The following is a 144179-nucleotide window of genomic DNA, read 5'->3' as shown; positions in this document are numbered from 1 at the left end:
ACTGATTCCCCCACCGGAGCCGAGGACAGCAGCAGGTAAGGCCGCGCTCGACTCCGAGGGGGAAATCTGGCTGGAAACGGCCTCCCCAGCTTTCAGGAAGGCCTCTTTTGAAAGGGGAGAACCCCATTAGACACCAGGGATGTCTTTGGGGGGGGGGGGGTCGGCCTTTGTGGTGATGGGTTGCCCCCCCCCGGGGCACATTTTTATTTATTTATCTCTGCTTTACCTGTGGGGCGCAATCGACCACCCAAAAGTTTAAAAATACAAAGTTTTATAAAAAAGAAATGGCGGCGATATTGGCAGGGGGTCGGTCCTTTTGATCAGTGGCCGAGCCCCTGTGGGGGACATATTTATTTTTTGTATGTATTTTTATATAGCGCAGACTTTACCCAAAGGTGTCTGAGTGCTTTACATTAGGTTACATGAGGCAAAAGTGACAATTGTGAGCAAACAAATACAAGAGGTAGCAAACAGTACATTACAGGAGGAAAAGGTGATGTGTGCAGGTTACAGAAGCATACAAAGTACAAGTAGAGGTATAATACTGCAATAAATGGCAGATACTCAAACACAAGACCAAACGTTATGTAGGCAATGGTGGCACTTGTGCAAGTATCTAAAGCAAACAAAATGTAAGAGTAGAAAACAGTGTCTTACAAGGAAAAAGTGACGTGTGCATGTTACAAAAGAGTACCAAACACAAGTAGAAGGATAATACTGCATAAAATGGCAGACACTCAAACCACAAGAATACACAGGAGGCACTTACATAGTCATGGAGAATAGAATTTTCTATAATGGAAGGTATTCCTTCAGATAAAAGAGAGGGTATTAATTAAATTTGGAAGTGTCTTTGAAGGAGGAGAATTTTGAGGTCAGTTTTGAGTGCCTGGGAGGAGGAGGTGGTCCGGAGCTGAGGCGGAAGGGACTTCCAGAATCTCAATTTTTTTTTAAAGTAAAAGAAAAATGGTACTGATATTCACAGGGGTTTGGTCCTTCTAATCAGTGGCCGACCCCCTGTGGGGGACATGCAATCAAGTATGGGGGCATACTTAATCATTTATGTGCCTGGATTTTCCTGGGGGGGCGAGATTGCCCCCTCAAATAGTGAGTAAAAAATGTAGAAAAGAAAAATGGTAGTGATATTGGCAGGGGATCGGTCCTTCTGCTCAGTGGCCGACCCCCTCTGGGGGCAATGATGAATATACATATATATATATATATATATATATATAGTAAAATATGGGCATTTCTGTGGGGTCCACCATTGGCTTCCAGGAGAGCCATAGGCATTCACATAGCAAAGTGCATATGTAAAGAGGTTTGTGGGTTACTGCTTCTGTGCCCTTTCCTTTTTCCTGCTTTAGCAGGATAAGGACTCAAACTATATTGCCTACCAGTATAGATGGCATGTTACTGCTAGACTACACCATGTCCTGTATGATGTAGCATTTCCTATAAACTGATGTACAAATGTCTCTGTACAATGTGTGTGTGGTGTAAAGTGTTCTGACGGCTTCAAGTAAGAAGGAGAAACCCTTTTTCTGAAAAGGGAAGGGTATTGTGCAAGCAAAAGTAGGGATTCCCTTTTCATATATTAAAAGAAAAGACTTAAGTCTCTGGAGGGTTCAAGAGAAAGACACAGGGTGAGCCAACAATCGTATCTAAAGTTGCATACAGATTGACAAATTCACAATCAGTTGTAGATAGCCTTAATAACTATGATCTTAAATACCAGTGCAATTAGTAAATGATGAGGATGTATACACTAGATGTGGTTTTGCTTACAAAAATATTTTTATTTTTAGATGTTATTATCTGTTCATACCAACTTTTAACAAAAGTTTTCACATTTATTCATAAAATACATTAAAAACATTTGATACAACAATTTATCACACAAAGTAGCAATGCATTAAAAATATTCTGATGCAACGAATTTATCACACAAAATATGTCGACGCGGCGTTTCGGTGATTTGAGTCGTCACCTTCTTCAGGACAGTATATGAATTAAAATCACTATAAATTTAAAACAAGAAAACAAAATGTTGTCATTACTCCATCATTATTGTGGTGGTTGTTAGCAGAACAGAACTTGACTTAAGTTATCTCATTGTACTTTGATCTCCACATATTTATCTCAATATAACATCCTATGCACAAAAAACAATACATCCGCATTAAATTTAACGTCTTTATACAATTACTCACACTGAAATAGTCAGGATGATTGGGGACTACTAAGGGGTTCTTTTATAGAGACAAGCCTATAATATATTTGTAAATCCCGCAACTTTATTGTGGTCACACCCTTTTGATTGCGTTCTTTTACACCCTTTTTGTATGCGTGGAGGGGGTTGAGTTTTATTCCACCTCTCTCTCTTATATCTCATCACCTCGCTAAGCGATAGTATTGGGTTTTCATGTTGTTTTACCACTACAGCTTCTATCTTACTCCGGGGTATACTGGCATTATACATACCTCGGGTTAGCTGTGGGTCGTCGCTTTAGTCAATTGGCGATCCTTGACCGTATGAAGATTATCTTGATTTCTAGAAATTTACAAAGGGGCGTCATCAGATCACCTCGCGCTAAATGTTTGCATTACCTAGGTACACACTGTTTCTCCGATATTACCTTTATTTAGCAGATATTCTTCTTAATCGGAGTGGGTTATTTGTAATTTTCTTCCACTACTTCACCCTCTGGGTCAAATATCAATATTCCTGCAGGGAGATTTGCAATTATTAATTAGCGTCTTTCCCTTTTATCCTATTTAAAAGATTTTGGTGGCTGTTTTCCTATTCCTTTATCACTTATAAAGGTTTCCTAATTTATATTAAAGGGGCATAAATACCTGGATTCCATTTTAAGTGAATCCTATGAAGGACGGTCTTTCTTTTCTTCGCCCACTATTAATTTCGAGGTTTTATTTCTGTTTGGGAGAAAGGGGGGATTTCATTAAAAATGTAGTCATTGTTCTCTCTTTCGTGTACCCTCACTAATGGTGTGCTACTTTTACCTGAGACCATATCTTGTGGGCGCTCGCTCCTACTTTTGCGGCGGTGATTTTCTTAAAAAGGGAGGGATTCCTGTCTCGTCTAGAGAAAGAGGAATTGGTACATAAAATTAATCTCTGTACCGCTTTTAAGCAGTACTTCGAGGGATTGAGGTTTCTACAGTTTAGGTTTTAGAATGGGGCCGAATTGGTACTTACTTCAGAGTTCTCCTCCTCGGGTCGTTCGGGCGTATACCTGGACCGTCCTTCTATGCAGTGGTAGCCATACTACGATTCGCTTAGGGCTTTTATAAGCCTCTTAATTGCTCTAATGCGCTATCATCCGATACACCTGTGTTTGCGCCGATAGGTCGCTTCCTTTCCTCTCATAACGTGGCGGCCATCTTAACATTGCGCTTAAGCACTTTGTTTTCAACACAGTTTGTATTTTACCCATTCGCTGTAGTTTCTGCACTACCCTCCTATCTTTAAACGGGGCGAAACATTTTTACTGTATTATATTAATGATATTTACGTAGCCTGACATGGTGCATCACACAGTATTTAAAAAGGGGGTGTTACGGTTGCTTTCTCACTCTTTGCGGAGAGTGGGTGTTTCCTACGGCGGCCATCTTAAAGGTGTCTGTGGCTCTCCTTACCGGTTTTAATTTTTAAATTTTCCTGAGAGCACTTCCCCTGACACGGTTTGGAGTCAGATGGCCGAAGTCCACAAGCCCACCTGTATACTTGATTACAATAAGTACATGGGCGGAGCGGACAAGAACGACCAGGTTCTTCAGCCATACAATGTGAGTCGTAAAACTCGCACTTGGTATAAGAAACTGTTTACGCACCTGATGCAGATGGCAACATACACTGCGTATGTTGTTTATCGTGAGACCACCGCAGGAAGACTCATGTCTATCCTTGACTTTCAGTTGTCTGTGATTGAAAGTCTTACTGCTACAGAAGCAGAAGCCTCCACTTCATGTGTTCTGGAGGACGTGGCAAGGCTCCAGGAGCGACACTTTGCAGATAAAATTCCTGCAACAGGCAAAAAGGAGTGACCATGTAGTCGTTGTAAAGTGTGCTCGATGCAGGGAAAGAGGCAGGAGACTCGTGTTTACTGTCCTCAGTGCCCAAGTAAGCCTGCCTTATGTTTTCCTACTTGCTTTATGTTGTATCACACTAAAGCAAAATATTGGGAAATTGACTGAGGTGGAGCTGCCAATAGGTTAACCGTTCAGTTGGTGTGAATGGATACCTACTGCCTGTGGGCCACACCTTTATCTGTTTTCAGAACGTGGTAGTTGTTCTGTCCAATTGACAAGTGCATTATAGTCCCCATGCTGCACATACTGGTAGACAGAACATATGCCACGTTGTCATGGAGTACCCGTGGTTCCCATTCAACCATTCATCATAGTTTATGATGTTCCCTTTAGGAAGTTTTTGAAAATTCCAGCATGTTTGCCTTAGTTTCAAAGGTAGATATGTTTGCTCAGCTCGAGATATGGCTTTGCGGCATACTCAGGCACCCCCCAACTTGCATCCACAAACTGGAAGGAGTTGGATAGAGCATTGTGAGAGCATTTATAGCTTGTGACAGAAATGTTCACTCAAGCCTCAAGTAGCTAGATATGGAAGGCATTAGTATAGGGTTTCTTAACAATTTGACAGGGTTAGTGAGGACTCTGAGGACAGACACATGAACGGGTTAGAACAGCTTACGGTAGGTATGCTTTCCGATGGATATTGCAAATGAAGAAGGCAGATAGTAAAGGTAGTATAGATACATGTTCTGTCTTCTTCCCCATGGATCGAAATCCATTGCTGCCACACTCACAATTAATTTCCTGTAGCACTTATGGGTCAATGCTGCTTGCCATGTTCGACCTCCGTTAGAACTTAGTAGATGCTCAGTTTGCTATATGATAAGTGCATTACAGTCACTGCACATAACAGTTTATTGGACATATGCTACATTGTCACAGACTACGCTTGTTTCACATTCCTCCGTTCATAGTTTATGATGTTTTCTTTCGAACATTTCCAGCATGTTTGCCTTAGTTTCAAAGGTAGATATGCTTGCTCAGCTCGAGACATGGCTTTGTGGCATACTCGAGCACCCCCCAACTTGTATCCACAAACTGGAAGGAGTTGGATTTAGCATAGTGAGTGCACTAAAGGTGCATGAAAGACATGTCTTCCTGAGCCTCATGTGGCTGTCATGGAAGCCATTAGTATAGGTTCACTGGGCATGTGTTTAGTAACGTTCTTGAAGAAGGAGGTGGAGACTTGACAGGTTGGTAAAATACAGTCAAAGTCATTATGTCTTGTGGCATATGAATTGTGATATGTTTTGAACATTTCCAGCATGTTTGCCTTTGTTTCAAAGGTAGATATGCTTGCTCAGCCCGAGACATGGCTTTGCGGCATACTCGAGCACCCCCCAACTTGCATCCACAAACTGGAAGGAGTTGGATTTAGCATAGTGAGTGCACTAAAGGTGCATGAAAGACATGTCTTCCTGAGCCTTGTGTGGCTGTCATGGAAGCCATTATTATAGGTTCACTGGGCAAGCGTTCAGGGACATTTGTGAAGAAGGATGTTGATACTTGACAGGTGGTCAAATACAGTCAAAGTCATTATGTCTTGTGGCATATGAATGTGATGGGCCCTTGCATGGCGGCAGTATGTTTGTGTGAGTGCAAGTGATATGGTTGTTTGGGCCCGTGGCTGGCAGTATGGAAGTCTTGTGTGTGGTGTGTGAATGGCGTGTGAATGGACCATAAAGTGGTTGGTGCCGTGACGTGGCTTTATGGCTTCCCTTCAGAAGGCGTGGCTTAAATATTTTTATACTTTAAGTATTTGTGCTTTGAAGCCAGCGTTTCTGGAGGTGCTAAAACCAATTAGTGTAAGTGGTGGATTTGCTTGATCAAATTAGTGTTAGATTTATATTTGTGTTAGTTTAATGGCCTTTTGTGAGATTTTTTGTTTGTTAAAATGGGTAGCAGGGGACTTTCCGCCCTACCTCAATCCTCACCTAGGCAAACTTTTACATTTTTGAGTAGTAGACAAAGGGGGAAGTACAAGGGTGAATGACTTGCGTGGCACTTGCTGCTTTATTTTTTACCTAACATACCGTGCTAGCCTCATATTTAGATTTAAAAAATAACTTTTTCCACACATGTTTGTGTGGGAAAGTTGTGGCATCGTCGGCCAGACATGCATTTCCTACCACTCAGTGTTCACCAAGGTCTCCCAATAAAAATGGTACCTCACTCGTGTGGGAGGCCCAAGTACCAGCGACAGGCTAGGGCCAAAAACGTATTGAGGCAACTTTACAATTGACTATCACAAAACAACCTTTTTTTGCAAGAGGAAGGGTCACCGTGGTGATTGGCCTGGTGCTCGGCTGCCAACTAGGGAATCCTACCAAACCCACACATTTTTGAAAAGTAGACACCCGGGGGCTTCCAAGGAGACATGGCTTGCGTGGATCCCCCAACGTTCCCTTACCCAGAATCCCTTGCAAATTTTACGCCACTTTTGGGGGCACCCCCGATTAATGAATACAGACTTCTCGGCAAACATGGTAGCATCCATATCTCTTCCCCACGCAGTCAGGGTAGGCGCCTCCATCACGCCCCATTTCTGGGCAATGTTCCATTTAGCAATCATCATACACAGCGCAGCTCAGCCCTGAGCCAGACGGTTCAAATCATTTGGTTCCCATACGTTTAATAAACATCGTCTCGGTTCCGGTACTAGGAAAACCCCTTCTACCTGTGAGATCGTCCTCATCACCTGTCTCCAATACTCCATTATCCTAGGGCAGTCTCATATAGTATGAAAAAATGTACCTTCCTCTCTGCAACCTCTTAGACAAAATGGGTGCAGTGCTCAAACAATCTTATGCAGGGTGTGTCTAGTGTAGTATGTACGGTGTAATATTTTCGGCTGCACAAGCCTAAGTCTAGAAGGTATGCCCACTTCCTGCAGAGAGGCCAATGCCTCCTGCCACTCAGACTCGTCAAGTTCCCCCACATCGTGTGACCATTTATTACTGTTACCACCTTCTGAGCGTTTGCAGCATAGGAAAGCTGTGGCCCCTTCTTCACCTGTACCTGTATTACTGCCCCTTTAAATTCACGTGGTAACCGAAGGAAGGGAGGTGGTATATAAGCCCCTCCCTTCGGTTAAGCCAGTGCTTGGCTTTATTGCACATTCCCCCTCCCATTCCAGGCCCCTTCCAGTTTCCCTTGTCTCCAGCATTGCCCCCACCTTTCTTTCCTTCTTGGTTCCCCTGCTTCAGAGCCTCAAGCGAATCTCTGCCCTTTCTGGCCCCAAAAGACAGTGAGCCTTCTTTGCCTTCGATATCCCGTTACGCCGCTGGAGCCGTTTGTTGTACTTCTCGAGGGGAGCGGCTGGGCCGCTGAAGGCACTAACGCGGTCGGAGCCGCTGGGAACTTCTCGACGGACTTCCCGTCACCGGCAGCTAAGTGCACCCAGGCGGGTTCATTTATTGTGGAAAACCCGCATTCCGCGGCAGAAGCCGACCGCGATATCCCGGAAGCGGTCCTTGCCATTTCCTCACAAAGACACAGCAAAAGCAGTTTTGGGGTTGGGCCAGGGCAGGAGATGCCCCTGGTTCATCGACAACGGTCCAACTGGTTAAGGAGAGTCGGAGTGCGTGAGTACATTTGCGCATTGTGGAGATCTCCTTGTTAGCCTAGTGATTGTGACCTTGTGTTAAGGGAATTCCAGGCGTGCATCTTTAGGGAAGGATTTTCTCTTAGGGATACGCATAGGTTTTCTCTCCTGGTTACTTTAAATTGAAGAAACGGGGTGAGCTGTTTATCACCTTGTTACAGGACTGTTTATTATATTTGACTCCATCAGAAGGGTAACAAAGTCTACCCTGAGGCGCATAGCAGTAACCGGCAGCACCGCCTCCAACTTTCATTCGTAGGCGCAATTCTCTAGTTTTACTAGTATACCCTGAGGCGCACGGCAGGAGCCGGCAGCACCGCCTCCAACGTTTCTCGGGAACATCTGTTCCTATTCGCAAATCCATTTCGAGGTGCACGGCAGGAGCCGGCGCCATCGCCTCCAACATCCCAGCTACCCTTCCCGTTCTGAAGGGAAATTCTATGCACCATGGAGAGAATTACCAGGGCTATGGTTTCCCCTCAATTCTAGGCACGTGTTGGATTCCTACAGGGTAAGACCAAGACTGGAGAGGGCCGTGCGGCTTAGAATTAATTACCGTTCTGCTACAGCACGAACAGTGCATAGTGTGTATTAAGAAAAGTGGTACTCTTTTGTTGTTTTCTCCAGGGTTCTGCTGAATTGCAACCCCCTTGATGTCCTGAATACCTGGGCCCCCTTCCCGCATCCACGTTCTTCCCAGAACCTTTATTCCTTACCGAACACACCTCCCTTCCTTGAGGTGTATTCTTCCCCTTCCCCTGGGGAGTAATCGCCCTATCAGTATTTAACCTGTGTGGAGGATTACTCTGTGGGGGAGAGGGGAGACTCTCGTCGTTCCTGTGGTACCTGGCATTCAGGTGAGTGAGGTCAGAACAATTACGCAGTGAACTAGTCGGGTCCGGCATATTATTCATCAATTTTCGGTAGGTAAGGGAAGTGGCTTTCTTCTGCATATATACTGTGAGAAGTCTATCTTCCAGGGGGAAAGCCTCAGGGACCTCTGTACCAGGGGGCAACGCTGACATCAGAGCATGTCGGATTTGCACATAGCGAAATCACTCCCCACTCGCCATTTCATAGTCTTGTTGAAGACTTTCAAACAACACCATTTCCCCATTGTGCCAGAGGTCTCCCACCGTGGAGATGCCCATGTCATCCCATTTGTCAAAACCTCTGGTATTACGGAGCTTGCCTAGACGTTTAGTGTCCCATACGGGGGTAAGTTGGGTCAGGACCCCGTGCCAGCCGATCTTGGTTTGAGCACTATGCCAAAGGACCAGTGTGTGTCTAATAGGTCCGAACAGTGTCAGTCAGTTTTTTTATCGTAGAGAGGTGATAACATACCTCTTGTGCCTAGAAGGGCCCCATCTGCCTGAAATGCTGGGTCATCCTGCGGAGCGTGCAGCCATTGATTAATAATCTTCAATTGCACCTCCCAATAATAAAATTGTATGTTTGGAAGTGCAATCCCTCCATCGTAGCAGCCTTGCATTAACTTGGACTGCGCTATGCGTGCTGGTTTGTTGCCAGATAGGAGGCCGGCAATCTGTGCCTCAATAGCCTTGAAATATTTTGGAGTTACCAAAAAAGGCGTGTTTTCCAGTGCATATAAAAATCGGGGCTTTGCCATCATTTTGAATAATGCCGCCTTTCCTAACAAGGTCAGCGGGAGGGCTTCCCAATGACGCACATCCCTCTTGAGACGTTCCAGCGGCAGCTGCAAGTTTTTTTCAAAGAATTCCACTGCATCCGTAGTCATATGCCCAGGTAACTAAACACTCCTTCTGAAGGTCTAAGTGGGCAATCCAGAGGAAGCCGTGGGGGTGGACCGGGGAGGACAAACATAACCGACTTCGACAAATTTATGGAGTATCCCGACGCTCTCCCAAAAATCGTACATATATTAAGCAGAGACAGTATAGACCGCCTGGGGGAGGTCAGATAGAGCAATACATCATCTGCATAAAGGGATATTCGGTCATCCCAGCTGTCCGTCCACTTGAGCCCCTTTATCATTGGGTCCCCCCGGATCCAGGCCGCCAACAGTTCCAGCACTAAGGCAAAGAGGAGTGGCGACAGTGGACAGCCCTGCCGCGTACCATGCGTCAGGGGAAAATCTACGGAGATATGGCCATTGGCAGCAACATGTGCCACCGGGTTGGTATAGAGAAGCCAGACCCATCCACAAAAGGTGGGACGAAACCTAGATGCCAGAGCACTGCAAACAGAAAGATCCATTCGACCATATCAAACGCCATTCGTGCATCTAACGATAACACCACAGCTCGTTCCTGTAAATAGGTTGCCCGCATGAGTACTCCAAGTAAGCGCCGCAAATTAAGGGCCGTATTTCTGCCTGCCATAAGCCAGACTGATCTGGATGTATTAAGGACGTTGAGTGGGGTGACAGCCTAAGTGCTAGTAATTTTGCAAGGATTTTGGCTTCTGTGTTAATTAAAGATATCGGGCAGTATGAGGTACACTGATCCGCCGGCTTAGTGGGCTTTGGTATAGCTACTATGGTGGCTGTGCGTTGATCCAGTGGGAGCTCACCCTTTTTAAGACTATCATTAAACATATTAAGAAGATATGGCGCGGTAGTCCCTGACGCTTTTTTGTATAGCTCAACAGGTATGCCATTCGGCCCCAGTGTTTTACCCGACTGCAGTGCCCCCATTGCTGTCTGTAGCTCCTCTATGGTTAGATCTGCTTCTAACTCCTGCGCCACTTCTGGGGTTAGCTTGGGCATATTAATGTCTTGTACGTAAGTAAGTCAAAGCTTCCTCTAGAGTCATGTCGGAGGTAGACGCTTAAACTGTTCGGCAAACCTCAATTTTAGTTGTAAAATTCAATGAATTTACACATTTTCAAGTGGGAAAGTGTGGCATCACCGGGCTCACACAAATTTCCTACCACCCAGCAATCTCCCAGGTCTCCCGATAAAATGGTGCCTCACTTGTGTGGGAGGTCCAAGGACCCACGACAGGCAAGGACCCCAAACGTAGGGAGGCAACATCAAATTTGCCCATCTCAAAACCACCTGCTTTTGCATGGGGGGTCACCTCGGTTTTTGGCCTCGTGCTAGACGGCCATCTAGGGTAACCTACCAAACCCACACATTTTTGAAAATTAGACCCCCGGGGGCTTCCAAGGAGGTGTGGCTTGCGTGGATCCTACAACATTGCCTTACCCAGAATCCCTTGCAAACCTCAATTTTAGGTGAATCAAATCATTTTTTTCACACATTTCCGTGTGGTAAAGTGTGGCATCACCGGGCTCAGACAAATTTCCTACCACCCAGCATTCCCCTAGGTCTCCCGATAAAAACGGTGCCTCACTTGTGTGGGAGGCCCAAGTAAAACATTTTTTGATAGGCAATGTAAATGTTGTCTCAAAATGTTTTGGGCCTTTGCCTGTCGCGGGTACTTGGGCCTCCCACACAAGTGAGGCACCATTTTTATCGAGAGACCTGGGGGATCGCTGGGTGTTAGGAAATTTGTGTGAGCCCGGTGATGCCACACTTTCCCACACGAAAATGTGTGAGAAAATTAATTTTTTCGGCTAAAACTGAGGTTTGCAAGGGATTCTGGGTAAGGGAACACTGGGGGATCCACGCAAGCCATACCTCCTTGGAAGTCCCAGGGTGTCTACTTTTAAAAAATGTGTGGGTTTGGTAGGTTTCCCTAGATGGCCGTCAAGCACGGGGCCAAAAACCCTGCGGACTCACCTTGCAAAAGCAGGTGGTTTTCGGATAGGCAAATTTGATGTCGCCTCCCTACTTTTGGGGCCCTTGCCTGTCGCGGGTACTTGGGCCTCCCACACAGGTGAAGCACCATTTTTATCGGGAGACCTGGGGGATCGCTGGGTGGTAGGAATTTTGTGTGAGCCCAGTGATGCCACACTTTCCCACAAGAAAATGTGTGAAAAAATTGATTTTTTCAGCTAAAATTGAGGTTTGCAAGGGATTCTGGGTAAGGGAACATTGGGGGATCCATGCAAGCCATACCTCCTTGAAAGCCCCCGGGTGTCTACTTTCCAGAAATGTATAGGTTTGCTAGGTTTCTCTAGATGCCGGCTGAGCTAGGGTTAAAAAAAATACAGCTAGGCACTTTGCTAAAAAGGGTCATTTTTCACTGCGAAATTGAGGTGTGACCACGTTGCGTTTTGCGCCGTTTCCTGTCGCAGGCACTAGGCCGACCTACACAACTGGGGTACCATTTTTCTCGGAAGACTTTGGGGAACGCAGGGTGGAAGGAAATTGGTGGATCCACACTGATTCCAGAACTTTCCACCACAGAAATGTGGAGAAAATGTGTTTTTTTTTGTTGTCAATTTTTTAGGTTTGCAAGGGATTCTGGGTAACATAACCTGGTGGGAGGCAGTCAAGTCACCCCATCCTGCTTTCCCCTGGGATGCTAGTTTTCAAAAATGTATAGGTTTGCTAGGTTTCCCTAGGTGCCGGCAGAGCTAGGGTTCAAAAACTACAGCTAGTCACTTTGCCAAAAAAGGGTCATTTTGCACTGCGAAATTGAGGTGTGACCATGTTGCGCTTTGTGCAGTTTCCTGTCGCAGGCACTAGGCCGACACACACAAGTGGGGTACCATTTTTCTCAGAAAACTTTGGGAAACGCAGGGTGGAAGGAAATTTGTGGACCCATGCAGATTCCAGAACTTTCCACCACAGAAATGTGGAGAAAATGTGTTTTTTGTAAATATTCTAGGTTTGCAAGGGATTCTGGGTAACAGACCCTGGTGGGAGGCAGTCAAGTCACCCCATTCTGGATTCCCCTGGGTGTCTAGTTTTCAAAAATGTATAGGCTTCCTAGGTTTCCCTAGGTGCTGGCAGAGCTAGGGTTAAAAAAATACAGCTAGACACTTTACAAAAAAAAAGGGTCCTTTGTCACTGTGCAATTGAGGTGTGAACACGTTGCGTTTTGTGCAGTTTCCTGTCGCAGGCACTAGGCCGACACACACAAGTGGGGTACCATTTTTCTCAGAAAACTTTGGGAAACACAGGGTGGAAGGAAATTTGTGGACCCATGCAGATTCCAGAACTTTCCACCACAGAAATGTGGAGAAAATGTGTTTTTTTGTCAATGTTTTAGGTTTGCAAGGGATTCTGGGTAACAGACCCTGGTGGGAGGCAGTCAAGTCACCTCATCCTGGATTCCCCTGGGTGTCTAGTTTTCAAAAATGTATAGGTTTCCCTAGGTGCCGGCAGAGCAGGGTTAAAAAAACTACAGCCAGACACTTTGCAAAAAAAAAGGGTCATTTGTCACTGTGCAATTGAGGTGTGACCACGTTGCGTTTTGCGCCGTTTCCAGTCGCAGGCACTAGGCCAACCCACACAAGTGGGGTACCATTTTTCCTCGGAAGACTTTGGGGAATGTGGGGTGGGTGGAAATTTGTGGATCCACACAGATCCCAGAACTTTCCACCACATAAATATAGAAAAAATGTGTTTTTGTAGACTTTTAGGATTGTAAGGGATTCTGGGTAACAGAACCTGGTGGGAGGCCGTCAAGTCACCCCATCATGGATCTACAGCTAGACACTTTGCCAAAAAAAGGGTCATTTTTCACTGCGAAATTGAGGTGTGACCACGTTGCATTTTGCGCAGTTTCCTGTCGCGGGCACAAGACCGACCCACACAAGTAAGGTACCGTTTTTATCAGGAGACTTAGGGTAATTCAGTTTTGTAAATCAACTGTTATTACCTATTGAGTTTTCATGCATTTCTCCCTTCCAAATGAAAGACATTGTGTAAAAAAAAAAGTCATTTTGAAAAATGACCGATAATTCTCATGCTAGTATGAGTATTCCCAATCTTGAAAATGTGCAAATATATACGGTTTCTAAACTCTAATTTGTACCCAATTCAGAAATACATAGGTGTCTTTCATACCGATTTTTCCATGTATACATTTTGCCAGAATAATTGCTCTATACCTGGTACATAATAAAATACCATTGCAAGTTGCTGCTCATATTTTGGCTCTGGGTTCGTCGGGTTCTTGGTGAACCTACAAGTCCTATAGATCCCCACAACCAGGAAGGTCTAACGGATGCAACGGTATATTGCTTCCAAAAAACTGTCATAATTACAAGAAGTTACAGGTGAAAAAGTTGAGACAAAGGGCTGTTTTTTTCAACAAATTTTCAATTTTTCCAATATGTAACTGTTAGTTTCTATAAAGAAACCTTCATGGATTTAGACAAATGACCCCTTTCTGAATTCAGACTGGTCTACTTTTCTAAAATGTACAGCTTTCCAGGATCCATTATGGCTTTCATACTCATTTTTACCATTAACTCGAAGGAGGTTGAAAGCACTAAAAATAGCAAAAATAGGCTATGTCCCAAAAAAATGCCAAAACTGATAAGTTTTGGTTCTCTGACAAAAGATGGTCATTCCTTAAAAGCTGGGGAAATTGTGATTTCAGCCCCACAACCCCTTTTTTGATAACATTTATAGGGAAAAACCCAGAGGCTTTCATTTGCAGCCTGTTTTCCCCATTTTTCTGAAAAAAACAAAACTTTCACAGTATTTTGCTTAATTTCTGGGGCCCCTCCAAGGGAATCCACAAACCCTGGGTACCTTCAGAATACCCATGATGTTGGAAGAAAAGGACGCAAATTTGGCATGGATACCTTATGTGGTCAAAAAGTTAGAGGCCTAATCGCGAACTACTACAAATAGCCAAAAAAGGGCTCTGCACTGGGGGGGGAAGGCCCAGCAGTTAAGGGGTTAAAACATCTTCAACAGGTAGCTCTTGCAGTGGTATACAAATAGACTTGAGTGGCATGCAAGGAAAACGAGGGCAGAAATTATGTGCCAAGCCTAGGTCACCACAACAAATTTAGATGGCCATGAACCACTGAAGAAATAAAACTCAATATTCGGGGTCAAAGGACGGATGATAGAAACACAATATTAAAAAAATACAATGTATCATAGATGATGGGCATATATCAGGGCTGTACGAAGCCCTCCTACTTTTTTAGCACAAAATGTGTTCCTCTTACCAAAGGCCAAATGAGACAGATATCACTTTATGCCCCTGCATTGCAGCTGCATTGCATTTGCAAATATTCTTTGTAAGTAACCTGGCCTCATGATGCTTGTAAGCCATGGTTCAGTGGTAGCAATTGATTTATTTGGGCTAGTCCTGGTCAGTGTTTATCTTTGAATATTTCAACTGAGAAGTAACTCAGAACTTGAAACAACAAAAAACCGGACAGTCTATAATTGAGCTGAGTCTAAATCGTTCTCACAGAAAAGAAATCATCAGAACTGGACATGCACTGGACCAGCCTTACAGTAGTCAAGAGACACTATTGATGTAAACAAAGTATTATCAGCCCACCCTCGTGGCGGAACATCTTCATTTAGGATGTGTGAAACCTGGCAGGTGTCTCCGTGCCTAGATGAATTGGCGGGATGACATGTGCCAAAGGTTCAGTGAGTGATAGTGTCCTCGCCTCCGGCGGTGCTGGTGCAGTGCAGTGAATGTAGTGAGTGATATTAAAATGACTATCCAGACAAAAAAATATTTTATTTGGTATTCACCTAGACGTCAATTAAAAACGAGTGAGAGAACAGTGTGAAAAAATCACTGTATTCTTTGCTAATTGGTCAAACAGGCCAACATGTTTCTGCCTTGAGGTGAAAAGTCCACCGGCATTCTTCAGGGCCAAAGATGTGATACTGCTACTGCAAAGTTTATACTCAAACTTGAAGTGTAAAGTAAATTTAATGTGAAAAATAATATATAATGACTGGTATCGTCAATTGGACGATCCTACCGTATCCTTGTCAATTCTATGGTTTGTAGAGGATACATTCCTGTGAGAAAAGAGAAACATAGAAACACACTCACTAAATATTATGTTGATGTGTATATGCAGTGCCAGGAAACATAGGGGTCCTGGATCAAATCATTAAGTAAGAAACAGAGCGACTCAGCTTAGCCAAACTTCAATTAAGTGGCCAGTAGTATAAAAATATCGGTTGCCCGAAGGGTCAAACAACATCTTATGATTATAAAGAATTTAATCAATAAAATGACTTACCCAGTAAGTTGTGGGAGTATAGCCTCACCTCACTCGGCAACGACTCAGAGTGATGAGGCCCCGCTCTGTGCACAAAAATAAATATAAAAGGCACAATTGAGAAGCCTCATAAGTGTCTTATACCATTGGTATCTACTACTTTGTGCATGTAACTTGTTCGTAATCTGCCCGCAATAATCACGTTGCCATGGCAACCAAGGTTAGTGAAGCATCCGAAAGAAAAGTTTATATAGTACTAGTAAAGCAGGACCTATATAAGTCCTGCTGGGTGACGTGGAAATACCACTCAAATGTCTATCTAGGTCCATGTAGTAAGGAGATGTGATATAATTCTAAAGCACATTGTAAGCGAAGACAGCCCTGTGCTGTATGTTGCTTGGTAGTCAATAACCCCCCTCACTATTATCTACAAAGTAATGTTGGAGGATTAGTGTCTCTGCAACTCACCAAGGGCAGCCTGCACTATGCTGTTTTTAAAAGCTTAAGCAATGTCAGGTCAAAATGTAAAGAGCCAGAGTAGTCTTAACTATCAGGGGCCTCAAGGGAAAAATAGACAAGTAAGCTGCTAATAGTCCGTAACAACCCGCATCACACTCACCTCTCCGTCGGTACCCCTCGGCCAAGTCCTGAGCCGAAGAGGAGGCGCCGACGGGAGGAGTGTTTAAATACCCGCATTGATTGGGGGAAAAGGAAAGGCGATTGTACACACCTGTAGGAATCTCCGGTGTCAGCCCGTTCTGCATCCGGGCATTTACTCCAATGCGCATGCGCGTCAATGAAACCCAGAACGGGAGCTGTGTCCTGGGGACCTGGGCATGCGTAGTTGAAGCCTCGCCTTTGCGTGCGATTCAAGGGCAATTCGTGTCAGTATGAAGACGAACGCGCATGCGCAGCAGCCTGTCACTGAGAGATTAGCTGCGGCGCATGCGGGATTGCTGATACACCGATTCAGAGCATCTTAGGGTGTATAATGTAATAGTGGCTACGTAAGCTTCACAGGGAGGCCGAAAATGCAGAGTGAGAAGACCTAGGCCTACGTAGTTAAAGCCTCGCCTTGGTGTGTAATCCCTGGGCAATTGGTGAAAGCATGGCAACGAACGCGCATGCGCACAAGCATGTCACCACGAGATTGGCCACGGTGCATGCGCAATCGCTGATACACCAATTCTCAGCATCCCGGGGTGAACAATAAAAATGTGGCTACATGAGCTTCACAGGGAGGCCGAAAATGCAAGAAAGAGAAAAATCAGCCAAACACCCGCGGCCACGACCAGGGATCAAGGTCAGACAGGGGCAGACCCAGTATAAAGTTCTTTACAACATGTTACCCTGTGCGTGTTATGGACAAAGAATGTACCCAGGGGCAAGGGTCATTAAGAAGGTGCTTGGGAGCTCCCATAATGAGTCCCCAAAGTAATAAATGTATAGTCCCTGCAATGAAGGGTAGCCTGAATGTGTGGTCAAATGTAGAAATCGACCGCACCAGACTGTCGACCATGCGACCATATTAGTGTTGAACTATTCCAGTTGACAAGTGTGCTGGTCAAATAGACACCCAAGGAATATTGTCATTCAGCCCTACCACATCCGTTTTCAGTTTGAAAATCCACCGTTGTTCTTTGACAAAAAGAAAACGGGAAACATCAGTGATGTGTGCAGGGATAAATGGCTGGTCAAGAACCACCCACCTCAGATCATCTGCTTTATGTTTTGCTGCCAGGAAGTGATTGGTTAAGCACGTAGATTGTTTGTTGCAGCGAATTGTGCTCTTGTGTTCGCTTATACGTGTTTTGACTTTCCTGGTGGTGTGCCCTATATATGCCAACTTGCACGGACACGTGATCATATAGATCAATTTGTCGGAGTTAGATTCAAGGAAAATATGAACAATAAAAACACGAAGAAATATGAGCATAAACCAGTGTGAAATCCTCATTTTTGACAGAGGAGAACGAGTGTGCCTATGGAGATGCAACTAATATACCATTGGAAGCACGTTTCTAGTCATTTACCGACGTCTGTGGACCGACGACGCTACCCGTAGAGCACCTGGAACATTTCTTGATTGAAACCACTACATTGGAATAACAAGTCTGTGCACCCAACATTCAATTGCAGTTACTCTTTACATTAAACCATGTCTTTTATTCAGTGATCAAAGCACAGGGTCAAGGAGCTCTCCCAGGTCAACGCTATTCGAAGTTTTGCTAATAAAGCAATCAGTAAAAATTTCCCTAATGCGACTTTTACATGAGGCACGTAGCTTAATAAACAAACTGCTGGTGTACATTGCAATTGTTGACTGGACATGGTCTGCAAACATTGTATTACATCCCCTCAGAATATTGCGACAAGTGCACAGTGCCACGCTAAATGCCAAAAGTCTGTGTCAGGTTAGCTACATCTCTTACAATCACTGGTATCCCAGAGGCTAATTTTAAATAGTTTGAGGAGTGTGAAAGACCTGGTGAATATATTTAAAATGGATAATTGAGATTGCCGTTCAGGATCAATTACCAGTCAATGTACATATGTGTCCCCAGTCGTTTAGAACCAGCGGAGGATCTAGTTTGCTATTCCACCTATCTAGGCTATCATTCCCCCACCCTCACCATCTCAGAGCACACCGCTTTATTTAATTTGGTTACCAGTTTACGCTTTGAGGGCACTACCAATAAAAGCTGTAATGACTAATGTAGGTGGCTCCTCTGGGAACAAACTATAATGTGCTTTAAGCACTAGTTTCAGTCGATGAATGGTGAACAGTGATTGGGAATGTATTGAAGGTTTTCAGATGGGAGAAACTGCCTTTCTACAAAGATAACCTGCATGTGCTGAATACCCACAGTTTGCAATTATCAGATTGCTCCAGTTTGAGTTACTGAAAGGGAAGCATGGTGTGCCAGTGCTGGGGCGTATATCGGACGTTTAGCTGTCATTTTACCAAGTCTGCCAGGCGGCAATAGTGGTGTCCACAGTATTAATTTCAGTTTGTGGAGTGCATCTGCAAGTATCCAGGCCAAGGGAGTGGAATGCGTATCCCTGTCTTCGACCGCCACATGAGGCGTGAAGAGTTATGGAAAACAAGGGTACCCAGTTGCGCGAACCAGGGGTTGAAGTACATGTAAGAGACAATGGTTCAGAGGTGGCCTGATGGGTCCAGGTTAGAGTATGGAATTATTTGTTCTAGAGACTAAATCAAGAGGGAGCAGGATAAGTAAGGCAACATGTGTAGTTTATCACATTTAAATAAAGTCAATTTTATGAAGATGCGTTCAGGTGCTCATAAAAGTGACAAGGTGTGTAACACATTGAAAGCGTCGTAAGAATTTGCCGCGTGTGCCAGGATGGCATTTGCTGCCGCGTAACTAGTACTAAATTAAAAATACCTGAGAAGACTGAACGACCTTACGGAATCTGACTTTTAACAAACCAACTCCGCTGGAAAATCTAAATACTACTTCAACTGTAACCTAATAAGCACACCTAAGCTCCTGGAACGCGTGAACCAAATTGTGACAGTTCACCCATGTCAAGGTAACCAAAATCCTTTGCGATCCAGAGTGAAGCAATCGCCGCTCTTTAAACCTACTTAGAGAATCACGGACCCACCCCCACAGTTCAATTATCCTTACCAATATTTCAGACTGCTCTCCCTGTCCCGATGATGATCTTAACTAAGTAAAGATCAAAACATCATCGACCCCCAATAAAAATCCCCTCATTGTATATATTCCCTGTTGATTTAGTTTTTGTTTGTGATATTTCGTATAATTTTCACTGCCACTCAGTCACGCTACACACCTTGTCAATTTTGTGAGCACCTGTACGTATCTTCATAAAATTGACTTTATTTAAATGTGATTAAAACTACACGTTGCCCTACTTATCCTGCTACCTCTTGTTTTAGTCTCTAGAACAAATAATTCCATACTCTAACCTGGACCTATCAGGCCACCCCTGAACCCTTGTCTTTTACACATCAGGCGTGAAGGCAAGCGGCTTGTGGCAGTAATAGGCACATTGTGCCTGTGCACAGAGGTGGTATAGATATAAACCTGGAGCACAAAAACCACCTTGTGTATAATCCAGAGTGAGTGTTTGCCAGCTTACCCTAGCCTGCCTACATTCCAAATAAGCCGAAGTAGATGGGTGCAGATAGTGTGAAATAGCTGCTTTGGTAATGTAATCAGAATATTGTTGAAGAGGTAGAGAAATCGTGGTAACACGATCATTTTGATAATGGCAAAACGATTGGCCAAGGGGAGAGGCAGAGGACCACCTATCGACTTGAGATTCCAATGTCATACATGCTGTGCAGTAATTCTCCCGATAATCTCCGGGTCGCAATGCACCCATACTCCCAAATATTTTACAGGATCTGCAGACCAGATCAATGGATATTCCATTTGTGGAGGTGTAGTGATCGACGTTAAGGGGACAACCACCGATTTATCCCAGTTTATTAAACGTACAGAAAATAAACCAAAGCTGACACTCCCGTAGAATCTGGGATAAATATTTGTGGCTCATGGATAAAAAGCACCAGTTCCACAGCATATAAAGATATGCCGACGGGACGATGGTTGCAGTTGAGCGCCAATTCCCTGTGACGCTGCCAGATTACACAAGTCAGAGGCTCAAGTGTAAGCGCAAAGAATAGTGGTGAGAGGAGACAGCGCTGTCGAGTGCCCCTGCTAATGGATAAGAGTTCGGAAGTGAGGCCCCCTACTCGGGCCCTCGCCAACGGTTCAGTGTATAGAAGCTGCAGCCAACGCAAAAATTAGTCTGAATCCACATTCGCTTTAAAATATAAAACATAGCTCCATTCAACGGAATTGAACGCTTTTGCTGCGTCTAACATTACTGCAGCAGCTGGTAGATCTGGTGTCAAAACATGGTACATGGCAAAAATTGTTCTCAAATTTCGGGACGTAGAGCATTCTGGTATAAAGCCGGATTGATCCGGCAGCACCAGTCAGGTCATTAGCGGTTGAAGTCGAGTGGCTAGTATTTCTGCTAATATTTTTGCATCCAAATTAATTTGTGTCCAAGGACGATAGGAGTTCCATTGTGATGGGTATTTATCTTTTTTTAGTGAAGTAATAATTAAGGCCGGTCACAGAGATAATGGTAGAAGACCAGTTTGAGGGGCCTCTGCAAATACCTTTAGTAGATACATAGTTAAAAGATCAGCGTATTCCTTGTAGAACTCCGCTGCGAGTCCGTCTGGACCCGGGGCTTTTTTGTTTTGCAAGGATCGGATTGCTTCTTAGATATCTTCCTCGCCAATTGGTTGACTGAGATATTACCGTTGGCCATCCGCCAGCAAGTCACAAGCAATATCAGAGCGATATTCATCAAGTGCCTCTTCAGCCACGCTCCCACGTGAGGTATACAGTGTGGAATAAGAGGACCTAAATTGCTCAACTATCCCTTGAGGTGTGCAGTATTCTCCCACTTGTGCATCCACTATTTTCATGATGTTCAGTTCTGAATTTAAGTCTGTTGGCCAATTGATGACCAGGTCGCCCGCCCCCCCTCCCCCTCGCTGTATGCACACGCAACGCGATATATAGCGGGTTTCTGTTTCCGCCATGGTGTTATATTCCTATCTGTTCCTGAATATGCGCTAGTGTAATGGTGCCAGGGTTAGCAGTGTAGTCACGTTCCAGGCTCGCTAACATATTTTCTAGTTCAGAAAGTTGGCCTCGTATATCTCGCAGTATGCCAGCTGCAGTGCTTACGCATACCCCTCTCACAGTGACCTTAAAGGACTCCATAAGATGGCAGCACTGTGCCCACATTTATTTCAAAATCGTGCTATCGCTTACCTTGTGTCATAATAAGGGTCTAGTAACACCACAGGCTCTGAAGCACCATGTGAACAGGCAATGTATGGATGTGGGTATACTAATACTTAACCAGGCTGTGATCTGATAAGGGGTGAAAATTGCAAAAAGCACAGTTGATGGACAGAATGTAGAACAATGTCATACATTCACCCCAGTACAAGGATCTGGGCCCAAATCCATCGTTTTTTGCATTCCACACCACCCTGTTTTGGGCACTGGCTATATGCAAATCAGCTCTGACCCTGTGCCTCATGGGAACAGTCCAGTCCGAACTACCAAGCCATGTCTTTCCCAGACCGGAATCAAGCATCCAAGGACCGGTTTCTGGCTATCAGCCTTCATCAGCCTGGATAGCTTGACTCCAGTGGTGTGGAGAGCCTGGGCCTCACGTCTGAGTATACCCAGCACACTCTGGGTGAAAATTGCAAAAAACACAGTTGATGGACAGAATGTAGAACAATGTCATACATTCACCCCAGTACAAGGATCTGGGCCTAAATCCATCGTTTTTTTGCACTCCACACCACCCTGGGTTAGACACTGGCTATATGCAAATCAGCTCTGATCCTGTGCCTCATGGGAACAGTCCAGTCCGAACTACCAAGCCATGTCTTTCCCAGACCGGAATCAAGCATCCAAGGACCGGTTTCTGGCTATCAGCCTGGATAGCTTGACTCCAGTGGTGTGGGGAGCCTGGGACTCACGTCTGAGTATTACCGTGCACACTCGGGGTGAAAATTGCAAAAAACACAGTTGATGGACAGAATGTAGAACAATGTCATACATTCACCCCAGATGGATTTAGGCCCAGATCCTTGTACTGGGGTGAATGTATGACGTTGTTCTACATTCTGTCCATCAACTGTGTTTTTTGCAATTTTCACCCCGAGTGTGCTGGGTATACTCAGACGTGAGTCCCAGGCTCTCCACACCACTGGAGTCAAGCTATCCAGGCTGATGAAGGCTGATAGCCAGAAACCAGTCCTTGGATGCTTGATTCCGGTCTGGGAAAGACATGTATTGGTAGTTCGGACTGGACTGTTCCCATGAGGCATAGGGTCAGAGCTGATTTGCATATAGCCAGTGTCTAACCCAGGGTGGTGTGGAGTGCAAAAAAACGATGGATTTAGGCCCAGGTCCTTGTACTGGGGTGAATGTATGACATTGTTCTACATTCTGTCCATCAACTGTGTTTTTTGCAATTTTCACCCCGAGTGTGCTGGGTATACTCAGACGTGAGTCCCAGGCTCTCCACACCACGGGACTCAAGCTAACCAGGCTGATGAAGGCTGATAGCCATAAACTGGTCCTTGGATGCTTGATTCCGGTCTGGGAAAGACATGGCTTGGTAGTTCGGACTGGACCCATGAGGCACAGGGTCAGAGCTGATTTGCATATAGCCAGTGTCTAACCCAGGGTGGTGTGGAGTGCAAAAAAACGATGGATTTAGGCCGATCCTTGTACTGGGGTGAATGTATGACATTGTTCTACATTCTGTCCATCAACTGTGTTTTTTGCAGTGATCTGATAAGGTGCGCGGAAGCAAAACATCTGTAACCCAATTGCTGCAGTCTTCATTTAAAAGCCAATAATCCAGTCTGGACCAAGTAATATGTGCAGGTGTAATGTGTGTGCCTGTCCTAATTTCTTCATTGCATAAGCACCAGGCATCAACCAGCCCCATCTCTAGCATGGGATCACGTACACATTGAGCAACTTTTATAGTGCGTGCACCCTGTGGGTTTGACCAGTCTTTGGTAGGGTCTAAATGTGTATTGAAATCCTCCACCCTCAGACCCCCCAAACCAACCTATTAAGATGACTGCATCTGGCCAAGTGTGTAGCACTATAAGCATTCAGAGAAATACCTGGGGTTCGTCCAAAACCAGGGCCATAAATGTGAATTACTGATCATAGATTGTCCTAGCTTCCCATGGACCATAGCACATCATCCCTCATATTTTATCACATAAGTGCAAATATGCGGCGCTTTGTAATTGGAGGGCCAATAAAGAAAAACAGAAAAAACATGCATTAACAGCAATTTAGAAGGTAAAAAAAAAAAAACTTTGTTTACTCTAAATACATTTTTAAACATAATCCCAAGTATCATTCATTTGCATAAAAATATCCTTTTAAGCCATTTCAGGACTCAATTGCAGAATATGCTAAATTAATGCATGTGCTATGTAAAAATCAAAACAAACCAAAGAAAATGTAGTTCACGGCGCCAACTTGTTGTTTTTGTACCATAAGCCTCTTCTATTTTAACTAGGGAACGCTATCCAGGCATGACATTTATTGTGATATTATTTCCCGTGACGTCATGGTAAATTGTATATGTTAATTACTCCCCCTTTATTTTGCTTAGTATTTGTGCACTGCTTAGAGGTTGCAGAGGATAGATCTGTGGTAGAGATTCGCTCCATCCAATGTCTGTACTACTCCCACTACGGAGGTGGGTAATGTGTAAAAGCCTTCGCGGATATAAACTGCACTGCTGAGTTAAACGGATTCTAGTTAATTTTACTGTGGCATAAGGGATTTTAAATAAAGGGCTGCACATGACCAGTAGAAGAAATTAGATATCCTACTGATTTAACACGAATCCCCAGTGTAATTAATGGACAGCAACAAAAAATGGCATTAGAAACCAGTTCAACTGTAACCCAGATCACATAAGATATCGCAAACAATTTACTCAACGTGCACATAACCAGCATGCGGTTCTGTGTAGACCTCTCACAGCTGAGGGACTATAGGCACAAAGTGCGATTACCAGGAAACAAATGTGCAAAGCCTGCCGTGCCACTGCCCACCTGGAAGAGGCAGGGCCGATCTACTATCTTCCTACTTTTCCCTGCAGCATGTAAGCAGGCGTTGCAAAAAGTAGTCTGACCAGGCTGCTACAGCCCTTGCCCTTGCACCATAGAGTGGTGGTCCATCGCCGCCACAGCCTTGCCTGTGGACCCCATGCATCCTTGGCTCAGCCAAGCGCTCCTAACACAATAGCTCCAACCACAGCAACCCCTTCCCAGCCGCAGTGCGTGCACCCAGCAGGTGACATTTTCCAGCCTGATAGGGCAAGCGTCAAACATCTATAACGCATGTGCAAGAGGGATGGCTTCTAGGTTTCTGGGAATTGTAGTACGTATGTCGTACCGCCACTATAACAGCAACGACATTAGCTTCTCTAGGTACTACATCTCCCGCCAACCCAGCCCACCACAGCTGCTCTTATGCTGTCTGAGCACACTAATGTTCTATTGGTTGCAAGGAAACATTAGTCTTATCTTGGTCCTCAAGCATCTAGTTTGTTTTGTGTCAATCTGTATCAGCTTTGGGGTGTATATACAGTTAAGTGTTCTTGAGATAGTGTTCCAAGAGAGCAAGCGGTAAAAGGGAGCTGCATGGGTGGTTTCCTTAATGCCCGGAACACTTATTGCAATATCCTTATTTAACACACTCTATACCTTACCTCCTCACATGGACCCGAAAAAAACATATGGCCCTTGCACACGCGAAACTAACACAAGAAAAACAAAGATGGCATTGGCCTGTCCAAATGGGCCATGTTAAAAGTTTTTCAAACACGCGCCAGCGTTTAACAAACGATGACGCGAGACAATTGAAAACAAGGGCGGGGCTTTAAGACACTTCGGAATCTGTATCAATACCAAAAGGCCCTGGCACTGCAAGAGCACTGCATGTCCGCTGCTAACGCCAGGTGAGACCTATAAAACTGAATATTTATCGGAGTAAAACGAGAACAAAAACGAAAAATCCAAAAAGATTAATTTTTGAAGATTAAATCAATAATCAGGGATTTGTAATCAATAGTGCAAAATTTTACTGGAGGTCATGCTGGAACAGGGCACACTCAAAGTTCTGGCCAACCGCGATGCAGGGCCCGCTGTAAAAGTACCTTGCATGGAGCAAGAGTTGAGGCGTTGAACTAGCCATGAATTTGGTGTCATAGGTTTGTTGCTGTGTTAAAGGCTAGCCTTGCAGCAGCTTCTCCAAATCGGCACTGTCATCCAACCACACAGTCAGGTCAATGCGTAGTCAAGACATACAGGGATGTCCACAGTTCAGCACTGCATCAGAGCATTGCATCTGGTCAGCACAATTGGGACGATTATTAACTTAGGAGGAATGGCTGCAGAACCCACTTCTGACACCCAGGACTGGAGTGGGCACCCTTAAAAAGGGCAAGACTCTGATGGCAGTCCAGCAGAGTTACAAGAAGTCTTGTGAGCCTGAGAACAAGGCATGCCAACAAGCCCTTGGAGAAACTTTGGCTCAAGGATGCAGAGAACAGGCCCATACCTTCTCACTCCCAGCAGGAGGCAGCAGGCAAACAAAGCAGGTAGGAAAGTGGTAGTCCCTCCTGCAGCACAGCAGCTCTTCTTCCAGGCAGAATATCCTTGGGTCCAGTACATTTCCGATTTTGTTGTGGAAGTGCCCCAGTACTCAGACCAAAGTGTGCCTTTGAAGTGGGGAAGACTTCTTTCTTTTTGATAACTTTATTTCGGTCATAGACAATAAAAGTGCAGATAAAATGCAAAGCACAGTAATAAAAGCCATACATATAGACAGTTGGAATAGACAGTAAAAAGTTATTAAACAGTAAGTAATCAAAAGGGACACAGGTTATAAAAATTGTGTATTAAAAAAACAAGGAAGAAGGGGTGCAGTTAATTCAAGTAATTTCCATTCAACCTTCAATAAAGCCTTTCCTTCTGCGCCACATGCCATGTAAGAAACGGGAAACAGCAAAGACAATGAGGGGGGGGGGGGAATCATGTTAAAACCCTACCCGCATTGCCTAAGTCCCAAATTTCTACGTAGGGGGATCAGCCAACATTTTCGTATTTTACTGTACACCGGGCAGAAAAACATGACATGCACACCATCTTCTCGGGTAGTTACAAGCTGGGCAGGTTCCCTCATCAGTATTGGCCCATTTAGAAGTAAACGCCCTAATGGGTAGGCAGCCGTGTCTCAGTTGGGTGTATAGTTTCCTTGAGAGGAGAAGAGGTTGTACTAGATCTAAAAATTACTCCCTCTGAGAATCAACTTTTACCAACAGAAACGCAGTAGAGAGCCTACCCAGGGTTGTCGAGCACTGTAGCGCATGGGTGTTTTGATATCTCACATAGGCCAGCAACTCTGACCTAGGTAACTTCGGGCAGCTCAGCTCTGGGGTCTCCCATAGCTGGGGCAAACCTACGTAATAGGAAATAGCCTTGATGTGGGATAACCAGGGAATATTGTTATTCTTTATTTGTCCCCAAACCTCAAGAAAGTCTATAGGCTGAGAGCTCGGGTACAGACCAGAGCCTTCTCCAGTAGAGCAGGGGTCGTGCGGCTACCAATTCCTTAATTGACTCCAGACCCAAATCCAGTCGCAGGGGTGTCAGCGGTGTACTCTGAGGAAGGCCCACCAAATTTCTCATGAAGGACTGTTCAACCTTTAAGAGGCTCAGTGTGTTCTTGTGTCCCCAGAGTTCTGCCATATTTGGCTGCTGTCCTGGCCTGGAGTTTATATATCTCAAGGACAGGAGCAACAGGTTTAAAATCCGATGTTTTGTGGAGTTTACCAATACCCCCTATAATATGAGAGAGTCTCAGGGCAGATTTAGATATTTGGTGGCCCCAATCAAAGTCCTCTGTCAACGTAACACCAAGCTAAACAAAGGTTTTCACCCGTTCAAGGGGGGTGCTATTCAGGACAGGGTTTGGGCGGGTGTGCCTCGGGGGATTGAAGATCATGAACTTAGTTTTCTCCAGGTTTACCTCCAATCCCCGCGAGGCACAGAAAGTTACAAACCAGTCCAATACCCGCTGGATGCCCGTTGACGTTCGGGATAGCAAAAGTGTGTCATCCACGAACATCAGAGCGGGCACCCGACCAGTAGTTAACCAGGGAGAGTCGTTATCCTTGACACCATTTAAGGTATCCACCAAGCCATTGATGTAGAGGCTGAATAGAGTTGGAGCCAGGACGCAACCCTGACAAACACCCCTAGATACAGGGAAGCTGGCCGAAAGGTCCCCATTCCTTCCACACCTAACCTGGGCGTAGTTCCCTGCATGGAATCTAATCTGAAGACGTCGAGTAGACACGACGGGAGGCTCAATTCTTCCAACACCTTCCACAATCTTTCCCTGGGCACAAGATCAAATGCGGCCTGCCGGTCCACAAAAACAAGGTAGAGGCTGCCACGCTCTACTCTTGCAGTTTTCCAGAATAGGACCTGGAGCCTAAAAATTTGGTCCAGGGTCGAGATGCCAGATCTAAATCCGGCCTGGAGAGTGGTCAGTATTTCATGTTCCTCCATCCATCCCTGTATCCTGTCCAATATGATCCTACCCATTAGTTTTTGAGTTGTATCTATAAGGCTAATGGGCCTATAGTTAGATGGAGTTAGCGGGCAGCCCTTCTTATAGATGGGGATGATCTCAGCTCCCAACCAGGTGTCCGGTAGGTCAGACCCCCTAAGGACTGCATTGAACGGGGATTGCAAGGTAGGGTCTCCAGATTTTAGGCTGGGAGTGAAACAAGTCACCTGGCAATCTATCAAGGCCTGGGGCTTTGTGTGGGAGAAGTCTTTCAATTGCAGATTCCACTTCCTTAAGGGAAATACCCTGTCCGATTTCAGTGGGGTCGCCTTCCGCTTATCCAGGTGGTCCGACCGTAATCCCACGCCCACAACTCCCAGTGGTCGAGACTCATGTGAGAGGTCTAGGGCTGGGAATGACGGGAGGGCCGTGGCCCCATCTAACATCTGATCCAGACCAAGGGTCACATGATCATCACACTCAGGACTTTTGTAAAGTTCTCCAAAGTGTGCCTCCCACACTGAGGGAGCAATATTTGGGGAAATGGCCTCACCTCCCCCTCTTATACCGGAGTTAACTATGGCCCAAAACGACTTGGCATCTTTAGGAGGAGCGCAGATCTCAACTCTTCCCACCTCGTTTCCTCCCACTCTCTTACCCCAAATGATTACCGTTTTGTATAGCAGTCTGGATGACCTAATTTTTACCCGGTCTTTGGATTGAACTGCTATGAGGAGATCCCTTTTTGCCTTCTTGCAGGTATCATCAAACCAGGGGTGTGTCTTATACCCACACCGTTTATTTCCACCCATTGGGTAAAACATCCCCAAGTGCCACGGCTAACTGCCTATGTATTTCAACGGCTTGTTGGTTTAAGGCCGAATCACCCATCTCGATGATCCGAGGAACAGCGATCTGGTATATTAGCAAGCCTACTCTGGGAATTCAGGAAATAGGGCCATTTACCCTTCGCCTATTAGTTAGCATAAGAGGTGTGGCCACAGTATTTGGATTAGGCTCAGGATTTGTTAGTCCGAAGGACCCAGGCTTAAGAGTTAGGACTAAGGCATTGTGAACGCTATGTTATCTCGGCAAGACCCTAAATTCTTTCAATCTGCCCCAGTGTTTTGTTTCCATCATAACATAGTCAATGGTGGAAGTTAGGTCTGTCCTGTTGAATGTAGCTGCCCCTGGACGATCGGGGTCCAACCTCCCGTTGCACGCCTGCAGGGACGTTGCAAGGTAGAAGGACTTTATTTGAAGGACCAACGGGGTCCATGCCCTGACCGGAGGGATCTTGGGGTCGGGAATGTGCCAAAACAAATCTTCATCCTGGTCCCACACCTCAGCACTACCCAAAGGCTCGAATTGGCAATTAAAATCACCTCCAAGGATTATCGCGATTGAGGGGTCTAGTGCCTGAATGAAGATGTCCAGTGCTTTGATTGTACTCTATTATTGCCCATTCTTAACTGGCCTCGAGTAAATGTTGATTATGGTTACCTGAAGCTTATTTTGTGGCGATAGTAGCACACATTGGACATCTGGGGAATTGGTTTGTATTTGAGTGGCCTGGGTACCCAAATGAGTGCCTATCCATATCAATAGCCCACCCAATGGGCAGCCTCTGCCCCTAGATGTTGCCAGGATATCGAAGGTTGCATAGCTGGGACTCGCACTTCCCTCAAGCGCCCAAGACTCCTGCATTATGCAGATATCATATTCTGACACAAAGGAGACCCACTTTGGCGTGAGCAGTTTATTTTTTAACCCAGCTATATTCCAAGAGAGGATTTTTAGACATCCTTCCACTGCCTCAGCGGTTCCTTGTGGTTCCCCCTGTCCATTTGCAGGTTGTTGGACCTGGGCCTCTTGGCAGGGTCATCCCTAAACTTTTTGCCTTCCTCCAATACTCTCTCTGACCTATTTTGTTTGGTTTAATGACTCTGGGCACTTTACCACTGCTGACCAGTGCTAAAGTGCATATGCTCTCCCTACTGTAAATTGTACATGCGATTGGTATCCATGATTGGTTCATTGGATTTACTGTTAGTCCCTAGTAAAGTGCACTAGAGAGTGCCGGGGCTTGTAGATGCCAATACTGCTGGCGGGCCTGCAGCGCTGGTTGCGCCACCCACCGAAGCAGCCGGAAAGATGTGTCTGGGAACTGCGACCGCAGAACCCGCGTGCGGTCTCGTACTGTCACGCTAGCTGGGCAAGTGCACCCACTTGCCAGCCCCCGAACCTTCCCTTGACTACATGTTAGTCACCCCTATGGTAGGCCTGCGGGCAGGGTGCGTTGTAGGTGTAAGGTAGGACAAGCCCTGATGTGTGTGGCATGTCCTAGTAGTGACTTACAACCAAGACCGTAGTTCACTATTGAAGGCTACCTGCTCCATTAGGCCAGACTGAGCTGCTGGAATTATTACACCCTATAATCCCAGCAGGCTCAAGGAGCATGGTAGCGCGTCGTGTTTAGTATGCCTGAACTCAGGATGATAAAATATTTCTTTTAGTAAAGTTTATTTTAGTATCCTGGGTTTGCAAATGCTACTTTTAGAAAGTTAGCATTTGCTTGCCTAACCATTTCAGCCGCCTCTGCTGGTATGTGGATCTGACTGTCTGGGACGTGTGAGTGACAGGGCTGGGAGGATGACAGGTGGTGAATGCGCAGATTACACCTTAGTGGGAGGTAGGAGTGCCTCTTGACTCGAACTGTAGCTGTGCTCGGCCACCACAATGCTGGCTCCACCCTCCTGGGGAGCGGCGGATGACTCGGCCGGCACCTGGCCCAGGAAGGGCGAAGCCCCCATCAACAAGGTACTCTGGCCGCCCCTGCCCGCACAATGCTGGCTCCACCTCCTGTGGGGCGTCTGATGCGCCTGCCCCTCACACTGAAAGCAGAAGCCGGAGTACACCCACCGGGGTACTCAAGGACTGAGAGTGGCTATGCAAAGGCCCCCCTGGCCTGCGAGAACAAAAGAATTGGCCTATAAAAGAAGGAGCCCTGCTCCTTGAAAATTAGATCCTGTTTGGGCCACAGAAGGACTCTGCCCTACGAGAAGGACCGTGAGAGACAAGGAAGGGTGCTGACTCTTGCCTGTGTCTGGTGCCTTGCTGCTGAAGGAGAGGAAGAAGAAAAGACTACGAGAAGACTTTTGCTTTACTTTGTACCAAACTCTGCTAAAGAGATCTCCAAGGGCTTAGAACTGAACTTGCCCCCTGACCAGCGCCCCAGGACCAGTGGGCGCTACCCCCTGAAAGAAAGCGACTGCGGGTGCTGACCATCGCTGCAGTACCGACGAAGGAATCTCCTCCAAGGCGACGACATCTACCTGACCACCGTGACCAGGGCCCAAAGCAACAGCGAAAGCAAAGTGAGGACCAGCCGCCGCTGGCCCGAACACCGTGACCGCAACTGCACCGGGAGCCCGAGAGCAAAGCGAAGGAGGACCCGTCCGGTCCAAGCTCTCGAGTGGACTGCGCTACGAGCAGCCACTCACCTGCAAAGACGTACCGTTGCCCTGTGAGAATCCGCAAGGTCGGTAACCTGCCCGACAGCCCAGCTGTGAGCGCACAGCTGCACCGGCACTTGGCTGGGTACGTCCTGCACTTGGGGACCGTACTGCCACTTGCCACCACCGCACAGCCGCCGCCGCCAGGGTCGGAGCGGACGACGAGGAGAGGACCCTGCCGCCACAGAACACCGCTGCCCCTGATGACCCGTGAACTGCTCGGCTGAGAGCCGCAACGAACAGCGACCCCGGGAAGGCATCGCGACGTGGGACAGATCCCCTGAGAGCCGCCTGCTCCACAAGAACTTTGTTGACATCGGCCTGAGGGCCCTAAGAGAACGCTAAAACTGCTAGAAAGAACTGTGGTAACCTGAACTGAGTAATTTGCAACCGTTATCGTAAAGTACGTTGACTGTATTCACAAGCCTGCTTAAAATCTATATAAAGATATATATTTTTACAGAATACAGTCTGGTCTCGTTGTGTGGTGGGTTGGTTGTAAAGGTGTACTATTGCAAGTGTTTAACCCTATGTGCCCCAAAGATTAGCCTACGACTGCTTAAGCCACACTACCTAGAGGGTAAGCAGAGGTTGTCTGGAAGGTAACCCTCAGCCCTGACGAGGAAGAGAGAGTCCCTGCTTGTCGCTAGTGTTGCACTGCGCCAACTAGAGCCTCCCCCTTCCTACATTGGACGCAGCGGTGAGGATTTTCGAATTTACACTTGCGATATCTATACCTGAGCTTCTGACCACTACACAGGGATTACGGTCCAGTAACTTAGCCACAGACCTTTTTTGATTTATGTTTTGCTAGAAGAGATATCCATGTGTTTTTTGAAGTCATGCCTGTGTCAGTGAAAATGGAAAAGGCACCATCCATTTCTTCTATTGACTGTGATTGGGAGAAACTAGAAAACTATACCGGGAAACAGCTCAAGAGCTTTTGCAAAAATTTGAACATTTCCATGACCGGACTCTCCAGAAGGGAGCAGTTCCAAAAGGCGCTGAGGGCCTGGGTCAAGGCAAGGAATGCCCCTGGGAAGGATTTTGAATTTGAGGATGCAGAACAGCAGCTGGAGGGACCCCTAACTCCAGAGTGGAGTGGTGCGACCTCCCCATTGGGTAGCAGTGTTTCTGGCCGAGGTCTGTCACCAGAGGAGCTGGCGGACAGACAGGCCGCCCGAGATCATGAAAGGAAGCTGGCAGAATTAAAAATCCATCTGGAACTTGAAACCAAGAAGTTGGCCCTGGAAGAAATGAAAATGGAGCTTGCGCATGACTTAAGAATGAGGGAGCTCGAGGCCAGGAGGGCTTCAGCCCAGCAACAAAAAATATGTGTAGCTCGGAGATTGAGCTTTGCTGAGTTGGAGGTGGAGTCCAGCTCAGATGGTGGCAGCAACATTAAGGTATCTAGTGCTGACAGCATAGTGCGCGCACCTAGAGATATGGCACCTGACTTGGAGGGGATTAATTTACGCCAGGAGGTTCAAGGGCATGAGGTAGCTCCAGTAGTGCGCAGCGACCCTGAAGGGAATAGGGTGACTGGCGTAGGAGTTCATGGTCCTAGTGGTGGGAGGGATTCCCCCATGGTTGAGGTCCTGGTGGGTGAGTGTAAGGACCGCCCAGAAGAGTGTGGGTTGTGTGACAGAGACAGTCCGCTACTGTCTGGCCAGTCTCAGAAGGATGGTGTGCAGTATGTGTGTGAGGCGCTGGATGGTGAGGTGAAGGATAGTTTGGTTAACCCTGCTAGGGGGCTGTGTAATCCAATTGTGGGAGAGCATACTTTAAGTCCCAGTTTTCCAGAGCTATGCCAACACCTGTTTGAGAGTGAGTTCTCTGACCCCAGGGAGCTCACATTGGAGGCAGACCTTGTGGTGGATTCCAGTGGGTCTGGAAAGGCATTGGGGTGTGATCCTGTGGGGAGTGGCTCAGGTATCTTCCAGCCCAGAGTGGTGGAAGTGGCGCAGAGTAGCCCAGCTAGGTCCTGTAGTAGTGAGAGGGGTGTAGGGCCTCACGTCCTGTCCTTGAGGGGAAGGAGTGAGAATGGGTTTTGCCCCGGTAGTGCCCAACCTCAGTCTCAGAGCCTGGATGGTTCTTTAAGGGAACACCAGGTGGGGAGCCTAGGCTGTCCGGATGAGTCACCCGCTGAAGGGGATCCCCCAGTGCCTAGAGAACGTGGAGGCTCTGTAAACAGAGCTCCAGTAGTTCTGGTGTCTGGCAGTACCACTCCAGTTGGGAGAGTGCAGAAGTCCAGAAGGAGGGGCGAGAGGGGGAAGGAGTCCCCAGTGGAAGAACCAGTGGGTCAGGGGCCAGCCAGCAGGGCTGCGTCCCCAGTGAATGACCATGGGGACACCACTTCTGTCCTGGGGGATCTTCCCGCACTGTCAGAGGGACAGGGGTTGGGAGATCTGCGCCAGGCAGACTGTCGCACGGCACATGAGCTATGTGCCACCCTCAGGGGGGGGGCATGCGTGCTCCCCGGGAAGTCCTGGTGCGCCAGGCAAGAGTTACACTGCAGGGTTGGGTCCCTGAGTTGGAGAGCCAGGTTCAGGTGTTGTCTGACCTGGAGGGCAGGACCACTGTAATCAGTGTCCTGGCCCATTTCACTTCTAGGGGTACCACTCCAGTTGGGAGTGGGCAGGACTCTGGAAGGGGGTGCAGAGGGAGGAAGTCCTCGCCTCTGACCCCGGTTCAACTAGAGGGTCTAGACCCTAGGTTTAAGGGCCAGGTGCAGGGTGTCCCCCCTGACCTGGCGCCCCAGTTGCAGGATAGCACCCCTGAACTGGTGGGCGAATTGTGCAGATCACCTGCCACAGGTGCCCTGACAATTCTGGAAGGGGGTACCACTCCAGGTGGGAGGGTACAGAGCCCCAAGGAGGATGACCGGGTGTGGGAGAGCCCACCCCAGTTTTTTGTTCAGCTGCCAGGTACAGGCCTGGAGCTGGTGGGTCAGTGCCAGGATGACATACCTGACCTGACAGGAGGGAGAGTGGACAAAGGGTGCCAAGCACCTGGGGCTACTGCCCCCCACTCTCTGAGGCCACAGAGGTTTGGGAGCCCTGAGAGGCATGAGGCCTGGGTCTCAGCCCTGACTACTGTCAGTGGCCACTGTGACTTGATGACTGTCTGTTGGGACACACCTGTGAGCAAGTTAAGGTTAGAGGCTGCACAGGTGGTGTCCACAGAGGAAGAGAAGGGTGCCCCATGGAGTAGCTGGGTGGACCCTGAGAGTATGTACAGAGGATTTAAAATAGGTTCTGATTGGCGTAGAACTGGAATGTGCCCCTGCTGTTGCGGGCCAGGTCCATGTTCTATCGCCCCAAGCAGGGAAGCCCATCACAGTGGTGATTGGTCTACCCTGCGTTTTGGCTGGAAGGGGGTTGTGTTGGACCTGGGCCTCTTGGCAGGGTCATCCCTAAACTTTTTGCCTTCCTCCAATACTCTCTCTGACCTATTTTGTTTGGTTTAATGACTCTGGGCACTTTACCACTGCTGACCAGTGCTAAAGTGCATATGCTCTCCCTACTGTAAATTGTACATGCGATTGGTATCCATGATTGGTTCATTGGATTTACTGTTAGTCCCTAGTAAAGTGCACTAGAGAGTGCCGGGGCTTGTAGATGCCAATACTGCTGGTGGGCCTGCAGCGCAGGTTGCGCCACCCACCGAAGCAGCCGGAAAGATGTGTCTGGGAACTGCGACCGCAGAACCCACGTGCGGTCTCGTACTGTCACGCTAGCTGGGCAAGTGCACCCACTTGCCAGCCCCCGAACCTTCCCTTGACTACATGTTAGTCACCCCTATGGTAGGCCTGCGGGCAGGGTGCGTTGTAGGTGTAAGGTAGGACAAGCCCTGATGTGTGTGGCATGTCCTAGTAGTGACTTACAACCAAGACCGTAGTTCACTATTGAAGGCTACCTGCTCCATTAGGCCAGACTGAGCTGCTGGAATTATTACACCCTATAATCCCAGCAGGCTGAAGGAGCATGGTAGCGCGTCTCGTTTAGTATGCCTGAACTCAGGATGATAAAATATTTCTTTTAGTAAAGTTTATTTTAGTATCCTGGGTTTGCAAATGCTACTTTTAGAAAGTTAGCATTTGCTTGCCTAACCATTTCAGCCGCCTCTGCTGGTATGTGTATCTGACTGTCTGGGACGTGTGAGTGACAGGGCTGGGAGGATGACAGGTGGTGAATGCGCAGATTACACCTTAGTGGGAGGTAGGAGTGCCTCTTGACTCGAACTGTAGCTGTGCTCGGCCACCACAATGCTGGCTCCACCCTCCTGGGGAGCGGCGGATGACTCGGCCGGCACCTGGCCCAGGAAGGGCGAAGCCCCCATCAACAAGGTACTCTGGCCGCCCCTGCCCGCACAATGCTGGCTCCACCTCCTGTGGGGCGTCTGATGCGCCTGCCCCTCACACTGAAAGCAGAAGCCGGAGTACACCCACCGGGGTACTCAAGGACTGAGAGTGGCTATGCAAAGGCCCCCCTGGCCTGCGAGAACAAAAGAATTGGCCTATAAAAGAAGGAGCCCTGCTCCTTGAAACTTAGATCCTGTTTGGGCCACAGAAGGACTCTGCCCTACGAGAAGGACCGTGAGAGACAAGGAAGGGTGCTGACTCTTGCCTGTGTCTGGTGCCTTGCTGCTGAAGGAGAGGAAGAAGAAAAGACTACGAGAAGACTTTTGCTTTACTTTGTGCCAAACTCTGCTAAAGAGATCTCCAAGGGCTTGCAACTGAACTTGCCCCCTGACCAGCGCCCCAGGACCAGTGGGCGCTACCCCCTGAAAGAAAGCGACTGCGGGTGCTGACCATCGCTGCAGTACCGACGGAGGAATCTCCTCCAAGGCGACGACATCTACCTGACCACCGTGACCGGGGCCCAAAGCAACAGCGAAAGCAAAGTGAGGACCAGCCGCCGCTGGCCCGAACACCGTGACCGCAACTGCACCGGGAGCCCGAGAGCAAAGCGAAGGAGGACCCGTCCGGTCCAAGCTCTCGAGTGGACTGCGCTACGAGCAGCCACTCACCTGCAAAGACGGACCGTTGCCCTGTGAGAATCCACAAGGTCGGTAACCTGCCCGACAGCCCAGCTGTGAGCGCACAGCTGCACCGGCACTTGGCTGGGTACGTCCTGCACTTGGGGACCGTACTGCCACTTGCCACCACCGCACAGCCGCCGCCAGGGTCGGAGCGGACGACGAGGAGAGGACCCTGCCGCCACAGAACACCGCTGCCCCTGATGACCCGTGAACTGCTCAGCTGAGAGCCGCAACGAACAGCGACCCCAGGAAGGCATCGCGACGTGGGACAGATCCCCTGAGAGCCGCCTGCTCCACAAGAACTTTGTTGACATCGGCCTGAGGGCCCTAAGAGAACGCTAAAACTGCTAGAAAGAACTGTGGTAACCTGAACTGAGTAATTTGCAACCGTTATCGTAAAGTACGTTGACTGTATTCACAAGCCTGCTTAAAATCTATATAAAGATATATATTTTTACAGAATACAGTCTGGTCTCGTTGTGTGGTGGGTTGGTTGTAAAGGTGTACTATTGCAAGTGTTTAACCCTATGTGCCCCAAAGATTAGCCTACGACTGCTTAAGCCACACTACCTAGAGGGTAAGCAGAGGTTGTCTGGAAGGTAACCCTCAGCCCTGACGAGGAAGAGAGAGTCCCTGCTTGTCGCTAGTGTTGCACTGCGCCAACTAGAGCCTCCCCCTTCCTACACAGGTGGGCTAATGAGGGTCTTTGGCCGGGTATTTATCCCTTTTTTCCAGGCTGGACACGTTGCATGCGTCTTTACTGACTACCTCTGAAGGGAGAGACCGGGCCCCCTGTTGGTACTCCAATTCCCCAGTTTCTCCACTTCCCTCCCTCATCGCAGTACAAGGTGTGCCTTCTCCAGGGGAGGTAGTAGGATCGCATTCCTTCAACACAGTTCCTTTGGTAGACTCTCCATTAGGAGACTGTAGTGGTGGGTTACCATTCACTAGGACTCAATCCACTTCCTTCAACACGCTTAACCTGTTCCTGTAGGCTAACATTGGGTGTGCAAACTTATATAAATGTGTGCCCTCCCCTGTTCGCCCCTCCTGCGTTCTGTTTGTTGGATCCCTATAGCCCCCGCTGTGATGAACACTTTTAGAATAGGGTAATCTCAGGTGTTGAAGAGGGTAGATGTAGTGGGTGGATTTGGCTACTTGTTCTACCTGGAGGCATGTTGCAAATATAATCCACAGCAAAGGTGTCCCTAAAGTTAATTACTACAGTATCTCCTATCGTTGTCTTAGGACCCCTCCCGATCCATACTATTCTTCTAACAGCAAGTATTTCCCCAGAAAGGTTTGGAGGTAATGGCCTATTTACATTTAGCCATTGGATACACTTGTTTTTAGATCAGTGTGGTCTTCTATTTTCCCCTCACTTAAAGGTGAACTCCTGTGAGTACTACAACGTAGGGTAGGGATTCTGGGGGTAAGTTTATAATTGGCAATTCAACTGGGGTGACTTTAGGTGGTACATTTCTGTTCCTTAACTCGTTATTTTTACTCCCAATTATACCCTCCTTAGGGTTAGATCTAGATTTATCAGAGTTAGGAGTAGAGTTTCCAACAACCCGATGGCTTTGGCCATGTGCGTTGTTAATGAGGGGGGAGGGGGTCTGGGCACGTGCAGACTCCGTGATGGTTGATGGGACTCTTGCATTTTTGTTCTGCGCGGAACAGTTTTTTGGCGAGACTGCCCTATCACCAAGTGTATTTTTGGGTACACCACCAAGCTTGGGAGGAGCAAGGTTCCCCAAGGAATTTACGGGCTTAGCTGCCCCTACACCCATATGGTTAAGAATTGAGGCCAATCTATCAAATTTAGATACCAAAGGCTTGATATGGGTAGCAATAGTCTGCTCCAAACAGGCCTGTAAAACAGCCACCAAATTAGTTACCCAGCACGGTTGTCCTAGAGTAGATTGCGGGGTGTTAGAGTTGGTGTTACAAGGTTGCGATTAGCCAAATTCTTTTTACCCATTTTATTTGGTAATCTTTCCATTTTGTTTCTGGGGCACGGTTTGTTTACTGCAGGGATTTCCAGGGGAGGGGGGAATTCAAAGGAGGGGAGTTCGCCTCAATATCTATGGAGGCCTCTATAGGAGCTGGGCACAGGGCAGCTCCACGAAAGAGGATGTTAAGTAGGAGCTTGAATCGGGGGCATTGATTTCAATTATTGAATAGTCCTCTCCTTGGTGGGGGGGGAGACGTACCGTAGGAGTGATTGATAATCTTCTTTGGGTTTTCAATTGCAGTAGCTACCATACAGATAGTTTTTTTGCAACAACTTATCAATTGCCGTTAAACTAGGTAGAGGTTGTGGTGTAGCCGCCTGCAAACTAGTATTTGGGCGAGATGCAGCTGGTTTGTTTTTTCCCCCAATTGGCTCATTTTTGTAAATAGGTAGTAGTTAAGCAATACCCCCTTCCTAGTTAGTTATTACTCCCTCCTGGCTACGGAATGGATAGTTATTTGAAACAGTATATGCCAGGTCGTGTTAGGTCAGAGTAAAAGTACCTTTGGTATATTGTCCAATCTTCATTGATGACAGCGGCAGACGAAAGGGGGGTAGCCCGTCCAGTCCTCTTACGGCAGAGGTCTTCAATCTGTGGGGCGCGACCCCCAGGGGGGTCGTGGAGTCCTGGGAAGGGGGTCGCAGATTCTGCCAGAGTGCAGTTCCTGGCGTCGGGCTGATGGAGGGTGCTCACAGCGGAGGCCGCCTAATTCACACCGAGGTGTGAAACACATCAAAGCCTCATTAACAAGTAAAGGTCTTTTAAAGACCTGTGATAGTACTCTGGTGTGCCTTTGTGTGTGCCCAAGCTGTTTCAGCCGGGCTGACATACATGAGCTGGGGGGGGGGGGGGGGGGCTTAGGGGCTGGGGGAGGAGGCTGTAGCCCTTTGAGTTCAATGGACTTAGCTGGGGGTTTATTTTTACTTTTAACGTTTTATATAGCACTAGTTTAGTAGCGCTTTACAAATACACAGTAAACAGCAGAAGGACAGCAAAAGGACATTACAATCATTGGTTCAAGTCCCACGAGCCCTCATACCTGGCGCCTGTGCAGGAGAAATGTGGCTGAGAGTCTGTTCTTCACGGTGAGATGTTTTCACAGCTGGCTGCCCCCCCCCCCCCCCCCCCCCCCCAAGCAGGGAGGCACAGGGATGCCCTGCCATGAGAGAGGAAGAAGAAGGAAGACGAAGCAGAGAGATACTGACCCCCCATGAGAGATGCACAGACAAGGTGATGGGTGGATGGATGGATGAAAGGGTGGACGGATGAAGGATGTATGGATGGATGAAAGGGGCTGTATGGAAGGATGAAAGGGTGGACGGATGTGTGAAAAGGTGGGTGGATGAATGATGAGTGGATGGATGTAAAGATGAAAGGGTGGATGGATGGATGAAGGATGGATGGATGTGTGAAAAGGTGGGTGATGGATGGATGAAAGGGTGGATGGAAGGATGAAAGGGTAGTTTGGATGAGGGGTGGATGTATGGATGGATAAAAGGTTGCATGGATTGATGGATGGATTTTTGAAAAGGTGGGTGGAAGAGTGATGGGTGAATGGATGGATGTAAGGGTGGATGGATGTAGGATGGATGTATGGATGGATAAAAGGTTGCATGGATGAATGATGGATGGATGTGTGAAAAGGTGGGGGATGAATGATGGATGGGTGGATGGATGGATGAAAGGGTGGATGGATGGATGAAAGGGTGGGTGGATGAAGGATGGATGTATGGATGAAAGGGTGGATGGATATATGGATGGAATAATGAAAGGGTGGATGGATGAAGGATGGATGTATGGATGGAAGGATGAAAGGGTGGATGAATGAAAGATGGATGGATAAAAGGTTGCATGGATGAATGATGGATGGATGTGTGAAAAGGTGGGGGATGAATGATGGATGGGTGGGTGGATGGATGGATGAAAGGGTGGGTGGATGAAGGATGGATGTATGGATGAAAGGGTGGATGGATATATGGATGGAATAATGAAAGGGTGGATGGATGAAGGATGAATGGAAGGATGAAAAGGTGGATGGATGAAGGATGGATGTATGGATGGATAAAAGGTTGCATGGATGAATGATGGATGGATGTGTGAAAAGGTGGGTGGAAGAATGATGGGTGGATGGATGGACGGGTGGATAGGTAAAGGATGGATGTATGGATGGAAGGATGAAAGGGTGGATGGATGATGGATGTATGGATGGATAAAAGGTTTCATGGATGAATGATGGATGAATGGATGTGTGAAAAGGTGGGTGTGTGGATGGACGGGTGGATAGACGGGTGGATAGGTGATGGATGTATGGATGGAAGGATGAAAGGGTAGATGGATGAAGGATGGATGGATGTGTGGAAGTGTGGGTGGATGAATGATGGATGGATGGATGTGATGAGGTCTAACAGGCGCATTTATGGTTGTCGATAGTTGTTTATGATGAAGAGTACCAGTTTCTAGAATCTTTTGTCGGAAGGGGGTCCTTACGCCTAAAAAGGTTTTACAAGGGGGTCTCGGCATCAAAAAGTTTGAAGACCTGTCTTACGGCCACAGACGGCCACCCCTTTGCCCGGCACTGCCCACGCGCGTCCCGCTGGAGGGTGGCCAAATACACAAAGAGGGAGGGGCAGAATGTCAGGTGCTGCGCTTCTGGGTGCTGTAGTGTCCTGCGCTGCTGCGCTGCCCCAGCTACCGGCACTCGACACCGGCAAAGAGTCTCCTGGGTAGCGAGAGGTATAGGCTCCTGGTGGGAGGGGCGGGATGTCAGGTGCTGCCCATCAGGCTTCTGGGCCCTGTAGTCCTGCGCTGCCCCAGCTACCGCCACTAGACACCGGCGAAGACTAAGACTTCAAAGAGACCTTTAAAGATCACACGGTCCCCACCCTTCTTACAGACTCACTAAAAAGGGGTACGCAGGCCTTTTGGGGGGCATGCCTATTCTGGTGCAAGTGTCACCTCCTTCTCCCCAGTCTACCTCAGGAAGACTGGTCAGCCTGGTAGGGAGTCATCAGGAAGCAAATTTCACCCCAGGCCCCTTTGTGTGACTGTCTAGTGGGAATGCACAAATTCCAGCTATCACCCAACCCAGATGTGTATTCAGAGACAGGCAGAGAATGGTTAAAGTAATTCCCGTGCCTACCAAAAATGAATGCGTCCTTGTGTAATCACTGGTGCTCATGTAAAGGGCTCCAAAATTGTGGGGCCGAGTCTGCGCAATCTAAAACTAACAAAAAAAGTAAGAAAATGTCAACTTTCTGAAAGTGCTATTTTCAGAGTTACAATGTAAAACCTTACTTCACATGTTGAGATTTTAATGAGAGTCCAGAGACAAACTCCAAAGATCTTTGCCCAATCAGAAAGTACACCTCAGATGTTTGAAGCCAATCTCAAAGCTAACCTATGGGAGATAGTTTTTTCAGTAGTGAAAAACAAATGTAGCAGTTTACCCACTACCAGGACATGTAAAACTCAATACATGTCTTACCTTCAAAATAAACTCCTCTCTGCCCATAGGCTGCCTCTGACCTACCTTAGGAGTGACACGTATGTAATAAAATGGAACGTTTGGGCCTGGCAAGTTGGTAATTTGCCAGGTCGAAAAGGCAGTTTAAAACAGCACACAGGCTCTTAAGTAGTAGTCTGAAGCACTATTTAAAGGGTTGAGTGGGTGGCACAATCAGTGCCGTAGGTGCACAAGTAGCATTGGATTTACAGGCCCTGGGCACATTTAGTGCCCTCTACCAGCGACTTAAGCAAATAAAAATGCCAATTTTACATAATCCAATGTGACTGTTGTAAGTCTACAGCATATGCATTTAGCACTGGTAAGCAGTGGTAAAGTGCCCAGAATACCAAAGCCAATAAAAATTAGGTCAGACAAAAAAAAAAAAAAAAAAAGTTTAGATTACCCTGCAGAAAGGTAATTTCCAACAAAGGCAGTACACTGAAAATGAATGATCTTTTTAGGTGTCCCTCAGGACTGTGCGTTAGTTATTACCCAGGGAAAACCGTTTGTGCTTCAGGTTTGGGGTCATTGAACTGGTTCGGCATGGACTTGTGGAGTGCATCTGGGACCCAAAGCTAAAAGTCCCTCCATTTACTCTGGCTAAAGTAGCACAGGCTTGTGAACAACAACTTTGCATTCCAATCAGTAGGGGTTATCATGACTTACCAATGAGAAGTAAACTTTCAAATTCTCAATCAATATAAAACAGATTTTGCCTATTTATTTTTTAATCTTATATGGCGCAAACAGCGACCCAAAAAGGGTTTCCCGGCGCCTAAGCACAGCACAATGGATGGAATAATACAGCAGAGGTAGTTCAAGATTACTGATCGAACAACCAGGTCTTCACCTCTTTACGGAACCTGGAACGACTTCCCTCCTTTCGTATATGGAGTGGTAGCGTGTTACAGATAGAAGGACCCTGATGGGCAAAAGATCTTCCTCCCATCCTGGAGAGCTTAAATCTAGGTACACAGAATTTCAGCTGATTGAGACAATAGGTTTCTTTTTGGAATGTAGGGATGGGCTAGTGCCTGAAGGTATTTGGGAGCGGTACCTGCTTTGATTTTAATTATTTCGTTTAGGGCCTTAAATCGGATACGATTTTCCCCCCTCAACCAGTGCAGTTCACGCAAATAGGGGGACACTCTGTTTTTATGTATATAGCAAAGGAGTCGGGCAGCCGCATTTTGTACAAGCTGCAATCTCTTTATAACTGCCTTGTTTGCACCCAGGTACAGGATGTTCCCGTAGTCAAGCCGGGATGTAATTAAGGCATTGACTACTGTTTTTTGCATGGGGATAGGCAACATCCAAAGGATCTTCTTGAGCCATTTTATGATGGTAAAGCAGAGACCCACTACTTTGCTAGCCTGTTGCTTCATGGACAATGAATTGTCCAGAATTACTCCCAAATTTCTTGCATGAGGCACTGGTGTAGGAAGATTACCCATCTGGGCAGGCCAGTGTGATGTACTCCAGAGATCTGGCTGCTTGCCCAGAAGGAGAATCTCCGTCTTGTCTCCATTTAATTTCAACTGGTTAGTTGTCATCCAGTTGAAGATGTTCAGGAGACCATCTTTGAGAAGGGACGAAGATGACAATTGGGATTCAGACAATGCAAAGACAATTTGTGAATCGTCTGCATACGTCATGAAGGTGAGTCCCGCTTTTTCCACTAGGTCTGCTAGGGGTCTGAGATCGAGATTGAAAAAGAGCGGGCTGAGGATGGAGCCCTGTGGTAATCCATGAGGGGAGTTGAAGTGTCCAGAGCATGCAGCAGCAGATGCTATTTGGTATGTTCGTTGGCTCAAGATGGATCTAATCCATTGCAGGGCAGTTCCACAGATTCAGTTTTTTTCAAGCGTGGTGAGTAGCCTTTTATGCGACACAGTCAAAGGCTGCGCTTAAGTCGAGTAAAATAAGCGCAACCGTATGACCGTCGTCGAGGAGTTTCCTAATGGTTTCAGAGACTCCCAATAAAGCAGTTTCCGTAGAGAAACCCGCTCGGAATCCTGACTGGGTAGGGTGAAGGGCGTTTTCTTCTGAGAAAAGAGTTAGGGCTGAGTGCACATGTCTTTCCAAACATTTGGAAAAAGCTGGGAGGAGTGAGATGGGCCTATAATTGGCTAATTTTTCCGGATCTGCTGTGGGTTCTCTCAACAGTGGGGTCACTATGGCATGTTTCCATAGGGTAGGTACTGTGGCGAGCTCTAGAGACGAGTTTAAAGTGTCTGCAATAATTTAAAGGGCGGGCGTGTCCAATAATTTTATTATATTGATGGGAATGGGATCCTGTGGAGAGCCAGATTCAATCGTCTTCATGATGGAAATAAGAATATTGATTGTAATGGGTGGCCATTTTTGTAGGGTCTGATTTACGGTCGGAGTATACTCCCACTCTTCCTTAGAAGCAGTGTCAAGATTGTTCTTGTCTCTCAATGATTAATTTGTCAATTTTATCGGAGAAAAATTGGGCTAGGTCCTGACATTGCTTCTCATTTAATGGGCGCAATGGGGCTGTAGTTTGAGCCCCAGCAAGATCTTTGACCGTGTTGAACAGTGTTTTAGCTTTATTTACAGCTCCCGTGATGGTATTGGCTACATACGCGGCACGTGCTTTTTTACATGCAGTATGGTAGAGATTTCTAGCTGTATGATACCTAGTTTTTTTGTCAGGGTCGAAATCCTTTCGCCATACTCTTTCAAGTGCCTTACATTTGGTTTTTTCCTCTTTAAGTGAGTCATTAAACCATGAGGCGGGGGGACGATGTGTATTACCCTTGGTATTAGGAGTGGGTAGACAGGACTCGGCCGCATTGGTAAGCCATTGTTGGGTGGCAGTAGCAATACTTTCCATAGTTTGGTTCTTATTGGGCTGGTTCATACTGAGTTCTATGTTAAGTTTAGAGATATCTAAGGATTTCCAGTTTTTCCCTTAGTGAGGCCGGTAACATAGTTTGGTCGGTGGAAGTAATGAGTGGTTCGAGATTAAATTTAATTAAAAAATGGTCTGACCAACACACAGGGATGGTGTCCTTCCAGGTGAGTTGTGGGAGGTTCGAAAATAATGGGTCAAGTAAATGTCCTGCCTTATGGGTAGGTCCTGAGTTGAGGAGATTGATATTTAGTGCTGTAAGATCTTCTAACAAATTGGCACATGTCGTATTTGATTTGTCTTCTAGATGAAGATTTAGGTCTCCAATAACAGAGAAGTTTTTTGATGCTAAAAGAAAAGGGGTGATATGATTGGCCAATTCAGCAGCTCATTTAGTGCAGTTTCCGGGAGGCCGGCACATAAGAATGCCAGACAATGTGAAGTTGGGATTCAAACAGATTTGAAAAAATGCAGCTTCACACTCCGGGATTACTAGTGGCTCGAACATGCAGTTAAATTTTTTGTTATAAACAATAGCAATTCCACCCCCCGTTTTGCGGGTTCTATCCATCCTGACAATCGCGTAGTTGGGAGGAAGGGCCGTAGCTACGTCAGGGCCAGAGCCTGCATGTAGCCAGGTTTCTGTGAGGAATAGTGCGCTAGGTTTGTCATCCATTAACAGGTCAAAAATATCTAACCTGTGCATGGGCAAGGAACGACAATTTATACTATAGAACAAACAATTTGTCAGTAGGAAGGGGCTGCTTGAGTTGCTTCCTACGTCTAGTTCTACGAGGGGGCCCTATACGGAGCAGGGATATGGGGATTGCCCTATCCATTCAGCAGGAAGAAAACAAGTACCTTAAACGCTTATTATGTCTTCCTGCTTCAGCATCAAACGAAATCATCCATAGGGAGCTGGGCATACATCATGCCACAGATTTGATTGCACTACGCCCCCTTTCCCTCTGGCGATCCATTTGGGCTAAAGATGAAACCAAGTTTACTCAGGAAGTAATTTTAGACTGTATTAAATTGGATCAGCACTCAAAAATCCCTTGGCTAAAACACATTTTCCATTGGTACAATACCCTTTTTGGTCAGGATATTTTTAAAGATATCCCAACAGAATCAGGTTTAACGAAGCGTGACCTCAAAACCACCTATATGGATCATGCAAAAGGGATTAGAATGAAGGGGTATGCTACACAAAGTACATTTAAATTGTACCTGGAATATAATCTAAGCACAGGATTCCCATCTTATCTTACATTTGTCAATATTAATTCCCATCGCTTCGTTCTGGCACGCCTGAGGCTGGGTATAGTTCACCATTTGGTGGCCTTCCCTACTGCAAAAAAGCCCGGGTCTTGCCAATCCGATGGGAAATCTAAACAGAGTATCTGCCACTTTTTACTATTTTGTAATTTTTATACTGGTTTTAGAAAGTTTTATTTAAAGCAATTATTTTTAGAATACAGTACGCGTGATATAAGAGCTGCAATGCAACTGTTGTTTGACCTGTCGTCCCCTAATGTGTGTTACCGTGTAGCCACCTATGTTCTTAAATGCATCGGGCACAGGAAATCAATCATTATATGATCCCCGTTGGTAAAGACACCTATTGACCAACTGTGAGCTACTGTTAAACCACATGCATTTCTCTTATACATGAACTTTGGTTATTATGTACCTTATATTTTTATCCGGGTAATGATTGTCCCCTGGCCCTGTACCCTTCTGGACTAACGCCTTTTTAATTTCTTGTATATAAATTGCTGCTAAAATACGTAAGAGATTATATAGACATTGCACTTTAGTCATATCCTTGCATATTTTGCACATACTATTGCACTTTATGCCCAGCGTTGGATTTCTCTGACTTGTACTACCTCACTTGGCATGTTTTGTACTAAATTTCTAAATTGCTGCTAAATACAATGTTCAATTTTTGCATATTTTGCACATACTATTGCACTTTATGCCCAGCATAGGCCTCTTGTTTAGTACCATCCCACTTGGCATGTTTTGCACCAAACGTTTAAATTGCTGCTACATCAGGCCACGGTCTCCGTGATCCTGAAACCGGGCAAGGACAGGACCGCCTGTGGGTCCTACCGCCCGATCTCGCTGCTGAACACGGATTTGAAAGTGTTCACCAGCATATTAGCGGCACGCCTGGCACTGCATCTCCCGGGTATGGTTGATTCGGATCAAGCGGGCTTTGTGCCTGGCAGGCAAACTGTAGACAATACAAAGAGGGTGACCCACATTCTCGAGAAGGCCTCCAGGATCCCAGGGGAGAGGATGCTCTTGTCTATAGACGCGGAGAAGGCTTTCGACAGGGTACACTGGCCCTACCTAGAGAAGGTCCTAGGCAAGTTCGGGATAGGTGAGAAGTTCCGTCATCTGATCTTCAATTGTTACCGGTTCCCATCTGCAGTGGTCCGAGTGAACGGAGGCAACTCTCGGCCCTTTCCCATTGAACGGGGTACGAGACAGGGGTGCCCACTGTCCCCTTTGCTCTTTGCCCTATACATGGAGCCATTTGCTCAAAGGGTTCGGCAGAACCCCGACATTGTCGGAGTCAAGATGGGTGAATTCCATCATGCGATTAGCCTGTACGCAGATGATGTCATTCTGACATTAGACGACCCGCGGAGGTCGCTACCGGCTTGCATTGTGGAATTGGACCTATTCGCCGAGGTGGCAGGCTTCAAGGTGAACTTAGGGAAGTCAGCCGCCCTTGACATTTCGCTTGCTAGCGCTACCAGAGCGGAACTACAGAGGCTTTACCCTCTGAGCTGGTCCAGGGACCGGATTCCATATTTGGGGATCCTGTTGGCGCCTTCCCTCCCGGCGATGGTCACGGTCAATTATGCGGCTTTGGGCACGAAAATCAGGGAGGAACTTGGCCGGTGGGACAAGGGCACGTTGTCGCTGCTAGGCAGGGTGGCTGCGGTGAAGATGACCCTCCTGCCTCAGGTGCTTTACCTCTTCAGGGCGTTGCCGCTCCAGCCCCCCACGGGGTGGCTCGCGGAGACCCAGTCGGCCATCGCACGGTTCGTATGGCAGGGCCGTAGGCCGCGGATTAAGAGCATCGCTACGCTGGCGCCCGACTCTGGGGGGCTGGGGATACCGGACTTGCAGAAATATTTCCAGGCCGCCCAACTCCGCTATCTGGTGGAATGGAGCCGGTGGGAGTCTGATAAGCACTGGCTGTTCCAGGACCAGGCGGTGGCGGGTAGGACGCTACAGGAAGTACCATTCTTGAGGCGGGCCCATCGACCCCCCAACCTCTACGCGTCTTTGGTGACGCGGGTCCCGCTTCGGACGTGGGACTCGGTGGCCGTTAGGCATGAGCTTACTACCTTCCCCTCTCCCTTTACGCCGCTCATTGGCAACCCGGACTTCGGCCCCGGGATGGAGAGCGGTGCTTATGAGCGCTGGCGGGCGGCCCGCTGCTGCGCCTTGTATCATTTGTATAGCCCTGAGGGAGTTGTCCCCTTCCAGGATTTGCGGCGGGACTACGGCCTCCCAGAGACGGAGCGCATGCGATACATGCAGGCGCGTCACTGGGCACTTCAACCTCAGGTGTGCGACTCGGCAAACCGGGAGATCATGGTATATGAGCGCTGGTTAATCACTCACACGTCGGACGCTAAACTGATCTCAGATCTGTATAAAATGTTGCAGCCCCCCTCCTTCCATATTCACAACCCCGGTCGGGAACGATGGGAGCGGGAGCTCGGGCGAGTGTTGAGCCACAAGGAATGGGAACACATCTCCTTCCGCGCACGCCACTCGGCCTATCACACGGGTCTTACGGAGACCTTCACCAAAATCTCGACCTATTGGTACCGCACCCCGGAGAAACTGCACGAGATGGACAGGGCAATACCAGGGACGTGCTGGCGCAACTGTGGCAATACTGGTACACTTACACACATACTGTGGGAATGCCCCCTTCTGGCTCCTTATTGGGAGGAGGTCCTGGGTAATGTGGACAAATGTTTTGAGATAGAGTTGCCGAGGTTCCCTGCCTATGTTCTACTGGGATTGCCAAATGGGTTGATGTATCCCCTCAGGTCCAGGAGGGGCAGACAGATTGCGATTGCTCTGGGGTCAGCGGTGCAAAATATTCTCATACATTGGCGCTCTACCACACTTCCCTCTGTAGTTGGCTGGCTGCATAGATTATGGCATGTCCTTGGAATGGAGAAGATGTCCTTAGTGGCCCTGGGAGACACTGATACTTTTGAGGAACTGTGGGCGCCCTTTCATAGCTTGTTGTGCTCTGAGTTTCGGGAGATTACCTGTCCCAGATCTCAGGTTGCTACGGCTGACGCCGCCACCAGACCCGCCTGTCTGATCGGACGGGGCTGGCATTGTATAGCGGGGATTACTGGAGGGTCGATATGAAGAGAGAACTAATGGTAATGGCACAGTACAGGGGGTGGGTTGGGGTATGGTAGTTGGGGGGGTTCTGTATGGTTAAGTAGGTTTTTGGAGCGGGGATGCTTCTTTACCCTTTCCCCCTTCCCCCCCCCCTTATTTTCTTTTTCTTTGGCCCCCCTATTTTTCTCTTCCTTCCCCCTCCCCCGTCCTTCCTTCCCCCCCCCCCCCCCCCCCCCGTTATCCTTATGTGACCACAGGCGCGGAAGCTGTGTTCCTGAGTCGAATGAAGCCTATTGAACAGATGTAACTGTTTTGCTATATTTGCTGTATCACACGCACCGATTGTGCGGATCCTGTGGTTTATCTTTTTCTTTCTTACCCTGTTGTTTCCTACCCCTCCCTGCTTCAATAAAATACTTTAAACATAAATTGCTGCTACATATAGTGATTATTTTCTACTGTATACAAACGTGATATATTGCAGGTTTTAACTTGGTTGGCTTGGATCAATGTAATTGTTTTTAGAAAAGTTTCATTATTCTTCCTCTTTTACAAATGTGACTTCAACTGCATTTATGAATGTTGCTATATGGTTGTACTTGTACAAACCGAATAAAGCATTTTGAAACGAAAACGAGTTGCTTCCTACGTCTAGTTCTACGAGGGGGATAGGGTTGGAAGGATGAAATTGTACAACTGCAATAAGGGCAGGTAGCTGTTCCTGTGTGTGGAATTTCGAGTAGAGTACAGTTGTCATTTAGAATAGGGCGCAGAGCTTTAATCTGGTCAGGTGACATTACCTGTATAGGCCTAGCTTGGGGGGCATAGCCATCTGCCCCGTCCTGGCACGGACGGGCTAGTCTTAGGCGCGGGGTCGGCGCGGGCACTTCGCGTCACCGCTGCGCATGTTCGGCATAGTCAGTATTTTGTAGGGGCCGTGCTAGCGATCAGCACCGCCTCCCCACACTCTAAACCAATCACTGCCCGGCACCGGGCCTATCCCTCAGTACATATGCATCAGGCAGCAATCACCACATACCTCCACAACAGATCACTTTCAAAGCTTTTCATAAAAGCTTTGAACTAAGGTTTGAATGAGTAGGTCCTCCCAGAACAACTTCATCTCAATGTAGTCTTCACTAGATTAAAAGAAATTCTTGAGCCCCTCCACTCATGTTCCTTCCATTTAGTCTCCTGAAAGGAGATCTTCCTGGTCACTAACTTGCTAGAGTAATGTGAGCTTTGGCTTTTGTGGAAGAGCCATGCAATTTCACAAAGGCAGTTGTGCACAAGACTACTGGTTTTTAGCCAAAAAGCAGTCAATTATTTCCAGATCAATCCGCTGAATGTGGCACTTCTACCAAAGTCGCTCCAAAAGGAAGTTACATGATAGAGGATCTATATCTCACTTTTGTTGTGAATCATGATAACATTTCTGTAAAGGTCCTTTTAAGTCTTGGAATAACTGTAAGGCAAGCCTGACTAGATGGGTTGTTTTGCTGCATTAAGCAAAGGAATGCTTCATTTACTGCGCGGCTTTCCTAGAGCACATTCCACATGAAACAAAGTAGCCAGTGACTCTTAGCTAAGACCAACACCACAAAAGAGACTTACTTGAATGTATGAATTGAAGACCCAAGTTATATTGTGTAGTTTTTAAAGCCTGCTGTGGGTTCAAGCAGATCAGAGTTTAAGAGTTTACACCAGGATTCCTCCTTTGATCAAAAGCCAGTGCTTTAGTAGCCTTGGTGCTGCTTTTCAATCTACACAGTATGTGACCTAAAGAACCAGACTAAACTGAAAAGATAATTTGTAATGACTGGATTCTAGTTTAGTGATGTAGATTCAAATGCACTGTACTCTTCATCCAAGGAGACCTAAAAAAGAGTGAAGTTTGAGGCTTCGTGCACTCTAGCTTTTAGGGGAGAGATTACTCACTTCAAAGTAAGAAAAAATCTAATATTCTAAATCAAGCACTAGATGGCAAGTGAGCAAAACGTCAATTCACATTACAAGATGCAGTCTTCAAGTAATATTTTCCTTACTACAGTACTGCATGAAATAGGGTTTTTGGCAGGGGTCACTTTGCTGCACTTGTTTTAGGTGAAATTATACCATGGTGTCACTTCAGTTACTGGAGTTATATACCCAAAAGGTGTATCCTGCAATGGTTTAAAAACTGATACTTAGGTTTGGAACACCGCAAAATAATATGGACTCCGTGTCCTGTAGTGAGAGCACTGGGTTTTATTTGGGTACTATTGTAGTGCATCTGGCAGCTATGTATAGATACAGTTTGGTGCCTGGTTTGCTATGAACAGTGTCAAGTGAGGGGGAATTCAAGACAATGGGACAAGCTTGAGCTGCTAGCTAACATCCTTCTAAATACAGAGTATTGATCTGTATCAATAGAGTACAGCTTCTTGAATTCTGAATTTCCCATTACTACTTTGGGAGCCAGTTTCAAGATTCATGCCACACAGGAACATTTTATGGAGCCTTTCGAGTAGGTTGTAACACAAATGACAAGGCATGAACAACACAACTAGTTATAAGCCATTTTGTTCTGGTAGCCCCCGCACAATTACAATTGCTGAAAAGACCAGTTCTTTGTACATCTAAAGTACACAGGGGAGAATTCTACAATAGTGAAAACATCCACCAGTAGTGGCTTATCACAGTCCAAGGCAGTGTCCAATGCTGCCAAGAATATCCAACCAGAAACCCGATGCAGCCAACTCACAAGCGCTAGGTGGTGTAACTTTTCTAGAAGGGAAAAGTTATCATGGGACACTCATTAGGCAACAGTACAACCCCAGTAAATCATCTATACTTCAAATAATGGTTCAATAAAAATTGTTCTGGTACAGTATATTAACATGTCAGAAACCCCTTTTCATCGAAGGTCCACAGTGGACACTAAAAAGCTGGGGGTAGGAAGACTGGTGTTAAGCTATTTAAAATCACAAATCTCTCCCACCTCAAGAAACCTCTTCATATAAAGGGGGCGATCAGTTAAAATGGTCTCCACTGAGCACAAGTCGTGAGAAGATCAGTTTTCTTTAAGGACACCAAAACACTCAACATCTAGTTTAAAGCACTGCTCAGAGAGGTAGAGACCACTCCTTCAAGGAGTGTGGAATCAAATCCAAGTCACTTGTAAATAATTCTCTAAAATAGACACGGACTTGCTCTTCTCAGTTGAACTTTTGATAATGCCAAGGTATGTACACAGGAGAGGTGGAATAAGACCGGAAAGCAGAATTGTGGTAGTTAATTGTCAGTGGTAAAACAAGATGGCAAAATCATAAAAATGTTGCCTAGAATTAAATTGCCTCGTTCTCGCAGTCAAATAAGTTTACCTTTCAAATGGGAGGCAAAGAAAGTTGCCAGGATAGAATCCGGTAAGATGAAGTCAAAATTGCACTGTGGATCATTATGGACCTGCTTCAGTATTTAAACAGACATGTTAATTTGTTAAGGTTAGATTAACCAAAAAGAATACATGATTTTTTGGAAGACCACTTATACATATGACAAAGAGTACAATGTGCTACATCTGATTGAAAGTTGCCTTTGAAAGGGTAAAGCCAGTCCAGCTTATGCCAATGTATACTAGTCAGTGAAGCACATAGCAAGAGCCAACACTTTCAACACCAAGACGGCAGTGAAGAGTCTTACTCATAAGAAACCTGAAAAACCAAAAAGTAGAAGTAATCGTCACAGATCCACTTGGTGTGTTGGTGGAGGAAGTTTATTTGGAAATAACTGAAACCCAACACTGGGTACCAGCATAAATGTTGCATCATACAGATCAACTTTCATTTGTTTTAAAACTTATTCCCACCAGGTCCTCATTACTAACACGGACGGGCAGCTTGAAATCAATTTGATCCTTGTATTAAAACACAAAAACAGAACTCACGCCAGTTATCAGGACACTACAGCAATCTTGAGAATCAAATTGTTACATCCAAGGAATTCTCAATACTTTCACAATGAAACCCCCACAGTGTAGCTATAGCTAGACGAGATTTAAAGTAGTATATATATATGCAGCATGGAAATCCAGAAAGGGAGAGGACTTGGGATAAATTGAGAAATGTAGGTCAAACTCATTTTCAAGTATGACAAAATGATCTTTATAAATAAAACATCAAGTGGAGAAAAAAATTACAATTCTATTTCATATCTATACATAAAGTACTTCAATGGCAAAAATGGGTTCGAAAATTGCACATGGATAAGCAGCCCCATGCCAGACACTAGGCCAGAGAGCCCACCCAATTGAATAGTTACGCACAAACATGGTCACTAACATACATTGCGCATTTACAAGAGATAAACTACCAAATTGAGACGACTGTACATATTGGAGATAAAACCATGAGCTGTTTCACTGAACGGTGTGTTGTCATACTCTGTGGACTGATTTTTTTCCAGACTCGTGGTTTCTTCCCTATTTTGTTGAAAGGATCAAAGCCACAATAAGGCCGTAGAGACCCAAGACCTCTGCAAAGATGAGAATCAGAATCATTCCGACAAATAACCGGGGCTGCTGCGCTGTCCCTCGCACACCTGCATCTCCTACAATGCCAATGGCAAAGCCAGCTGCCAGACCACTCAGGCCTACACTTAAGCCAGCTCCCAGCTGAAGGAAGCTCCTGTGGAAGAGAAAAAGAAAAAATGTTCACTGGACCTGGATTAATACTAGAAGAATCAAACCTCACATGTGAGTCACATCACAACATATCCGTTTTTACATAGAGTACAGATGTTCAGAAGAGGTTGTTAGCCACAGATTTACAATGGACAAAGTTTTCCATTTGCTAACCAGCAATCTATCCAATTTTAACATGGGTTGCAGTTTAGTGAGAACACATCAACTGCATCCTCATCACCGTAGAATATTCCACAGGTGTCAAGACTAGAACTCTGCAGCTGTAGGTGGTGAAGTGTTGTGAATGGTGCCACCACAGCAAGTTGAGTCTTTCAGAACTATTTCTGCACCAAGAATTTGCAGCCACAACTGAAAAATGTGCCACTAGTGTATAGAATCTAACCAGGTATGGGTGAAAGGCCTATTTTGCAAAACAGGGAGGGTTGGGGAGGAATCTGGTTAGATAAGAGTATCAGAAAAGACGTTGAAGGCAAGTAACTGGTTATTCAGACTTCTAATAGCAGATTCAAATTACAATTAGAAACCCAAGCAACACTTTTCCAAAGGTCGGACTGCAAACTAGCCTACACTAATAAGTCCTGGAGGACTGAACGGACAAAGTGTGGGTCTCAATGGACCAGGCAGTATGGTTTCATGAGCATTTTAGAAAGATGCCCAATGTAGCAGCCTGACCGATGTCCATAACATTTACCCAGGGCACTAATGCGGGAGTGGCAGTCTTCACTCTTGTGGAGTGAGTACGCAAGTCTTCAGGGGGATTCTTAGCTAATATGAAGCAGATTTTTATGCAGAGCACAATTTAATGGGATATGGTTCATTGCTAGTCATGTTTTTTGCTCCAGAGAATCCAATGAAAAGTGAACCATTGGGAGAGATTAGGTGGTTGGTTGAGAGGGAGAGTATGAATCCCTGTTCAAGCAACATTCACAACTCAGGATAAACCATAAAGGTCATTAAATTACCTGTGATTAACCCTGTGGTAGCTTGGTACAAAAGCAGTCAGGCTCATTCTGGAGGAAATGTATAAAATATTTATGCAGCACTCAACATTAAAGTGAAAAAACAATCAGAATCTCACACCAATTTAAAAGTAGCAAATTAATACATTTGACCCAAAAACAGAAATACCATCAGTAGAATACATTTTTTACAGTTCCAAGTGAAAAAGTGCACATAAAAGATCCAGAGACTGAGGCAAAGTCTAAAGTTATGGCCAATTGAGAATGAGCATGGGTCAGATACACAAAGTGGATATGGCCAAGTCTCCGCTTACCTTGGGACTTAGAAGAAAACAACCAAGATAGTTTAGCAGGGAAATGCAGCAAGCAGAGTTAAAGGAGGAGTCGCTGGACAAAGTTGTGAAGAAGATTCCCATGTTCGTAGAATGTAGCAGGAGCTGCTGCAAAGTCACAATGCATGACCACAGTAACAGACAGCTTCTTTCTGCAGGCCCCAGTGAACTTAAGAGTGGGTTTAGGGTCCCATTTAAAAAAAAAAAAAAGTGTAACTGGTGCCTCCTTTTGAAGTGGGAGAAACTTTGAGGCTTGTAACATAAGTGCCTGGAATTCCCTGCCTCACCGCCATGCTCTCGCAAATTTACACTACAATACCGTGCCTGCAGACAATCTTTTGAAGTGCAAGTGGAGCTGTTCACATCCACCCAACCCCTGTGATGGCCCATCCAGGCGCACCTAGTCCCTCTATCTGCAGACTACACAGAGTTGAAATTAAATACTTGTAAAGCGCACGGATACTCACAAGGAGTGTCCCAGCGCTAGTCTAAAGAAACTGAAGCATCAAGTAGAATCACCCCAAAACCAAGTTCTTGTTGTAACAGCCACGTTTAAAGATGTTTTCTAAAATAACTGCAGGTCCTGAGCCCGTCTAAGTCGTAAGGGTAATTCATTCCACAGACGAGCCTCTTGAACCTGGAATGACCTTCCTCCCATCTGAGATCTCGTTATCTTGGGAATCACCATGATTGACTGCTAAGAGAATCTTAGGACCCGTTGAGGCTGGTAACATTGGATCCTATTCCTCAGGTAAACTGCACCCGTATTATGGAAGGCATGACAAGCGAGCACTAGGGCCTTAAACTGAACCCTCTCACTGGGAGCCAATGTAGCGCCTCCAGGTGAGGTGACATACGTGTTCTGGTGTTTACCAGACGAATAGCTCTGGCTGCAGCGTTCTACACAACCTGCAGCCAATTGAGCAAATACTCAGGCAGCCCCAGATACAAGATTTAACGTAATCCAGCCTAGATGTAATTAAGGCTTGCACTAAGATCCTACGGGATTCCATCGGAAGGCGGGGAAGAAAATTCAAGCCAAAGCAGGTGCCAGCGACCGCTTAAATTTGAGCCTTCGTCGCAAGACTCGAGTCAAGCTAGACTCCTAAGTTTTTAACCATGCTGACTGGGGCAGAAGGGTATGTGGGGGGGCATGTAGCAAGGCCACCATGCATTCCAATCCACATAAGGGGTGCAGCTGATAAAAAGGATTTCGGATTTTTCTGAGTTACACTTCAGCTGGTAAAGCCGCAGCCAAGAAAAAAACCTCAGTTAAACATTTTTTAACTCCCAACCGCAAAAGCTTGCACCTTTGTCACAAGTGACCAGGAGCTGGGTATTGTAGGCATAGGAAGTCATCTTTGCTCCATACAGCTCTGCCAGATGAGCAAGAGGGAAAGATATATATTTTAAAGCAAGGCCACCATGCATTCCAATCCACATAATCCAATCCACTCCACACCCCTCTCTCCGCCACAGACGGGCCTGGGCCCGAGGACAGAGATGTGCCCCCCCCCTTCCCCCTTGCTGACCACGCTGTTTAGCGCCAACGGTGCCTGACTTCAAGATGGCGCCCTTGGGGACACGCTTTCTATGACCGGCAGACGCAGGCTACGGGAACACGAACGCAGAGGATAGTGCCCTGGTGGACTCTGGAGGACTTTTTCGTTGGACTAGTCCCTCCCTCCATACCCTGCATCCTACCCACCCTTCCTCTATACTGTGAATGCTGCTGTTTTTTCGTGGACAGTTTGCTGGACTCTAGCCCTTCCCTCCAGACCTTTGCATCCCACCCACCCCTCCTCTATGCTGGTACTCGTGTAGTGTTTGCAGCGGTCCTTTGTACTCTCTACCACCCCTATATTACCCTTAGAGTGTTTCCAGTCACATCCCTCATGTCAAGATAGAAGATAACTCTAACGACTAGTATCCTATTTGATTTTTAGATTGTATCCATGTGTATCCCCTCCCTGTGTTTGGAATTATAGCTTTAACGACTAATCGCCTGTGGAACTGTTGGAATATAGCCAGGTGTATCCCTTCCCCCGTGTGAAGAGATAACCCTATCCACTAGAGCAAAAAGAAATGTGTTCCTGAAATGTGTAACGTAACTGATTCTATGTAAAGTGCCTTGTAAAGGGGCAGCTGAAATTCCAGGAGCCTAGTCCCGACAGCTCGACGACTTCGGAGGGCTGGAAGAGGTCCCCCGCTACACGGCGGAGGAGGGCACTGGACATCGAATGCTGTCTTATGTAAAGCGCTCTGATAACCTAATCGGTTCAAGATCCTGAAATGTGCAACGTAACTGATTCTATGTAAACTGCTGTGATAACATGTAACGGAACTGGTGCTATGTAAAGCGCTCTGATAACCTAATCGGTTCAAGTTCGCGCTATAGAAAACTCTAAAAATAAATAAAATAAAGAGTGGGGCTCAAAATAGAGCCCTGCGGGACCCCCCACTTGCATTGGGGGAATGGTAGATGAAAATGACAGGCCAGATATCCTGCTGCCGCTCCGTGAGGAAGGAAGCAAACCAATTGTACACTGTGCCCCTGACACCACACTGCTAACCTGTACAAGAGCCGGTCATGGGGCATGGTGTCAAAGGCAGCGGAAAGAACCAGCAATATTAAGACAGCACTGTCCCCTTTATCCATTGGAGCTTTAATGGTTTCTGAAACCTCCAATAGAGCTGATTCCGTACCAAGAGTGGCTCTAAAGCCAGATTGGCTGTTAAGCACATGGTTTCCTTCTATAAAGTCTGTTAGCACAGAGTTAACGTACTTCTCCAGGACCTCAGAATAGAAGGTTAGCAGGAAATGGGCCTATAGTTTGATGCAATCGCAGGGTCTGCTGTGGGTTTTCAGGAGGGGGATAATTTTTGCCCTTTTCCAGCAACTGGGTACAGTTCCATTTCCAAGTGATGAGTTATGAACTGAATTGACTAGAGAATTTAGAGGTTCCGCAATCTTTAAGAATACTTGTTGGGCAGGGGTCGGACGGAGAGCCCGACTTTAAAGTGGTTATGATGTCCAAGTCTTTTCTAAGGAAATGGGAGGAAATTGTGAGTGTGCAGCTCGACCTCGGGACCAGGACACCCAATGTCACATCAGTTTCGGGTGTGCCCGTAAGGGCAAACTATTGTGGGATCAGGTGGATTGTCATGGAAAAAATAGGCCATCTGATGGACCCCAACTGGAGGTGGGAGTGAAAGCCTTACATACAGCACTGGGAGATGTGAAGTCTAACAATTTTAAATATTTCTTTACTTTAATTCACGGCCCCTTTTATTTTTAACGTAAACAATAATTCTCTTTTCAGCCCGGACATCATTGAAATAAGCTTCCAAGGCTTGCAAATCGCTTTATCCGTAGGGTCATACTTGGCTCGCCAGACTCCACAATCCCAGGCACTCCTGCTTTTCCTGAGTCACTAATGTGCTTCAAAAACAGACTGCAGGCACCAGACGTTTAGGACAAGAAAATGGCAACTTTCTAAAAGTGGCATTTTCAGAATTGAGACTTAAAATTAGACTTTACCATTAGAGGATTTTAAATTCAAATTCCTCAAACATGACATTCTTACCTGCAACCAATGAAAAGTCACTTACATAATAAGGTAACCCAATGTTATTTTAAAGGAGAGGTAGGCCTCACAGTAGTATAAAAAAAAAAACAAAGTAGTGTTTTCCACTACATGGACATGTCCAAGTTTATTACAGTTAGGGCTCCTGGTTGTATGGAATTTATTTTATTTGCCTGCATTTATCTATATTTATTTTGCAAAAATATTTACCTGGACAGGTTTCAATGATCTGAATACACACTGATGATAAATCAATGCACCAACATGAAAATGTGCATTTTAGTATCAAGGTTCCGCACATGTGCTCATAACTAAAATTCATTAATCCCTTTACTAGTCAGTCCTCTCAGCTATTAGCCTAGCAGCATTCATTACTGACATTTAAAATCACACAAACCTACTTTTCATTTTTAACCACATTTAAAAATAGAGACCAAAAAAATAATTCTGTAAAAAAAAATTAAAAAATTCTAGTACCAAATCAGTAAGAAAAGGGGGGCTTCATTACAATGCACCCTGCCTTATGGGTCGTCTAGAGCCTAGCTCAGGGGTGACTTATGCAGTAACAAGCATTTGCAATGCAATAGGTCTCGCAGCATTAAAGTTAGAGTTACTGCCATTGTAAATGACACTGCTTTGCATAATTTGTTTTTAATTTGCAATTGGTATATAAACATTGTTTGGGAGTGGTTAGCTGTTGCTAACAGACACCCTCCCAGACCCAGAGCACTGCACGGCTCATATAATCTTAATATGCACTGAAATCTGAATGCTGCAATGCTGATTGAATGCATAGGGCCCAGTGCCCATGCACACCTGATGTGCAGCCGAGGCCTACCTTACAGAGGGCCCCACAAAAATGAATCAGTGATGCTACAGGCCATGGTGCCAAGTAACCCGAGAGCAAACAATGTGTCACGTGAGTGGATGCCTGTCATCAACTGTGGCCCAGCACCACACTGGCACGAAATACAGCACGGAGGCCTAGAATTCATCATGGCCTCATTTGAGAATCACTATACATCCAATCAGCGGTGCTAAGAGGTACCTATGATAAAAGTCACAGGAAAGCAGCTTTGGCATGCCGGGGAAAAACCCTATAAAGTACTCACACTTTGTTAAGCTTTTTGCAGTTTTATATAGCACGAACTCGACCTGAAGGTGTTGCCAGGCACCGGGAGATTAAGTGACTTGCTCAGAACCACAGGATGTGGAGTCCAAGACTAGGCTCGAACCCGGTAACCCAGCTCCAAGGTCGGCAGCTCCGGCCCTTATGCCACATACTGTTTTTACTACAGCGTCCATGCACACATTACAAGAAGCAACTAACTTAATGTACAAAACGGACATTGTATTTGGGAACGTGTGGGCTGGCGCCTTCGGCATTTTCAATGGCACATATCCACATCTCCATGGTGTACTCTGCTAAGTATCCCTGGCTCTGCTAAGCAACTTTAAGCACACAAATCCCCCGCCCCCACCAGGCTGGGTAAATGTGGCACATTCTATCCCAGAGTCAGTGTGGGAGATATTTTGGCACGGAAATGCATGACGGGGCGGGGTCCTTCATCATTAGCTAGGTCTGAGGCAAAGGAACCCCCTCTAAGCCACTGCTCCTTTGCCTCAGTGTTCTTGCCAGTCGCCTGTCCTCTTTCTATCTTTCCAGGCAGGGTGAGAGGCACGCGCAGTCCCCAGAGAGTAATTAAACCAGTCTCCCGGGGACTCCTCTTCAGAGCGGGGTGGAAAGGGGCACAAGGGGCTGGGGAGGGTAGTGAGGGGACATTAGTCATTCTGGCACTCGGGAATGTGCGCCTCCTGCCCTTCGAGCACTCATTTCCGGTCAATCGCACTATCTTGCCAAGAAACCAAAACCTTGTGGTCGCTCCCAGCAACTTTGGAGCACCGACTCCTTAGTAATTAAAATCCCAGCTATCCAAAAAAACACGGCGGACCCTGAAACAATCATTCCCTAACATGTGGAAATACCTCGGGCATATGTGCACTAAGGCTCTGACCACAAGTTGACCATAAACTAAGTGACGGCGCTGGAATGAATGATTGCGACTGGCCTGGTAGCTCCCGATGAGGTTATGACATACACGAGTCTCATTGTGGACTAACCACACAGATCCAGTGCTACTGGTATAAAAATCAAAAGACTTACCCAACTCCATGGACAATTTTACTGACATCTACTACTTGCCGAGTGCCGCTGATAACTCAGAGGTGGCTACCCTAGGGATACTCTGACCCATATCAAGTGCATTTACTAAATTCAGTAGTTACGGCTCTGCTTTATTCCCCACCTGTTGCTATAGATCGTCCATGAGTGCGTGGTGAAATCTCAGCTCCAAGAAAAAGGCTCAACTATGTGGCAGTCCATACAACCAAGGAACCATCCCATCACTGCCCAAACGCCTGGCTGGCTATCCCAGCTCATCACTGGACACAACTACTTATCACAGGCACCGTAGAAACTTTAGAGCCACCCTCCTTACGTTTCACAAAGGAACCCTAAACATCTGCTACGTTGGCTATGCTCCTGGTCACCACATCCACTAAACCTCACTACACAGGCCAAGATAAGAGGAGATACCCAGAGAGCAAACCCATACTGGGAGTCTGACTTGTGACAAGACAGAGGCAAGCTGGCAGTTTAGCAGTGCACCGATAGACCAGTTCCTGCCAGCAGTAGTCTGTATTATCCACTACCCATTTGCAGAACACCGCACCAGAATTGCGGTGTTAGATTCAGTATGCACAAGCCAAGGTTCCTTTACTTCTACTTGACTTGCTTGAACATCAACATATTTTGGAGTGAGAGGAAGCAGAAATAATTGCTACACCATGCAGGAAATTCACACAATCTCCCGCCAAACAGCAAAAAAGACTGGTGACCTGCAGACAGGGAAGTCCCACAAATTAAATAGTTGGCTCGCAGACTTGAAATATGATCAAGTGTAAGTATAATTATTTGTTGGACTGCTCACCCTTACTTCTAGGCCTAGAGACATAGGGTTTGCCTTAACTACATACCTGCATCTCCAGGTAACAGAGGATGCCCCACCTTATAGCAAATATATGATGGACATATGGCATACGTGTAAAAGAGGTTACTTGAACTCCACAGGCGTTTATAAGCATGTCAGAAAGCTGGAATTTTTTTGCTGATGCGCTTACCCGTATTAGACTGCAAGGTATGCCTGCTCTCCATTCACATACGGATTATCCCACTGTAACTGCACATAACTACTGTTAAAATATACCCTTTTCCACTACAGTTTTTTTTTAACAAAGTAAAATAACTTCCACATTCCAAAGACAGATATTCCTATACCTTCTAGGAAGAAAAAAGACGAGCAGAGGATAAGTACTATGGCACCGGCATAACAGTAGGCAATGGCAGTTCTCAAAATGAAACTGTCAGACATTACGAGATCTGGTTTCTGAGAAATTGGTATAGCAACTTCCTTAACATAAGAACCGGTGACCACTTAAGCACTGTTTTTTGTTTCTGAAGGCTTTAATCACCGAAAGAGGGCGAGCATGGAGCAACACTCCTGGAAAAGTACCAATATGCTTTATTTTGCATAGAAAACCCATGTAGTAAATTAAAAAACCCCGAAGAGAGCAGGATAAAGTAGGACACTTGACACGTTTAGGCTGTGACCAGGTTTAATTGAACAGACTAGTATGCAAGGCTTAAAAAATTAAGTTTGTAGTCAAACCGAACCATGCATTATCTTAGAGGTAAACAAAACCTCAACTTAGCATATGCCCTCCCACCTACAGCAGTCAGTCCAGGATAGGAAAGCAAAAGGCACCGAAGTTAAGGAATGTGCAAAAAAGTAAAAATGCAATCAGCTAAGTGGCAATTTGAGAAGCTAAATGCAGTTGACATAGTGTAATGACATCCCACCAAATGTTTCAGCGTGGAGACCATAACTGTAGGGTCGTTAGGCAAACTAAGACAACCTAAACTACTATGCCCAGGTTTGTAATTCTGGGAGTATACAGATGTAAACAAGCATTTGCAATGCAATAGGTCTCGCATTATTAACGTTTGAGCTATTGGCATTGGTAAATAATGCAACACCAATAGCACAAACTTTAATAATGCAAGACAAATTGCATTGCAAATGCTTGTTTAAATGTTTATAAAATGTTAATGTGGGTTAAAAAGCGACTGCGCGAATTAAGTTGACGAAAGCCTGAAGTTTTGGAGTTCTTCACAAACACTGCCATGTAATGCAGTATCGCATTACTTCACACCTCACCACTTGCTTCTGTTGTGCCATGGCTGTATGTATGTATGTCGTGTGCATTTGTTAAATATTCACTGCCATTATTTCGGAGTGAAATTAAAAAAAAAAAAATGGAAAAGACAAACACGGGTACCACATGTAGAGAGGGCTTTTGCAGTGTTGCTCTGCCGAGCACAGACTTACCATCACAAAAACGCACAGTACGAACACAAGCAGCACACATTCCAACCTTGATGTCATGTTTACTCACAGCAAACTGCAGTTATCAGGAGCATAGATCGTGTTTTCGTACCACACCTCAAGCCTCGAAAATGTACATCCAGGCTAAGCGCATCGACAATATCAACCAAGCTGCTAGAAACAATTTTTTTCTTTTTGAACAGAAATGTTGGAGCATTAATCCCAGATATTCGAGATAAAAAGCCACTGAATAACCCTATTCCATTCAGAATCGCTGCCTGAAATTTTAGGTTGGTTATCATAGTGATCTGGCCCTCCTGGACATATCTTGCAGTGCTACAGAAGGGTTTATCGAGGTCTACACTTCCCTCCTTAATAAATGGTGCATCAGGTATGTGGACCAACCAGAGACGCCAGCTGACATTATGAAAGATGCTCCGCCTCAAAGCGTTCTCCATATATTCAAACACCTACTTGAGGCAGGCTTCCCGGACACTAAATGCCAATGTAGCTTCCAAGTTAGTGATATATTTTTTTTATCCTAAACAGAGCTACAATAAGTGACCTGCAACTCCATTTAAAATTGAGCCTTTTGCGGTGCATGCTAATTACCTGATCCAGGCAATCAACTAATAAGTGAGCCAGAGCTAACTTTGAGGGACAGTGGCACGCGGTTTACCCGCTCTCTCCTATTCGTCATGCAAAAGCACTTACACATTCATACCGAGAAGAATTAGACACAAGATGAGAGCTTTGTGGTTGTACACAAAGAAAAAAACATGGATTGAGGACTTAAAAGCTCTTATGGAAGAGCATTCCAGAGCCTCACCCCTTTACTAAAACCAGCAATAAGAGTGTGAGGTTCACAGGCAGCGTAAAAGGCAAGAGTGCCGACTCAGTGGGCAGCCACAAACACCCACCCGAATTCGATGGACACGAGGTAGAAAGAACCCAGTGGGGGGGCACACCAGAGCTCAATGGCAAGGGCACCAGGCGTGGCGCTCACCTATGTCGTTCGGGGCAGAGCAGCAGCCAGGGCCAAGAAAGACCCAAACAAGAGCAAGGCCTGTTACGATCACCACCTCACGGAGATCCGCACTAATCAGCTCGGCGGTCAGGCTTGTGAGGCCAGAGAGTGCCGGGCAGCACAGATGCAGGACTGGTCAGGAATAATACCCAACAGCCAAGCCATGACAGGCAAGGGCAGTAGGAGGTACTTCCTACACTTATGCACCCCTGCCTCGTCCAGGATGAGTCATTGTAGCAGCTCCAGCAAGCAGGGCGCTCCGGAAAGCTAGAGCGGGTGAGGCGGGTGATCCAACACGCTCCGTCTCGGCCCACCTAAGTCCTGTGTCAGCTGAGGCGTTATAGCAGGTAGCGGGGCACCCAGGGGGGGGGGGGGGGGGATCAGCAACAAGGCTCGCCATAGAAGTTCCAAGCTGGACTTTGACTGGCTAGAGCGGGTCGGCGGGAGACACAACAATCTCCAACAGACCCCAGCCTTGTCTGGTAGCAGCATAGGCGGTGCAGCAAGCGGCATGGTGACCAATCCTGCTCAGCCCAAACTGCCTTAAACAGGAGAGCATAGAACAAGGGGGTACTTCGCCCTCGTCTGGAGCGCGGGAGGCAAGGAGGGGGGGGGGGGGGGTCGCCTCCAGTGCCGGAGAGACAAAAGCAGTGTTTAGACGTCACAACCCCGGAAGGGAGTAATACCTGGGTCTGTCGGAGGGAAGAGGACGAGATCTCCACTAAAGAAAGATCAAGGTCCAAGGTAGTCATGATGAAGGATAGTCTGTCATTGGATACTCAGTCATGGGGCCATGGGAGGGGACGGGGACAACAGGAGGGGGTCAGGAGAATGCTGAACACTGACAAAGGAAGGAGGGGTGGGAGCAATGTCAATGCGCACAACATGAGGGGGCGGGAGCAAAGTGAAACAGGAAATTCAATAAAGAAGCACAAGCGTGCGCCACTGTAAGGCATGTGTTTATTATCGCGCCCGTGTGTGCACGCTAATAGAAACCACGTGACTGCCTATTGGTGTCTATTACGCGCACCAAGCGCGTAATAGACACCTAGGCGGCGGGCGGAGCAACGTGCCCACCTTTGGCCAATTGCGTGCAGTCCTTTATAAAAAAACGCATGCAAAGGCAAATGGGGTAGCATCAAACAAAAAAAGTACACGCACAAGCGTTTTACAGTCCAAAGTGACTGCTGAAACCCCCTTTTTAGATTACAAAATGCCTCGCGCTGCGCGAAGCACTGCTATGCAGTGCAACGCTAGGCGCAAGACCTAAAGAGGATCATAAGCAGCGATGTGAAACAAGACAAAGGAATACTTGCATATCGTTCGGCTCACATGATTTTGAGATGCACAACTTCGAAACCGAAGTCAAACTGGATGGGGTTGTAGGACGTTTGACAAGAGTAAGCCAGCACTAAAATGTAACCTCAATCTTCAGCAAGGAGAAGGAAAGCTTATGGATGGTCAGGGCAAGTCCCAGAGGATTAAGAGAAGAAGCATTAGTTTAGAATGAACTAGAGCAATTAACAAGGATATCAGAGTTCAAGATGGAGTCTGAAGCAGGACATTGTAGAGCGTTCGATGACATGCACTGCATAGGATCAGATCAGACCGTGCAGGAAATAAAGGGCCAAAAAAAAATCCGACGGCTGACTGGCTCTAGGCTGTCAAGGCGAGGAGGATGGTTTAGTCTTAATGAAATGACTAACTAGAGGTACTGGGGTGTGTAGAAGATGTACAAAGCTTTTCAGAATGAGAATCTTGGGTGGTGATGCAAGTGTGCTGCAGTGACCCGTGGAGGCTAGTGCAAGAACAGTGAGCAGATCCCGCTACCTTGAGTGCTTAAATCCCCTCACCGCTACGGTGTTGACGCACCTGTGCAGCAGCAGATTTTTCAGAAAATAGAGTTTGCGTTATTCACGCTCATATAGTTTTGTCCAACAATACAGAAAGTTTTTTTTAACCACATTCCATTGATTGAAACTGCATCAGCCAATTGCCATCAACATCCAATTGCCACATGAAGATAATGAAAATTTGGACGCTAAATATTTTGCTCATTTCTTAAAATAGACAAACCAAATCCCAGCACACCAACCAAGGAAACCGCCCTGAAATCTGGAGTCTAAAGATACTAAATGAGTGAATTTCTCCTAAGGAAACCTGAAATAGGTTCTAGCATGAAAAGCGCACTATCAATTAGGGCAAGATCATAAACTATAGTGCATACTTCACTTGGTCATAAGGGATCAAATGACTAAGCCAGACCTTCCTCTGGGCAGACTGGCTGGCTAGAAAAACATCCCGACCACCAAGTTAGCCTTTAATTACGGTTTATCCAAAACACAGCAAATTCCTTCAGTCTCCATCATTCGATCACATCCTCACGAAGCCCTTAACCCCTTGTGCGCAGAGACCGGCTCAGAGCAGTTTTCACATGCAAGGACTATGGTTTACCCTCGTTTGAGCCATTCTTGTCACAGGCACTAGACCCATGCACACAAGTAGGGTAGCATTTTTATAAGGTAAGTGAAACACTGGGTAGGAGGAATTGTGGCTCCCTGTACATTCCTGTAGCTTACATCACAGAAATCCAAGGAAAATGTGTATTTTTATTCAACGCGTCACCTTTTCAGGGTATTCTGCGTAAGCAAACGTGGTATAGGGTGGGGGATGGAGGGGAGAGAAAGACAACTCGCGCCTCTACCGGGTGCATAATTTTCAAAAATGTTTGGGTTTGATCAGTTTCTCTACATGGTTGCCGACCCCACGACTAATTAGCACACCTACCATAGTTATCTCCGCAATATGCTTCGGGCTCTTCACGGTCGCAGGTACTAGACAGTGAAAGGGGTGGGGGGAGCACTGGGTGGTCAGAAATTTGGTGCTACATGCAGATCAGGACTTCCTCACCGAAAAGCAGGGAAATGTTTTTGCCAAAGTTGAAACATTGCGCGAGATTCTGGGTATAAAAAAAAAAAGAAACCCGATGATCCCTATGCAAGTCACCCCACTCTGTTCTCCCCAGGTGTCTGGTTTTTAAAAAATGTATTAGTTTGGTACTTTCCTTAAGTGCAAGCTGAGCTGGGGCCCAAAACCCACAGCTAGCCACCTAGAAAAAAAAAAAAAAAAAGATTCATTCTGCTGAGTGAAATATGTCCCGTTTTGTCGCAGGCACAAGTCCTAGCCACACAAGTGGGGTACTTTTTTTATATCACGACATGTAGGAATACAAGTTTGTAAAGGGCAAGATCAGCAAGAAGGTGAGGTGTTTGTTTACTCACATGCTGCATGGAACCCCCCTATCTGGAGTTGCTTGGAGAACACTGATGCTCAGACACGGATACCAAGTCGCAAGCAAGTTTTGTTCCAGCAGGATATGCAGTTTCTCTGCTCCTCCTCCCCTGCCCTCAGCACCTTGCACCATCCACAGGTTGAAAGTGGGTGGTGTGATAGCAGGGGCACCATTTCAAACCAATAATTTGGACCAGCCGCAGCAGGAATCAAATTAGGTCTCCTTTTTAAAAAAAAAAAAGGAACTAAAATGCGCTGAACTGATGCAAAACTTTTGCACTGCTAAATTTACTAGTTTATGCCGAAAACTTAGGATTGATCCGTTCTGCTGCTGAGAACGCGAGGCTCCCACTGGACTGGCTTCACACAGAGTTCATGGTTCTCCACTAGCTGGGTCACCCACCAGTAGAACACTATTCACATCGTCCTATTTCCCTCCTGAACATGTAGGAACTCCTCATAAAGAACTTTGCTTGTGAAATTTATGCAAGATCTTCCCACCCTGATCAGGTGGGTTTCATTCCCAATTAGATCACCCGCCATACATTAGACAAAATCTACAATGTGTTGGCTCTTGCAGATTGCCTGGGGAGGCCCATGGCGGTGCTTCTGGTGGATATAGATAAAGCATTTGATTCAGTGATTTGGATTATTGGTTTGCCCTTCAGAGACAAAATTCAGACCACAGATTTCTTTCCTATGTCCGGCTACTATATAAACGGATCTATCGGTAACTATACAGATTGCGGGCATGGTATCAGAGTCCTTAATCTGTAGTGCCATGAGGCAGGAGTTTCTGCTTTACCCATTGCTATTAGTGCTGGTCATAGAGAGGTTGGCCGCCTGGTTCCAGGTGAGGTGCTCTGAATGGACTGCAGACTTGTCTGTCAGAATTGCACTCTGTATGGACGATGTTCTGTTCTACCACACTGACCTGGAGATCTCAGGGCCACGCATCCTACAAATTATGCTAGCCTTTGGCGAAGGGTCCAGCCTCTATATGAAGGTCTCGAAATCAGTGCAGAGATGGAAGAGTGAGTTGGGGGGGGAAGACATTGGCAACTTCAAATATTTGAGAGCATAAAGCTCCCAGATGTGGCACGTTCATTGTTATAAGGTATTTTCTACTCTTGCTTCTTTCCACCCGGTCTTCCTGTCATGTTCAGCCTAGGAACACTTCGAATGTTCATTGATGTCACGGAATGTGGTATGACTGATCTGGGACAGTTGACTCCTGGCTGAGCTCCAAGAAACAGCTCTTGGTGGGGCTCTTAATACCATCTTACATCTTGGCCTACCATCTACCTTGTTCTACTTACCTACCACCTTTGTACTTAAACCTGAATAAATATACTTCTTGGATTAACTACCTGGACTCTGGTGAGCTATTTACTTGCAACATTTAGGCGACGAGGAGGGGATACAAACCCACGTGTGACTACATTTGTTATTTTAGTTCTTTATTTTCTTTCTACATACGAGACTCTTTTCTTGCATATTAGTTGGTAGTCAGGTGGTTTTTCATTTTTTTGGTGCCTATATTCATTTCAGCTTGGAGTCTCCTATTGGCACAATTGAGATGTAGTCATTTTAAGGCTCAGTTTAGTATTTGACAATGTAGATTCTGAAGCAACGTATTTTCTTGTTCTTTTATTATCGATGTTCTTAATACTTTTAATGCCAATATACTTTAATGTATATTTAGTTTGCCATCTTCTGGCATATTTTTGGTACTGCACTACATAATTTTTAATTTTATTTACTAGTTGACGTGTACTTCAATTGAGTACCTATGAGATTATTGCATGCTGTTTTATTTGTAATGATATGCATTTACCCTATTTGTTGTGCATTAATGTGCATTTCTGTAATTCTACATGCTATGTTAGTTACTGTTCATTCTTGGTATTCTACATGTACCTTAAAGTGCACAGTGTAACTCTGGTATTTATGAGTTTGCTTATGGGTAAGCGTACCACTTTATATTCTTATTGGGTGAGTGTATCCCACCGTTTGTGGTTTTATTCTGGTATTCATGAGTTCTATTGCCTGTGGGTGAGTGTATCCCATGTACTGTTTTCAGTGACTGGTGAGTATCCCGCTACGTTTTTTTGGTGCATTTTATGTACCATCCTATTGTTGACATTCATTCATCACGTACATACATGCTTTCCTACTGTTGGGTGTTTGGTGTCCTGCCACGCTTATCGTGCTGGTCCGCTATTTGCTTTTTGATGGATGTGACTCACTCTTCATAGGAGTGCCGGAGACGTCTGGCGTTCAAATTTTGTACGTGTTGTGAATCTGAGGTTTATCCATTTAGAGTTTAGGTTTCTTATTTCATTGTAATCCTTCATTTTTGCTGTTCTCTTTGCGAGATAGGGTGTGTGCCTTTTAATGCCATTGTTTATTAGGGGCTTTTCATCTTCCTTTCCTGATTATATAGTCCATTCTTGCTGTTTTGTGCATTTCTTCATATTCAATAGGTTGTGTTGCATTCCTGTATTCTATCAAATATTCATTATTACGTTTTACATATCTTGATCTCAAAATCTGATCTTGTTTCTTCTTTTCTTTCCATTTGTAAGGAAAGGGGATATGTTATAAGGTATTTTCTACTCTTCCTTCTTTCCACCCCGTCTTCCGGTCATGTTCAGCCTAGGAACACTTAAAATGTTCATTGATGTCACGGAATGTGGTGTGACTGGGACAGTTGACTATTGGCTGAGCTCAAGGAAACAGCTCCTGGTGGGGCTCTTATTACCATCTTACATCTTGGCCTACCATCTACCTTGTTCTACTTACCTACCACTTGTGTACTTCAACCTGAATAAATATACTTCTTGGATTAACTACCTAGACTCTGGTGAGCTATTTACTTGCAACAGTCATCTCACAACCGGTCGTCAAAACTAGCATGTGTAAAGTAAAGGGGGGGGAATGTGATCACTCCTACCACTGTCTGGTAGGTCGGCTACCTTCAAAATGGCCTCCCTGTCCCACTCGTACCCAACTGCAGAATTATGCCTGCTATCTCCAAGACATGGTTCTGACAGATTAATGAAGTTCTTCAAGGATTCTTTGGGGGTGGGTCTGCCAGCACCACACTATTCTGCTTCGTCTCCCAATCAGCAATAGGTGGCTCAAGATTAACAAGAATTTTGGGGCCCGCTCAGCTTGTCCGAGGTGTAATTTAGAAAATTCAGAATTTCTGCAGATGATCTAGGACAGCCCATTACTAGAGGGGGTTGAGGGGGTATCGACTAGATTAGGCGACATAACGGAACGTGACATAACACTGACCCCGGGGTATTGTCTACTACACTGGTTCTCACACCAGCCGGAATAAAAAATTTCCAGCAAATTCAGACTTCTGGCTAAAATGGAAATCACTAGTCAGTGGAAGGCAAAAAGCACCCCTAGCGTCTTGAGGTGATTGAGGGAGTTCATAAAGTGGGCAGATTGTGAAGGGATCTTTAGACTGAAAATGGCCCAGAAAACTGGCAGTGAAAAATCACTGGATGCGGCGAGAGCGTGGGTGGCATTAGTAGAGTTGCTCAAGCAACCAAGTGACTAACGAACCAGCCCCTGAATGAGTAGGCCCAGACGTGGAGATTGGAACGCTGCCCCCTACCTGTGCACGTAGTTTGGCCGTCTGAGTATATAATGAAATGGGGGTATACCCTTTTTAGGTCACTTTCCTACTGAATTACTGTGTCTGATGCCTTGTACGACTGGATATTACTCTGAGAATTGGATGATTGAGGGACATGCCGGGGGGGGGTGGGTGGCAGAAGGGAGGTTTTTTTATTTATTATGATTCTTGCGAGTTCGTAACGGAAAAGACTGTTAAGATGTCAGCTATCCACTGAAGGGATGTAGAGCCTGGCTCGCTGGAGGACACTGATCCGACCTCAAAGAACTGTTGCATTTTGCACAAAGACCACATCTGGCAATTAACTGGACAGCGGATTGAGATTATATATGGATGTTGATAATTGTCGAAAGTAGGATGTAAGCTCTGGATCCCCACTGTATTGCTCTTGAATGCTTTGATGCTACTGAATAAGATCAGTTAAAAAAAAATGCCTCCACGATCACAAGAGTAGACCTGGGAGCATACAAGATCTGAAGTGAGATCTGCTTGGAGGACTTCCATGTACGTAAAACCCTTTAAGAGCAGATCAACAGAATCAAAATGAACCAAAGGATTAACTTGGTGACAGGGGAACATAGCATGTTGGCCAGCAACTGAGCTGGAACGACTTAGAGGGCAACTCCCTGAAGAGGACTGCCAAGGAACCTGCAACAATTGCATCCAAAGAAGCACAAACAATCAAGGTGGCAAGATTAGACTTTCACTGTGAATTCTTTAAACTAACTGCGGTTTTTCTACTCATGAGTGTAGAAATAGAACTCTTGGCTTCTGTGCAATTAGTACAGTCAAATTTGCTGTTTTTCCCCTACCTGTGATGGTTTTAATTTGCATCTTAGTTTCCCCTTTAATGTGCTTAGGCCTGCAGGGGCACAAGCCCATCCCCCTTACTCATTGGATTTAATTACCCACAAACATAAGATCTACAGGCAACTCCCTTATCTTCAAGAACACTACTCAAAAATGGTCTTTCCCAAATCACCAAACTCAAACACAAACACAAATGTACAGTCAGTCAGGATATCTTTATTCGACTTATTCCAAGTCATACAAAGAAACTTAATAAAATACATATATGACATTACATGTTAAAAAGCAGCAAACTACATGTTCCTTAAAAAAATGCTATATACAATATTAAGAAGACAAAATTTGACCAGCAGCTTTCGCCCTTACTGCGGCCACTAAAAAATTAGCGATACAGAAGGTTGTGCGTGGATTTGACGCAAGTTGTAAGTAGAGCAGCGCCGGGCGTACCTGTGTGAAACCTGCTTCTTTCAGAATGGGGAGCAAATATTTTTTCCTCTGCTCGTGAAATAAGCTACAGAACATAACGCAATGCATTGTGTACTGAAAAATCATCACACCTGCAGGGTGGGGCTAGCTCTGGCTTCTGCCATTGCTTAAAGGAACCTAGATAAAAATGTATCAGGTTAAACCTGAACTTTGTCAATAAAAACCTGTGATAGGGGTATGTAACAAAGCTGAGATAAGGGGCGAGGGAGGGAGCGCTGACCAAAAGGTTATGTGACCTAACTGTGGGCTTCAATAGTTCAACATCCTCACGATGCGCTGCCTTTTTTTCCATGAATGCCTTTTTTGTGTGGGCTATGTCCGAGACCTTAATTTTTTCTGGGCTTAAAAAGAGTTCTGGTCGGCCTAAATCAGTAAATGATTTATTTAAATAGGCCAACCATGGAATGCTCCTATGTTTGTCTAAGGAAAGAACATTTTAAAATTATGTGGTTCAGTGGTAGGTCTTCGTTCAACCAAATTTTCAGCCATAGGATCAGCGGCGCTAAACTTAGTAAATCCGACAGGTAGGGTAAACCCACCTCCTGGTGTATCGAATAAGTTGGGGCTGATTGAGGTAGAGAGAGGAGAGATCTAATAAATTTGTTTTCTGCTCTCTGGATAGGATCAAGATTTACATAACCCCATACTGACGATCCATAGAGTGCGATGGCCACAGGCTTACACTTGTAGATCCTTAGAAGTGCTTCCATGGGCCTTGCCCCCAACTTGCCCGCAAAGCCTAGGATCGCTGAGGAAGACCTGGTTACTGCCAGCCTTTTTGCTGTTATCTGTGGCCCCCATGTTCCCTTCTGGTCAAACAAAATGCCCAAATAGGGGAATGTGGTTACCTTCGAAACAGGAACCCCTCTACAAAAGAATGACTTCTGACTTTTTTTATTGCACTCGCGCCCCATGACCATCGTGTGTGATTTTGATACGTTCACCTTTAGGTCCAAGTTTTCCATAAAAGAGCCGAAGGCATCCAATAGGAGCTGCAGTCCAACACCAGTGCGGGCTATCAGCACCGCGTCGTCCGCGTACAGGAGTGCCGGAATTAGCACATCTCCTGCGCGCGGGACGTCCGCGGCCTGACTGCGCAGGTGTTCCCCTAGGCCGTTGATGTAAATGGTGAAAAGCGTAGGGGCTAAAATACACCCTTGCCGCACCCCCTTTAATGATCTAAACGGAGGGGTACATCTGCCATTATTTGACACACGTACAGCTGCAAAGAGTTCCTGGTGCAACGCTGCCATGAATGTAACCAGAGCTTTGTCAATGCCCATCTCTAACAAGATCGCCCACAATTTTGACCTATTAACGAGGTCAAACGCCGAAGAAAGGTCCATGAAAGCGAGAAACACGGAACCCTCCTTGGCGACCGTGTACTTAGAGATGAGTAGGTGCAAATTACTACATTGTTCGATGGTACCTTTTCTCTCTGAAGCCGTATTGCAGTTCGGACAGCCCACCGCAACCATCGACGTTCTCCCTCAGTCTAGATAAGAGGACTCTGCCCAAGATTTTTACAGTGGAGTCCAGGAGGGATATTGGCCTATAGAATGCGGGGTCGTCCCGCCGACCTTTGTTTTTAAAGATAGGGACGATAATAGATTTGGCCCATGAGGCAGGAGCTGAGTTTTCAGTGACTGCATTAAATACGTTTGACAGGACCTCAGCCCAAAGTTTAGGTGAGAACATGAAAAAGTCAGCGGGTACTCCGTCTGGCCCAGGTGCCTTATGTCTAGTGGTTTCCAACAAGGCTTTTTCCACTTCTTGAGCGTTAAAGGTGATATGGTGGGCATCTATATTATGCAGTTTACCTTTCTTTGATCCTTCAACATCGCCCCCGTATACCTTTTCAAAGAAAGACAACCAAGACTCGTCTGTGATCACGCAGTCCATGGAATCGTTGCTGTCGTTGAGGTTCCGTGACAATTGTAAGTGGTGTTTTTTAACTCGCACGAATATGGTCGAGTCTAGTATCTATGAACCGCAAATGACGAGTTTTGTAAGTGTGCGCAGTTTCGCTGTGCTAACTTAAACCGTTCGTTTGTTATGTGGGTTTGTCATCTGTACCCACGGGTTCCATCTTAGATACGGCATCCATTTTGTCTCTTGCCCTCAAGTAGCCAGCGAACGGACGCTGTCCGCTTCGCGACCCTGGGACTTCCAAGATATGGCGAAAGACACATGTTCTTTGAAAGTGTCTTTATGACGAGGGGGATGCTACTGTAAGGCAGATGGCGCCGCTCGAGGCTCATCTTGCCGCACGGGCTTATTGTCTCAGTCGTGCATCTCATTAGGCACGTCCCTTTGATGCCTGTATCTCGTGCTTCTCGACACTCCCCTTTTACACCCTTTCCGATCTCCCTACTGTCTCCGTCTTCCTCTGCACCTGTCTTCGTTCCTATTTCGATCTACTTTACTGCTGATTGGAATTTGCTAATGGTGGGAAGATGGGTTTTTACAGTTGGGAACCGCCAAATGTTTCCGCACTTATGTTCCGGACCTTGTGTGTTTTAAAACGACCAAAGCGACCCCTCTGGGAGCTAGATGTGGGAACTGAGTTATAAACCTTTGTGTTCAATGTTAGCCTATGGGTAAAAACTGTATAAAAGGAGCGATCCACAGAACCAATTTGAAGCAGTCTCCCCGAACTACACTCGATGTACTTCCTGTGACTTCTGTGTTCCCTGCAGTAAATAAACCTTGACTCTTTGACGCCGAAGGAAGTGTCCCGTGTCTCTGTGACTTGTACGCCGGAGCAGGTTACCCACGAAGGTTTCAGGTGTTGTGCCCTGGCACCGCTGGGTCCAAAGAACCCAGTCCTTCAGTTGGCGCCCAACGTGGGGCTGCATCAGTGGTACCGGTCCAAGCCCGACGATCGTGAGGAACTTCGTGTGAAATCTCCGAGGGAAGGTGCACCCCGCTTCATCGATCCTGTTGTCGAAATAAGTGGCCCGAAGACTTTTCCCGCGAAGATTCCCGCCTCCTAACGGCTGCGACGGACTGCTGCCCTGACTGTAGACCTGTTTTGGCGCCTGGCGTAGACCTTGGTATAGCGAGACGATTGACGGGCCTTCCTGAGGACGCCATTGATCTTTGAGTTAAGTATTTGTGGGTCGCTCCCAGAATCCTTGGTTGTAGACACTTTAGCGAGTGTCTTTGTTGTAAACACTAGTGTTTTGTTGTTGTTGTACACGCTGTGTGAGTGTTTTTGTCGGTGACACTTTGCTAGCGTACTTTGTTGTTGTATTTGTTTGACGACTGCAGCCGCCAAAGACCGAGGGTTTTGTCTTTGCTGGGACTTGGTAAATCCCGAAATCCCGTAACCCTTGAAGTTTGTGAAACTCGGCTAGTGTGCAAGATGCCTGGTCGCAGTACTTTGTTCAGTTGCTTTAGACCTTGTGGTGCGGATTCCCTGCTGGAGGACTCGTGTCCGATACCTCCGGTTGGAACTCCTACATATGATTTATATAGCAAACATGGGCTAGGCCCGATTGCTTTTAACGATTATTGGATCAAATATACAAAGAAAGACGGCGATCTTCGTTGGCCACCTCACGGTAGCTTCGAAGCGTCGATCTTAGATAATTTGGAAATAAAGTTGTTCGAACGTAAATCAAGGCCGGCCATGTTTGATGCCTTTCGGTTGTGGCGCAAAGAAGCCCGACAGAAAGAGATCAGACAAAATAAACGTAGTCAGCGAGATACTGTTGCTACTATAGTGAAGAAAGCTGAGCAGTTTCAGCGTGATAAGGAGGATAAGGATAAGGAAGTGTTTGAGAGATTACAGCGTATGTCCATAGACAAATGCTATCCTGTTTTGCCTACGGAGTCGGATAAGAAGGAAGAGGCAGTTGAGGATTCTTTAATGTCCTATCTTATGAAGTCGCCACCTCCGTACGTACAGGGTACCGCAGCTCCTGTGGTCCCTGCCGTACCTGTTCTTCCACCTGTTATTCCTCCACCAGTTCCTCAACCTGCACCTGCTCTTCCGACTGTTCCTGCTCCTTTGCCTATTTCTATTCCTACTGCTCCTCCGCTTCCACATACTCCTGTTCCCGCTACTGCTCACGCTACTGCTCCTGTGTTGTTAACCCCTGTTGCTGCTAACGTCTCTACTCCTTCTCTTGTTAGTCCTGTGTCTTACTCTTCTCCCTCTACTCGTAATCGTGATTCTCCCCTTGCGACAAACTTCTTTCAGTCGCTCGGACCTGTTTTTGGGTCTGCAGGTTCTGATGGTCCACAGAGACGTAGCCAGCTTCCTGGTAATAGAGAACGTGTTGCGCTATACAATATGGCGATGGGTTGGATGATAAACCCTGTTAGAAATCCACCTCGTGTTGTCCTCGAAACGTTTGATCAATTCAACATACCTACTCAGAGATATGTGTTTGATGAAATGTGCAAGTTCTTACATGATCAGATAGTGGCCAATGCGCCTGACGAGGTGCTGACCGCCCTGTCTGAACTCCGGCTTCAGTTCGCAACTGGACTGATAGTCGACACTAATGTCCGACGTGCTATTGAGCGGTTGCTATCTCTTCGTCCCGCTCCTATTCCTCATGCATTGTTCGTTGAGGACATTGAACAACGAGATGGGTCTGGCCAATATCCTATGCGTGAAGTTCCGCCAGTTTGGGTACCCGCTGATAATACTAATGCTAATGCTCCAATACCAGCACATTTCCAGAGAGTGTGGATACACCTCCCTTGGAAACGATCGGAAGTGCTTCAGGTGAAACAAACTTTGCCTGATCCTCGCAAAAATCCTGCGGGGTATTACAAAGAATTATCGCAGCTCGTAGACGCTACGATAATGAATCTGGCCGATATCGACATGTTGTTTGGCAATGTCGTACCGCAACCGGTATGGGCCAAGATTCGTCACCAAGATCACGCGAATGAATTAGGTGGTGATTGGGCTGCCATTACAGCGGCAGACGCTGGACAAGTGGCTGCTACTAAACCCGATCAGTTGATTGAACTTCTTCCCCAGCGAATCATTACATTAATGAAAACGCTTATGCCAGCTATGAGGGTAAATTGGGACAAGTTGTCAGCCTGTAAGCAGAAGAAAGATGAGAGTGTTTCAGACTTCTTTACGAGGTTCGAGGAAACATTCGTCGATCATAGTGGGCAGGATATGGGTACTGAGGGTGGACAGAGGTTGTTTGTGGATAAATTCGTATCGAACTTATTGCCCGACTTGAGCCATAAATTAAAAAATTCAGAAAGTTCATGGGCCGTTTCTACCTCAGCTCAGATATTGGCTACGGCACAATATTACGAAAATAGAGAAAAAGAGGAAAATGACCGTGCCGATAAAAAGACGAAAGAGCTGAAAACTAAAGTGTTGTTACAACAAGCATATCCGCCGCGTTCTAATCAGAATGCGCCTCAGCAGAATAGATCGCAGTCGCAATCGAATCGATCGCAGCCGCGTAATGATTCATCTTTTCAGAGATCTTCATTAGGGTACAATCAATGTGCTTATTGTAGACAGGAGGGACACATTAAATTCAATTGTCCTGCTTTAAATGACCGTAGTGGTGGTAATTCGTCTAGAGGAGGTCGTGGTGGTGCACAGCACGCATCACGTGGTAGAGGTCGTGGTGCTCAGAATGATCGCTCTGACCATTCATCAAATTCTAATAACTGTTTCGATCAACGTGGATCATCGCAAGGACGATCTGCGCAGTACAATGTAGACGATTATTACGTCGATCAGGGACCTGACGATAGTAATTACTAGGACAGCCAAAGACAAGGAGAGGGAGTGGTATCAGTTCCGGTTGATCAGAGAGGGCCTTACGTCGCAGTTGCTACATCGGGCGTCGTTGAGCCTTTCCTGTTGGACACTGGTGCAGCGAAAAGTTCTATCATGCATTCGAAACTCCCTGGCGCACCTTTGTCTGGCTTAACAAATGTTTCCGTTGGATTCTCTGGCGCCCCCGTTAGCAATCCAGTTTCGCGCCCTTTGCCCCTTAAAATTGGGCCACGTGAGCTCGAAGCTCCATTGATTTTGTCTACTGGTTGTGGCGAAAATCTTTTGGGTCTGGATTTGCTTAAACGCTTGTATGCGACTTTGTATTGTTCTCCTGCGGGTGTAAAGCTTATGTTAGGAGAGAGGGTAGTCTCTCCCATGTACTTGTCCCTCGATAAGCTTCCACCGGAATTGAGTTCTCTTCCTGCATCTTTGTGGGCGACGGGTCCAAATGACGTGGGCCTACTTGATATCTCCCCTTATGTTGTTCAGTTGAAATCGAATGTGCGATTGCCACGTATTCCCCAATATCGTATCTCCCTTGATGGTGAACGAGCTTTGTTAGCGATCATCTATGATTTGATCGAGAAAGATGTCATTGAAGAAACTCGGGGAAACGTGTGCAATAGTCCTGTACTGCCCATTCTTAAACGTACTGATCCTACCAAACCGCCTGTTTATCGTTTTGTTATCGATTTACGGGAGGTGAATAAAATTGTGGTTCCTCAATTCCCTGTTGTGCCTGACATTACGGCGCTACTGACTCTGATTCCAGCTACAGCTTCATGGTTTTCGGTGATTGATTTGAAAAATGCGTTTTTCAGCATCCCGATTGCCGAAGAGAGTAGGGACCTTTTCGGTTTCTCTCTTGGTGGACGTAGCTTCCGCTTCAAACGCGCTCCTCAGGGCTACTGTGAAAGTCCATCGATTTACAGTCAAGCTTTGAAGGGTCAACTGGATGCGTTTAGGTTGCCGGTTGGTGCGGCTTTAATCCAATACGTCGATGACCTATTGGTGGCTGCCGATACTCAGGACATTTGCAAAATTGCTACAGTATCGTTGCTGCAACATCTCTGTGAGTTAAATCACAAGGTGTCACCTTCTAAACTCCAATATTGTTGTCAAGAAGTAACCTACCTAGGTCACTTATTGTCAAAGGAGGGAAGGAGATTGACCCCAGAGAGAATTGCAGCGATTGCGCGAATGGCTGTGCCACAAACCCAAAGAGATGTGCGTGCCTTCCTAGGTATCACGTCGTACTGTAGGCAGTGGATTCCTAATTTTTCATTGCTAGCGAAACCATTGGTGGCTCTTACGTGCAAGGATGTTTCGACTCCTTTACCATGGACGGAAGAATGTCAGAAAAGTTTTTCTGAATTGCGTGATTCATTGTGTTCGGCTCCTGTGTTAGGTACCCCTGATTACAGTAAGCCGTTCACTTTATATGTTCACGAGAGGGAAGGTTGTGCTTTAAGCGTCTTAACGCAACCTTTTGGTGGTAAGCAACGTCCATGTGCATATTTTTCCTCGACCTTAGACCCAGTAGCTAGAGCATTGCCGAGTTGTTTGAGAGCAACTGCGGCAGCTGCGGTCTCTATCCGACAATCAGCAGGATTGGTCATGGATAATATGCTTACGGTAATGGTTCCGCATGCAGTCGATACTCTGTTGAATCGTACGAAAACTCAGCACTTGACGAGTGCGAGGTTATCTGGGTACGAATTGACGCTCTTGGCAAGCCACATTCAGATAAAACGTTGTAATGTCCTAAATCCGGCAACTTTGTTACCAATTAGTGCAGAGTCAGATGCAGTAACAGAACATGACTGTTACTTGCGGACAGAGGAGGAAACAAAAGGTCGTGTGGACCTTAAAAACACCCCATTGGAAGACCCGGATGGCATCCTGTATGTGGATGGGTCATGTTTTAAATTGCCGAATGGTGATGTGACTACTGCTTATGCTGTGGTGACATTGAATACTGTTGTTGAGACTGCGAGATTGAATCAGAATTCTGCCCAAGCTGCAGAGCTGATCGCTCTTACTAGAGCATGTGTATTAGCAAAAGGTAAACGTGTGAATGTGTACACCGATAGTCAGTATGCTTTCGGTGTAGCGCATAGTTTCGGACGATTGTGGCGAGAACGTGGTTTCTTGACGTCACATGGCACGAAAATACAGCATGGCCAGCTTGTGAACGATCTTTTGGATGCATTGACTTTGCCTGCTCAAGTTGCAATTGTTAAATGTAGTGCGCATCGTAAAGTGACGGATGATGTTGGTCGTGGTAATGCGTTTGCAGATGAGATTGCTAAGGAGACTGCCCGGAACCTTAGCACTCGAATGTATGTGACGAATTCGGTTAGGTGGCCTACAGAATCAAGTATGTGTGAGAATACTATAGAGAGTGTGAAAGCAATTCAGAATGAGGCCACCGACACTGAAAAGATGAAGTGGAAAGAAAGTACGGGAAGGTTGGATGTGAATGGTTGCTGGATTGATTTGTCAGATCAGAAAAGATGGATGTTGCCTGATGCGTATGTACTGGCCGTTGTGCAAATGGCACATGGGTTAGCACATATTAGCGCGAAAGGTATTTGCAAGTTGTTGGCTGATGTGTGGAAGAATGATGGAATTACTAAGTGTGCTGAACGTTTGGTGAAGAATTGTATGGTGTGTATAATGTACAATCCTGGCAAAGGAACCCCAACTCCCCCTGGCAGTTTTGCTCCTCCTTTGTATCCCTTTGAGGTGATCCAATTGGACTTCATCCATATGGAGCGATGCAATAACCTGAAATACGTTTTGGTTGTGGTTTGCGCCTTCTCCCGATGGATCGAGGCCTATCCCCTCAAAGACAATACTGCTTTGTCTACTGCGAAAATCCTACTGAAGGAATACTTTCCTCGGTATGGAATGCCTAGAGTCGTGTGGTCAGATAACGGAAGTGAGTTTGTTGGAAGTGTGATGAAGAGTGTGTGTAAGGGCCTTGGAATTAATCAGAAATTCCATAGCGCCAATCATCCCCAGTCAGCTGGATTGGTTGAAGGGTACAATGGCACCCTTAAACTAAAATTAGCGAAGATTCAGGCTACGACTGGACTTTCGTGGCCTGATGCTTTGCCGTTAGCATTACTGTCAACTAGGGCGACTGTACACTCCCGAATAGGGCTTAGTCCCTATGAAATAGTGTTCGGCCGTCCTGCGAATGTGTGGGGGGTTCCTAGGCCAGGTGTATTCACTGATCTTGAGTATCCGATGTTGATTGACTACTTACATGACTTGACTGCTAAACTGAGGTTAATTCATCAACAGGTTTACGACGCCTTGCCGACGCAGACGGAGGGTCCAGGCCACCAGCTCCAGCCTGGAGATTGGGTAGTTACCCGAAATTTTTCACGCAAAAACAATCTGGACCCCCGTTTCACCGGACCTTACCAGGTACTCCTGGCCACGAGAACTGCCGTTCGTCTTGAGGGGCGGAAGAATTGGGTACATGCTACCCATTGTAAGCGAGTCCCTATTCCTTTGTCGGCAGACCCGTGGGTGAGGAAAGGCATTGCGTCAACCGAAGCAGAGACATTGCCGGCGTTTGTACCTTTTAGCGACGCACAGCTTGTTGAAGAACCCTCAGCGCAGCAGAAAGCCACTGTTGAACATTTGTCAGCAAAAGACTCAAGACCAAATCAACAAGTTGATCAGCAGGACGCTGTCTCTTCAACGGATCCTTTGTTTGACGAGCAGACACGTCCCGGGAAACATCGATATTCTTTGCGTTCTCATACTAAGGACAAATAAAATTGTTTTCTTGTTTTGCTGAAACTGATAACTATAATATCTTCGTTTCCCATGATCAACTTTGAACAATCGTATCATTGAAAATTGTTTTGTACATATATTGAGTTTTTTTCTCTGTATCTTTTTCCTTCCACAGCTGAATTATTGTGCTAATTAAATACATATTGTGTATTGAGGGCCGTAGGGCCGCGCGCGTACTTCCTTCTGGACAGTAGGTCTTGACACTAGGTTAAAGACCGTCGGTTCCTAGGAACTCCTGGGGATTGACTATTGCTGCACAGAACGAAGTGCGTCAAGAAATGTTGCGGACGGTCGTAGGGAAATGGCATTTTCGAAGCTGAATGATTTGGAAGGAGCTCAGGCATATAGAGTCAAGCTGCAGAAACTTAGTCGTACGAAATGTTTTGTATCCCAGTTGTTTGTTTTGTTTTTAACTGCTTCTGCATTTTTGGCGGGTGGGGTGTATTACACTATGTCTTACTTCTTACTTCCTACCCCTACTCCTACTCCTTACCCTAACATTACTTCTACTGCTTCTCCTCATTCCTTTCATATGTTACCAGAACACGAACAGGCTAGACGTGTAGAATTCCGCAACAATTCCTTTATCCAGCTCCTCCATCAGCATCAGTTAGTGGTTAACACTACTAATTGTTGGGTGTGTGGGTTGATGCCACATACTACGGGTAAGGGAATTCCATATCTGGTGTTACCGTATAGTTCCCAGGGGTCAGCTCGAGCATACCAAACAATGCTTCGAAGCGCACTAGGTTTCCACCCCTCTCCAGAACGTTCCCCCAAACCAGGTCCTACCTCGTATCAGTGGGTGGTATCGATGGCAATACAGGATTTAGAAGATGAGATCTATGATGCTTTTCTCATCCCTAAGGCAGAGGTACAAGCCTATAGGGCACCGAATAGAGGGGAATATAGTACGTTCACTAATGAAAAGCAGCTTAAAAGCTCGCCTCCAATATGGGTCGTACCCCACACTGGTAATCTTTGTCTTGTGGGTCGTGGTTCGCAAGCCTCACTTGGAGTAAGTGCTTGCACTGAAAGTTACGTTCTGCCAATGTCCCCGATCCCTGTGTTTCTGGCTGCCAAGGGTACATACTTTATCTGTCATGATCGTGCATACACATGGTTGCCCGCAGACTTCATGGGCTCATGTTTTGTTGCAAATCTGTTGCCTCCGACGTTTACTGTAGATGCCGATTATCATAAGACTAGAGTTGTACGAGGCGTAATTAGCAAAGAGGATACTGCCGGTCAAGAGGCAGGAGACTTTTTCAAGGGTTTCCTCCCGTTTTGGGGACCTATGGTTAATAGTAGGAACCTGAGACATTTGACTCGAGTGGTAGAATCGACAGCTAACATTACTGCCAGTGCCCTTGGTAATATCACCACAGAACTTCAGGCGGAGAGACTTATGACATTACAAAACCGTATGGTTTTAGATGTTGTCTTAGCAGATCGCGGTGGGGTATGTAAAGTGATCCATTCGAGCTGTTGCATTTTCATTCCAGATAATGCTCCTACTGTCTATCAAGCCATCTCGAAGTTGCACAAGATCTCCGAATCCATACACGTGGATGTAGGGGATTGGACGCTACTTGGTTGGTTTTGGGGCCTGGTGTCGACTTGGGGTTGGAAGATTCTGACGATCATCGGGGTTGTGGTAGTGTTCCTGTTCACGTGTTGCCTTTGTGTGCAGTGTGGTCCTGCCTTATGTGGCCTCTGTGCTACAACGTGTATGAGACAACCATCTGTTACCAAGGGGACTCGGTTGGACAGAGCTATGCTACAACGACATCTTGATGGTCTGATGAATATCGAGTATGATTCCGACTAGTGCTTGCCTACATGAGGGCAAAAGGAGCGTCTGAGGTTCCGTGACAATTGTAAGTGGTGTTTTTTAACTCGCACGAATATGGTCGAGTCTAGTATCTATGAACCGCAAATGACGAGTTTTGTAAGTGTGCGCAGTTTCGCTGTGCTAACTTAAACCGTTCGTTTGTTATGTGGGTTTGTCATCTGTACCCACGGGTTCCATCTTAGATACGGCATCCATTTTGTCTCTTGCCCTCAAGTAGCCAGCGAACGGACGCTGTCCGCTTCGCGACCCTGGGACTTCCAAGATATGGCGAAAGACACATGTTCTTTGAAAGTGTCTTTATGACGAGGGGGATGCTACTGTAAGGCAGATGGCGCCGCTCGAGGCTCATCTTGCCGCACGGGCTTATTGTCTCAGTCGTGCATCTCATTAGGCACGTCCCTTTGATGCCTGTATCTCGTGCTTCTCGACACTCCCCTTTTACACCCTTTCCGATCTCCCTACTGTCTCCGTCTTCCTCTGCACCTGTCTTCGTTCCTATTTCGATCTACTTTACTGCTGATTGGAATTTGCTAATGGTGGGAAGATGGGTTTTTACAGTTGGGAACCGCCAAATGTTTCCGCACTTATGTTCCGGACCTTGTGTGTTTTAAAACGACCAAAGCGACCCCTCTGGGAGCTAGATGTGGGAACTGAGTTATAAACCTTTGTGTTCAATGTTAGCCTATGGGTAAAAACTGTATAAAAGGAGCGATCCACAGAACCAATTTGAAGCAGTCTCCCCGAACTACACTCGATGTACTTCCTGTGACTTCTGTGTTCCCTGCAGTAAATAAACCTTGACTCTTTGACGCCGAAGGAAGTGTCCCGTGTCTCTGTGACTTGTACGCCGGAGCAGGTTACCCACGAAGGTTTCAGGTGTTGTGCCCTGGCACCGCTGGGTCCAAAGAACCCAGTCCTTCATCGTCAAGAAATAAGGGCTGTTTAATGATTTCCCAAAATCTCCTGCTGTCCTTCAGTACAGCGGCTGAAAGGAGATTGTCCCATGTTTCACGTTTGATGTTGTCTTTACGGTTCTTTATAGCTGCTTTATAGGCTTTCCTTAATCTCGAGATGTCCTCTTTGGCCCTGGGCACAGATTTGAGTGCCGCCAATAGTTCTCTCTGGGCTTTAGAGCATGCGGGGTCAAACCAACGCTTATGACCATGGGTTCCCTGGATAGGTTTGGCGAGTAGATCCGTCGAGACCTGGTCGCAAATTGCCTCGTAAGCAGCTATAGTTTTACTCCTTTGGGTGCCCGGATCTCTACATAACTCCACCTGGGCTTTGATTTTTGGGTAGCATTTTTCATAAAAGTTTTCGGGGATAACTTTGGCCCACTTTACGCGTCTGTCTTGATCAGAGGTCCTCAGAGGATGGGCAGATTTAGGCGTTGTTGGTGGTGGCCCCAAGTGAGCTCCCCAGGCCGCTTCAAATAGGACCGGATTGTGATCACTGTAATGTGTGGGGACTGTGCAGTAGGCCTTAGTCCGATTTAAGATGCCTAAGGAGACAAAAATATAGTCGATCACTGTTCCATGTTGGGCCCCAGTAAAGGTTGGACTTCTCTGCCCACAGTCAGGTTCGTGCAAATCGTAATAGGCCAATAGCTCTTCTAACTCCTGCCCCTCTACGGAATGTTCAAAATGAGGTCCCCGTGTGGCCGCATCATCAGCCTCGTCGACTTCTCTGCCCTTGCAGGCTAAACCACATGGGTGGATATTAAAATCTCCTAATAAAATAAACTCAAAAGCAAAATTGATATCCTGTGATACTATGTTTAAAATATTTCCCAGGTTGGTGATATTGCGACCACTGTAGTCGCTATTCCCGGAATTATAGAAATTGACAAACAATGACCTGCTATCTTTGTTAATCACCCTCTCGACTATTAGGATGTTGTCAGAGTCAGCACTGATCAGCCTATAGGAGCCTTTTAGGGCTAATGAAAACAGAAACACCAAGCCGCCTTTAGCTCTGCCCGCTCTACTGGGTCTTGCGGGTTTAGTGAAACTGGTAAACCCATCCAGCCAGAAACTATTAGATGTATCCCAAGTTTCTTGCAGGGCAATGATGTGATATTCTGAAACAAAGCTCAGCCATGCTTTATCCTGGCGTTTTGCATTAATGCCTGCTACATTCCAACTAATGATCTTACATGAGCCGGAGGGTGGTGGCTTTAAGTTGTTAGCGCATACTGGTGCTATTTTGGCTGTTTGTTGTGGTGCCAACGCACCACTTGCTAAAGGTGGGTCATTCAGCGCCTCCCTAGCGTGCGTGATTCCTGGTTCAAGTCAATCACAGGTATTTAGGTCAGATAGAGGGGCAAACCTATTGCCTGTACTAAAGCCCCACTCAAACGGAGTGGCTACTTGTCCGTGGCCATATGGTGCTGGATTCCACATAAATTGAGGTGTGTTCGGATAATGTTTCTCGGCCATTGTGCTGTCCTGACGCCCCGGGCGTTGCGATCCTCACCCGGCAAGCCCCCGCCCCAGACATTACCTCTTGGCTCTTGTGCCAGGACAGACCAGATGTTCAGATCAATCGGACGATAAAATCTTCCTGGGTCCTGATGAGCTAAAGGCTGAAGCCAGTCATTTTGATGTCGAGGTCTGGTGGCTGCTCTCCAGTTACTCTTATTGGTGTGTCTGTTGTAACCGCTGAAATTAGGTAAGGTACGAAACTTAGACTCATCGAAAAAGAACTTAAGGGTGAGAGGGACTATGGAACCTCTGCGTCGTTGAGGTGGAAAGACATTATTCAAAATATCTGGGAGGACCTCCGCATTCGCGAAGTTTAAAATAACGCAATCCCCTTTGAACTTTTTGGGCTTACTTCCTATCCAAGATACCCTTCTTGACATGACAATGTCCCCTGCCAGCTTATCGTATCCTTGATCTGTCATAAGCATGTTAGTGAGCCAATACAGCGCTTTATCTTTTAGATCCTGATTGGACTCTACTTTGCCTTGTGCTAAGACAGGGACATTTGCCAACACCAGGACTACCGGTGAGGCTTCCAGAATAAATTGAGCTGAAAGATCCTCCTGCTGTGTTCCCCCAGGGGCGGCAGTTATGCTAGTACTGTGATCTGCTGCTTCAGCAACCTGTCCAGGGACAGGCAATAAGATTGGTGGTAATGGAGGCGGAAGCGGAGGCCCCTGCTGAGTGAGTTGCGAATTACTTACGGTAGGAGTGTCCTCCCCATTAGTAGGAATTAAATTTGTGACGAGAGAGGACAAATTTTCGACCTCTTCGGCCAGCTTGCTATGGGCCACGCCCAGCTTTTTGACCTCCGATGTTAATTTGTCCAATTTCCCGATCATGGGTTTGATTATAGTCTTGATTTTAATGTCTATCATTTCTTGGATCCTATTGAAGAGGTCGTCGTCATTATTACTACTAGGCTCTCTCTCAGTATCAAGATCTGCCGATTTCTCCAGCCGTCTGGAAGGTGGGCTGGTGGCCTTTTTTTTACCTAGGTGTTTCCCCCCCCCCCCCGTTTGGCTACGGATTTACGGCAGGCTCTGACTGCCCGTGTAAAGGGCCTCGGGGATTGTGAAGCTACTTCCGTGATGGAAATCTGATGGTTAGAGTCGTTATTGGCGTTTACTGATAGATCTATCGGATCTGATCCATCAAATCGCGGATCAGAATCAGCATCGGTATTGACCACGGCTCCATTGGGGTGAAGATTCTGATCTGTTGAATGTATAGTGAGGTTTACTAGTGGTGGATCAGAAGTCGCAGTGCTAAGTATGCTTGTGGAAGGACTTTCCGAAGGCATGATGGGTGATTGACTTAAGCCTAGGGATTGCCTTCGCTCATTATTAATGTCATTAACCACTTGTACCAAATAAGAATCTAGGGTATTCACAGTCTCGTCCGGCGCAGGTACCCGTTTTTTCACCATTGTTAAAGCCGTTGCTTGAACAACCTACAGAAAGCTTGCCCTCAGATTTGATCAGAAGAAAAGCCAAAAGGAACAAATAATTGTGACTGACAATCGATATCTGGTTGAGTGCGGACCAATCACGGACATACAGCTTGGTGAACACAGTAGTAGAATAGAAACAGTACCTTGGTAATCCGCCGAAATATTAAAGGGGGAATGGCCTAGCCTGGCCTTTTCGTGCCTCTGAGGGCCACAGAGGGCCCGCCCTTAGCCCCGGGCGTCCCGCTCGCGTCCCGCGACGCTGAGGGCTTACAGATTTGTAGCGCCCCTCCCGGCGCTTTTGCCGCGTCGGGGAACGCGCGACTGGTGGCGGGATTCCGGTGTTGTTGGCTGGTCCGCGAAAAAGAAGCTCTCCGAGCGCAAGGTAGGGCTCTGGTCGTTCTATGTGCTTGCGCCTCCCCCCTGCTCCACCGAGGGCTTACAGATTTGTAGCGCCCCTCCCGGCGCTTTTGCCGCGTCGGGGAACGCGCCGCCGCTAAGCCTGATGGGAAACGTAGTCCCTAGGCGGCGGCGCGACTGGTGGCGGGATTCCGGTGTTGTTGGCTGGTCCGCTGGTCTGCGAAAAAGAAGCTCTCCGAGCGCTCCCTCGTCCTAGCGCTGCAAGGTAGGGCTCTGGTCGTTCTATGTGCTTGCGCCTTCAAATGTACAGCATATCCACGTGAATGAACATTTGATTACATCTAGGCATGCATTTCTTGAACTACTTATGTATAATTTTTTTAATATATAGATATTCAGGTTTGCTTAAGAAATGTAACTATTACTTCTGGATAATAATCACTGCATAGTCTACAAGTTATTTTATTAGATGCTTAAGGGTCTCCATCTTATATATGCAAATCTGATTATATCAATTTTATCTACAATTGCTTCCCTATTGAAAAAATAGATCGAGTAAAAAAAAAAACTCAAATTTGATTAAAGTACAGCAACACTGGACATTCAATTAAATACAACTTTTATCTTTATATACTATCTTCCTTATACATGTATACCCTCCATGTACTTCTGTACCTATATATTACTTTATTCCTACTTCAAAAAAAATATTTGACTAATGCCCTATACTATCCTATACCTCTCAAGATATCCTCGCCTCCAGACTCTCCCAAAACTTCCAATCTGCTATAGTCCAAAAAAAAAATATATTAGGCTCTTCCCTCCTTTCCTTACTATGATCTCCCACACAACACTTTCTGAATTCTTCCCTCATGTATCCCTCCTTTGACTTATGCCAAACTTCATCTTATTAGGAGCACCCAATAAGCACTTTCTAGGCCCTTCCCTCTTCAATCCTTCAATTATCCTTTTCAATCCAACTAACACGCATACGTACCCAGCTCAAATTAACCCCCATTTTCCTATATTAATCCAACACTTCCTTTTGGGTTTCAGAGTAGCGTGCTACTTGCCCTAAAGCGCTTCAATGCCTCGTCAGGGGTATTAAGCGCTATAAATATACAATCACCATAAAGGGAATCCAAAGACAGCCATTGAATAGCTTTGAATGGCAGTTTCAAACAAAGTTTAACTGACAGCCTAAAGAACAGAAGATCATGCACCATAATAGATCCCCAAACAGATTAAATCTCAGCGTTTGAAGTAGACATTGCAAAGAGACTGAATATATGCTTTAATGAGGTCTGCTGAAATCCCATCAGACCACATCAAAGAGAAGCTAGACAAAGGTAAATAATAAATTGCTACCTCAGATACTACGAGAGGTCAGATATATTACAGGGCCACCCCATGAAGTGCTTTCATCCCACTACAGGATCAAATTGGTCTGGTCAGGTGGAAAAAAAAAAAAAAAAAAAAAAAAAAAAAAAGTCTCATGCTCAAATATGGCAAAGAAGCATCCTTTGAAGATTTAAATCAACAGAATATGTAACATGGTTTGTAAAAGTTTTGTTTAGCCTGTTTCTGCTGTTTTTACCTGCAGCCACTGGTTGACTCCTGCTGTTGGACCTCACTGGGACCTGTTGGGGCAGCGCTGGCACAGAGTGTCACCATTGCCCTGCTGCTGTCTGGGGGCTACATCCCCAGCAGTCCCTGCAGCAGTGACGCCGCGAACCACGCTCCTAAGCGCTAGGAGGGGCATATAAGGGGGCCATGGCTCCCGCAGCGCGGGCGGAGCCCGGGACAAGGGCGGGCCCATCCAAGACCAGAAGAAACTGGGCTGGGCCACACCCCTTTTCTACAGCCCCTTCACAATGTGGTCAGCATCTGTTGACTTTAATCCCTTACTGGTAGTTCCTTTGTTATTGACCTTGAAAGCATGAGCAAGATTAAGTGCAAGGGAGAGGGGGGGCCTAAGAGTTGTAGGTACGCTGGATGCCTTTGTCACTGGCTGAGTCAGTCCTAATCCATGAGATGGGAACTGAGAGAAAGGAGACTCATTGGATCCGCACAAAGTCCCCACTGAAGTCATCTCACCTCCCTCTTTGTCCACACCTAAATCTGGTGTAGCAATTGAACGCATCATCCCAGTTCTATCCCTCAAGAGCATCAGTTAAATGAGTCTTCCCTGTTAGCCAGTATTCCATCATCGCCCACACCACCTGCTAAGGTACTCACTCGCCACCAAAGGTCTACACTGGCTTCTGGTGGGGAAACCACTAATAAAAGAAAAGTGCGTGGCTTGCCTAAAACCAAGCACCAGGTCTGTAAAATGGCAAAACTAAAGAGGTACCCCTGGGTAGCGATAGTGGCCCCCAAGGTTGTCAACCTCAGTCACCCCAGGTATTGGTGATATTAGACCCAAGCCTTCAGATACACTTTCTTCTAGCAATTTCGAGGCTGCTTTTTTAACAAAGCTTGAAGAGAAACTTATGGCCAGGTTTAATCCATTATTATTATTAAAGTTGTCTGGTATAGACAAGAGACTGGTTTTCCATCCCCCTTCCATTAGCGAATGAGGGTGTGCCTGTGAGATCCAACATACCTAGCCATCCAAGTCGGACTGAAACTAGATTATCCACTAATGTGGATGGTTGTTTCTCCCACCACAGTAAAAAGAGGGCACCTATGGTTAACCCCCAGGCCATACATCTACCCATTACCAACATATCACAGAGGGATTCAGTAGGTCACCAAGCCTCAGCCTTGGCTCAGAGAGGCTGACTGTATTGGTGGGGGGGGACATCGTTTACGACGCGGTTTTTACACTGCAGTGCCTTACCCCGCAGCTATTACAACGCAAGTCGTTAACACTACTTGCGCTCAATGGCGCTGTGGGATAAGGAATCTTGCAATTTTATATTCCAACACCTTCCCTACTGTTACGGGACTGGTGTTGGAATATAAAATTATAAGATTCCTAAATCCACGCCCTCCAATGCAAGTCGTTGTAAGACTTGCGTGGTAAAGGCATGCGTTGTAATAACGTACATCTGTATTGGTGTGTCTTCATCTTCCACCTGAAGCCACACCGTATACTGTCATTATCGAATGTGCCCGTGCTTCCCCTAGGTGGTGTTGAACATTGGTCATCACTTAAGAATAAGCCCTTCACTTGCTTAACTCTAAAATTAGGGTGGGTAAAGTTTTGTTTAGTGAATTTAAAATGGTACTTAGAATCCTGTGGGTTGGGAACTCTCCAAAAGCCCTTGAGGAGACTGTGTGGTCCTAAGTTTTAGGTCCCCGCATCTTGTCCAAACTATTCTAGATAGGGCAGGGTCCGGGCACCTAAGCAAAGACAATATTAACATTCTACTGTTAGGTTTCTTCTACCGTAATTCTGTTCCCAAAGTAAGAGGAAAGATAGAACTAAGGGACCTAGAAATGGACTCACAACCTGGGTTAGACAGTCAGAACATTTCAGGGTGGAAGAGTTGTGCATCGACAGCAGGGACATCTTAATAGTTAGGATACAGCAGATAAAATGCACCCGACCGGTTGCCTAGTAATGTTTATGCTGGGGGGGGGGGGGGGGGGGGGGGGGGGGGAGAATGCTTTTCCAACAGTTCATTTTTTTAGACATGTTATAAACCAACCATAGGTGTTCATAATAGCTGGTAATTTTAATTTTACTTTTGAATCCCCTGGACGACGACAACGTTAATCACAACAGAGGAGGATGCCCAGTGGTCTATTCCACATTTAGATCTTCCTCCAATAAAAGTGTAAAGGGGTTGCCTTGCAACTAAAAGGTGTTTTGCATGAACAGGGAGTCAGGGCTGCCAACAAGCAGAGCACGCACACATAACAGGTTGTGTAGTAGTCATATCCACTTTATCCTGCTTAACAAGGAATGTTGTCCTACCCTATTAGACATGGTGGTTTGTGACTATATTGAGAGAGACCACAACTCTCTAGTGCTTTCCTTGCATCCCAAAGGTTTTCCCCTTGTTAGTCCGGCACCACGAACTGACCATGTGGAGGCACTATTGACCAATGATGCCAGGAGAGTTAAATGGTCAAATGTGATTAATAAAAAAAATTAAAAATTTAAAAAAACGCATCTAGAGCAAATGAGTAAAATGTTGGTTAGTGAACTGGGTACTCTTCAGACATGTGCCACCCACGAAGAGATTAATTTGATAGTTGTGCAGGTCCATGTGAAATTAGCCCAAAGGCTATTTAATTACCAAAATCAATAAGCCTCTGAAAAATTCTGGATTTAAGGCAGCTGCCTGGTATGATCAATTGTGCCGAGCAGCCTATAGAACTCTTCTTGCTAGGGCGATCAGGTCAAAGAATAGGGGTGTCATACGAAGGGCAAGGGCAGAATACAAGACAGCCCGATATCGTTCAAAAAGGGACCGGGACGATCAGCACTGAGACGAGCTGCTTAAGGCATACTCGGGAAGAAATAGGACTACCTTCTGAAATTTGGTAAAATGGGGCAGTGGTGCACCTAGTAGGGTGCCAGAGAATCATGTAGCTTCAGACCAGTCTGTATCGCACTTTAAAGCCCAGTTCGCACTCCCTGAGGAGGCACAAGAAATTTTTGATCTGACACCTCCCATTTCCACCTTGTATTTTACAAAGAAAGACGCGGAAACTGCATTACTCTCAGTCCCAAGAGGCAGGGCACCAGGCCAGACTCAGGGCTCGAAAAATTCGACTGCTCGCATTTAGGAGTCAGATTGATTAAGGTCTAGCTATTTTTAGGTCCTACTCGCCCTTTCTGGAGTAGGAATACATCCGACACTGGACCTCTGCCTCTGAAAGCAGAGGAAATGTGACAAGATAAGATTTAAAGGCATCTTTATTTCTCACAAAGTAAATGAGCAATAAAAATGCTTTTAAATCTTGTTAACTTGTCACATTTGCTCAGTTTTCAGAGTTTGAGGTCAAGTGCCTTTCAGTTAGGTCGAGGAGATTTTGTGGTTTACTAGACCTGCAGGTCTTGTGCATTTTTAATTATTTTTCGAGCCCTGGGGCTGAATCCCCGTGGATCTGTTCCTCCACGATAGACAAGTGGGCATCATACATTCAGCTCCTCGTGAATGCCACAGCAAGTGGAGCACCCATGCCCAGTAGTTGGTTAGGAGCAGAAATTCTTCCCAGCTATAAGAAAGGGGATCGCTCTCGACCAGGCAACTATATGCCTATTAGCCTTGACTGCATACAAAAAGTTTCTGCTAGACTGGTTTTTAGCCGAATCCAGGCCTGGATTGATGAACACGATATCTTGTCTCCACTCCAGGCGGGTTTTTGCTCTTGTACTAGCACTATTGACTAGGTGTTCAGGTTTATTCTGATTTATTGGCGTACAGTAATGTTTGGGGGTACCATTTACGCAGCTTTTGTTGACCTTAAGTCAGCAATTGATTTTTGAAACTAGGCATGCCATTAGAAATTTTGGCTTTCCTGGTTACATAACATGATGCCAACTATGCCTAGGTATGATGGGATACACAGGGGAGTGCCACCCAACCGTTTCCTGTAGAGAAGGGGTTCAAGGGTGCCTTTTAGCACCAACCCTCTTCTCTTTACATATCAATGGGCTGGTACAGTATTTTCAGAATTGCCCCACTCTTGACGCACCTACCCTAGCATGGATGAAGATTCCGTTGCTTATGTTTGCAGACGACACCCTTATACACTCCAAGACACGAAAGGGCCTGTAGTGTGCCCTTGAGAGATGAGGAGTTGTCAGGACCATGATCTCCTAGTGAATGTAGATAAAACTAAAATTTATGGTCCTAGACAAACATAAGAATATCAAGGGTAGAGTTGAAATGAAGGAAGGAGTTCCGGAACAGACACAGAATTTTACTTATTTGGTGGTAACAATTGGGAGTAAACTTAGTTGGCAGCCCCAGATAGATTTACCCTGTCAAGCACGCCCAGCTCTCAGGTGTCTTGTTGAAGGAGCAGCGATCCTCTTACACCAAACCGATTGCTTCTGCATTAAAAATATATTCCTCAAAAATCTGTGCCTCGATTTTGTATGGGGCTGAACTGTGGGGTTTTGCCAATTTCGTTCCTAGTAAAAGCTCAGAATAAATTTCTGAGGTCACTAATTGGCCTGTCACAGTCTACCCCGCTACTACCCCTATTCTTGGACATGGGTTGTTAAGCAATTGAGGACATGGCACACTTTAGGACAGTGCCGTACTAGAGTAGGCTCTGGGTCACCCCAGAGCTTTCTCACTACGCTCAGGCTCTTCTGGAAGTTAGGGAGGGTGTTGGTATAAGTAAAATTATGTGGTTAAGGAGAGTAAATATAACTTTGTGAGAGGAGTAGGAGTAGATTGTGAGCAAACAATGTCGACAATCCCTTTCCAACAAAGGGAGATTTTAAAGTGGCATATTGGAGCTCGCTAGTTATGAAGCGGTTCGCTGCCTTAACTAGTCCCTCATTATCCAGAGACTTCCTTGAGACAAAGCATGAAGTGGAGTATGAAGATTATTGGGATTTTATCACGATCACCATAGATCGTAAACTACCACCAATTTAGGGAGGGTTCCCTTCCTACTAATGTATTTACCAGTAAATGGCGTACTGCGACTAGCAGCAAATGCTCATTTTGTCCTGACCACAACGAATCTTTGGCACATATCCTGTTTGTTTGCCCAGCCTATAGGAATCCTAGGACCAGATGGTTGAAACCCTGATGCATTTAGGGTTTTAAAGTCTTCTAAAGAGTCCATAGTGATCGCTGTTGCTAAGTACTTGGGCTGGGTGATTAGTCTTACAGATAGGAGCTCTAGCCAATTGCCCTATGCTCCCTAGTGTTGGGGCTAATGTGTTATGGTTTTGCATATTGCTGTACTAGTTTAGTATGTACCCAACTTGGTCTGTATACAGAATCCTGTTCATCTTTTAGAAGGCAGATTCGCCGGAGTTTATCCTAGCAATTTTTAAGTATTATATGATCATGTATTTTATTGATGTTATTTATTGTATAAGTCTGTTTATGTCTAAACAGGTTTACATGTTTTATATATTTACACCTCTATGAATTATAGTATTTTCTTTTGTGATTTTATAACGAAATAAAGACTGACTGTTTTGTTTAGGCCTAGAGAACTGTTAACCATTTTACAAGTTCTTTAGGTACATCAGTGTACAAGTAACTCCTCATTTAGGCAGGCAGGCTTTTAGGAACGCAAAAGTATCAATTCACACCCAGTCACCTATGATTGCAACTCCTCTACACATCCCATTCACCCAGGCACGACACTAGCAGCCAAAGTTTGCGAGGACATTTTCAAGTTCAGTTCCATTCTCAAAAATAACAATTTAAATTTGCAAGGTAATTTGATGTATAGAATACTTACTTAAATAACGTTATTCCTTCCGTGAGAGAGTTTGCAATGAGGACTGCGACCACTAGACCATAAATGGCAATGATACCAGCCATGACAACAGGGATAATAGACTTCATGATCAACTCCGGCCTCATGACAGACATGGCTGCAATCCCCGTGCCACTCTTTGCTGTGCCATAAGCTGCTCCCAGGGCTGGTGATGAACAGAAAAAAAGTATTAGAATGATCAGAAATGAACAAATTGGTCATGTTAATAGACGCTGCCAGTGTAACCAATCTAGCAGACAGAAGGTAGTGAATTGTTATTTAACAAAAATAAGTTTATTCAGACTTGGCGGTGGGAGTGTAGTAAATGAGAGAAAAAAAATAGAAAAAAAAAAGATATGCAAATACATTATTTTTTCAAAAGACCAGGTTTTCTGCCGGAATGGTAACAGCTATTAATAGTTACTTCGACATTTCACACCATTTTGAAGAATCCCTAGCCCACTGCTACCTCAATCGGTTGGCTACTTCACAGGAGCAAACATGCAGCGGAAGCGGTTAATACAAACGTTCTAGACCTGGAACGTGGTGAATTTATAAGCGGATGTCAAAAAGCAGCGTTTACTTTAAGATTTCTAGAGCTAGTCCCTTGGCAAATTGTGTGAGGATGGTCAGTACACCCCCCCCTTTCCCACAAACAGTCAAGGAACTACCTTGTTTTAGCATCCTACCGACAAATCAATTAACATGTAAGAGAAGGGGTCTGCTAAGATTCCCACGTTGCACAACCTTAATGAGTCATGCCAGGAGTGCCAATAATTCATTCGACACCGGGGACATTGTTATTCGGCAAGCCAAGCTGACCTGCTCTAAGACATCCATTCTCGGAATGGGAGACATTGGATGGACATGACAAATTTGCTTTGGAAACACTGGAGGTATATGGCGGAGGGTGGTAGGAGTAGATTAAGGCCAACTAACAGATCTCAGTTAGTGAAAACTAGAGCACATCCCTCGGACTCAATCTGAATACAACTTTGAACTATGCATCCTTTTGGATTCCATTCTATTACCCCGGCTGCTCGTCTGGGATAAGCAGTATTCAATTGTGCTGTAAGACAAGGCCTTCATAATGAGTGTTCACTAAAACCGAATATTCAGTCTCTTGTCATTAGTGCATCACTTCAAGTGAAAAGACATTCCTACAGCAGTGTACAAGCTTTTCAGAAAGCAATACTCAACCTAAATTAACAAAGGAACGTGTTAAGTGTTTATGCTTTCAGACGCTTATTAAAGTCTATATAAACTATCCCCATGCTGGTCTGTCAAGTCAGTCTGTGTGGGTCCGACACCAACAGTTCAGGTTTCACAGCATGTGCAGGGCCACTGGAATTATTCGGCAGAGGGCTAAATTGTGAGGTATAATGCAGCACACTGAGCCATCTGTAGTGACGGTGACAAACGTGTCATATTTTCTAACAAGTGTATTGGAGTTTAACGTTGTCAAAGAGACAATGTACCACAGAATCCTTAATTAACTTTACGAGCAATAGTTCTATTGAATTCAGATCACATCCAGTACCAGGTCGTAAGGTGAAGCGGATAAGTAGTTTACTTCTGAACTAGGGAGACCTGGCAAAGTCACTAAAAAGCATGCAAGGGTCTCAAATAATCTGTCTTCAATTTAGGGAGATCTCTACGAGACACGAAAAAGGTGGAATAAGTCCAGTGTTGCCCAAGGAAGCCTCAACTTCATCCAATATACAGTGTGAAGATCAACAAAGGAGGCACCAGTGAAGAAGCCTTAAGTGCAATAGATCAAAGCAAGAAGTGCCCTCGAACAGATGCAGTGAACTAGGGAACATCCTCTCACCGTATAAATCACCCACTGGGTGAATCTAACCTAACTTTGTACAAAATGACCAATGAGAAAGTTAATACAATGAATTCTAAGAAACTGTCCGTTTATTGACATCACGCTGCTTGTCAACTGGTCCCATTCTTTTCTACATCACGTCTGAGAGCCTTCACCAAAAGCCAGGTTTATAGACCTAAAACTGGATCATGGACTAAACAACATTAAACTGGTCTCAAAAACCGTATAACCTTCAATCCCAGAACGTGGTGTAATTTACAAGCTACTAGAACAAAACTGGCCAATATGATATGGCACCCTTGATACCTGAATATAGGCGGTGAGGAGAGAATCTACTTGCAATGGACCATAAAAACGTTACTTAAAACAATTCAAAGTGGCGACGAAAAGAAATTGTTTAAATCCCACTTTATTTTGCAATGAAGGGAGAAACTATAAAAATAACATTTGAGTTTAAGGGCCTATTTATTCTAATATCAAGTAGACCTAGCAAGAAATCACATCAGAAAACTAGGTTATCTAGTTTGTCGTCTATTTGTAGCACAACGCCTCAAATGTAAGATCGGTATGCCCTACAAATGACAAACTTTACCCAAGAACTCAGCTTTTGCTTGGATTTCTGAGGGAAAGATCCAGAATTTGTGTAGATGCAAAAAAAAAAAAAGCCCTACAACCCAACATAGCATGCAAGTTCTGATCAATACTGTACACAAGGCCTCTAAATTGGGATTCTGCAGGTTTTCCTGCCCAACTATGGATTGGTTGTATTTGCCAGATAACCCATCTACCGATTAACAAAAAAGTTCAGTTTCCAACTCAAAACTGATCAAAAGTAACTCAAAACATTGCAACATTATGAATGCAGCGGCAGACCCCCTGGAATGGTCAGTCATTTTTCAGTTGCTCATTTCTGTAGTTAGTAATTAAACTGGTAAGAAGGTTACATATCTGCCCATCCAGGATTACCATGTGCAAAAATTATGAATACCATCATTAAGTGCAGCATATTCTGCCTTTCTTTGCGGCATGATTTAGTCAATGTTGACTAAATCTGCTTCATAATTTCAGTAGCCTATACTATACCATTCTTGTATGACTCCAGGCCCATCGCCCATAACCGGAACTAGTCTTAGGCCATGTGAAGTCTAGGTGGTCTTAATTTGGTTACAGTTAAACAACAACGAAGCACATTTGATCCACCACCAGAGTTTCAATTAGCAGGCTAGGGAAATAGGACAGTTTACCCATCTAAACAATTCATCCCCAGCACCCGACAGGGTCGGCTATCTGGGGGAGGCAAAGGGGGGCTAACACTCCTTTCCCTGTTGGCCTAGCTCAAAAACTACACCTAAAGTGTGCATTTCTCTTTAGCATCTTTTAAGTCTCCTGCCCGATAACATATGGATGACATGGTGGTTACTTAAACGTTGGACTAACTTTGGTTTATGCTTTTAAAACTTGTCTGAAGCCATAGATTGTTACATCACTATTTCATTGCAACGCTCTTGCTCCCAAGCCAATCTGCACAGTTAGAATTTAAGTTGAGGGCTGCTTAGCAATTTGAGACCATACTTTCAGGTTAGCGTTTTAGTTACTAGATATTCTTTACATGTGGAGGCCCTCGCGCATTTAAGGGTCAAAGTCAATTGGAGGCTTGCTTAAGGCAAGCTGGTCTGCTGTTTTAGCCCCTGAAGTTAAATATCTGTATTTATGGTGAGATTAATTTAAAATGGAGAAGAATAAAGTCACTGCCTTACAGCCATTATATCTACAGGTTGGTTTATAGTGGCCAGACGGGTTTATTGGATTAACTAACATGAATTTCAGCTCATTTGGAATGATAATTATGGAAAGAACTAAGCATAGTTTTATTAGGCAGCATTAGTTTATATCTGCTCTAACTGTGCAGACAGTTTAATGGTTAGGTATCATTTCTGAGGATTGGGGCCTTCTATTGAACTGAAATCTGGTCATAGCGATCGATCCCAGACTTAACCATAACTATTCCTGAAGAGTACAAGATTGACAGCAACCAGCCTTCCATAGGGGAGGTGGTCTTGCTTTGATATTTAGTTTAAAGATTTGTTTATACATTGCTCGAACAAAGACAATTATGTGACTTTGGTAGCAAAGTATTTTTAACAGCCAACTCTCCTCTATGTTTTATTAGAACACCTCCCTCCTAATTTGGAAAAGGAATTTTATGAAAGGGCCGGTCAGCTATCCTGGTTGTGGAAAAACCCTTCAATCCTCTGAACTCAATGCTCATATGGTTAAGTGAATATCCCCAAAACATCTCAGATTGTTGAAGTTATACGTATGGCCTACACCAGAACATATTCCTACTCGCTTGAAGGCTCATATTTAAAGTCAAATTATGTCTCGTGATAGTCTAGTCAAGATTGATTAAAAAAAAGTTATGCCCTGGAACCCTGGCCACAGTCCTAGTGCATGCTGGAGGGGGAGTGTGGTATATCCCTCTTGTGTCCTCGTGCTGCACTCAGCATATTCACTAAGAGCAAATTGTCGCATTCTGTGCCGTTCTGATTGATTGTAATGGTCATTTGGCGCTCTTGTTTCAAATTCAATTGAACTTTTGTACTGTGTAAATCACAAAATGATGAGTTATGTTGGATGTATTTATGTTTTTGAGGTTTGTTTAATATAATTTTTTTGCACTTTAGGAATGTATTTTTGTCGAATAAGAAAATAATTATTATTATAGATATGTGTATCTCTTTTTGCCAATTCAAAACTTCTTTCTAAAAAATAAACAAGTAAAAGGGTATAAATAAAGATACCAGACTGGATTTGATGAATGTGGATATTCAGTCTTGTTTAAAGATAGACTTCAAATAAGATGAGAAGAGGGCCCCTCTTTTGTGGATATATTGTTATATGGTCCAGCCCTCCCTCAGCCCCAATCACGGACCTAACTCCTTCCTTTTGGAGCACTCAGCACGAGGGCACACTTCTTATGTTATAACTTGTGTTCTCATTCCAATGGCTCCGTTCGGTTCTAGTACTCTGGCCAACGAAAGTCAGTTGCCCGGAGTCCTGGAGTCGAGTGGCAGCACATTCCTGTGAGTGTTGGATATCTTTCAATAAAGAACACTTCAAACTACACATTCTTCCTACGAAGCTTCATTTTTACATTTGGCGAAGAGCGGGTCAAGAACCTCTTCAACACACCCAACCAGGAAGAGTCTCGGCCAATCCTCAACACCTGCCGACTCACTTCCACACGGACGGCTCACCTTCTTCAAATAACGTTGATCTGCCTAGCTGTCCTGTCCTCACCGGACACTTTGCCTGCTTTCGGCGGATTTCTCCATCTATTCAACATCTTCCAGGCAGTTCATCTCGAGCCTGTGAGTACCCCTGCGCAGCTCTTGTATTCCGTGCTCCACGTATGTCATTGCCGTACGCACGTCATCATCTATTCAGACGTGTGTTCGGCGGAGCTCGGATTTACGTTCCCTACGTCGTGTTAACACGCACACGTCAGGCAGCCATTTTGTTGGTTGCCTAGCTACGCTTACACGGAATCGGCTTTGGTGAAATTGACTTCAACTGCGCATATCATCTCGTTTTGCCTGTATTACATCGGCATTTAAAACTCCACCCACTGGTATTTTTATCATTTTTTACTATTCTACTAACATTCATTATATTGTCAAAATTTGATTTCTTCATTTTCAAAGATATTATTCCTTCGGTGACAGGCACACCACTGCCTGCACTTCATCTTCATTCAATTGTTTCATTTGTTTAATCTCATTCATTTTTGGGCATATATTATTATTTCAATTTAACATTTAACTTTAACATTTTCTGAGGAATCAATCAATTTCCAAATGGCTTCTTCTCAACAGTTTGCTCAACCTCCACCTTTTCTTCAACTTCCTGGCAAACCAACTATACCTTGGCGTCAATGGGTCAGAGCTTTTGCTAATCACATTGTTGCAATTGACGCAGTAAAATTCACTCCCGAGAGAAAAGTTGCTATATTATATGGTTGCTTAGGAGTTGCTGCACAGAATGTTTTCGAAAATCTTCCAAGATCTCCTGTTCCCTCTGGTGATACAGGTGATCATTGGGATGAATATAAAGAAGCTTTGTCTCGCCTAGCTAGACATTATGGTGAAGAACCAAATGAAATGCTTGAAAGACATAATTTCTTTAAAAGAAGACAGCGTGAAGACGAATCCATTGAAGAGTATATTGCTCAATTAAGAATTTTAGCATCCACCTGTAAATTTGAATCAAATCCTGACATCTATATCCGGGATCAATTTGTTTTTGCTTGTTATTCCAAAAAGATTCAACAACGCCTGTTGAGTTGTAAGAAACCTACACTTCAAGAGACCATTGACATTGCTAAGAGCATTGAAAGGTCTATAACGTCTAATGCTCTTCAGAAGGACCAACCTCACATTCCTTTTCATTCTTCCTCAAAAGACAATTCTAATTCTGTTAATGTTGTTAACGTGAATAGATCTTTTAAACAGTTGCCTAAGAAACCTAACCTCTTTTGTTACAGGTGCGGTTCTAAGTCTCATATCGGTAACAACCCTACTTGTCCTGCACTTGGCAAAAGATGTGTTTTATGCAACAACAACAAAAAAAAAAAAAAAACATTTTCAGGGTCTATGCAGATCTGTCAAAAAATCAGTCAGACCTTCTGTTAATAACATTGAATGTCCTGATATTGACGATTGCATAGATGAATTTCAAGATATGGTTGTTTCTATTCAGTGCAATTATATTCACGCTCCTAAATTAGTTAAAGGTCCATTCTGCTCTGCACTTTTTGGCGACACAGATTTTAGTAATGGCGGATTCTGGATCTCCAATAACCATTTTGAATGACACAATGTTTCATGAAAAATGGAACAACTCCATTTCTTTAAATGAATCAGACCTCAGTCCTAAGGCATTCGGAGAATTTGATATCATGCTTGGTTATTTCAATTATAGGTTAGAGTGCTTTGGGAGATCAGTTATTACAAAAATCTATGTTGTGATTAATGGTCGCAATATTGTTGGATGGCAAGATCTCGCCAAAATGGGTCTTTACTTAATGCCTGGTTCTGACAATCCAATAAGAGTCGGTGACCCTCCTGAGGATTACTCACCTGCTCCACCTTTCGTATCCGAATGTCTTCTCGTCAATGATCATAAGTCTGACATTAAACAAATTGGACAAGTTTCCAAAAGTCTTTTCCAATCAACCAGGTACTGTCAAAGGTTTTCGACATGAGATCAAATTGAAAGCATCTGCTCAACCTAGAGTCCATAAAGTTCGCCCGGTCCCTATTAGTGCAAGGGATGAACTTACGTCTGTTCTCACTTCCCTTAAAAATTATGATATCATTGCACCTTCAGACTCTTCTGAAGGGGTTTCGCCCATTGTTATCGTACGCAAAAAGAAGGGCGAGGTCAGGCTATGTGCCGACTTACGCACCAAAAATATTTTGGTTGACTGCCATCCCCTCCCCAAAATTCATGATCTCCTGGCTAATCTGGGCGGTGCAAAATATTTTTCTTTAATTGATTTGCGTTCAGCATACCATCAGGTTTCCCTCACTGAGGCCTCCCAAGATCTTACCACATTTGTGACCCCATTTGGAGTTTACAAATACTTGAAACTTCCTTTTGGACAAGCTAGTGCAGCTAGTTTTTCAAAAAATAATGGATCATCTTTTTCAGTCTATTCCTGGTGTACAGGCCCATCAGGATGATATTTTGTTTTTTTCTCCTGATTGAGATTCTCATTTGTCACATCTGACTTCTGTTTTAAGTAAACTCAATGAATCTGGCATGACAGTCAGAGCTGATAAATGTAAATTTGGTTCTCAATCTTTGGACTACTTAGGTCATACCTTAACTCCTGAAGGCATAAAACCCAAGTCCTCTCTGATTGAGGCTATTACTCATGCCTCCCCTCCCAAAGACAAAGATGCTCTTCGTTCCTTTCTTGGTTTAGCCGAATATTATGCCAGTTTTGTAAAAGGCTATGCGCAAATTGTTGAACCTCTTCGTTCTTTGTTACGCAAAGGTTCAAAATTTGACTGGTCAGAAGAAATTGATGCATCGTTTATTCATATCAAGAACATGATTGTTGGAGCACCTGCATTACATCCTTTTCAAGATTCTGCCAGATGTTTCATAATGGTTGATGCTAGTTTAACTGGCTTAGGTGCTGTCTTGGGACAGTGGGTCTCAGGGAGAGAACACAATTGCTTTTACTTCCAGGAGACTTAAGGATTCTGAAACACTATAGCACTATTGAGCGAGAGTCCTTGGCTTGTGTATGGGCCATTGAAAAGTTCAAAAATTATATATGGGGACGTGAATTTGATTTATTCACTGATCACAAGCCTCTCACTCAGCTTCTTAATGGTGATGGTCTAGGGAGAGCCTCTTCAAGACTGGTTAGGCTTTTATCTAAAATTACATGAGTTTCACTTAAACATCAAGCATATATCTGGTGGCAAGAATTTGTGCTGACTGTTTGTCCCGCATGTCGCTTAATGATTCTTCTGATTTCGAAGAAATTGGTGACATTGAGTGTCTAGTCGCCACTCTTGATGCAACTAAGTTGTGTCCTTGTATCACAGAAGAGTCTTGGTCCAAAGCATATGAGAATGATCATAATTTAAAATTAGTCGCACAGTACATTTCTAAAGGATGGCCAGAGAATAGGAAACGGTCTAATGAATTAAAAGCGTTTTCCATGATCTCTTCTGAACTGTCCCTGGTTAACAATTTGATAATGAGACATGATGTTTTTGTTCCTCCTTTAGATATCAGGCTTGATATCATTAAATTTGCGCATCAAGGCTATCTTGGCATTACAAAAACATCTCAACTTATCAAACCCCACTATTGGTGACCCTCCATTGAGTCTCAGGTAAAGTTTTTTATAGATTCCTGCAATTAATGCTTACTTTCGGATAAGAAATGGAAACTCATGAATACCCCTCTTCATCCCGTTCCTTTTCCAGATAAGCCATGGGAAAAGGTTGGTTTGGATTTTTCTGGCCCATTTGATGTCCTTTCTCACGAGATGAAATATGTCATTGTTCTAATTGACTATCACTCGAAGTGGGTGTATCACATGTTTTGTGACTCCAACTTCTGCCAATGCCATTAAATTCTTAAAGAAACTATCATTGAAGGCTGTCCATCTGTTGTAGTTACTGATAATGGTTCCCATTTCATATCCGAAAAATTTACTTCATTTTTACTTGAACATGATGTTGTTCATTTTAAAGTGGCTCTTTACTCGCCAAACTTCAAACGGCTTGGTTGAGAGAGCTAATAGACTCCTAAAAGATGCTGTTCAAACAGCTATTTCTTCTCATAATGTCAAGGATTTTCTTGAGGATAAGTTTTGGTCATATAATCTCTCCTCATAGTACAACTGGTGTGTCTCCTTTTTCATTGTTAAGGAATAGGAATGTCCATACTAAGTTGTGCCCCAAGTGGTTCTCAGAAGAATGTCAAGACTAAAGTCAATGAATGTCGTGATGATCATTTGTTTAATATAGTTCTACAAAAACAGAGTGTCATGAAGGACAAACATAATTTGGGTAAATGTTTCAGTTCAATTGATTTAAAGATTGGTGATTGGGTTCTTATTAAAAACCCGAAGAGAGTTTCTAAAGGTCTCTCCAAATTCTCCACTCCAGTTCAAGTAACTTCTGTTAGTAAAGCTTCAGCTTTACTTGGTAGTAGAGGATGGTGGAATAAGAGCTTTAGTTCACTTGACCAATTCTCAAGCACGCTCTTTGTTAAACTTGACTAGAGAACAATTTGATCAGTGTAACTAGTCTTTTTGGTTAGATGCTCCTATCTCTAGCAATTCTTCCTCTTTGTGTTCTTTTTCTGATCAAACAGATCCACTGACAGGTTCTTCTCCTCCCTCCATTGCTTCTGAAGTTGGTGCGGAGGTTCTTCATCAATCTTCTGGTTCTTCTGTTCGATGTAGGAAGTTACCTGTCAGATTTAATGATTATGTTTTAGGTTGAAATGTACTTGTTTCTTTTTGTTGCTTTGTTTTATTCTTTTGTTCTCATTTTTGAAATATTGTGAAGAGGGAGAAGTTGTGGTATATCCCTCGTGTCCTCGTGCTGCACTCAGCACGAGGGCACACTTTTAATGTTATAACTTGTGTTCTCATTCCAATGGCTCCGTTCGGTTCTAGTACTCTGGCCAACGAAAGTCAGTTGCCCGGAGTCCTGGAGTCTAGCAGCAGCACATTCCTGTGGGTGTTGGATATCTTTCAATAAAGAAGACTTCAAACTACGCATTCTTCCTACGAAGCTTCATTTTTACAGGGAGAAGGGGGGGAGGAGGAATAATGAAATATTGAAAGCTTACTTTTGAGAGACATGTTTTCAGTTGATTTTTTAAACAGTCAAATGTTAATGGCTGCAAGCACCGCTTGCTCTGCGAGGCATGCTGTAGTACAGTATGCTACGAAAGACTTGCCCACTCTCCTACCATATTTCATTGGCTGGTGACATTGATAAATGCAGGCTTCCAATGCCTTATGAGGCTTGTTAGTCCCTCCTTGTTACTGCCGTGTCGCCATTTGTTACTGCCCAGAAGGACTGGACTTTTTACTTGGCACGTTACACAGAGTGCTTTATCTAGTGAGTGAACACTACTTTTGTTATTGACGCTGATGGGGACAACTGCGGCTGCTTTATTTTGTCGTATTTGCATGTTGAGCGCCAATAGGTGTTGCTTTTGGTATTGTAAGTGACAATACTTTTAAAGGTTTTATAAAAGGCATTTCCATTTACATTGCCAATAGCTCCAAAACTTGCAATTACAAGACCAAATGCATTGAAAATGCTGGTTTGTATATTAAGCAATCCTTAATGGTCGGTTGATGACACCAGAAGGGCAAAAATAAACCCTCAACTGCCATCTGTGAGACATGTACAACCCGGTAACAGGGCAGGGTACCCAAACGCCATTTTCTTCTTTTTACATTCTATCGGGTTTAGAGGACTTTTTCCACTGTGGGATAAAAGGACTGTGGGACCTTTAAGGGCGATTGAGAGTCAAGCCGGATGCCATAGCAGGCTGTCCCATCTACTCCCCCCCACTCACTCAACCCTTCTCAAAACAGACAGCAACGCCCACACACACTTCATCCCTGGCTCTAGTGGACTTTGTACATCTTCAAACCTGGAACAAACTGAGGTAAAACCACAATTTCCCTTCCCAGTCAACATATGGGGAAATTCTCATTTTTAACATTTCTGCCTTGGGTGGCTACTCTCCCTAGTATCTGTGAATAGCTGCTTTGGCATAGCCATCCTGCAGTGACCCACTTCAGCAGAGGTCTTCAAACTGGGCGAGGCCTTCAGTAACATCTCCTGTCCCTCAAATCATGTCTGGGGTAAGTGTTTCAAATGATCCTCAAAATTATTTGCCCAATTTCTGATTAGGGCTCCCACTGTATACTTGAGATCAGACTGCCCAGAGCATGTTTGGCAATTATGTTTGTCTAACTATTTAACAAGCGCTAGCAATGCCAATAGTTCAGGCTTTGAAAGAATGTTGTATGGTAATGTGAACTTTATCAACTTCTGTCCAATTTAAACATGTACTGTCGGCTCTTAACATGTGGGAGGAGCCCTAGCACTTCACTGGTTTTCACATAGTTGTCCGACAGCTGTGATGTCAAGTCAGACCATAAGCATTTGCAATGCAACAGGTCTCACATTTGCAAAGTGTAAAGCTATAGGTATTGCAAATGGAAATGTATTTTTATGTATTTGTTTTTAAAACCAACACAGATAAAAGGTTTGTTATTCACAATATCAGCAGCTGGAAGTGCAGCAAATACTAGACCTATTGCATTGAAAATTTGCAATTCATTAGGCGTTGCATTTATGAGTGCACGTATGTGATCATTGTGAGTGCAAAAAGACCCCTCACAGACCCCGGGGCCTGGTGAGCAGCAAGGGGAGTGGCCAAGCCACCCCCTCAGGACTAGGAGCTTGCCAGGGCTGGGAGATAAAGGCTCAGACCGAGACACCGCTGGGTGTGGAACCTGCAAGTTACAGCAGCCAGTGCAAGCAAGGCAGCTCAGGCTGCTAATGCGCCTGCTGCAGAGTGTGTGAATAGCATCTACAGCTCCAAAGTACTAATCCCAGGAAAATCAATCTGGGGGTCACTGGTCCTACTTGCAGGTCCGTGTGTAGCCTGGAAGCTACCAGGTCCAAAACATGCAGGACAACTTAGACGGTCAATGCACCCACTTGAGAGAAAGAGGGACTGATCTACTTATCACTAAATGCCAATCCAAGGTCAATATATCTGCAGTCACTGGTCCTCCTGTAGATTTTCATACATCATGCGTGTCATCAGTTACAATCCATCTAAATGCTCCTCCTGGGGAGAATGTGTGCGTGCTCACCGCGCCCCACAGTATGTCACAAGTACCAATCTCAGGTAGTGAGCTCTGCAGTCCCTACTCTTACTCAATGAAAAATAACTTACTAGGCAAGGATATGAAGCATTTCTTAGTTTGTTACATTAAGTTACTTTAACTAAACACAAAGTAACTAAAAAATACAAAAATGTATTCGTCACATATCAAATCTCACAAAGTATAAAATCCGTATTATTCTGAACATACAGGGATGATATTTATTACACAAATCTAATTAAACACTTTAAAAAAAATGGGACAATCCTGAGGCAAAAGACTTAATCTTCGACGCGCGTTCCGGCATAAAGTACACCTTAGTCAGGAAAAGCCACAAATACTGAAAATAATAAAAAAAACTTAACATTCTTTAATATTATCATTCCTCAGTTTTGTAGTCCAACTTCTACTTTAAGTTACATCATTTAACTGACAAAAATAATGGACTCATTAACTTGGTATGCCTTCATTTGATGTTACTTTTAGACAAATAAATCTAAGACCTAAAAGAAGAGGAACAAGGAAAGATGAAAAGGAAAAAGATTTAATAGAGTGTGAAAAGAATAGAGTTGGAAGTGGAAGATTAGTGAGCACTAAACATCCCAGTCTGACTTATATGGTACCCAGTGTGGTAGGGGATACTTTCTAGAATGCTTACTTAGTATCTTATGGCCAGGAATCAAAAATTCCAGGAAATTGTAAATTTAAAATATTTGATGTAGCAGAGAACCTGTAGATATATAACAAATTCTCTTTTATACCAGGTTCTATATTTATATATGGGATGGAAAGATTATATTGACAGACTTAGTCAGAATTAGGATACCTTTTATTTTATGTGAAGGTCCAAACTGGATACAGTAATCCACGTCTGGAGATTGGATGAGGTTTCTAAGGTATATGGAGTAACACTGTATCCTAATAGGGATCTGTAAATGGTATTCCACTTTGTTCCCCGCTAGGTGGGCTTTAGATTCAAATTACCTGGTTTAAATGGCATAGATCTCACAGGTCTAGGTAGAGTTCCCTACTCATACTGCAATCACGGTTAGTGGGCAGAGTCGAGTTCCAATCCAATCAAGACAGCTCAGTTTGTTAATGTGCTAGTTGCAGTCACAATGCCAGTTATGTAAATTTGAGTTCACTGCTCCTTCTGCAGAATTGCACCATTTTGTAACGATGGTTCAATCCATGTAAAACAGCTCAGACTGTTCATGTAACTGCTGTACAGATGCTCGTGTCTGAGGCCTATAGGCAGCAAGCCAGGATCCCGTCTGGATAGCTCTGTGGTTACAACTCCTTCTGCAGAACTGTGTGCATGCTGCAAGTCCCCAAGTACCATCCATGGAACATGTGTCAGGCCATTAATAGGCCTCTAGCAGAGATATTTAAGCAGGCTGCAGGTCACCAAGTGAGATAGCAGAGGGTGTCAATGTGCCTGCTGCGCAGCCCTATGTATTCTGCCAGTCGATAGTTCCAGTAAAATGGCTCAGAATACAGATGCACCTACTGCAGGGTTGTATGGATGCTGCACGTCATTGGTTCCACCATTTCCTACAGCTACGAGGGTTAATATGAGAGGTGTTCGTAACCTCTCTTGCAGTTTATGTGGTCCAATCCATGTAAAACAGTTCTATACATCAGTTTAATTCCCACACAGATGTGTAGGGCACATGCTTCAGTCCATGAAAAATATCTATGTGGGATATTATGCCAAGTGTAGCGATCAGTGCAGCCACGTCACTGGTCCCTACCCGTAAGATAGCTTGTGCATTAATGTACCGGCAGCATAGAGCCACTTGCAAACAGGCCATAGCATCCAATCCATTAAACGTATCTCCGGGGGTTAATGCACGCCGTATTAACATTTGTTGCAATTGGCCGATGCCACCTCTGCAGAGATCTTCACAAGCGATATCATGGGTTCCTATCTCAACAGGTTTAGCTTATCCTTTCATCCGCCTGAGATAACAAGCTTGGCCAGGCGGTGTTTTTACAGCACTTGCAGTGCTGCAGTAAAGTAGTCGGTATCTAGTGAATCCAGTGTGTGGATGGCGACGCAGCAGCTGTCGGGATGGGAGACTGCCGACGCAGGAGGTGATCAGCCTGTGCAGGTGACATTCTCTACTACCTGTGGTGCTCAGGGAATGCAGGTGGGCAGGGTGGAGGACTCACTGATATGCAGAGATCTCAGATAATACAGATAGTACTAGCGGCTGATTGCGAGCGTGCTCGGTTTAGTTACGGGGGTGCTTGTTAAGCATAAAGTCTCCAAAACAAGAAGTTGCATCGAACTGTATTTTCCATATCACCGTCTGTTGAAAATAATGCGCCTAGCTGATCAGAGGCAGCCATTGTGACGCTGCACCATCACTGAACGAAATGTCCTCAGATTCCTCTCAGAGGGAGAAAGCAGTTAAGCAAGTAGAAAAACTAAATGAATTACTGAAAACCGTGACTTGAACGGTTCACGACCTCGGTTTCCTTCTTTCATTTAGTTGCTTCCCAGTGAAATGGAACCAAAAAAAAAAAAAAAAAAAAAAAAAAAGTACACGTGTTGTGCGCGCGCGCCACAGCGAGACATCTGGTTTCAATAATCGCACCCGTGTGTCTGGGCACGATAACGGAAACCACATGGCGGCTGTGCGGATAACCGACACCAATATGCCATGCATTACATAGAGCGGTTGACCCATAGTACTGGGACCTGGGTATTCAATGTTACAGGGAGAGGGGTCCCAGTAAGGGAACTTCTTAATGAACAAAGCGACACTTGAAGTTGATCTATGCAAAACAAATTACACAATTTTGATGAGTGATGTTATTTATTCACACCCTAATCTACATACATTTTATATATAAGCATATAAAATATAAATAGACGGTTTGCCCAAAGATAGGTGAGGGAAGGGGTGGGGTAGGTAAGTGATTCGTGAGGAATGGGGTTATGTGTAAAAGTTTCAAAGGTCAAATGTGGTCACAAAAAGTACATAGTTGACATCACATGTCATTAGAGTGGTATGTCCAACTTGTGTAGACCTATCCCATATTATAAAGCACAGTAACAATCTGTAGGTCATGGGTAGGTCTAGAAGAAAAAGTTCATGTTTCGACCCCTGCTTGGTGTAGGTCGAGTTGCATAGAACAACTTCAAGTATTGCTTTGTTCATTAAAAAGTTCTTACTGGGACCCCTCTCCTTGTAACATCAATATGCCAAAGGCGGAGCAATGCACCCACCTTTGGCCAATTGCATGCAGTCTGTTAAAAAAAGACACAAGCAAAGGCCAATAGGGTGGGCCAAACGTGTGCTATTCTTAGGTTAGTTTTGAAACCCCCTACATGAGGTCTGCGCCAGAACAGCACATGAGCGCCTTTACAGGCTCAACCTAAAAAGGGGCAACTGCTAACAGCAATGTTTGAATGGTTAAATATGTTTAGAACTGGGCCACCAAATTATGCGATTGTACAGCTGTGGAGATTTATGCTCAACTGTAGATATGCTGCATTTCCAACATAATTCATCTGAAGCATAATCTGCAGCTTAACAAAAATCAAATTGCTTTAAGGTCAAACGCTTCAAAAGTTACTTTAAAAAAATGAGCAGCAACACATGTTGCTGCGCATTGGAAGGAACTTTGCAAAGATGGACTGGTTAAATTTCTGACGCTTATTGGAATACTTTGGTACTAAACTGGCACTGATTAGGTGCAACCAATGCCCAGACAGTACTACACATTAACGCAGTTAAATAAAACCAGTTTCAATTATATAACTATTTAATAGAATTTTGGGGAAATGGGAAGAGTTGTTAAAGTTCGGATTTTCAAAATCAGTTTCACTAAGGAAATTGAGATCGTAAATTGAATCAATTGCCACTTGGCAACATGCAGGTGTACTTCCTCATCCAAATGTGAGAAACATTTTGGAAAGCAGCACTTTGATCTGGCCAGCTCCAGGTTACTAAATTGTTTGGGATTAGTTTCCAAATGTATCTGCCCAGTCACAGCGATACAACCTTAGACAACGAGGTTCCAAGTTTATCACGAAAGGAAATCAATAGTAAAAGGGAAATTACCAAGGTTAGTTTTGCCCGAGTACAAGGACGGTGCAACAGGTACAAGGCAGGCTCTGACCAGAAAAGCTGGTCAACCCCTTACCGCTTCACTCCTGGAAGCATTGGCTGCAAAATCAAAGCGCATATATGAGAAGGGAATCCCCTCTCACACTTAGAAACACCTTATTACACTCCTTTTTATCCGGCACTACACTCCATTTTAAAAAGGTCCTGAGGAAAGCCAGATTTAGTTTAAGGCACTGGCTGAAACAGGTCGACCAACTGATGGATGTAGGAGGTAGTAACTCGCCTCCCTTAAACATCCCCAAGCCTTATTTTAACCGCGGACGGGGGCCCAGTTATTAAATGTAATTTACCCTCGGGTACTGGGACCCTTGCCAAGCCGTTTTAACTCACACTTCACACCTCACACTGCACTCAGTAAAATACCAGCTCCGCTGTAAGCAGGCGTCGCAGCACACCCAGGACACATTAGGTGTCACTGGGTGGGCCCGATGATGAAGCATGCCACCAACCAGGTTGGTGGGTGAGGGCTTCATGAACTCACCAACAAGGTGCCCATGACAAATCTAATCAGAGTCCTAACAAAAATGGAATATAGTCAGGCATTGTTCGTAGAACCCTCCCCAGGCATGCTGAAACCGCTTCAAAGTATGTTCCTTTCCTTTGATAAGTAACCAAGGATGAGTAAAGACAAGCTTTAGACACCCTTGGCAAAGGGGGCCTGGGGATCTCTTATCTAGATCGCTACTATAAGGCCATCCAGCTACGACCCTTGCTAGAGTTGTCTCAGAAGGAATCTTAGAAACACTGGCTATTCATGAAGCGAGCATTGGCTGGCCAGTCCCTCTGGAAGATTCCCTTTCTCCGCAAAGCCTCTCAGCCCCCTGGGCTATATGGTTCGCCGATCACAAGGGCAACCCTAAAGGCTTGGGACGCAACAGCTACATGCAGCAGCCTTACTACTTTCCCCATCGCCGCTCACCCCATAACCGATATCAGAGGGGAAGCGGGGTGGAGGGTACACTGATCGACCCGTAATGGGGATGCCCCACTCTTGAGCAGTACTGGGAACACATTTTAGATCAGATTGATACACAATTAGACACTACCATATTACGCTTCCCGGCATACGTCATCCTGGGTTTGCCTGATATTCAGATTTTCTCTCAAGTCCCGCAAGAGCAGACAGATGGGAATAGCTCTGGGAGCGGCAGAACATTTTTTCCCACTGGGGCACAGTCAGAGCCCCCACGCTACAGGGGTGGTTACACAGGCTATGGTATAGGCTAGGTATGGACGCATCTCCTCACTCCAAGGAGATGGGGCCACCTTTTCTGAACTGTGTCATCCTTTTGTAGCCCTACTATGCTCTGAATTCAGCAAGCTAACTTGCCCCTAATACCTGCGACTGCTACGTCTCACCCACTGTGCTGCAGCAAGACCCAGCACAACTTCCGACACACTGAAATGCCTTGTGCCATACATGCTCTTCTTTAGGGACAGACTGTATAGAGTGGAGCATGGGGGAGGGAAGGTAGGTTGTTTCTTTTATGATGCGCTATATAGCTATGGTGCTGTATAGCTCATTGCATCTTGTTATGTCCTTTAAATGAATAAAAAGATTTAAACCTAAAAATGGAATTTAGTTTGTGGAATGTACATCAACTCAAACGGAATGCACTACCACACCACAAAATATGACCAAACACTCCATTTATCTCCCTTTCAGTTTAGTCTGTCAACTATACAGTGGAAAGTCAAAAATGAACAAAGGAGGCTTAGTGGACACTTGTATGTGGTTTTCTTAAGTTTCTGTAAACGCAATTCCCACATTACAGTAGTTACAAACATTACTCATCTTAGTACCATGTCGACCCTTCTTCGATCGACCCTTCTTCGCCAACTATACTACAATAACAAAGATTACTGTTCCACTTTCAACAGTCCTTCCAAAGTTGTTTATTTCTATTACAACTTCCCTTCATAATACAACTCCTCTGCACATGCAAAGTGTAGACCATACAATCTGGTGTCAAATACGCTAAAATACAGAACACTAGCTGGAGAAAAAAAAGATCCAGGATTGAATATATATCATGGCTGTCATAATGTATGCATTGCTTCTCCTGAGACATAAAATTTTCAAAAAGACAAATTATAAAAACAGGAATTCAGTCTGGATTTACCGTCCCATTCACCAGTAATTCTGTAAAGTTATTTACCACCAACATGTTTACAGTGACAACATATTGAACCATACACAAGTTCTGCCATACCAAACCATCTAATAAGTATTAGACTCGTTTACTGAAAACAGAAGAAGATGTTGTGAAAGAGCACTTTAAGGGAAACTGGCAAAGCTATTTATTACAAAAAGACATCCATGACATACGTTAGTCCGATATAAAAGAACTATAATGCTTACCTGCACTACATGTACCAAGTAGGTTGAATACCAGGTTTTAAACAAGCTAGTCCAAAGCACCTACACTGGATTAATTCAGATAATTAAAGTGCAACCTAAATTTAACATAAATAAATCACAGCCAGAACTCTGCATAGTCAACTTTACTTACTACTTTAAGGTCTAGCACAAGCAATATGCACCCTAGAAGCTGCAAATAAAAATAGGATGTGTGGCTATCACACCAAGGGTTGCCTTCAAATTAAGAGTAATAACGAAGCCAAGGCAGAGTGGTTGCACACAGCACTCATTTCGATTTCATTAAGCTAGAAACGCAAAATCAACAAGCACCAGCAAAATCAAATAACCTGGACTCCATATACGCATACTTCATTAGCACACAGGGAGACATAGGAGGGAATCAACCAGGATAGACAGACATGGCTTTAGTTGGAAAGTAGTTAAATACAAACACGAGTAGACAGAAATACACTCATGTAGATTTGGGTGAGATGAATATTCTAAGGTGTGATTGGGTCTCAGTCTATGGTCAAAGAAAGTCAATAAAAAAGCTGCAAACGCAAAGCCCACTTTTTATGACAACATAGTTTGGCAGGTGCACTTTCAAAACCCAGACTTAAAAGAATGAATTGCAACTATGCACAAAGCCCATTCTGCCACTTTACAAAGTACATGTATTCACTAAAGCACAACTGCCTTCCGTCTACAGCATACAAACCCTATTGGAGAAGCCGCATCTGGTACTACCACTGGGCATCAGACAAAGTGGATTTGACTAAACCTGTATATTAAGCCCTATAGTGTAAAATATGTACAGTATACTACAAAAAGAATTGCAAAGCGCATTTTTAAAGTAAAAATATATTTATTTAAAAGCAAATTTTTAAAATTCCAGCTTTGACCCTTCGTGCAAAAGGTATTACATTAGGGGATGCGCTAACCAAGGGCTCTACCAGAACTATTTAAATATGTGAGCACACTCAACTTGCTAGCTGGATCTAGCAACCTATAACTGTTGATACCGGGAAACAAAAAATGATCAACTTCATAAAGGCCCCTTTCTATACTGTAACCACTACCAGAAAGTTGTATAGCAGTATCGCCAGTAACTTTCTGAAGTTCAGCGAGACTTTGTTCCAAGTGAAAACCATATCCCTAAATATGTTTCTGCCCCACCACAGTACAATCAAAAAAATGTTTGCACTTCCCGAGTATTGCTTTAGGATTGGAAATTGCTGAGCAGCAGTGCAAAGGTTAAACGCTGGCCCTGGCAACGAAAAACAAGACACCTAAAAAATAAGTAGTGCCTGAGTAAGGAGTACCCACCTAACCTAGCTTACATAGTTCAAATCATCAATTGGCATCTGAGTAGCCAAGCTTTCAAGCAGGTGTAGTATAGCGAAGGGACCATTTAATAAAAGGCTGCTTCAGTATTTGTCAGGTATAGTGATGCAGGCATGTTCTCTTATCACAAGCATAGAAGTAGGACAAAAATAAGATGGACCAGGAAAACAGAAAGGAAAGGATTAGTTGCATTGGTCAATATAGTAATATAAGTAATATAAGTAGTAGTAGGAGGAGGAGCAGCTGACTGTCCTTGAGTTCTGGCAAGTATTCCAGGGTTCAAGTTGTTTTCTAGGATGTACTACAGTGAGGAGGATAAGCCCAGGATTAGGCTTCTTAAGCCCACTCGATCCTGTAGGATCTACTAATTCTGCATCTTATTGTATCCATAAGCACATTGTTTCTCTATCTTTCAAAACAGACAGAAACCAGAGAGAGAGACACTAAACTACATTGTAGCCCAATACAATTATCGAACTTTAGGCAAGCGATACCATTTCTGCCAGGTTGAGAGTCCCTTTAATTGGCTGGTAGAAAATTATGTGCACAACATCTGCCTCGAGCAATAACAACAATTTTCTTAAGAAATTACAGCACACTGAAATAAAGAATTTCTTTGAAGCCTAAACCACCACTTTAATTAGCCGTAACAAGTTAAGAAAAAATCTTCAATGAAAGCTATACTGAGGCCAAGTATAAAACTAGACGATAACAATACTAAGACACATTTGCCAGTCTATTGGCTAAAAGTGAAGTACCCAGTGAAAAAATACTAAGACCGAAGCGGTTAGAAATTAAACGGAAGGTCGTCTAAATGTCAAACCATTACTCAATTTGAGCCGGTGGCGGACATCAGCATACAATTTTGGGGACGGCACTTATTTGTCGTGATTAAACATTTCCCGAGAGCAAGACCGGGAAAAACTCGCCGAGGCTAAAGGAGGAAAATGCAAAACATGCAATAAGGGAAGAACGCAGTAACCTTTAAGAGCGAGATAATGGGGCCTAGCAGAGGATTTAAGAGGCTTGAGGTGGATCAGGCATACATAGCCTTGGTTATTGGCGCACCGACTTTTAATAGCGCCAACCTCTGGCATCAGAGCAGTGCTATGTTTGGGCACTGGCACTCTATTTTCCAAATGTAAAACGGTCACAATGCATGTATCCATGAAAAAGTAAAGACCCAAAAGATGCACTGCAATGCCAGTCGCAAGAGGTAACCCTGCAGTGCGAACATTAAATAACCCAGAATGAATAATTGTTCAACGCAATGCTTAAATTCAGAAAATAAGTCCGCTTTGATGCGAATATGGGGGGGGGGGGGGGGGGAATACGTCACGACACTTACTGCGCTAGTGCCGCAATCCTTACAAATTAATTTTCAAACATAAGTCTAAAAGCTACTGCATCACCTAGACACTGCATGGGCCATACTGAAGCAAAGGTCGCAGATCCGGTTTGAACAGATAACCCTATATAAAACTATGTAAATAAATAAATCCCCTTCATGTTCCATTAAAATTCTAAATCCGAATTTTATCCAAGAAGATTGATCCCACAAATTGAAAAAAACAAACAAACGTGAATTGAAAATACAAGCTAAGTGCATTGGCACTCGGTACTCCCAAAACACAAGACTTTGTCTGGAGTATCGTATTCAAAAGCAACCAAATAATATCTAGAACCCAATACTTCCAAGCCATTCACGAGTAACTAGATAATGTACCTATTCGGGTAAATTTGAAGTTCTTCGGACTTGAGGTGAAGTGGAGGTCAAAGTGAACGGGCACCAGCATTACTGAGCCATTAGGTGCAAGAAACGGTTCATTACACTACAGTCTGATATTGGCCAGTGAAGCTTTTCATAAGATCAAAGTAGTACGAGACATACTGAAACCACTCACTGCCCTACCGTAATCGACAAATCGGTGAAAAAAATAGTACTTAAACAAAACGTTCACAATACCACAACAAACCACCAAGTTAATCACCCGCGTTACATCCATAGCCTGCCCTGCACTAAACACTACTGAAGGTTTACATCCTGGAACAGCATTCAGTTGGTGTACAGATGGGGCCAAAATGTGGTACCGTTCGTCACACCAACAGCCTAGCATAGACTACATTTCCCAGTTTATTAATTGGCCACACCCACGCCACGTTCAATGAGACAGCCAGCGTAGTGTGTATTCGACACACACACACCTAGTGCTCCATTTATAAAAGGATTAAGTCGTGACCGGCGTTAGCAGTCTTCCTCACTGAGGACTATCGGTCAATATTCTTAAAGCCCAATTGCCAACCCGGCCTGGACACTATGCTAGAGAATCGCGGCCTACTACCCATTTGCTTGTGAAGTCAATGGCACATACCCCACTTTTATCACCTGCCAGCACCCCCTGCCCGCTACTCCCGCGGGCAACCCACTTAGTGATCTAGACGATGACCTGTATGGGAGCCCATACTAATGACGGAGTAAGATGTAGATACGTAGCGATGGCCATGGAAATAAATTCGAACGGGAACAACGTTGGCTAAGGTCCAGGTTTATTGCCCAGTAACACAAAACAACCTCCATTAATGAAGTCCTTTGAACCTATACTACGGGAGAATAACCACACCTTGCCCGTCAGGCTTCGTGACGGGTCACCCGCAGTCACATGACCGAGTCGGGAGACACACTGACGTCAGTACGCCCGCCTGAACAGCACGGAGAACAAGGAACACCCGCAGAAAAAAAGACGGAATTGGACGGTTGTTAACAAGGAGGCGGAGCTCCGAACCAGGGAGCCGCAGAGCCGAAGGTATCCGGAAAGATCCGATAATAATCATTAGGGGTGGTGGAATTCAATAAGGTACTCAACGGCCACCGAAAGAAACCTTTCTTAAACTTAGGGGACAAGAACAAATGCGATTCCAAATGAACAGTAAAAATAATATACAATCACCAAGGAGAAACAACAAGCTTACCGCTAAACACCATGGCAGAGGAAGCACCCATGACAGCGAAAAAAGAGGCATAGTCTGGAGAGGCCATGGCTGTGGGCGCGAACTGGGTACACTACGGCCCTGTTATAATCTCTCTGCCGCTCTTGCTGCTTCTCTCCGCTGTCAGACTGCAGCCTCCGCCCCGCACAGTCTCTCTTAATAGGGCGTCCGTCCGTAAAATGGCGACCACGGCGGCGTCACGCGCCGGCTCCCCCTGACGCAGCGACGTCACCTCCTCCCTTCCTCTCACTTCTTCTCCCTGGACCTAACCACCGGGTCGCTGAAAGGGAGACGGATTTGGAATGCAATTGATGACTCTTGGATGCGAGACTTGCTATAGTGTGTGTAGTGGCAACATTGAAGGGTATGGTAATACCAAACATTCAATGAGTCGTTCGACGCACTTTCTGCACCCCCCTTCGGGATCGTACCACTTATCATGGCACTAAGTGCTCTGACAGCATGGAGTGACGTGGGGTCGTATTAGCATAGTAGGCGAGGCCAGGACGAGTTAATTAGCATTTTAGTCGATTGCCTCTATAGATGCACGACTGACCTGCCACTTTTCTTAGCCCCTTAGGTGTTGAAGGTTCGAGAGTCGGTCTCTCAGGTGTATAACATAGGTTAAACATTAGCATCCTTCTCTATAAATACCATGGCACATCGGTATACCGCACCTTACAGCCTGGAGCGATGCCCCTCCCGGTTCGTGGGCGCCGAGGTAGGGCATGCATGTGGTGCTCACACAGAAGACGCCTTCCATTACTGTACCTTACCTGGGAACACAGGTTTGCATCGGATTTCAGTGGTGCTAAACAAAGCTCGCGCTTCGCTGGCTCATTTCACCAGTGTGTCACTGAGATGTTGGGAGAGAATCCATTTTTGAAAAAAACAAAAAACATTATCTTAGTACCACGCCTACAATTAATTCCGCTTTCATACAACTCAACTGGAAACAATACGGGCATATTATCAAGGGGGTTTATCTCCGCTTTTTTGGCTTTAAAAGCAAAGAAAGCGGAGATAAAATTATCTCCCTATTGCCTAGCTGTCGCTAACACCAGTTAGCGACAGCTAGTAGGAGATAGCGACTATCTTGGGCCCCACTTTGCATTTCAGTGATATTTATCACTAATGACATGCAAAGTGGGCGTGCTAAGATGCACTATCTCCTATTACCAACTTTTGGAGATATTCAGTTCTGCCAAGTATCACACATCAGACGTGACACTAACGCATTTCAGTGTGGTGGTCCGCATCACCGCACTGAAATTCATTGTCACGCATAATCGTTATAGTGCCTCGGTTGCCAAGCCATAAGCGCTGCTTTACTAACTGGAGTGGTTGTTAGCGCTGCTCACAGCACTGTGCTTGGGGTGTCTATGAATGCTACAATGTATAAAAAGAAACGTTAGCTCCCCTCCTCTATGCTCTATTACGTTCTGAATGTCGACGTCGTAAGCACTGCGCGACGTTACGTCCTACTGCCTGAGTTTAGTTTGGGCGGCATCACAGCCATGGCGGTAAATTAAAACGAATCATGATCGTGCCAGATTTAGAAGCCCACGGAACCACCCCCGCACATGGAGCCCACTGTCTGTGCAGCAGCACTGCCTGATCATGCCGAGCCTCAGTGAGAGTCCAATTAATACCAAGGGCGGGCCGGCGCACCGTGCACCGCGTTTGCCGAGGAGCAGTGTGACTGTCTGCGGAGACGGGCGGCAGCTGGCCTGTAAGTGCTGTGGCAAGTCTAACAAGTCAGTGAGAGTGACTGTGTAACTGTGAGACAGTGAAGCAGAGTGTTATTCCAATTGTCCAAAATTTAACTTTTTAGCGCGATCAGCTGCCTGCAGTTCCTCAGTGTCTGGAATGAAGTCTCATTTCTTTTTTACAAGGTTCATGCAAAACAGTAAATGAGACTCCAGTCCAGACACCGACCTGCAAGCAGCCAGCTGATCGCGCTCCGCTAAAAAGCTAATTTGCGTTATGTAGGCCAAAAGTCACCCTGAGGCCGGCTCTTCTGTTTCTCACCAGGTCAATATGGCTTTATGCAGATTAGTATTGCCTCTTCCGTAGGTTGGTCTGGGTGTTCTCCGTTGTGGAAGCAAGTTCCCGTGCTGGAAAATTGTCCAACTTCATTTACTCATAGGATGCAAGCATACATACAGGACGTAAACTTTACCTCGGGATGATTTCATTTAAGTCCAGCGTGACAGGAAAACAAGGGTCGGTAAATGGAGACACCTAAACAGTCACTGAAATGTTCTGCGCTTTTACTACGCTTAAGATGATAACACCTTTATGTATTTTTAATATTCTAATAATATTGCTCGTTTTTGTAGGTTAGTTGATCTCTGTTGCACTACTATGAAGGTTACTGAGAACCAGTAACACAAATAACTTTTCTCTGTAATTAAATGTGCGGGTTGGCGTTTTGTCACTGTTTTCCCTGTACATCCATGAGAGATTTTATGAGACATGCAAACCAGCTAACAGAACGTTTAACAGCAAGAGGATATCCCAAACGTCTCATTCGCAACTCTATGAAAAGGGCGAAATACTACAACAGAGACGTTTTGTTAAACCCTGTCCCAAAACCCCAAGACCAGAAACTTGTCTGCGTCTTAAATCACTCTACTATTAACAACAAAATAAGGAAAGTGATTTATAGCAATTGGAAAATTCTAAACACAAATGAACAAGAAAGCAGATTAGACAAACCTATTCTAGCTTTCAGAAGAAACCAAAATCTACGCGACAAGCTAGTACACAGCAGATGGAAGAACAAGGAAAGAGAAAAACAAAAAACCTTGGATGGCAACCCCTTACCAAAAGGCAACCACAGATGTGGAAATTGCCACGCATGTGACCAGGTCATACCAGGCGAAAAATGGACCTATGGACGTAAACAAGGAACCTTAAAGGAAATGACCAACTGTAGAACAAAAAACACCATATACCTGATCACATGCCCATGTGACATAGGATATGTAGGGGAAACATCAAGAGAATTCCGCACTAGACTGTCGGAACACAAATCCGCAATCAGAACTCAAAAAAGCAGTGCCCCGATGGTCCCCCATTTCATCCAATACAATCACAATGAAAAAGACCTACGATGGCAAATTTTGGAACATGTCCACACACCCCCTGGAAAAAACCCTACCACTTTTCGCAAAAAACGCGAAACCTTTTGGATACACTACCTGGACACTGTTCGCCATGGACATAATGAAGAAATTTCATGGATAGTAACACTCCAGTAAAAACACCGTTACCATGCACTGTAAACTATGTCATCTTATACAGTAAGCGCTACTCTTCACTCTGCAAAACGCTCTTCCATGAAGCTAGCGCCAACTGTATTGTCTGCATAGCTCCACTAATAACACCACTCTTCATTCGGCAATACGCTCGCTCATGTGGCTAGCGCCAATTGTGTATTCTGCAAACTTCCATAAATAGGTCACGTCTAGCCATTTGGCTTTCTGTATAAGGTCTTTCAAAAAACTTAAACTTTTAGCCAGGACTCGCTATTCCTTGTGAAAGTACCTCAATATGGCCGCCACGTATGCCCTAGTTTCGATATTAGTCCTTCATTCACCGTTTCACTTTGCACTAAACTTAGTCCTGCTTTTGTGTCAATGAAATCACAGCTAATCATCATTAAGGCACTGTGCTTTCCTTCAAAAAGCGCCAATCGCCAGCAATGTCCACAATCAGGAATCTTTGACCAGAACCCCCGGATACGAAATCGGCGCTCGTCTAAACGGTAAGAGACGCTAACTAAATGCACCTCAGCTGTAGGCATAACGGCATTTTAGCTTTTGTAGGACCATGCGCGTAATACCCAGTTTTTATTTATGAGCGTTCCCCTAAGTCCTCATATCTAACTACCGTAAGGAACACTAAGGGCAACAGTAACGCAATTTTTAGCAACCTGCGAATACCTTCCGAACCTCGAGTCGGCAATTACATTATATACAAAAAACAGTACTACTGCTTGCCGAGCGCTCGGCTATTATCACTCGCTACTTGGAACCCACTGTCCAAGTTACCTACAATTAATTGGCGTGTCCTGCTTGCACGCTGAGCCCCCACTAAGCATAATTATCCACCTGAGATCTAACTGTCATAGACTTGCAACGCGCCATATCTTATATGCGTGTAGAACACAACTTATATGCGTGTAATACCCTACCTTTTCATTACTAAATAATCTAAGTATACTCCTTAGTAGTGCCGATATTTTAACAAACTTATCACCTCTATTATTTTTAGAGGCTGCAGTTACTGACATCCAAAACTACCCTTACGTAAAGCCACATTTTTTGGGAGGTACTTTCTGTGTTACAAGGAAACCAAAACCTTCAGGTAAGACGCACTGTTAGAAGCTATCACACCGGCTATGCTTTACTAACTAAGCTGTAAACATTATCTCTAGGCGCCGCTACCACAGTCTGTAACTAAGCCATTTTGTGGCAGTTTTTTATATTAGTTACTATATTGCACATAAATCCTAACATATTATTTTGCGGTAGGTTAGCTCCGCAAAAACCTTTCTGACAACATAAATCCAGTTATCTCGATGGGGAGACCTTTCCCTATTTGAATAATCCTCTTGGGTCTTTTACTCATGTAGATGCTCATTGTAATTAATCTCTGTGTAGCACTGACATCTCAGATAGTCATTCTGACATATCACATCTAGCAAGTCCATTGCCTCAGTATATGCTATTTGCTAAATATTGTTCAATATCCTCTTTACCCATGCAGATATAATGGTCACACAGAAGTCCCCCAAATGGCCCATTCTCTAAAAATAACTTACATGAGCTCTCACTGGACACTGAGGTAATTTCATAACATCTTCCTTAGTATTGTCACGTCCTTTATACCATAACCACAACTCCTTACAAATGTAAACAATTCTATGTTTTTCAGCTAATGTCTACAAAAATCTAAAAGTCCCCTTCAGATACTCGCTTAGATCCTTCTCCTAACATAGGTAAAAAAAAAAAAAAAAAAAATTTCTTGTTCAGACACTAGTTTATCACCTTAATCTTACAACCACGGTATGTCTATGGCATTTCACCTGGGTGTACTCTAAATGTATTGGACTCCTCTATCTATTTCACTTTGCACCCTCTTGGTCAATTTGTGGATAACTCATCTCTAAGGTCTCACTCTCTCTCAGTCTGATGTGACTGCTATTATGAGCACCCACTATTCCTTCTTAAAACTAAAAAGTCCGTATACATAAGTGATGCCGATGAGAAAAATTACTATACAAAATGAATAAATGAAACCTTTTTTGTACTGTTTTTCAGAAATTTCTGTACCAAGCCCTCATATTTTTAACTATAATACATTTGATAATTGTCTGTTTGCTGTCCTTGGCCCTGAGGAAGGTGACACTCACCGAAACGTACGTCGGCCTACCATCTACTGTCCAGGATACGATCTGGTTAATTCCATCATTACCAGTAGAACCATACCATCTAGGTTCCCATGTGATCCACGTTAAATACACCTCTGAGCCAGCATTTGTGTTAGTCCAATGTCTTGTAAACACATGTCTCTGTGCTTAGTTTGTTAGATTTGTACTTTTTACTCTTTAGCAATAGTATGACTGATGTATGAGTGTGTGCTGCATAATCACTAGGATTAACTGTTATTGGAGGGCATCTTTATGATTGACAGAATGACCTTTACAAAAAAAATGTTAATATTAAGTTGCTTTTGCATAATGATATTGTAATGTACCTTTGCACAAATGTTCATAAATGTTGATAAATGTTGAAAACTAAAAAATAAGTTAAATAAATATACTATGTTTGAATAATAATTTACACTTTCTCATTGGCATCTTTCTATAAAGTGTTTGGATACATTCCGTGCTAAAAGAAATATAGGCCTTCACAGAGGTACTTCTTTCTCTGTTTCACTGTTTTCCCTTCCGGTTTTTTATCATCACATTGGACGACATGTGGTTGTTATACTACAATTATGTGATTTAATAATTAAAGGTGCTACAGCACATGTGCCGCCACATCTAGTAAAGTCACATTGGACTTCTTTATGCAAGTAGCTGCTTCACTCTCTTCCAGCAGTAGACCATTGCCTCAGGGAAAGCACAGGTTGTTGTGGCCAAAATTGTTTGTGTATTCAGTGATGGTGCCACGCACATGCACCTGCACATTGCAGGTATAGATGGAACTTGTACCGTTCTCTCTTGTGCCCCTGCTCACTTGCCGGTTTCCCATTCTATACTTCTTACCTTCCATGGTGCTACCATCTCCCCCAACCTCTCTCTCCACCCATCTGCCTGTATTTTGTTATGATTTTTCTCCCTTTCTCTCCTGGTGCTTTCTCCTTGTCCTGCTCTTCCTCATTCCTTGGCTTTGTCCCAATCTTCTTCCAAAGTGATAAGCTGTCCTAACAGAGCTAGACGCTCTACTGATGTCAGGAGTTACTATAGGATGCTACAGGTGAGTGAAGCAGGCTAATGAGGGGTATAGTGAAGCATGAGCTACAACATGATGGGAGGTGTTCATTCCAGCTGTATAATGCGTAACATTTTACCGTCTTGTTTAGCAGGTGAGATATAAAAGCAGAAAGCAGATGCACACAGTGCTGAACATCAAATTAAAGGTCCATTACCAATAATTGGCTCCTCTTTACTTCAAGTGCAGCATAAACCCTATGATCACCATTTGCTTATGTGAGGGTTTCTCACAAAAGTGCCTCTTCCAGCCACTGTCACATTGCCTCTGACTCTTCCCACCCCCTCTACTCATCCCAAACCTGCTGCTGTAATCTCGAAATACTTTCTAGACCTTTCCCTCCACTAACCTTTTCAATGCAACTAAAAAACTCACATCTCCACCGCTCAAATTAATTTCATTTCTCCCTATACTAATTCACTACTAATCCTGTTTGGGTTCCGGAGTAACGTGCTACTCCTCGAGAAGCACTTGGAGATGTCATCAGGGATTTTGTATGAAGGCGTTTCTACTTAACCTGCGCTGCGCCATGTTTATTTTGGTGCAGTTTCTATGCCCTGCGGGTGTGTATCTTCAAAGGATGGTGGGGCTTAGAAATGGCCCGTCGTCCTCTGCGGAAGGGAGGGATATACACCCAGCACATAACCATCTACTATACAATGAGAGGCTATATCGTGCCATGAATGAGTGCCCTTTCTTTTCTGGTGCTTTGCAGCTTTGTGCCATTTTTGGTGTTTTAAGATATAAGATTTTCTTGCCGCTCAATTGGATGAAATTTCTGATGTTTGTATGTTTCGATCGTCTTCATTTTGCTCGCAAGAAAGTGTCACTCATAGTCGCTGAAATGTCACTCATAATTACACTGAAATTATAAAAATGTCACACATGGCAATCTGAAACCTTGGCAGCTATGGATATTCGCGCTAAGCGCGAATATCTCCAAAAGCTAACACCTGCCCCCGAGCAGTTCTTAGCCATGTTATCCAATGGTAGGTGGATACCATGGCTAAGAGCATTAGCTCGGTAATGCATGAATATCGCGGACTTTTCAGCGATATTCATGCATTTCAGCCGATTTTTATCGCTTAGGAGATAAACCTTGATAATAGCAAGGTTCCTAAGCGATAAAAATCGCCGCAGCTCGGCGATAAAAATATAGCCGCTAAACCAACATAGCGATAATTATCGCTAGTTGTTGGTAATATGCCCCTAAATTCCTTCGACTTTTTTTCTCTAATTCAAAATCTCCCTCTTTTCTGTTTCTAAATGTTGGCATGTATGCTGCATACCCAAGTGCTTTTTCACACTATGTGGGTTTTATTGTATTTGTGCACTGACGCTTCTTTTAAAAAATATTTCCCAACCTGCATATGTTGCATGGCTATTGTAAGAAACCGCATGAACTGGCCCCTAGAGGTTGTGGCCTTATGGCCAGAGATGCCAACTTTGGAGCTTGGGAACCAGGTTCAAGCCTAGGTGCAGGGCCGTTTCTAGGTGTTTTGCCGCCCTAGGCAAGAATTGAAAAATGCTGCCCCCTCCCTTTTACTACCATCACTCTCTACCCCTGTTATCCAGACTAGAAGAATGAATGCATTAGATCACAAAATGTGCCTCGGTATGCCGCATAATTTGCATTTTTTTGACGCATAATTCAGCCAACTCTCCGCATAATTTGGTTCCCCCTGCGGCTTAATTTCAAGTGGCTCTGCGTATAAATGACACCAACAATCAAAGAGCACATGGCAAAACAGCAGTGTAGATTAACCGCTTGCTGCAGAGATCTGCAGTGTTAGCTGGTCACAAATTGAAATATTTGCACAGTCTACTCAGCCTTTTATCTTTCCAAGTTAAAAAGGAGTGCCTTTGTGTTGAATAATATTGACCTATTATCTAAGCCCCGAGGCACAATTTAATTAGCGATGTAGGTTTTGTAAGTGGGCGTATAGAGCGCAAACGTAGCCGTAGAACATCACAGCGTGGTACAATAGTTGCCTGGGTACATTTGAGTTGTAAATCATATAGAGCTGCCAAACTGACTCCAGAACCAGGTGGATTGGAGAGTCTCGCTATATGTATGATTTTATTTACGCCGGTCAAGCATCACACGCTTCCTATCTACCCGCCGCTGATATGTCTCGCCACATAAATCGTGACAAACAACCCCAAAAGCTAAAGCGCAAGATGCAGAGCACAATGTGAACTTGTTTTTATTGCAGGTTCGAAAATAAATTATGGCTATTCGTCTTTTTTTCAATATTTCCAGACCATACTTAGACCGGAACCTGTATTTTGGGGGAAAAAAACTAAAAACGAATTTCAGATTGATGTGATGGAAAAAATAAGCCTCTTGGCACCATATATTTTTTAGGAGTGGCGTGCTATTAGCCACCTGTTTGCACTGCTTAAAAACAAATGAAATTACCAGACATGGTTATTTTATTTCCTAGGCACCAGAGCAGCCGACACAAACAGTCCGTCCCCCGCACGCCGAGAGAGAGGGTGATGCGACGTGCAAGACGTTTTCACCTTCACTGGCTGCTGCATAAAGCACCGCCAAAAAACATGCCCTGGGCTACAAGATTGACGACCCTAGGGACTCACACACTGGGACTGCCGGCGTGCTCCACACACCACTATGCTAGGGTGCGCTGCGCAGCATGTAAAAGAAGCGCTTGCACTCACATACAGGTGCTGCTGTCGGACCATGAGGCAAAAAAGTTGCATAGTGCAGTACAACTTTTTATGATGCAGCCCAGCTCTGAATGACATTTTGTGAATCTAGGCCCTGATTCCTTACTGCTCTTACAGATTGAGTCTCCCAGTAAGTTGCAGTGATCTACAACAATAATTCTGGGAAGAAATTCTGTTTGACACTTTAAGAAAGAGCTTATTGTGCTGTATGTTGTGCTCCTTTCCGCTTTGTTATCTCTGACAACCCCCTTTATCTCCACTTCTCCACGATTTTCTTTCTATTTTACTTTCCCATTTGTCACTTGGAGCACTGCAAAGTGTTCCTTGCAAACTTAGTGATGTTATTTAAAATAAAATATATTTGGAGCTTTTCTTACTTTTTTTACGTTCACTTACATGTGTACTCTTTTCCATGTGTCTGCACGAGAGTAGTGACCTTATTTATACTGCTTTGAAAGGTTATGAAATTGGTTCCCTAAGGTTTCTTTACAATCCTGAAATTATAAAAATGAAAAGAAGGATAACATAAATAAAGAACTCCACCTGCTACTTCTGTGAAATGAATGCAGACTGTTCCAGTGGGCATTATATGCATGCACAAATTAAAAATGTTTTCCCCCTTTTGCGGCCCTTGCTCTTTTGGCGCCCTAGGCAGCCGCCTAGTCTTGCCTGATGGTAGAAACGGCCCTGCCTAGGTGTCGGCTCAGCTTCCTGTGATTCTGGGCAAATTACTTAATCTCCCCATGCCTACCAAGAAATCAATATGTCCTTGTAACGTAACTGGTGCTCATGTAAAATGCTCCAATACCTTTACGTCCAGTTTGCGCTATTTAAATCTGCAAAAAAAAAACCAATGCTTTTTAGCTGCCATGAGGACAAGCCTTCGCCAGGGCCAATCAATTTTGAACGTCCCAATAGCCTATTCTTTTATCAGGTCTCCCCTAATTGTCTCTGGTATTACAATTTAAAATCCTAACTTATGGCGAAGTTAGATTTTCAATTGTAATTCAATAAATACCACTTTTAGGAAGTTGTAAAAAGAACAAGTGATGGACAGAATGCAGAATAATGTCATACATTCACACCAGTACAGAGATCTGGGCCTAAATCCATAGTTGTATTGCCCCCATGCCGTTTCAGTTTGAACAGACTTAATAATAATTAAAAGGAGGGTTTAGGCCTGACAAAAGTGGTTATTTTCACAGGTTAAATTTGCAGTCTTAAAACTGCACAGATGAGCTACAGTGGTAGGCCTGCAGTAATTTTTACACTGTCACTGTATTGGGTGGCACAATGGGTGCTGCGGTCCACTAGTGACATTTAACGTACAGGCCCTGGGTACACTTGGTGCCATATACTGGGGACCAGTAGGTAAGTTAAATATGCCAATTAGCAGTATAGCCAGTTTCAAAATGTTTTTAGGGGTCAGAGTACATGTATTGGGGCCTGTTTAGCAGTATCCAGTGTCCCAGTGCATAGAAAAACAGCATCAGTCCAAAAAAATGTGTCTGATCATGCAAAAAGAGCCATTTTTCAACGAATGCAAAACACCCCAAACTGAATATAACCAAACCAGAGGTCCTGGGACTATACCACATCCCTGAATAAAAGGTGGACTAGTTTTGAATCAGACCTGTCCATTGTTTCTCAAGTCAATGCCATCACAAAGTCACTTTTTATTTCAACCTGCGGCTCTAGCAGGGGTGCTTAACACTAACCTAGCTACCATAGATAAAGACAGTAAAAAATTGTGAACCTCTCCCAGGCTTTGGGCACTGCCTACAATTGGCCTCAAATATTACTGCAATGATGAGGTAGTTAAGGACACCACATTAGTTACTGTAAATAAGTAATTAAGTACACATTTATTGTTTTTGATTAATTAAAACCATTACAAAATACATTCAGGTAAAACGTTGTGATAAAAGGACGTTTAGTTACTGAAGCAGAAGATCTTATTCATCTTATCACTGTTTGGGCGTGTTAGGGTGACATAAGGGATGGGATGTTCTCAGAAGAATGATTGCTCCAGAACAAAAGGGCTTGGGTAAAGAATCTTCTGCCACCTCCCCTGGGGCCCTGATTATTGGTCGACCAGAGTGGTTTCCTGATTCCTCAGCTGAGAAGCAGGGTGAAAATCCCTGATACAGTGTATTGCGCATACATGAATTGCTGTCTACAGGCTACTGTTGATCTCTATGATCTCGCCCCAATACATCCGGTACAAAACCCTTTTTTATGACAGTACAAAGTAAACGGCTTAGTGAAGGCAGGCAGCCTTATTGCAGAGGCTGAAGAAAGAGCCAACCTTAAGTTCACAAAGTCCTGTTGTGCCAGCCTAATCAGTGCGAAGGATCTGGGGTGTCTTTCTTTAGATAGGGCCGATTCAGATCTCAGTCGGAAGGGCTCCGAATCATATTTGGGTTTACCTAAACCGATCTAGAGCCCTTGTTTCCGACCGACTCGTTCCCAATTCTGAACGACCAAGTACGATGCCTGGAAAACCTTAGCACTTACCAAACCGGTATCGGAAGGCATATGGAGAGATAGAGCCCCCTGGAGCCGAATCGTATAGCTCTATGGAGTAGGTTTTTCTAGCGACCAAGTACGATGAACGATTCAGACAGCCTTTATGATTCATTTTGCCCGGATCAAAAAGGCTGCCGGAATTGGTCTTTGGGGGCCTGCAGCAGGCCCCCCTTCACCCTGAGCCCTCTAAATCATGCCTGTGGGGGTACCCATGTGTCCCCCATTTGAGACCATGCACAGTGTAGCAGTCTCCAAGGGGTGCCCACCACAGGGTACACGATGATACTCAACCACCCCTTTTGTCAATGGGAGCCTGTGTACGCTTTGGGTACACAGGCTTCTATTGAAGTCAATGGGAGTCTGACTGAATCAGATCCGGATGCATTCAGATGCATCGTACTTGTAATGTTGGACTGCCCTGACACGAGTCGTATGGAAAGCATTCCGGACACGAGTTGTTCGGTTTGATTTCCCAACGAGATCGGAATCAGGCCCTTAGTCTTGAAGAGGTTTAACAGCAGAAGCAGACCCTAGTATCTTTTTTCTGCAGAAGCCCGCAGACAGGTGTCTCTACACTGCTGAGATGCCTTGACCTTATTTGCAAATACAGGGAAGACAGAACTGTAATTCCTTCTTGGAAGCCTATGCCCCCTTTTATGCTAATCCAGAAAGGGGATATAGAAAATCAATTTTGCAATAGTCTAGCGAGTTAGGAGCAAATAATACATTTCTACACCTTGAAACAGATTAGATCCTCACGGGAAGACCATGGTGTATAGGAGACACTTGAGAGAAGATAAATGGCAAGGAGACGGTGACAGTGTCTCCGACCAGCTTGCCGGTCAGCCTCGCTCCTGAGGGCTTTTAAAACTACGTGATAGTGATTGTGTCACTTTTTAGAACTGAACTAGCACTGAATTTGTAAAATTGTGTTTTATTTTTAAAATTGAAATCCGCATTACACGCACTACTCTTCATCAACACTTGCCTCTAGTCTCACTCTCGTGCCTCCACAGTTGATTACAGCGCTGCTTGCCGCCTCCCAACTCCCATCGTAGCAAGGGGGTGGTAGGCATTTGCAGCACTTCCGGTCCCACTAGGAGCGGTTAGCGCTCTAGTGGCTGCACACAGGGCTATTTAGGCGGAGCACCGGGGGAGCTCGCGGCGGGAAGGAGACGGTGGCAGTGTCTCCGACCCGCTTGCCGGTCAGCCTCGCTCCTGAGGGCTTTTAAAACTACGTGATAGTGATTGTGTCACTTTTTAGAACTGAACTAGCACTGAATTTGTAAAATTGTGTTTTATTTTTAAAATTGAAATCCGCATTACACGCACTACTCTTCATCAACACTTGCCTCTAGTCTCACTCTCGTGCCTCCACAGTTGATTACAGCGCTGCTTGCCGCCTCCCAACTCCCATCGTAGCAAGGGGGTGGTATGCATTTGCAGCACTTCCGGTCCCACTAGGAGCGGTTAGCGCTCTAGTGGCTGCACACAGGGCTATTTAGCCCTCGCACCTTCCCGAGCGCGCAGCGATCGCGCGCAGTCCCGCCTAAGACCCGCCAAAGAGCTGCCCGTCTGCGCCCGTCCGCGACAGGACGGGGCCAGGGGCCTGCAACTCTGCTGCTTTTGGTATTATGGACGGCCCCACAACCGCCCCTCGTATCAGGTATTCCTCATATGCCCTCCTTGCCCTACAACCTCAGAGCAAATTCAGATGCACCAACAGACTGTCTGCATGCCCCGAAGGGCCTTTTTCCTGCATCTCATGCGGGTTTCAAGCCACCCACTCCCACATTATAGTCGGGTGCCCCTGTGATAATTTAGATACTCCAAAAGGCTGGAAAAGCTTTTTATTAAATGTAAGATCCCTCCCAAAACATCACATACAACTCTGGGACTTGATACATAGCATCAAACCAGAGATTTGTTTCATAACTGAAACCTGGCTTAAACCCCACACTATCCCCACTATCACCTTAGGAATACCTATGGGGTGCAAAATTCTGCGCCAGGACCGGCTTGAGAAAGTAGGAGGCGGGATCGCCATTATATATAAAGACACTCTGAATATCAGGGTATTAGAACAAGTAATGCTACCTACTATGGAAGTAGTGATCTTTCACCTAAAAGCTAGCCCTAAGGTACACCGGAAAGGGGCACTAGTATACCGCCCACCCGGACCTAATGCTGGATTTTCCCTAGCCTTGACTGAAATCTTAGCTCCTTACATTAAAACCAACGAAAATGTTATCTTACTCGGAGATTTTAATTTTCATATTGATGCTGCAGACCATCCTGATACAAAAGCACTTCTGACAGATCTTGCCTTGTTGGGCCTTCACCTTCGTAACATTGGCCCTACCCATATAGGTGGCCACACCTTGGATTTAATCTTTACTTCCCTCCCTAACGTTTATTGTCATCCTCCTAAATACATCTACTGGTCTGATCACAAAATGCTAGACTTTTCTTTTCTGCATCTACCTGAGTCTACTAATCACCTTATTACGCAGCCCGTCAAACGTAGACCATGGCATAAAGTCACTCCTGCCAGATTTGCACAAGTCTGGAAGCAGACAATATTTTAAACTCGGATGACGTTGAGACATCCCTCTCTAAATTCAACTCTACACTGATGACAGCCATTAACACACTCGCTCCTCAGAAAACTGTTAAACAGCCAACCACAGCTAAGAGGGAAACATGGTACACTGAGGCCCTCAAAGTAGAAAAGCAGGGGTGTAGGAAATTGGAGAAGCATTGGAGACGGACACGTAAGGGAGAAGATAAGGATCGATACTTGGCAGCCATGACCACTTATTATAAAAACATTAAAAAAGCGAGGAAAATCAGTCTCACCTCCCAAATAACAGAGGCAGGCAACTCTACTCGAGAGCTATTTAAAATTATACAGGCCTTCACTAACCCAGTAATGTGTGAGAGCCCGGATATTTTTACCCAAGATCTTTGTAATAAAATCTCTCAGTTTTTCGAGGACAAAATTGAGGGGATATATAAAAAAATCTTGAAAGACTCAGGTCCTTTAGAGACTGAGACCTCTGAAATTTCCCCAATGGTGACCCATGGGAATACCCTTCAGGTAATCCCAGAAATAACTCTACAAGATCTGACTACACTCATTAACAAAATGAAGACCGGCTCCCCCACTGATTTGATTCCTGCTAACATGATTTCCCCCCTGACGGAATCTTTAGGCCCCACTATTCAAAAACTAATGAATCTCTCCTTTGCCGAAGGACAACTCCCACAACCCTGGAAAGAAGCGGTCGTGAACCCTATACGCAAAAATACCACTCTACCTTGGTCAGAACTCTCCAACCTCCGCCCTATTTCCCTCCTCCCTTTTATTAGCAAACTGGCTGAGAAACACGTCAATACCATCATTTCCAGCTTTATCGAGGCGACAGGGGGCCTGGACCAATCACAATCTGGGTTCAGGCCCAACCACAGCACTGAATCGGCCCTCCTCTCAGTGACTGATAAGATCAAAATGTCACAGGATAGAGGGGGATCCATGATTCTAGTGCTGTTGGACCTGTCTGCGGCCTTTGATACTGTGTCTCATAACAGCCTTCTCAGCCGTTTGCAGGGAGTGGGGATTGGAGGCTTAGCACTATCCTGGCTGGAGAGTTTCCTTTCCGGGAGGTCGCAATCTATCAGCCTAGGCCCCTACCGCTCCATCTCGAGGGAACTCACGAAGGGGGTGCCACAGGGCTCATGCCTTAGCCCTACATTGTTTAATGTATACGTGGCCCCCCTTGCTGAGATTGTGCGGAAGTATGGGTTCACACCGGTTTCCTACGCTGATGACACCCAGCTTCTCTACCCTTTCAGCTCCCTTGGCCCTAGAGTCATGGAAAACTTTGCTGAGGGTATGAGAGCAGTGTCACATTGGATGGCCGCAAATTGCCTCCAATGTAACGTTGCAAAAACAGAGGTTATGCTCTTAGGCAAAGCAAGTCTCCTGTGGTCTCCAGATTGGTGGCCGCTGGATTTGGGTCCAATTCCAACATCAAAGCCACACGTTAAACACTTAGGGGTAAAAATTGATCAAAAATTGACCCTTAAGGAACATACCAACTATATCGCAGGACTGTGCTTCCACACCATTGGCCTTCTAAGACGAGTCTTCACGTATCTTCCGGACACCTATAGGAAGACACTTGTACAGGCTCTGATTACTAGCCGCCTGGACTACTGCAACGGCCTGCTGACATTAGAAAATGCAGATGCAGTAGGCCGTTTGCAGGTAGTTCAGAATACTGCGGCCAGATTGGTCATGAGTGCACCGGCTAGGACTCCCTCTAAGCCCTTGTTGGATGAGCTGCATTGGCTCCCTATACGGCAGCGCATCAGCTTCAAGATATGCTGTACGGTCCACAAGTGCTTATATGGGGATAGTCCTAAATACCTTTCTCAATCACTGGAGCTGTATCAACCCAGCCGGTCACTCCGCTCAAGCAACCAAGCTCTTCTGAAACCCCCTGCAACAAAAAAATCCAGACAGGGAGACTGAGCATTCTCCTCAGTTGGCCCTGCCTTATGGAATAAACTTCCAACAGACCTGAGAATGACCACCAACCATCTGTCCTTTAGAAAGGCATTAAAAACTCTCCTCTTTCAGGAAGCATCTCAGACCCTTTAATCTTCTCCTTTTGACTCTGTTAATGTTCTGGCCGGCAAAGCGCAGAGATACCCTTACGGGATTGAGTCCAGCGCGATATAAGAAATTAAAATAAAATAAATAAATATCCTTGTGGGATTGATAAAAAAGTTAGCCCCATGCCCTACAAAATGAGAACCCCTCGAGATATTGGTTATCCTGATGTAGGGGAATAAAGAAAACATCCTAACCAGATTTACAACAAGCAACCATTTGGGAAGTGCTGGAATACATGATAACATGGTTTGCAGGATTAGGTACAATAGGAAAGCTTGGCATTACAATAGTATTAATACTTCATAGTTCTTGAAAAAATCTGTACGTGTTTGAGACCCCCCCAACCAAAAATCCTTGTTTTATGAAAGCATATATAGCCTGTCAAATTCCTGTCTTTACCATAGAGCGTAGCAGGTTCTGTGAAATGTGAGGTAGTTTCTTCATGGTATTCACTGCAGTCTTTAATGGTTTCAACAACAAACATAACCTACATCATGTGCATGCTCAGACCCTAAAATGGAGAGTATGTTGGTCAAATTATATCAGAAATAGACTTGGTTACAACAGCTTTAGATTTTGTATCATGAGTGAAATCAGTAACTTCACATAAAACAGGTAACATGCTGTTTGTTTATAACTTTTTAGACAATTTCAAATGGACACTATCATTGGTACAATACACAGGACAGTTCAATTTGTATCAAATACCTCACCACAGTAGGATTACTGGAGAGGTGGTCTGAATAGAAAGACATGTTGATAGGTAATGGGGCCTAACATTATGGAGGCAGGATCAGAAACATGATGTGGGAGTTCGAAATGCCGGCTGCATCAATGGGCAAGCCAGAAAGAGGCAATAGGATCTGGACTTTTTCAAGGCAGATTGGCTGGTATCAGTATCGGTAAGGGACAACGTGTGTTCCCCATAAATAACGCATTTCACTTAGGGGCCATTTGGTCTGGTGAGATTAGGGTGTTTAAGGAGCAGTTGGCTCTTCCCTGGGTGTCTAAAAAGTGGGATAGGTGGGATAGCAGCTCTGGGTAAGTTGTGTATGTGGACTGGGGTTAGGTGCGGACCGGAATAACAGGCGTGGAGGCCGTATGTATTTCGCTATGGTAGCTGTTTTTATTCAAAGTTTTTATCCGGGGAGTCAAAGGGATGAAGAGACTGTTGAACCCTCTTGAACGGCCGCTGGCTGGGAGGTCTTCGGGCGTCCTCTGGTCACCAGGTGGATCCGGTGTAGCCTCGGAGGGAACAGAGAGATAGGGCAGTTAGTCCTTAGGCATGAACTGTTGGAATACCAACACCAACACCCGGGTCGTGATGGAATATAGCAGAACGTGAGGGCGGGGACGGTCAGGGTGGAATCAGAGGTATGGGCAAGCACGAGAGAGGGGGGGGAGAAAGTGTCTAGGCGGGTGAGGGGTGATGGGCTCTATGGTACAAAGTGAGGTGAAATGACGCTACTAACTATAATACAGTGCTCAGTGTGATATCAGTGTGCTTCTACTACTTTACAGATATTTACAACTATCTACAGAAGGGCACGGAGAAAAGGTGACAGTGTACTCACGTGCCCCGCCGTAACTCTCCAGTGAGTTACGGCCGCTCTCCAGCCACCTCCTGAGGACTCCACCACTCCTCGGTCCAGACGTCCTCAGCTTCCTCCTCTTCGCTTCTCACGCTCTTTCCGCTTTTCGCCTCCGGTGCTCTTCGCGATGTCTCCTGCCACGAGTCCGCTGCTTGAGAGAGTTCCCTCCTGTTGTGGTCGTCTTTTCTGTGTCTCGGGCTGCTCTTGGGTGCGGGACTTCCGGGTTCACGGGAGGCCACTTCCGGTTCCTAACTTCCGGGTCCTCTAGGGTCGCGGGGAGCCGTTTCCGGGTCAGTGTACGACCCTGCCGGTCTGTTGGTTTCCTGCAGGGGGAAAAAGAAAGGAGAAGTCCTGGTCATCAGGGACGCAGGAGGGTTAGTGTGTAAGGAGTCCCTGCTCGGGCGCCACCCGGTCGAGGTGAGTGGCTTTCCCCTTCCACAGTGTACTATCAGCTTGTATGAGTTGATGGGTGCAGTAGAAGACAATCTAATTTTCAGTTACCACCCAGTCTACAACTAATACATTAGGGGCCTTCTAGAGGGGTTGAATTGCCCCAGCCACATCCTGGGCTTCTTCCTCCTATCTGTCTGTCCCATTCACTCGATCTTTAAATACTTTCCTCTAAACCTCCCTTTTATGGATTGTTACATTTTTTGCATTTCTAAGGCATCAATTTTTACTTATTTGATTCCTCTTTCCTTTCTTGCATGGCAAGGTGGTAATTCACAACTGATGCCAATTCCACTGGCTCCGTGGTTTGCCACCCACCCAGTGCATACGGTCCTGAGATCTTTCTAGGCATTGTCCAACAAGCCTTGAACAAAAGTAGCACCCACAGCTTCCTACATGTTCTGAGCCGGTTGAACAATACAAAACTATTGTTCGAACACTTCTTATAAATGATCTAGAAAGCAGCAAGAGATTCATAGTAATTCTGTTTAAAGTTGTAGCGATCACCCTTGGCAGGGCAGCAGGTTGTAGCAGACATTATGTTTCAGGTCACCTATGGAAAAACTACAAGTCCCAGAAGGCCAAGCGGCGCTGGGATCTGACACAATGGGAGGATCTTACTTAAGCTCCACCCCTGGAATGAAACGGGGCTTGTCAATCATGTTCCTGGTTCGTCCTCTGTATGTTTGTTCGTTTAGAGTCCTGCCTTGGAGAGTCCGTGACTAGCCTGCTTTTGTCCTAGTTTAAGACACCCGCCGCGACGACGAAGTGCCTGCGTGGCCAGAGATCAAACACCCGCCGCGACGACGAAGTGCCTGCGTGGCCAGAGATCAAACACCCGCCGCGACGACGAAGTGCCTGCGTGGCCAGAGATCAAGCACCCGCCGCGTTCCTGTGAGTAAACAGAACCGCGTTGGATTTGAATCCACGAGGAGAGCGGGCTCGCTCTCTTCTGCTACCTTTTCTTTTCGTTTGTTTTGAGCAACGTATAATATTTCGTGCAGGTCGCACCTTCCTTTGTTAGTTTCTATCAGAATCTTCTTACCACATACCTGGTTTAGCCTGCAGATAGACTACGACTATTCTTACCCAAAAGAATTATTTTGGGTCCTAGCGGAAACCTTACCTTACCTAGACTTCTTATCGTGGAGTATAATACGTGCCTTGTTTACCTTTCCGGATCATGTTCGAGAAGTGAGTTAACTTTTCGACACCTTTGTGCAGACTTTCCCTCCACCAATAGATGGTTAAGAAGTCATTCACGGAGTCCATATTCAAGAAAGTGGTAAGTCCCGGAACACAGGGGAAGGGGGACTATTTTAGACAGTACGGATCTGCATTATTCTCTCTGTCTTCTTACCCACCTCCAGGGAGGTCTTACCCGTAATCCGCTGAGCCTAATTCTCGAACTGAAGATATCTGCAACATCCCTCCACCATTTCCCCTTGCCGCCTCCGACTGTGCTCGCTCCAATAGCGGTGATTGCTCCATTATTGGGTGTTGTGCAGAGGGAGGTAGCGAGGACTGTCATCCCTTCGTCTCTGCTGGGCATTAGAGTCAGGTTAGTGGCGCATGCGAGTTCTTGCGCTGCTTTCAATCATTACAGATTGACAAGCCCAAGAACGTTACCCAGCCCGGACGATGGATACCAATACCGTCCTCACCTCCTTATTGGAAAGTTTCACAGAGTTACAAAGCGAGGTCCAGACATCTCGTGCCGAGAATCAAGCCTTATACAAGGAAGTGTCGGACTTGCGTAGAGAGATGTCCGATCTTGCCCATAAGGAGCCGAGTGCCAAACCTTTGCTTCGGCCTGCTACCTTGCCCCCGCCTCCTTCATTCCAACCTGGAGGATCGTTTGCAGCCCCTTCCACGTCAACGGACGCAGCTCCCACGGTACACATACTGCAAACCCATGGCATACCACTAGCTCCTCCCGAAAGGTTTTACGGAGACCCCAGAAAATTTGAGACATTCCTGAACCAATGTCGCCTTCACTTCCTCTGTAAGCCTCAAATCTTTCAGGATGAATCATCCAAGACAGCCTTCGTAATGTCATATATGGGAGGAAACGCATCCAGTTGGACCATTCCCTTGTTGGAACGGAATGATCCCGTGCTACATAATTTTTCCGACTTTTGTCTTGAATTACGAAAACTATTCGACAGAAAGTCCCACATGTTATCCTTAGACCGGGAGTTGATGACATTACGCCAAGGATCACAGGATCTGTTATCTTATATTACAACCTTAAATCGACTCATAGTAGAAACGGACTGGCCGGCTCAGAAACGGATTTCTCTGTTCTATCAGGGCCTTCGGGGAGAATTGAAGGACGTGTTAGCACAGGTGGTGCAATTGCCTTCTACCTGTGAAGAACTTATTGATTTGACCGTACAACTGGACCACAGGTTGTTGGAACGGAGAGGGGATAGGGGCAGAGGGGACGCTAAGTACTCCTATCCCCTGGTCAGACCCCGGCAAACGGGTGAAGAAAAAACCAAGGCCCAAGAAGGGCCAGAACCTATGCAGATTGGAGGAATTCGAGGCCCCCTTACCAAAGAAGAAAGGGACCGGAGACGAAGACTCAAATTATGTATGTACTGTGGTAAAAGCGGACATTTCATTAATGAATGTAGAGCTCGGAATTCTACTTCAGGAAAGAACACCTTTCCCAGAGCACAGGCCACCGTAAGAATGGAGGAGCCGTCGGAAAACTGAAGGTCTTGGATCAGAAAGAGACCTATGATTCAAGACTCCCGTCCACTCCGGTCTCCCCTTATGTAGCTAACACCCTTCACCCTGCAGTTGCGCACATGAATATCAACGTGTCGCTACAAGTGATGAATCAGAAACCCTTCCAGGTTGACGCCCTATTGGATTCGGGGGCCACAGGGAACTATATTGATCAAGCTTTTGCATTCAAAATGGGTATCCCCTGTGATAAGAAAACAACGCCCGATACCGTCAAGGCAGTGGATGGCACAGTCCTGTCTTCAGGGCCAGTGGTTCAGCACACCCTTGCATTGTTAATGGAATACGGAGCAAATCACTATGAATACATCCAGTTTGATCTCATAGATGCCCCTCAATTCCGCCTCATTCTAGGTATGCCTTGGCTTACCTTGCATGACCCTTCAGTATGCTGGTCAACCCGCACGGTAAGGATGACATCCAAATATTGCCAGGAACATTGTCAGAACGAGGTGGCTCTCCACAGTTCCCCTGACCCCTCACCTGCCTCTTACTTGGCAGGATCCTGCGCAGTCGACAGATTCTGCTGTGCCACGGTCTTACCGGCTGAGTACCACGACTTCGCTTCTTTGTTTGATAAGAAAAAAGCTACTAATTTGCCTCCACATAGAACATATGATTGCCGTGTGGATCTTGTTCCGGGAGCGGATCTCCCCTGCAGCAGAGTGTATGCCTTGACCGAAAAGGAGACACAGTATCTAAAAACCTATATTGACGACAATTTGGCTACCGGGTTTATAAGACACTCCACTTCCCCTGTGTCCTCACCTATGTTTTTCATCCCCAAGAAGGATTGTGAGGAGTTGCGACCATGTATAGACTACAGAGCCATCAACAGAGTGACGATTAAAAACCGATATCCTCTGCCCTTGATTCACGTTTTAATGGACCAGCTCAAGGGGGCTCATTATTTCACCAAACTCGACCTTCGAGGGGCATACCATCTTGTGAGAGTCAAAACCGGGGACGAGTGGAAGACTGCATTTAGAACCAAATTTGGCCTTTACGAATATCGAGTAATGCCGTTTGGCCTGTGTAACGCCCCTGCCGCCTTCCAGTTTTTTATGGATGAGGTGTTGCGGGGGTGTCTGGAGTCCTTTTGTATGGTCTACATTGACGACATTCTGATTTATTCTGCCACTCTCCCAGAACACATCACACATGTGAAGAAAGTATTGGAGAGGCTTCAACGAAACTCTTTGTATGCCAAACTCGAGAAATGTCTTTTTCACGTCTAACAGGTGGCTTTTCTGGGCTATGTGATCGATGCACAAGGATTTAGGATGGACATGAGAAAGGTCGATGCCATTCTTACTTGGAAAACACCACAGACTGTCAAATCCGTTCAGAGCTTTCTTGGCTTTGCCAATTACTATCGGCGCTTTGTTCAGGATTTTTCCAAGATAATACATCCCATCACATCCCTCCTGAGAAAAAATGTTTTGTTCAAATGGGGGGCAGAAGCAGAAAAGGCATTTCAAACCCTCAAGGAGAGGTTCACTCAAGCCCCCATTCTTCGGCATCCAGACCCACAGCTGCCTTTCATTCTTGAAACGGATGCCTCCCAGTATGCTCTGGGTGGGATACTGTCACAGCGTCACCCTACCACCGGGCAACTCCATCCAGTGGCGTTTTACTCGAAAAAGCTCACGCCTTGTGAAATCAACTACACCATTACGGACAAGGAACTCCTGGCCATAAAAAGAGCATGCGAAGAGTGGAGACATTACCTCCTCGGGGCCGTGCATACTGTAGAGATCATTACGGATCATCGCAATCTACTGTTTCTGAAGACAGCAAAGGCCTTGACGCCTCGTCAGTTGAGGTGGACCCTTTTCTTCTCCGACTTCGACTTTGTTATCAAATACAGACCTGGAACTCGGAATGGTAAGGCAGATGCTCTCTCTCAGTTGGGGGAGGATGACACTTTGAGGCCTGTTGAAAACCCTTCTATACTTCAGGGCATCGAGAACTCCGAGGCCTCTATCGCATTGATCACCTCGGACGACTTTCTTGAGGACGTCAAAATCGCCCTCACTGACTTTGATGTACCCGCATGGGTTCTTGAAGAGCCCGATCATCGCTGTGAAAAAGATCAATTAGCGTATCATCACCATGCTTTATACATCCCCCAAATCGACTTGCAGAACAAGGTGTTGGAATGGGCCCATGATTCCGTACTGGGGGGACACATGGGTATATACAAAACCATCGCCGCTGTGGAACGGTACTTTTGGTGGCCCAGTGTCCGGACTGATGTGAAAGCGTACGTAAAAAACTGTGCGATTTGTGCGCAAGGGAAATCTTGTCATGCTAAACCAACGGGATTGTTACACCCCTTACCTATTCCGTCTAAACCCTGGCATACCTTGTCCATGGATTTTATTGTGGAAATGCCTCCTTGTGAGAAACAAACAGTCGTCTTAGTGGTGGTAGATCATCTCACCAAGATGGGACACTTTATAGCACTACCAGGTTTGCCTACCTCTGGAGAATTAGGGAAAGTGTTCTTACAAAACATTGTGCATCTGCACGGGCTACCAAGTGTGGTGATAACAGATCGGGGTACGCAATTCACCTCTCGATTCTGGAAGGCTCTATGTACCATCTTACAGATCGACGCTCGCCTCTCGTCCAGCTATCATCCACAAACGGATGGTAAGACAGAACGGTTGAACCAAACCCTAGAGCAATACCTTCGCTGTTTCACATTACAAAACGCCACCGATTGGACCACCCTTTTGTGGTTGGCAGAATTTGCGTACAATAACGCAGTACACACCACCCTGGGTTGTTCTCCTTTCTTCTGTCTGTACGGATTCCACCCAAACATGCTTCCCTTTGAGTGGCCTGTTAACTCCCTAGTTCCCGCCATCCATGAACACCACGCTCATCTCCGGGCGATCCTGATAGAGGCTCGGAACAATTTGAAAAAGGCTCAAGACGCCCAGAAAACCTTCGCTGACAAAAGAAGGTCCCCGGAACCCGAATATAAGGTGGGCGATAAAGTCTGGCTTTCCACCCGCAACTTGCACCTGAAAGGAATGAACAGATTGAAACCTAAATATGTCGGTCCTTATGGTATCTGCGAAGTGATAAATACTGTGGCCATGAAACTCTCCTTGCCCGTGTCATGGTCCTTACATCCTGTGTTTCACGTGTCGCTTCTGCGGCCTTGCCTACCTGGTGTCCGGTTGCCAGTGCGCCCTGGCCCTGTGGAAGTGGAAGGGCAGGAAGAGTATGAAGTAGGATCCATCTTGGATTCCCGTACAGTACGGGGCATGGTCCAGTATCTAGTTGAGTGGAAAGGCTACGGCCCCGAAGACCGTACATGGGAACCTGTGGATCATTTGCATTGTCCTGATTTGGTTGACCTTTTTCATGAACGCAATCCTGGTAAGCCTGGACGACCGCCGGGACGACGGTCCTCGAGAGGGGGTTCTGTAGCGATCACCCTTGGCAGGGCAGCAGGTTGTAGCAGATATTATGTTTCAGGTCACCTATGGAAAAACTACAAGTCCCAGAAGGCCAAGCGGCGCTGGGATCTGACACAATGGGAGGATCTTACTTAAGCTCCACCCCTGGAATGAAACGGGGCTTGTCAATCCTGTTCCTGGTTCATCCTCTGTATGTTTGTTCGTTTAGAGTCCTGCCTTGGAGAGTCCGTGACTAGCCTGCTTTTGTCTGAGTTTAAGACACCCGCCGCGACGACGAAGTGCCTGCGTGGCCAGAGATCAAACACCCGCCGCGACGACGAAGTGCCTGCGTGGCCAGAGATCAAACACCCACCGCGACGACGAAGTGCCTGCGTGGCCAGAGATCAAGCACCCGCCGCGTTCCTGTGAGTAAACAGAACCGCGTTGGATTTGAATCCACGAGGAGAGCGGGCTCGCTCTCTTCTGCTACCTTTTCTTTTCATTTGTTTTGAGCAACGTATAATATTTCATGCAGGTCGCGCCTTCCTTTGTTAGTTTCTATCAGAATCTTCTTACCACATACCTGGTTTAGCCTGCAGATAGACTACGACTATTCTTACCCAAAAGAATTATTTTGGGTCCTAGCGGAACCTTACCTTACCTAG

General features: G+C 45.2%; 1 protein-coding gene across 1 annotated transcript; it reads right to left on the bottom strand.

The window, feature by feature from the left end:
- Positions 1–53082: 53082 nt before the first annotated feature.
- On the bottom strand, positions 53083–119025 carry ATP6V0C (ATPase H+ transporting V0 subunit c). Its single transcript, XM_086941294.1, has 3 exons — positions 118878–119025; positions 95752–95935; positions 53083–54010 (listed from the first exon to the last, which is right to left on the bottom strand). Exons 1-3 carry the CDS (start codon positions 118942–118944, stop codon positions 53806–53808), a joined length of 456 nt encoding a protein of 151 aa, XP_086797420.1. The 5' UTR covers positions 118945–119025; the 3' UTR covers positions 53083–53805.
- Positions 119026–144179: the final 25154 nt, after the last annotated feature.

Source organism: Lissotriton vulgaris, chromosome 10, assembly GCF_964263255.1.
Source record: "Lissotriton vulgaris chromosome 10, aLisVul1.2, whole genome shotgun sequence".
Lineage (NCBI taxonomy): Eukaryota > Metazoa > Chordata > Amphibia > Caudata > Salamandridae > Lissotriton > Lissotriton vulgaris.
Note: the sequence above shows the minus strand (reverse complement) of the source record. Positions and strands in the feature narration are given on the sequence as shown.

Bases quoted from the DNA above. Each gene is read 5' to 3' on its own strand.
- ATP6V0C (XM_086941294.1), bottom strand. From the start codon at position 118,944: ATGGCCTCTCCAGACTATGCCTCTTTTTTCGCTGTCATGGGTGCTTCC. The intron at 95,936-118,877 runs GTAAGCTTGTTG...GTTCATCACCAG, and splicing joins CTCTGCCATGGTGTTTAGCG to CCCTGGGAGCAGCTTATGGC. The intron at 54,011-95,751 runs GTAAGTATTCTA...TCTCTTCCACAG, and splicing joins GAAGGAATAACGTTATTTAA to GAGCTTCCTTCAGCTGGGAG.